Source organism: Acomys russatus, chromosome 29 (assembly GCF_903995435.1).
Source record: "Acomys russatus chromosome 29, mAcoRus1.1, whole genome shotgun sequence".
Classification (NCBI taxonomy): Eukaryota; Metazoa; Chordata; class Mammalia; order Rodentia; family Muridae; genus Acomys; species Acomys russatus.
In genome coordinates, this window is record NC_067165.1 from 28265832 (window position 1) to 28391442 (window position 125611).

Sequence of the window (125611 nt, forward strand, 5' to 3'; positions counted from 1 at the left end):
TCAGCAAAGCTGCAACTCAACCAACCAAGGTTGCTGCTGGAACCTGAGTCCCAGAGCCTCAGCTGGACCCCAAAGCTTTGAAGTCTTCCCTGGAGCAGCTCTCTCTAGGAGCATCTCTGGAAGTGCAGGGATGAACAGCCAGGACAATCCCAAGTGTCCCTCCCCCTCCTGTTTTGGCCTCATATTTCTCCTCTCAGCGTCTCTACTAGGATATTTTCAGCTGGCAACATTCAAGCTCCCCCATGAAGTGGCTCGACCTCTAATGGGACAAACATCCTGCTCTCTCACTAGTCTGTTCCCCCCCACACACACACTTGGGATCAACACAAAAAACATGTTTATCTTTTCTGTTATCTCCTCCTTTCTATTAAATATAATAAGTTATATACAATAAAAGTAATTATGAGAATTATTCAGTAAAAGTCATGTCTACAAGAACCAGTCCATTTGTATTTGACAATCTTGGAGAAATTATTTCACTATCCTATCCTACTGAGTCTTATCCTAGTGTCCAGAGTTTTTCAAAAATACTAACGCTGTAGCTTCTTAGTCTTCAATGCCATCAGAGACCCCAGAAGGAAATGCAGGCAAGCAACTTCCAAAAGTATAGACAGAACAGAGCTGAATGCCTGGACAGTCACAGGTTCCTCTCCATCATCAGGGCATCCAGTCTTCAGCCTGCTGGCCCAAAACCATCTGACAGACTGCTCTGAAGCAGGAATCCTAAAGGACTGGCCCACCTGGTCTCTGCAAGGTTGGACAGTCAATTTCGCAGTATCAGGCTTGATCATTGTGGATGGTCAAAGAGATAAGCACAATTCCTCAGCCCCGTGGCTATCTGCCACTATCATTTCTTGATGCCCTCATAATTAGACTGGAGGTGCTGCCAGGAGCAGATGTGTCTCTCTGTCATAAACGCCCTTTATTATTAAATGTCATTTTCTGTGGATCTCTGAAGTGTTTGAAGACCATCTATCTAACTACCCTATCCATCATCTGTCTATTCCTTTTTAAAATATATACAAGTAACTAAAGCTTATTCTGTAATTAAGTAATTTAGTATCTAATAAGATTTATAAGTGACCAACTACCAATTTCTATCTACAACCATCCTGAAAAGTTATAACAGCTTTCACAAGACTAGAACTGTACATCCTTTTCAAATGAGTTGCACATGGATAATACATTAAACGTCAAACAAAATGATCTGAAGTTTCAACCAACATACAATATACAGTTTTAAGTTTGTATCAGCATACAATACAGAAAGCAAAAGTTGAATAATATAGTTTTAAATTTCCATCAATCTACAATACCAATGTAAAATATTTGAATACCAATGTAAAATATTGGAGGCTAGTAGATTCAATAATCTACTTTTTGTTCAATAAATCTTGGCACCTCATAGCCATCACGGCCGGATGCTCCTTGTTCTGCCCTCCGAGTACCATTTACTCCAGATTGAGTGCATCTGTTATTCTGAGGTCCGGAACTTGTAACCTTGCAGTTTCTTTGTACATGACCAAGTCTGCCGCAATTAAAGCACCGGGTGCTATATGTGGGACCTCTGGCCATAGCTTGTCCAACAATATTATTTTCGTGTTCTTGAAAGCTAATATTAACTGTTTCTCTTACCCGTTCATCTAATGGAGCTCCTCTTTCCTTTAAGGGTCTAATTGCCCTCTTACATTCCGTGTTAGCATTCTCATGTGCCACAGTGAGTTTCAGTGCCTGTTTGGTGTCAGAATCTATTATTGCTCTATCTAGCGCTGATCCCAATCTCTGCAAAAAATTCTGTGAAGGCTTCCCCACGCCCTTGGAATACCTTAGTAAAGGGAACGGTTATCTTACCAGGTTCCTCCACCGTGTCCCAAGCTCTTAAGGCTGCAGCACGACATTGTTAGATCACTGTATCATCATCACTGTATCAGACTTGTTGTCTGAAGTCAGCACATCGCCCTTCACCAAGAAATTGCTCTTTACTAACATTTATGTCCCTTCCCCTATTTTTCTTGTTCTGTTCTCTCTGCCTCCCTTCGTCACCATGAGAACCATTGCAGCTGTTGCTGAAACCAAACTTTTCCAACTTTGGGGAACAAGTCTATGCTGCGTGGCCCAGTTACTCAGCATTTGTTTAACAAAAGCAGAATGTAATCCATACCTGATAACAAATTCTTTAAAATGTTTTAAATCTAAGGGCTGGAGAGATGGCTCAGTGGTTAAGAGCACTGACTACTCTGCTCTTCCAGAGGTCCTGAGTTCAATTCCCAGCAACCACATGGTGGCTCACAACTACCTATAATGTGATCTGGTGCATACTGTATACATAATAAGTAAATCTTTTTTAAACACTTTAAATCTAGTGTATCTATTGGACTCTATGCCATTTCATCATAATCCTCAGCGCCATTCTGAGCACGCACACGTGTTACAGTAACTGGAAAAGCTGATGGAGATGGTGTGACTCTGGGGGTGTTCCTCTATGGGAACATTTTTCTCCAAAGACCCTTTTGTTTTTCTGCTCTCTTGTTCCTCTAGTCTATTTCCAGCCTCTCCAGCTTCCTGTTTCTCTCTGCCCCCTTCCACACGCTGGTGCTCTGACCACCTGGTCTGTGGAACACGGCGAGGCGGCAATAGTGGGAAACACGCCCTCTCAGTTACCAGGTTTTTCTCCTTTATCAACGGCTCCATTTGTTTTCTGTTTGCTTCAATCTCTACCTTCAAATTTTCTAGTTGTACTGCCAACTCTGCAATCCTTTCCAGAACGATAGAATTTACTGTCCCCGGCTGGGCGTGGTGGTGCACACCTTTAGTCCCAGCACTCAGGAGGCAGAGGCAGGTGGATCGCTGTGAATTCGGGGCCACCTCGGTCTATAAAGCAAGACCAGGGCAGCCAAAGCTACACAGAGAAACCCTGTCATACACACATACACACATGCATACTTGTGAGCACACACACACACACACACACACACACACACACACACACATACACACACACACTCCCTGCCCCATCTCCACTTCTTCAGTCAAATGACCTGAAGCACTGAATTGCTGTGGTCAGATGACACAGACAGGCATCAGAATACATGGAATTCCTTGTGTTTACCAACCATAATCTCTCTACTTTCCCCCCATCATACTGAGCATTGCTGATCGCACACCTTCCTGTTGTTAGATTACCAGTATGGCCTAATAGTGTTTATTATCAGGCCTATAATTATTATTACAGCAGTATTTTCTAACCCGCTGGCAATCAATCAAGATACAGACACTTGTTATATTCTACAATAGCCTTAGTTAACCCGGGGCAGGGCAGATATGAATCCCCTAAACTACCTCCCAGTAACCATGCCATCTGCTTCTAATAATTTCTATCAAGGTACCTCCCATCCATAATCCCAAATACTTGCTAATGTTCTTCATCTGGGCCTAATCCTCCACCCACCCCGGCCACCTGCTTCTCCACCTAACCCATGTTGGCACAAGCTCCTCTTCTCTCTGCCCTCCAGTCTCTCTTCTTCCAAGATTCTCTCTGTCTCCCCAAGCCCTGGAACTTTAGCCATGCCTATCCCATTTGCCCTGCCCAGGTGTGATGGCCTTTTATTGGTCAAATAATGCAGGTACAGGTGTGGCAGAGACAGCAAGCAGTCATTAGCACCAAAATACATCAGACCAACCTCCAACACCCTCCCACAAGAGGTCCAGAGACAGTGGGCGAGCACAGTCCACTGTTTGTTGTTGTTGTTGTTTGTTCTTTCTGTCCTGGACTCACTTTGTAGACCAGGCTTGGCCTCAAACTCACATCGATCCGTCTGCCTCTGCCTCCCAAGTGCTGGGATTAAAGGCGTGCGCCACCACGCCCGGCTAAGCACAGTCGGCTGCAGAACAGCCGCGTTCCTCCTGCTGTTGGGCTACACCTGGCCCATGCCCAGCTTCTCTGATACCTAAGGGAGGCTACACTATTTTCCAGACCCTTGTCTCCACAAGGAAACTAGACACTAAGCTCTACGGTTGGAGTCGAGAGGCTGGGCCAGGTTTTATTCCAGCATCCAGCCAATCACCATCAGGAGAAGGATGGCCGTCCAGGCTCCTGGGGGAAAGAAGAAAAAAAATGATGACAAACAGTAGGAAAGAGGCTGGAGTGATGGCTCAGCACGTAAGAGCATATACTGCTCTTGCAGAGGACCTCTGCTTGGTTCCCAGGACCCACACTTAGTCTGTAACTTTGGTTCCGGGATGATCCATCACCTCCAGCCTCCACGGGTGCCAGCACTCATGTGCACATCGTATACCACACACAATTTAAGATAAAATAAATATTTTTTGCAACACTAACAATAACTTTATTTTTTAACTGGTGATGAAAATAAATATTTTAAAAATGGAATTTGAGAGCTGGGCACGGTGGCGCATGCCTGTAATCCCAGCACTCAGGGAGGCAGAGGCAGGCAGATCTCTGTGAGTTCTAGGCCAGCCTGGTCTACAAAGGGAGTCTAGGACAGCCAGGGCTACACAGAGAAACCCTGCCTCAAAAAAACAAAAAAATAAAATAAAATAAATATTTTAAAAATGGGATTTAAGAGCTGGGCACAGTGGCATGCGCCTGTAATCCCAGCACACAGGGAGGCAGAGGCAGGAGGATTGCTATGAGTTTGAGGCCAGCCTGGTCTACAGAGTGAGTCCAGGACAGCCAAGGCTACACAGAGAAACCCTGTCTCAAAAAAAGAAAACTAAAACTAAAACAAAAACAAACAAACAAAATTTTATTTATTATTTATACAGTATTCTGCCCACATGTGCACGTGCCTGCCACAAGAAGGCACCAGATCTCATTACAAATGGTTGTGAGCCACCATGTGGTTGCTGGGAATTGAACTTGGGACCTTTGGAAGAACAGCCAGTATTCTTAACCTCTGAGCCATCTCGCCAGCCCTATACCATTGTTCTTTTCTTTCTTTCTTTTTGTTTTTTCTTCTTCTTCTTTAAGACACATTGTTCAGGCCGGCCTCAAAATTTCTCTCTAGCCAAAGATAGTTTTGAGCACCTAATTCTCTTGCCTGCATCTCCTAAATGCTGGGATCAGAGGTAAACTGCCACATCTGGCTTGTTTGTTGGTTTGTTTATTTCGAGACAGGGTTTCTCTGTGTAGCCTGGGCTACTCTGAACTCCCTTTGTAGACAAGGCTGGCCTCCAACTCTCAGCAATCCACCTGCCTCTGCCTCCTGAGTGCTGAGTGCTGAGGTTAAAGGCGTGTGCCACCATGCCCAGCTCACACCTGGCTTTTACATTGAGCAGGGTCTCACTAGCTTGCCCAGGCTTGGCTCTAAACTGCTGGGCTCAGGCCTGCTGCACTGTGCCTGGTGCATTTTAAACCTTCAACCCTTCCTCTGAATCATTTCTGGGTGGTCTCAGATTTTTGAGACAGGATAAGGCAACAGCCCCACATTAACTCTGCCATGTACTGCTCTGAGACTCAGAGAGGTTAACTGACACCCCGGTCACGCGGCTCTGAGAAGACACAGCATCATCTAAGAGCGGCAGGAGCCAAGAGCCGGTATGAGCCCCAGAGAACTCGGTGGAACATCCTCAGAACTTTCTTCGTTACAGCAATTCCTTTATACCAACCTGCTGGGCTCCTGCTGCTGGAGGCTCTGGACTCTGCAAACACACAGAAAACAGAGACTTGAGTTCAAAGTGCCCCCAGCGCAAGAAAGACATAGCCACCATCCCACCCCATTAGGACTGGACAAAGGAGGCTGGCTTTTTTTTTTTTTTTTTTAACGCCAGGACTCAAAAGTGTGAAAAGATGCTACTGGATTAATAAAAGGCATGGGATTTCCCAATGAGGGCAAAAGGATGTTAATGGGCTAGGAAGCTGAATGAGTGTTCTAGACCAAGAGTAACGGTCAAGGAGAGGTTGCCATAAAAGACAGCCTGAGAGGAGTTGAGTCGATGTGACAAGAAAGGAGACAGAAAGCCTAGAGGGACTGGAGAGACGGCTCAGTGGTGAAGCGCACCAAACGCTCTTTCAGAGGACCCACATTCCCAGCACCCACAAAGTGCCTCACAACTCTCTGTGACTCCAGTTCCAGGGAGATCGAACGCCCTTTCCTGGTCTACACGTGTACCGCTTATTCGAAGAGGCCCGAACACGATCCACTTGCCACCTCCAGGCTCTACATGGGTCCCAGCTCGAGTGTCCCAGGGTGAATTTCTCCGCAGGGGGTTCTTCCCACTACAAGACTGTGGGTGACAAGACAGCTTTAGGGACTTACCCCAGGACCTCAGAGACTCATGTCCCATTACCTCACAGCCCAAATAAGTTCATTCATGTCCATCTACGAGAGTTAGGACTTCAAATGCCCACCTTTAACTCCTCCCACAAGCCCGGTCACTGGAAACCAGGCCAGCATGCAGTTGCCCAACTGCCCTTAGTTCAGCCCCAGATGCAGTGCTGGCTGGCCTTCAGGAACCCCACTCACCGGCTGGCAGGGGTGTCCTGCTTGCTTGTCACAGAGGGTCACTTGGGCATGTAAGTAGAGCATGTCACTATTCAAGAATCGTGACAGAGTGAAGGCCAGTATCACATATATGGAGGCCCCGTTGCTCAATTCCTGAAGCATCCGGCCCCGGATTGGGCAGCTGCAGGGAGAAGGCGTCGCATCCATCTTTGGGACCTAGGCTTGGGGCCCGAGATGTGGACACACAAGCTCGATTTCTGCCAGTTTAACTTGTCCCGTGTAATAGTGGGTGTTGGATCTCCTGCCAAGAAGTAACTTTACATGGGTTATCCCATTACATTCCCCACATCAATAGGCTGGGGAGGACCATACTTTTGTCAGCTCTCCATTTTAAAGGTTATTTTATTTTATTTTATTTTATGTCTGTTAATGTTTGCCTTTAGTGTCTCTCTCTCTCTCTCTCTCTCTCTCTCTCTCTCTCTCTCTCTCTCCTCTCTCTCTCTCCTCTCTCTCTCTCTCTCTCTCTCTCTCTCTCTCTCTGTGTGTGTGTGTGTGTGTGTGTGTGTGTGTGTGTGTCACAATGCCCACAGAGGTCAGAAGACGGTGTCTCGTCACCTGGAACTGAAGTTATGGATGAATGTGGGCAACCGTGTGGGAGCTGAGAGCCCAAGCCAGGTCCTGTGCAAGAACTGCAAGAACTTTTCATTGCCAAGCCATCTCCAACCCCCTGCCACTTCCTTCCTTCCTTCCTTCCTTTTTTTCCCCTTGTTTTTCAAGACAGGGTTTCTCTGTGTAGCCTTGGCTGTCCTGGACTCCCTTTGTAGACCAGGCTGGCCTCGAACTCACAGAGATCCGCGTGCCTCTGCCTCCTGAGTGCTGGGATTACAGGCGTGCGCCACGAAACCTGGCTGCCCCTTTTTCTTTAAACCAGAAGGCAACTGAGGTTTGGAGGCACATTAGGTAGGTCTTCAAGGTTGAGCCAGAAGGCTGTCCTAGCAGGCTGCTGGCCCGAGGTAGGAACCCCAGAACCTTGTGGATAAAGGAAAAAGCTGATTGCATGCTAGGACGAATTCAGCAGTGTGTTTCAGGACCACACTGAGCATAAGCAATCCTTCGTCAGACTCTCAGCCCTGTGTTCACTTGTCTGTGCAGTGGAGAAGATATTCCTTCATGGAGTTGTTTTGTGAGCTGCAAACTGATGAGCAATGTTTCTTTTTCTTTCTTTCTTTCTTTTTTGTTTTTTGTTTTTCTTTTCTTTCTTTCTTTCTTTTTTTTTTTTTTTTTTTTTTTTTTTGTTGTTGTTTGTTTTTTGTTTTTCAAGACAGGGTTTCTCTGTAGCCTCTGCTATCCTGGACTCACTTTGTAGACCAGGCTGGCCTCGAACTCACAGAGATTTACCTGCCTCTGCCTCCTGAGTGCTGGGATTAAAGGCATGCGCCATCACACCTGTCTGGTTTTTTTTTGTTTTTCTAGACCCACCTCTAACCACAGCACTTGGGAGGCAGAAGCAGGCAATTCTCTGTGAGTTGGAGGCCAGCCTGGTCTACAAAAAGGGAGTCCAGGATAGCCAGGAGTGTTACACAGAAAAACCCTGTCTCCAAAAGCAAACAGAAGGGCCTTACTATCTTACTTGGCTAGTCTGGTATCTTAGGTAATCTCTCTGCCTCAGCCTCCCAAGTGTTTGGATTGGGGGCATAGACTACCATGCCTTGCTAAGAGACCCAACTCTTACCCTAGTGTGCTTAGCAAAGTTGGCCACCTACCAAGCTCTTGGACTGAGCCTTGGTTTCTCCTTGTATAAGATGGGAATCAAAATATAGCTACATCTAATCCCAGCACTCGGGAGGCAGAGGCAGGCGGATCCCTGTGAGTTCGAGGCCAGCCTGGTCTACAAAGGGAGTCCAGGACAGCCAAGGCTACACAGAGAGACCCTGTCTCAAGAAACAAAACAAAAAAAGTATAGCTACATCATAGTGTGTAAGATTTAAATTAACTGACAGAGCCAGGTGGTAGCGGTGCAAGCCAGCACTCAGGAGGCAGGGGCAGGCAGATCTTTGTGAGTTTGAAGGCAGCTTAATCTACAGAGTTCCAGGACAGGCAGGGCTATAAGAAACCCTGTCTTGATAACCAGATAGATAGATATGCTATGTCATTATTAGCCATTGTTAGCTATTACATATAATGTACCTTAATATATAATAAAGCTTATGACACTCTGAAATGTTAGTGTTTTGGTTTTGGGTTTTTTGTTTGGTTTGGTTTGGTTTGGTTTGGTTTTTCCAGATGGTTTCTCTGTGTGGCCTTGACTGTCCTGAAGTTACTTTGTAGACCAGGCTGGCCTCGAACTCACAGAGATCTGCCTGCCTCTGTCTCCCTGAGTGCTGGGATTACAGGCGTGTGCCTCCACTCCTGGCTGTTAGTATTATTTTGTTTGTTTGTTTTTGTTTTCATTTTTTTATTTTTCAAGACAGGGCTTCTCTGTGTAACAGCGGCCCTGGCTGTCCTAGATCCATTCTGTACACTAGGCTGGCCTCCAACTCACAGAGATCCACCTGCCTCTGCCTCCTGAGTGCCGGGATTAAAAGTGTGCACCACCACGCCCAGTGTGTTATTTTTATTTCTTTTTCAATCACTGTAGGCCCTCGATAACTGTTTGGGGGAAAGAATAGAAGAGATAAATGGCATCGTGAGGAGGTTTTCACTTCCCCCAAGCCTCGGTTCACTCATCTGCAAAATGAGCCTGACCGCATTCACTCCTCAAACATTCACCCAATCCCTTACTCCCCCTCCCCCCAACCCACCCGTCTCCCATGATTGTTTGCCAGGGCTACCAAAAAGAAGGGCAGGGTCCGTGCTCATAGGAACAAAAGCGCCCACATAAATCACAGTCCAAGATCTGGGGCCTGATCGAGCCTTACCTGTCCTTCACAAAATGATGGGCAGCCCGAGCCTCTGTGTTGGAGAGGTTGGTACTGGCAAAGACCTCATTAGCCACCAGGGCAAATTGGCTGGAGTTACTGCTGGCGGACTTGAGGACCACGTAGAGGGGCATGCCGATAGGAGCTGTGCTGTTCTTGAGTGGCGTGGTGAGCTCAGAGTCTGTGAAGATGTTGATGGTGACCGCAGTCTCCCCAGCACTTGGAACGTGGATGGTGCTGTATCCGGACAGTGAACAAGAGTGAGCCCCCAGCCATGAACTCTGAGAGGGAAGAAGAGCTCACTTTCTACAGCCAGTGAAAATAAAGACTGGGAAGGAAGTAGGCCAAGTACTTTACTGCTAGCCTGGTCTACAGAACGAGTGATCTTACTACTGCAGAGGTGAGGACAGGCAGGCAGACCCATAGGGCTTGCTGGCCCACACCAGGCTCACCCCCTTCTTGGCGAGTTTGAGGCCAATGGGAGATCCTCCCTCAAAGAATAAGGGAGGGGATTCTACAGTGCAGCTTTGCCATCCATGATGGAATGGGACATTACAGTGATGTAGCTGGGGTGGGGGTGGGGGCGGTCACCTAAGCTCTTTCTCAGAATAAAGTCTTTTGTTTGAATTCCTGGCAAAGAGAAGAGCTTGTGTTTTGGAGAACACTTAACTGTACCCACCACAATCAGGAGAAGCGCTCTCATTCTCTGCACCCTGGGGTAGGCTCCAGCAGAGGAAAGGATACATTTGTTCCAAAGCAAGGGACCGCCCACACGAGATCGCCTCTCACGGTCTATTACAGACCACACTGGGTTTGCCTGTACAAGCTGTGTGCTGAGCAACTTGCACAGGGAGGGAAGACAGAGAGCATTTCTTTGGGCTCAGACTAAGCCAAGTCTCGTGGCTTGGGAAGCAGGTTAGAATCTATCGCCAAGCCAGGCTTGGTGCACATGCTTTTAATCCGAGCACTCGGGAGGCAGAGGCAAGTGGATCGCTGTGAGTTTCAGGTCAGCCTGGTTTACAAAGCGAGTCCAGGACAGCTAAGGATACACAGAGAAACTCTTGTCTTGGAAAAAAAAAAACAAAATTATCGCTCCGAGAATTTATTTCCATACACACTCTTACTCTCAATATAAATCTATAAATATTTGAAGTTAAATAAACAAATAGTGGTTGGGGAGACGGTTCTGAGGTTAGGAGCACAGGCTGCTCTCTCAGAGGACCCAAGCTGTATTTCCAGCACCTACGTAGCAGCTCATAATGATCTGCAATTCCAGTTCCAGGGGATCTGTTACCCTCTTCTGTCCTCTATGGGCACCAGTCACACACTTGGTGCACATACATGCATGGTAGGGGGAAAGACTCATACACATAAAATAAAAGTAATCCAAAATCGAATTTAAAAATAAACACATAATCTGTAGCATGTCCTCTTTTAATCCCAGCACACTCAGGAGGCAGAGGCAGGTGAATCTCTATCAACTCAAGGCCAGCCTGGTCTACATAGTGAGTTCCAGGCTAGCCAAGGCTACACAGAGAAACCCTGTCTAAATAAATAAATAAGCAAACAAATAAGTTAGAGAATGATTAAGGAATATGAAAGGTTGTCCTCACCTACATAAACATCCACATACATGTGAACACACATGTACATGGACTAGCACACACCACGCAAACATACTAAGAAAGAGAAAAGAAAAAGATGGGCTAGCAGGGCTGAAGAGATGGCTCAGTGGTTAAGAGTGCCGCCTGCTCTTCCAAAGGTCCTGAGTTCAATTCCCAGCAACTACATGGTGGCTCATAATCATCTAGAATGAGATCTGATGCCCTCTTCTGGCCTGCAGGTGTACATGCAGGCAGAACACTGTATACATTAAAAAAAAAAAAGATGGGTTAGTAAGACAGTTCAGCAAATAAAGGCTGTTGCTGTCATGCTTTACCATATGACCTGAAAATAGAGAACAGAGTCATGTAACACACACACACACACACACACACACACACACACACACACACACACACACACACGATAAATAAATACAAAAGAAAGAAAAGGGCCTGGCGTGGTGGTGCACGCCTTTAATCCCAGCACTTGGAAGGCAGAAGCAGACAGATCACTGTGAGTTCTAGAAACCCTGTCTCGAAAAACCAAAAAATTAAAATAAATAAATAAATAAGTGAAAGAAAGAGGGGCTGGAGAGATGGCTCTGCGGTTAAGAGCATTGACTGCTCTTCCAGAGGCCCTGAGTTCAACTCCCAGAAACCACATGGTGGCTCACAACCATCTATAATGAGATTTAATGTGCACTGTATACATAATAAATAAATCTTTAAAAAAGAAAGAAAGAAAAGATGGCCAGGTGAGGAATAAACCTTTACCTTTCCTTATTGCCTGCCTAAAAAGATGAAGTGGCCCACCATAAGCGCCCAGACCTTGGCAGCTATCTAAGCCCATGGTAATTTACATAGGCAACCCATAATGCATCTCTTCTGAGAAGCAGCCCCCTTCCATGTAAGAGGTGTTTACATATATAGTGGGTGAGCATGAGGACCAATTTCTCGTGGATATTGCATCTCTGGCCTGGATTGGAGGTAGCGATGGGAACTGGGGTGGCGCGGAGACAGCTGAGTAGGCAGAACTCACGGAGTGGAGACCTCCTGGCCGGAGACAGGCTCACTGACATTCACCACCAGAGGGTCTGCACAGCTGAAATGGAGCTTTTTCAAGCTGGTGGTGCTGGAGCCAGGGAGCACCTGTTCAAAGTGCATATCCAAAGAGTGCAGGGCGTGGCTGATGTTGCTCTGCAAAAAACAGGTAGAAGCCGGGCGTGGTGGCGCACGCCTTTAATCCCAGCACTCGGGAGGCAGAGGCAGGCGGATCGCTGTGAGTTCGAGGCCAGCCTAGTCTACAAAGTGAGTCCAGGATGGCCAAGGCTACACAGAGAAACCCTGTCTCAAAAAACAAAAACAAAAACCAAAAAAACAAAAAAGACAGGTAGGTGGGCAGCCATTACCCACAAGTCCCTGGGGGTAAACACCTTCTCTCATCCTCTCTGACTACAAGATGTTTATTTAAATAAAATCAGTAGCTGAGCTGGACTTGGTGGTACACGTCTGTAGTCCCAGGGTGGCAGAGGCAGGTGGATCTCTGTGAGTTCCAGGCCAGCCTGGTCTACAAAGCGAGTCCAGGACAGCCAAGGCTACACAGAGAAACCCCTGTCTCTAAAAACCAAAATTAAATTTACAAAAAAAAAAAAAAAAAAAATCAGTACTGAACTCTTTGAGCCTGGTACTGTGACTTGAACACAGTGCTCCGTTATCAGTCCCATTTTATAAATGAGTAAAACAAGGCTCAAATTGCTTAAGAGATGTACAAAGCAGGGCTGGGCGTGGCAGCACACACCTTTAATCCCAGCACTCTGGAGGCAGAGGCAGGAAGATCACTATGAGTTCGAGGCTAGCCTGATCTACAAATCAAGTCCAAGACAGCCAAGGCTACACAGAAAAATCCTGTCTCTGGGAGGGAAAAGCAGTGAGAGATGGAGGCAGGTAGATTGCTATGAGTTCTAGGGGAGCCTGGTCTACATGGTGAGTTCCACATAAGCCAAGGCTACATAGAAAGACTGTGTCTCAAAACAAATAGGTTTTATAAAAGAATTCCAGCTCCTAGGACTGGGGTGTATACTAGTAGTAGAATCTTTGTTTAGCACAGATTGAGTCTCCCTAGGACTGGAGAGAGCGCGCGCGCGCGCGCGCGCGCGCGCGCGAGAGAGAGAGAGAGAGAGAGAGAGAGAGAGAGAGAGAGAGAGAGAGAGAGAGAGAGAGAGAGAGAAGAGAAGGGTGAGCTCTGACCGAGAGATTTGGGGCTTTCAAGGCACTGCTGTGGTTGGGGGTGCATTCTATTAATTGTGTGAGTTATGTTTTGTTTATAAAGCTAGCCTCCGGGCGGTGGTGGCACATGCCTTTAATCCCAGCACTTGGGAGGCAGAGGCAGGTGGATCGCTGTGAGCTCAAGTTCAAGGCCAGCCTGGTCTACAAAGTGAGTCCAGGACAGCCAAGGCTACACAGAGAAAACCTGTCTTGAAAAACAAACAAACAAGAAACAAAAATAATAATAATAAAATAAAACTAGCCTCCGTTTGCTGGTGCAAGCACATAATCCCTAGACTCAGGAGGTTGATTCAGTAGGACTGCCTCAAATTCAAACTGCAATGGAAGGAAAATACCTTGAACTTCTCTGACCCATCGATTACCCATCTATAATGAGAACCCCTCAACATCAGAGCTTTGATAGATATGGCATTTGGCCAGAAATCAATAAATAAATGCTTGTGGCCACGGTTTTAAAGTGTTTCATGGCTGACAGTTTGGGAGCCAATATCCCAGTCCAGAAAACACAGCATATGCAAAGGCATTCCCTGTCTGCAGACAACTTGCTCTTTTTCTTCAAAAGGGCTGGTTTGATGGCTAGATTTGAATTACCCATTTTCTCCTCTCCTGGCCCTATCCCACAACTTTCCCAGCCCCGCCCACAGCATTCCCAGCCCCGCCCCCACGGCTTTCCTGGCCCAGCCCCACAGCACTCTCAGCCCACCCTATAGCTTTCCCGGCCACGCCCCCACAGCTTTCCCCTTCCTCCTAAATCTCCCCTTCAGCTCACAGTGATGTGGAGTCCACAAGTCCCCTCCTTCTTCTCCAACTGAAAGACCTGGACCCGGTGACCCTGTTCTATCCTGTTGATACTGAAACACGTCAAGAAGGTTTCTTCCTTCAGGACCCAGTGGTGAGTCTTCAGCAAACAGCTCAGGAGAGCCACCTCAATGTCCTGTGGCCTGCAGCGCAGGGTCGTTATCTCTCTGGATAGTTCTGCAGGGGAACAAGAGGCAGGTTGCAGGGTCTCCTGAGGATCCTGGCATGGTGCCAGGAAGATTACTATTTCTCAGGTGGGTGAAGAAGGCAAAGGATATTGGTCTAACCCACAAAAGCTCCCTTAAATATTGCCAGCAAAATGGCTCAGTAGGTAAAGGCTTGCCATTGGAGACCTGAGTTCAATTCTCAGAGCCCACATAAGGCGGAAGGAAAGAACTGACCTCACAAAGTTGTCCTCTGACCTCCACATGTACACCATGGCATGTGTGCCCCCTAATACACACACACACACACACACACACACACACACACACGTGCACGCGTGCATGCATGCACACACCGTGTACACACCAATAATTGTTTAAATTGTAAACATATCTGGGTGTGGTAGTGCATGCCTTCAATCCCAGCACTGAAGAGACAGGGGCAGGCAGATTTTTGTTTGAAGCCAGCCTGTTCTACAGAGAGAGTGCCAGGACAGCCAGGGCTACACAGAGAAACCCTGTCGCAAAACACCAGTAATGACTAAATATGTGTAAACCGGATTGTTACATGTGTGGATGCCAAGAACTCTCTCTTGAGTTATGGGATCCTGATTACTTGGCCCTCCAAGAATTAGTACCTGGGCCTAGTGTGGGGCCTGGGAATGTAGCTTAGTTGGCAGAGAGCTTGCCTGCTGTAATTTGATCTCCAGTGCCAGCCAGGCGTGGTGGTGCACGCCTTTAATCCCAGCATTCGGGAGGCAGAAGCAGGCAGATCGCTGTGAGTTTGAGGCCAGCCTGGTCTACAAAGCAAATCCAGGACAGCCAAGGCTACACAGAGAAAGCCTGTCTCACAAAACCAAAAAAAAACAAAAACAAAAACAAAAACAAATGTAATGCTCACTTTTAAGCCAGTGTCGCAGGCCTGTAATCCCAGCACTAGGGAGGCAGAGGCAGGCGGATCGCTGTGAGTTCGAGGTCAGCCGGGTCTACAGAGTGAGTCCAGGACAGCCAAGGCTAACACAGAGAGACCTTGTCTCGAAAAACAAAAAACAAAAAACAAAAAACAAAAAGATCTCCAGTGCCACATAGTAGGGCTTGAAAGCAGATGCCTGTAAGCCCAGAAATGAGGAGACAGAGGCAGGAGGATGAGGAGCATAATGTGACCTTCAGTGACTAAGCTGGGTCTGGACTAAGGGACTCAGCAACAAAGCTTGGGGATGAAGTTCCCATCTTGTGCCAGGTCGACTGAGAGTTGGGCCAGTGGATAGAAGAAAAGAACAAGTACAGAGGTAGAACCGGAGAGGTAAGAGTTAAAAAAGGAAGTGGCTTCTTGGCCATGCCATGCTCCAGTTTCAGTTTTAAGACTCCAGGGAACCAAGAGAGCCTGGCTTGGGCCTCAATGAACTAGTTATCCTTTACCAAGGTGAAACTTGTCTGGCAGCCGGACATGCCTTTAATCCCAGCACTCCGGGAGGCAGAGGCAGGGAGATCCCTGTGAGTTTGAGGCCAGCCTGGTCTACAAAGTGAGTCCAGGACAGTCAAGGCTAACACAGAGAAATCCTGTCTTAAAAAACCAAAAAGGAGCCCGGCGGTGGTGGCGCACGTCTTTAATCCCAGCACTTGGGAGGCAGAGGCAGAGGCAGGCAGATTGCTGTGAGTTAGAGGCCAGCCCAGTCTACAAAGTGAGTCCAGGACAGCCAGGGCTACACAGAGAAACCCTGTCTTGAAAAAACCAAGTAGACGCCCAGGAAGGGATGACTCAGACTTACCCAAGTGGGAATAGTAGCTCTCGTTGCACATGCAACCTCCGGTGCTGGCTGGGGACTCATCCAGAGCACAGGTGCCACCTCCCAGGCTGCTACTCTGGCTAGAGCTGGGGGGTGCCTTACTGGTCCCAAGCATAGTGGAGGATTTGGTTGTCTCTGAGGAGGTAGAGCCAAGGGCTGTGGGACGGTGAGGTGACTGGGTTGTACCAGTGCCCTGTGCTGGCTGTGTGACCGTGTAGTGGTGTGTGCCTGCTGACTTGCTCGTTGTGGGGGGCGTTGCTGGGGTTGTGGGTTTGGCGGTAGTGTCTCTTTCCTGAGTCTCAGATGCGGCTGTGCTGAGAACAGTTGTCCTCAGGGTGGTCATGGTTGGTAAAGTGGTGTTTGTGACGCCTGTGGTGGTTGAGGGTAAAGATTTGTTGGTGTCACTGACTTTGTCCAGTGTTGATGAGGGTGGAGGTAGAGTTGACTTCTCAGGCACAGTGGATATCCCAGTTCCAGGGGATGGAACGGCATCCTCTGGTGTGCTTGATGCCATTAAAGGTGTCATCATGGTCATATCTGCCTCCCCTGGGCTTGGAGACACTGATGATCTCATTCCAGCGGTGGTAGACTTTGGTGGGGACACAGCTGTGACTAGAGTTGTGCTAACACCAGAGCTCGTCTGTGCTGCCTGGGAGGGTGTCTGTGTGACTGTGTTGTGGTGTGCGTCTGCTGGCTCGCTCGTTGCCGGGGGTGTTGCTGGGGTTGTGGGTGGAGCGGTAGTGTCCCTTTCCTGAGTCTCAGATGTGACTGTGCTAAGAACAGTTGTCCTCAGGGTGGTCGTGGTTGACAAAATGGTGTTTGTGACGGTCGTGGTTGTTGAGGGTAAAGGTTTGTCGGTGTCACCGGCTTTGCCTGGTGTTCCTGAGGTTGGAGTCTGATTCATTTGTGGGGTCTCAGGCGGAGTGGCCAAGCTGAATAAAATTGTGGTTGTGGATGACCCTACTGGTTCCTTTACTGTAGAGGTCACCGAGGAATCTGGTAGTGACATGCTCTTGGTGATTGTCACGACAGGCGTGTGCACTGTTGAGGCCGTCTGCTCATGTGTTTCAGGACTGCTTTGGGGCGATGTTGGAAGAGTGGCCGGTGTCATCTGTTCCTGGGGTTTAGATGTGGGTATCTTGGTCATTGACGGACTGTTGAGCTCCACTGTGGAGATGTGGGCTTTTGTATTGTGACGTAGCCCGGAGCTCGTAGACGGGCAGGATAGATTTCTATTAAGCACAACGCCTTTTGGGAGAGGTGGGTCTGAGGCAACCACCCACACCAAAGCACGGCCTGTAAAAAAAAAACAACAGCAGCAACAGAAATAAAGGCACCAACCTATCATTCCTGCCACTTCTCAGGTGCCCTGCCTCCCACTCTTTTTTTTTTTTTTTTTTTCGAGACAGGGTTTCTCTGTGTAGCCTTGGCTGTCCTGGACTCGCTTTGTAGACCAGCCTGGGATCCACCTGCTTCTGCCTCCCTAGTGCTGGGATTAAAGGTGTGCTGTGTGCTTATTTTTCAATTAATTACTTCATGCGGGTTTTCGAGGCAGGGTTTCTTTCGTGCAGCCTGGACTCGCTTTGTAGATCAGGCTGGCCCCGAACTCACAGAGATCCTCCTGTCTCTGCTTCTCTGAGTGCTGGCATGCACCACTGCACCTGACTAATTACTTCTTTTTTAAAATGTGTGTGTGTGTGTATGTTTGCCCCTGCACACATTTGCCATAGTAGGCATGTGCAGGAGTTGGTCCTATCCTTCCATGGTTCCTTGTGATTGAACTGAGGTCATCAGTCTTGGCAGCAAGTGACTTTATTCATTGACCCACCTCACCAGCTCCTATTTTGCATTTAGTTATTTGTGTATTATTTGAGACAGGAGCTCTCTATGTAGCCCTAGCTGGCCTCGAAGTCTCTCTGTAGACCAGGCTGAGCCTCAAACTCGCAAAGCTCCGCCTGCCTCTGCCTCCTGAGTGCTGGGATTAAAGGCGTGCGCCACCACACTCGACTTGTTTTTTATGTGTATGAATGTTTTGCTGTATGCATGTGCACCATGCATGTGCAGTGCCCTCTGAGACATGAAAGGGGTATTGGAACCCCCGGAACTGAAGCTGCAAACAGTTGTGAACTGCCCTGTGGGTTCTAGGAACCCACAAGAGCAGCCAGTGCCCTTAATGGCTGAGCCGTCTCTTTAGCCCCCTGTTTTCTTTTTTGTTCCGGGTTCATTTGTTTAACGTGTATGAGTGTTCTGCCTGCGTGTATGTATGTGCAACACATATGTGCCTGGGCCTTTGGAGGTCAGAAGAGGGTGTCAGCTTTCCTAGGACTGGAGGTACAGCTGGATGTGGCTGCTATGAACCAAAACCCGGTGCCTTGGGAGAGCAGCCTGCGCTCTTAACCTCAGAGCCATCTCTCCAGGCCTGTAGGGGGAGTTTCATCCACTTGGGTTTGGGTTTTGTTTGCTTGTTACATGTGTTTAGGTGTTTGGCCTGCATGTATGTCTGTGTGCCATGTGCATGTCTGGTGACCACAGAGACCAGAAGAGGTTGTTGGATCACCTGAAATGAAGTGACGATGTTTGTGAGCCGCCGTGTCCTTTACAAGAGTAGGCTGTGCTCCTTTTTTTTCCCCCCCGAGATAGGGTTTCTCTGTGTAACAGCCCTGGCTATACTGGACTCACTTGGTAGTCCAGACTGGCCTCTAACTCACAGAGATCCGCCTGCCTCTGCCTCCTGAGTGCTGGGATTAAAGGCATGTGCCACCATGCCCGGCTTGTGTTTGGCTTTTTTGTTTGTTTGTTTGTTTGTTTTGTTTTTCGAGACAGGCTTTCTTTGTGTAGCCTTGGCTGTTCTGGACTCACTTTGTAGACCAGGCTGGTCTCGAACTCACAGCGATCCGCCTGCCTCTGCCTCCTGAGTACTGGGATTACAGGCGTGCGCCACCACACCCAGCTGTGTTTGGCTTTTTGAGATAGAGTTTTCTGTGTATCCTTTGGCTGTCCTAGAACTCACTCTATAGACCAGGCTGGCCTCGAACTCACAGAGATCCACCTGCCTCTGCCTCCTAAGTGTTCTACTTTGTCTTTTAAGACAAGGTCTTATATTGTGTCCAGGGTCAGCCTTGAACTTGCTATGAGCTGAGAGTGGCCTTAAATTCCCAATTACCTCACTCAACTCCTTGTTTTGTTTAGTTGAGGTAGGCTCATATGTAATTTAGGCTGGCCAGCGTACATAGCAGAGGATGACCTTGAACTCCTGGTCCTCCTGTTTCTGCCTACCGAGTGTTCACCGAGACTGGCTTTTGTTGTTTGGTTCCTGGATGCTTTGTTTGAACTTAGTTGAACTAGTGTAAGTGGTTAAGAGTACACAGGTTGGGGCTGGAGAGATGGCTCAGCGGTTAAGAGCACTGGCTGCTCTTCCAGAAGACCCGAGTTCAATTCCTAGCACCCACATGGCAGCTTGCAAACTTCTGGAAATCCAGCTCCAAGTACATAGGCACCCTTGTACAGGCATACATGTAGGCAAAACACCAATGCACATAAAGTAAAGAGTCTCTCAGAGCCTTGCATTTGGTTTTCAGGACTCATGTGGGAACTTGCAATTGTCTGGAACTCCAGTTCCAGAAGATCTGATATCCTCTCCTGGCCTCCAAGGGCACCAGGCACTCGTGTGTCGCACAAACATGCATGCATGCAAAAATACCCACCCACCCAGAATTCAAAACAAGAATGAGATACAAACAAAAGAAAGACGCAGAAGTGTTGTGGGCCGTAATGATGCAAGCAGGGTGGGGACACAGCTCAGCAGTAGAAAGCTTTCCTAGCAACTTTGAGGCCTTGGCTTTGTCCTTTAGAACCACATTCGCCAGTGGTACTCACTCTTCCTAAAGCTGTAACCCTGTATACAGTTCCTCATGCTGTGCTGACCCCCAACCATAAAACTAATTTTTTTTTCTTTGGAGACAGGGTTTCTGTCTGTAGCCTTGACTATCCAAGACTCGTTGTGTAGACCAGGCTGGCCTCGAACTCACAGTGATCCACAAAACCATTTTAGTTTGCTGCTTCATAACTGTGATTTTGCTACTGTTATGAATCGTTAAGTATCTGTGGTTTCTGATGGTCTTAGGTGATCCCTGTTATTTGACTCCTAAGGGGCTGAGAACTGCTGACATACACAAGAAGCCAGATGTAGTAGCAGATGCCTTAAGCTAGTCCTTGGGAAGTGGAGGGGAGTGCGGGAGTAAGTCTGAGGCCAGCCAGGGCTCCACAGCAAGACCCTGCATCTAAAAACAAAGAACAAATAAACCCCCTCAACAACCTAGGATGCACATGTGGTTTTATAAGCCTTCAATCCTAGCACTGGGAGGCAGAGGCGGGAGGATCTCTGTGAGTTCAAGGTCAGCCTGGTCTACATAGTGACCCTGTCTCAAACAGACAAATAATAATAATAATAAAAAACCCAACAATATTACCTACTAAATTTTTGTTTTTGTTTTTCGAGACAAGATTTCTCTGTGTAGCCTTGGCTGTCCTAAACTCACTTAGTAGACTACGCTAGCCTCGAACTCACAGCGACCCGCCTGCCTCTGCCTCCCAAGTGCTGGGATTAAAGGCGTGCGCCACCATGCCCGGCTAAAAAACTTTTTTTTTTTTTAAAGCAGGATGGGTAAGATGGTTTATCAGGTAAAGGTGCCATCTGCAGCTGACACCTGAGTTTAATCCCTGGATCCCACAGTCAGCGAGAACTCACTGAGGTTCATCATCTGACTTCCAGCTGCACCATAGGACATGCCCACTTACCCGCTTTCATTTGCCTACTTGCCTTCACATTTGCACACATGCACACCCACAGGTGAAAATAGTAATAATACTTTCCGTTGAAAGCATATCACCTGCCTAGCATGGTGGTGCACCCCTTTAATCCCAGCACTCGGGAGGTAGAGGCAGGTGGATCGCTGTGAGTTTGAGGCCAGCCTGGTCTACAAAGCTATTCCAGGACAGCCAAGGCTACAAAGAGAGACCTTGTCTCGAAAAACCAAAGAAAAAAAAAAGCATATCACCTGATTTCCATAACTGTGCATGATGCGCTCGCTCCCCCGCCCCCAGCGCCTCTCTCTCTCTCTCTCTCCCTCTCTCTCTCTCTCTCTCTCTCTCTCTCTCTCACTCACACACACACACACACACACACACACACACACACACACACACACACACACCCTGTTTTAAAGTCCTGGCTGTTAAGGACATCCCTCTTGCCGTCTTTTACTCTCTTTTGTCTAAAGCTCTGTTCCCTCACTAACTGAGGTAAGGCCTATTATTCCCACACAAGAAATCATGAAACTGAGGCTGAAACAAGCAAGGACGTCCCAAGGCCACACCCCTAAGACTGATGATGCTGCATCTGAAACCAGATCCATCGGACCCCTGAGTCTCTTCCTCAGCTGCCCTGTGAGGGAGGCTTTAGAGTAACAGCGCTTCATTTCCAAGGCCCAGTGAGCCGATCTCCTTGGAGGGGAAAACCCACACAAATATGGTGAAGTAGGCCCCTAGGGAACCTTGCTCCTTCCCCTGGGCACTGGGCAGAAACAGGCCGTCACCTGATGCCCTGTTCCAGATTCCTAGCAATTACCAGAGAGCTGATTAAGACGACGACAACGGAAGGTGACCTAGCATCAGCAGGCTCTCCTTCCCATCAACTGCATCTGAAGGGTTACTGGCCCTAGCCTAATCCCTTCTCCCACCTGCCCCTGCCTCACTGGCACTCCAAGGTCACCCTCAGGCACAGACCTGAAGAGGGTAAGCAGAGCTGCCTGAGACGCTTGCAAAGAAAAGGGAGGCTTGGGATGGGGGCTGTTCTAGTCTGTGTTTCTTGTGTGACTTTGTAAAGCCCACTCCTTGTTCTGAGTGAGTCTCCATGTCTCACTCAGCATAATGAGACACAGTGTTAGCAGAGCCACAAAAGCCCAGGCTGACAGAGCAGATACCTTTTTTAAAAAAAAAAAGATTAATTTATGGTTTATACAGTATTCTGCCCACACGTGTGCCTGCCCACCACAAGAAGACACCAGATCTCATTACGGTGGTTGTGAGCCACCATGTGGTTGCTGAGAATTGAACTCGGGACCTCTGGAAGAGCAGACGGTGCTCTTAACCTCTGAGCCACCTCTCCAGCCCTACAGATACCTTTTTATAGGGATGTCATGTTTTCGTTTGCACCGAGGTCTATCTCCCTCGGCTTGAACGGCATTCTTTCTTTCTTTATTTTTCTTTTGGATCCTTTGGGCTGAGCTTAAAATCCAGATCCTGCACTTGTCCAGGGCTGGGATTATAGGAGTGCTCTACCACACCTAGTCAGACTTTATGCCTTTTCTAAGAGGTCAGCCGGTTGCCCTGTCCCCGTGCAGAAGTCTGTCTTTTCCCCACTGGTTAACATGCCGTTCTGTCATTCTGCTGCCAGCACAACTCCATGCTGTCTTTCCAGCGTGGGCTGGCTTACTTCTGTGTCACTGCACCAACACCACATCCCTTGTCACTTTAGAGGAAGGGTTAGTATTTGTTTGGTAGGTCACATCTCTTCCCACCTCTACCACTAAAAAAAAAAAATCTGCCCTGGGGGTGAGAGGCAGGCTGGAGAGATAGCTCACAGTTAAGAGCACTTGCTGTTCTTCCAGAGGACCCAAGTTACAGTCCTAGTGCTCATGCTGACGGTGGCCTGGAACTCTGGCTCCAGGACTCTGACACTCTAGCCTGGGCTTTCAGCGGGCTGAGGGCCCAGGGTTTTGGACCCTGCTGCCTTCTTCTGCCCTTCTCTACTCTCTAGAAGGTCAGTAGTCTGATGTCTGACCCTTCTGTCTCCCCAGGGCTGTACCACCATGGCCTCACTTTATGCCTTCTCCAAGTGGTCAGCCAGTAGTTGCTCTTCTCTCTCTCTCTCTCTCTCCCTCTCTCTCTCTCTCTCTCTCTCTCTCTCTCTCTCTCTCTCTCTCTCTCACACACACACACACACACACACACACACACATATGCAGGCATGCACACACACAGGCACCATCATGGATACTGTTGGTCTTTTTTTCTTTTACATATGTATTAGTTTTTTGACATTTTGGATTCTTTGAGACTGTAGCTTAGGCTGGTCTTGAGTATCTGATCCTCCTGCCTCTGCCTCCCAGGCACTGGGAATACAGGTTTGTGCTACCACAGTGTCCTTCTGTCCTCTCTTACACAGAATCAATTTATCTAAAGATTTTATTTCTTTATTATTATGTATACAGAGCTCTACCTGCATCTATACCTGCATAACAGAGGAGGACATCAGATCACAGATACTGGGAATTGAACTCAGGACCTCCGGAAGAGCAGTCAGTGCTCTCAACCTCTGAGCCATCTCTCCAGCCCCGAATCAGTTTATCTATAAGACCTGACTGGGATTTTACTTGGAAATAGGCTGATAATTTTAATTTGGTGAAAATCTTCCTGATAATCGAAATTCCTTGCTCTCAGCAACAAAGTGCTACCTGGACTCTGGAGTCAGGCCTGGGGGCAATGCCTACTGTGTGATTGGGAGGACATGGAAATCAGCACGTGACTCTGAGCCCCCTCTTCCCCATCCCCCACCCCGTTTTCCTCACTGCAAAGCAGGAATGCTAATCTAATGGTAGTACCTACTTCACTGTGACCCTGAGATTGCTTAAGGCAAGAGAAGCCTTCGCAACATGCTTGGCATAGGCACAGGCAGGTTCCATGAGTGGAACCTTCCACCAGAGTGACTCGTCTCCCACCCTGCTGCTCCCGCCCCACTTACTAACGTGTGCTTCTTCATTGCTTTGCCAAAGAGGGTCCTGTCCCTGGTCAAAGTCACAGACCTGGGAAGCTGATGCCACACACAGGGTCTTGCTTGGCTCTTCCCTCATACTGACTGAGGAACTCAGAACCCAGAATGCTTTCCTTTCTCAACCTGTGAGGCATCAGAACTCTGGGTCGTGTCAGAGGACGGCAAAGCAAGAATCCGAACACCAGGGCCCTCAGCCTGCTGAAAGCCCAAGCCATTAACCTGTCCCAGATATGAAGAATAACTAGACAGAAAGACAAACTGACAAGATGGAGCAGTGAGACAAGCAGAAATACCTAGCGCTTTGGAATAGATGCATGGGAGGAGGCCAGAGCTCCACAGAGGGCATCCTGCCTGCCTGTACCCCTTGAGGTCAGTTAGGGCGGGGCTGTGCTTCCCTTAGTGCCTTCTGGAGCGGCATTACCTGGATTTCTAGCAAGTTCTTCCCTTCTCCGGCCAGTCAGCAAAGAAACTACAAGTGGAGGATGGAAAAGGGTTGCATACGTACTCACCAGGCAGGTTGAAGGCTCTGTCCCTACTGAGGAGCAACAGAAGCAGCAGCAGAAGGCAATGGCTGCCCATGTCTCTGCGGGTGGGTGGTCCTGGGGAAGAGGTAGCAGGCAAGGGACAGGCAGCAAGACAACAGAGTACTGTAGTCACCAGTGCCACCTTGCCGGCTGCCTGCTGAACACTCTGCTCACCCTGTTGTCCAGACTCCCTGTGGGCCTCAGGGGGCTTTTTAGAGTTAGAAGCAAGGTTGATGGGGAGTCAGGGGCGGGGTGAGGCAGTGTTTCCCATCAGCTGCAATCAGTGGACCTCCGGGGAATGCAGTTCCAACTAGTGAGTGTCCCCAAGGCCCCTCCTTGTCAGCCTTTAATGAACAGCAGGGCAGAACTCTGGGCCACCCAAGCGTCCTTGTCACCAACGCCGGAGTATCTTGAGTGTCGAGGATGTTGGTCTCGCACCTTCTGGGTTCTGAGAATTCAAATATAGGTTCATATATTTGAATGTTTGCTCCCCAGTTGGTGGAACTGTTTGGGAAGGGCTTAGGAGGTGTGGCCATGTTGGAGGTGTGTTCCTGGAGGTGGCTTTGAGATTTCAGAAGCCTCCACCATTCCTAGTATTTCTCCCCTCCCCTCCCCTCCCCTTCTCTCTCTCTCTCTCCCCCCTCTCTCTCTTTCTCTCTCTCTCTCTGCCTTATACTTGCAGGTTATGATGTAAGCTCTCAGCTACTGCTCCACCCACAGGCACTAAGTTCCCCTCACCAGACTTCATTTGATCCACTTCCTCCCAGCAAGCCTTAGTGTTGTTCTTCTCCAGGCCGCCTCTGGGTAGCTTTAACCAGCCATCCTTTGATGTCCAAGGGAAGAGCCGCCTGTTGATCTTGGTCAGTGGTGACCCTGTCAGACTAGGGCTCCCCAGAGTAAAGACCAGTCATCACCTTCCAGGAGATTGAAGGAGAGAGCAGAGGATATGGCCTCTTGCATCAGTCGGGGACTTCCAACCATGAGGCCCAGAAACAGCACCCTCACCCCAATTTAGGAATCTAAAGGTCAGAGGTTAAGTCTCTATCATTATGTCAAAATGATTGGGGAGATATCTTTTGTGTGTGTGTGTGTGTGTGTGTGTGTGTGTGTGTGTGTGTGTGTATCATTTCTTCCCTCACTGGATTGGAAGCCCTGAAAGGGGTCATCAGACTAATGAGTCATCTCCCTATCCCAACCCCCAAACAAAGTCTCACTGCAAAGCCCAGGCTAGCCTCTGGCTTTCATCAATCCTCCTATCTCTCAGGTGCAGGGATTGTGTGGTCATGTCACCACATTCAGCAACCTACAGGGTGGTTTGTTTGAGATAGTGTCCCATGTAGCCCAGGCTGACTTTCAATTAGCCTTGAATTCTTGGTTGGTTTTGTTTGTTTGTTTGTTTGTTTGTTTGTTTTGTGTTTTTCCGGAGACAGGGTCTCTCTGTGTAGCCTTGGCTGTCCTGGACTCACTTTGTAGACCAGGCTGGCCTCCGAACTCACGGGGATCCACCTGCCTCTGCCTCCCGAGTGCTGGGATTAAAGGCGTGTGCCACCACAGCTCTGGCTTGCCCTTGAATTCTTGACAACCCCCCCCCCCCCGCCTCTACTTCCGAGTGCTGGGAATAAGGTATAATCCACTATGCCCTGAGCAAACAGGCTTTTAGGAAACAAGATCTATCTTTTTCCATAGACCAAAGGCAAGGGGTGCAAATGGGGCGAAAGCTAGCAGTCAGACACATTGGTTACAACACAAAATTTTATTTTCGGTGCACACAGCCTCACTGGCCTGGCTCTTCTCTTTCTGGTTCTTGGACCCACTGATGCCTCATCCAGCTCTGGCCGGAGGAGAGGTCAGGGATATTCGTCTCTAGGCCAAGGGCCTGGCTAACCCCTTCTGTGCTCATTCTTGCTATGGGACTTGTGCTCTTGTCCAGAATCCTTCCTTCATCCTGACCCCTCTGGACCTCAGGCTCACAGGCACAAGCCTTACAGATGCTGCCACCATCCCAAGCCTCATGGCTTCTGCCGCCCGGGGGGTCACGGGAGAGCGATGGCCTCCAGTCCCAGATGCCGGAAGATGCAGCAGCTGGCCTGTGTGTGCCGTCCCCTCGGCTCCCGTTCCGCCTTCTCAGTGGCTGAACTTGTGTTTGCTAACCATATTTGTGGTAGACTCATAAACCTGCAAAACAGGAGGTCTTTTTGTACTTCTGCTTACCTTCACGTGACAAACTGCTCCTTCTTCCACTGCCTCCTGCGGCAACAGCTGCTCCATCTGGGTAACTCTAGCATGCCTAAAACCCACTCTACCACTCTAAACTGGGGAGCTCAGGCATCTCCAAGACCCCATTCCACTCCAGTCCCCCAAGATAGGAGGCACAGACACACACACACACCAGTGGAGTCCATTAAGTAGGGAAGGGAGCACGCACCTTTTCCTTGCTGACCAGCGCATTGATCAAGTCTTGCTGGGTAGCCACCTCGCGCATGTCTGTGGTGGACTCGGTCAGGAAGGACATGCTTTTGGAGGGGTGCCTGCTCATCACCACCTTTTCCTGCTCCTGGTTGAAACGAATGGAGCGCACTTCCTCCACGATCCTGGGGTCGAAGAGACATCGTGTTTGTTGGCAAAGCTCTTTTACCTCCTCCTCCTCCTCCTCCCTCCCTCCCTCCCTACTTAAGTGTGTGGGGGGGAGGGGGGTCGGGGAAGCTCCCTGGAGACAAGAACAGCCCGGCCCGAAGGTCAGGATGCCAGCTCTTGACTTTGGATGCTTGAACCTAAGCACATTTCTGAGAAGATGGGCTTGAGGCTAGGTCTCGCTCTGACTCCCCGGCCTTCTGTCCCTGTCTGACCATTCCCCCCCACCCCACCCCCCAACCTACGTGTTGAGCTCCTGGCGGATCTCTTTGTACTCCATCAAGTTCTCCTGGATTGCCTCAAGCACCAAGCAGAAATTATCACAGGTCTTTTCCGTGAGGTTACACAGGGGACCCCCAGCCAGTGGTTCTTGAGGGACACCGGAAGTCTCTTTGCGAGCCTCTGCACAGTGCACTAGTGGCAGGCCGTCAGACCAGTCATCTTCCTCTGTTCCTGTCTGGGGACAGTGCATGGAGATGGACAGGCAGCTCAGAGTCATGTGGCTTCAGGGAAGAAGACTCTTAGGACATGCCCCCTTTAACCTTTTTTTTTTTTTTTTTTTTTGGTTTTTCCAGACAGGGTTTCTCTGCGTAGCCTTGGCCATCCTGGACTCACTTTGTAGACCAGGCTGGCCTCGAACTCACAGCGATCCGCCTGCCTCTGCCTCCCGAGTGCTGGGATTAAAGGTGTGCGCCACCATGCCCAGCTGCCCCCTTTAACCTTATTTAGTATTAGAATCGTTTGTTTTATCTGTGCATGCTAGGGATGGAACCCAGGGCCTCCAGCAAGCTAGGCAAGCAGTCTAATACTGGGCCCAGTATGCAACTCTAGCCAACCTTAGCTTGCTGTGGCAACTCAACATCGAGCTTACAAGCCCGTCTCTGGTACGTCTTTGGAAATTCTCACCCCAGCAAACCTCTAAAGCCCTACATACTCTGACATGACGGAGGTCCTGGTTCTCTAAATTTTCCAAAGTACTCTACTTCCACCTTCCTCATCATTGAGGTTTGTTTTTTGCTTTGTTTTGTTTTTTGTTTGGTTGGTTGGTTTGGTTTCTCTGTGTAGCCCTGGATTTCCTGGAACTCACTCTGTAGACCAGGCTGGCCTCAAAACACAGAGATCCTCCTGCCTCTGCTTCTGAGTGCTGGGATTAAAATGTGTGAGCCACCGGGGGCTGGAGAGATGGCTCAGTGGTTAAGAGACATGCCTTCTCTTCCAGAGGTCCTGAGTTCAATTCCTCACAACCATCTGTAATGTGATCTGATGCCCTCTTCTGCAGATAAAGTACTCATATACAATAAATAAATAAAATTTAAATGTGTGTAACACCCCCCACCACCATCCCCACCACTACCACCCCCCCCACCACCACTACCTCCACCTCCACCACCACCTCCACCCCCTACCTCCCACCACCACCACCCACCACCACCTCCACCCCCCCACCAGAACCACTCCTACCACCACCACCACCCACCTCCACCACCACCACCTACCTCTACCACCCACCACCGCCACCACCCACCACCACCACCCACCACCACCCACCTCCACCACCACCACCTACCTCTACCACCCACCACCGCCACCACCCACCACCACCCACCACCACCCACCTCCACCACCCACCAACACCACCTCCACCACCACCACCACCACCCACCTCTACCCACCTCCACCACCACCACCTTCACCCACCACCACCACCCTGGGGGTTTTTCCCCTGTTTTTTCAAGACAGGGTTTTACTGTAGCCCTGGCTAGAACTCATTCTGTAGACCATGCTGACTTTGAACTAAGATAGCTGCCTGCCTCTGCAGGCTTACACCACCACGCCTGGCAAGTATTTCTTTTTTTTTATTTTATGTGCATGAATGTTTTGCCTGCAAATATGAGAGTAAGGGCACCCACTGTGTACATGTGTGCATGCAGTGCCTGCGGGGACCAGAAGGTGGCTATGGATCTCCAGGAACTGGAGTTACAAACAGTTAAGAGCAGCCTGTGCAGGTGCTGGGACCTGTACCCAGGTCCTGTGCAAGAACAGTAAGCGCTCCTAACCACTGAGCCAGCTCTCCAGGAGGAATTTCTAACGTTCTTACTTACGAGCAGCCATCAGATCCTGTATGAGACCTGGCAAGTGGTGACTAATAGCAATTCCCATCACGGAGAACAATGTGAGAACGCAATTGGGTAAAAGCCCTGATGCCTCCCAATTGCTCAGTCTTGAACGATCATGGTCCATGCGGCCCCTCAGGAGCCTCAGTCGCTGAGCAGACACTACAGATGTGGAGGTCTTACCTCCAGGGTTTGGGCTTGGCTTTCTCTATGCGCTTGAGTGTGCAACACACACATATACACTCAGGTCATTCATGCACACACACTCCTCCCTCCTGCCCCCCCCTTCTGTGTACCTCACTAAACGTTATCTGACGATGTTGCCCCTCATCACCCGTCTTCATCATTTGTTCCAGGTTTGTGGTCACCACGACAACGAACAAGTTGAGGCCGATGAAGGCGCCGAGGGTGATGAAGACAGCGAAGTAGATGGCCCCTCCGACTTCCATCGCGTACTCTCGGTTCTCCATCCTGGGAATGGCAGTTAGGGCCTCTATCATTTCTCTGGCCCTTTAAGCCTCAGTTTTGTTTTGTTTTTTGAGACAGGGTTTCTCTGTGTAGCCTTGGCTGTCCTGGACTCCCTTTGTAGACCAGGCTGGCCTTGACTCACAGCGATCCACCTGCCTCTGCCTCCCGAGTGTGCTGGGATCACAGGCTTGCGCCCAGCTCAGTTTCCTCTTTAAAATGAGAGAATTATATTCGCTGCCCTTGCTGGTCGCAGCAGCTGCTCTTTACTGAGACCTGCTGTGCTGCCAGACATCGGGGACTACCTCTCAAGCAAGCCCTACAGAGAGAGAGAGAGATGTGTGTGTGTGTGTGTCAGCACCTTCAAGTGCAAGTCACTGCTGTCCTTCCATGCACTGTAAATAGAGGCACCCTATGTCGCGCTGCATGCCAGAAGACTTCTACAGAGTCTCTAGGCTGATCCTCGTGGCACTCTATGAGGCAGTCAATACTACATTGTGGTCTCTAATTATGAATGAATAAGTAGTAAATCCCAATATTCAGGAAGTAGAGGTGGGAGATCAGGAGTTCAAAGCTAGCCTGGGCTAGCTGAGTTCCTGTCTCGACAAAACAAAACTGGGAGTTGAGTTGGTTGAGTGTTTGCCTAGTATGCATGAGGCCCCAGCACAGCATAAAGCAGGAGTGGAGTCATGTGACTGGAGTCCTAGCATTAGGAAGTTGGAGGAGAAGGAAAGGCAGGCCTTCAAGGCCATCCTGGGCTGTACTAGACTCCACTTAAGCACAAAACTGACAAAACAAATCCCTCCAGCTTTTAAAAGTGGAGAGAGATGGCTCAGCGGTTAAGGGCACTGGCTGCTCTTCCAGAGGTCCTGAGTTCAATTCCCGGCACCCATATGGTGGCTCACAACTCTTAAAAGCTAGAAGTTGAAGCTATAGCTCAGTAGTAGAAGGCTTACCTGGCATGGTTAAGGTCCAAAACCACAAGATAGATAGATCCAGAACTACATAAATCAATAAGCGGTCTTGGTGGCCCACATCTGTAATCTCAGCACTTAGGAGACCGAGACAGGGAGATTGCTTCAAGTTTGAGGCCAACAGTGGAACAGTTTGTCTAATGTCACAGGCCCAATCAGGAGGAAGGACTCAAAAGCCTGAGCAGTTTCACTGTGCCATCCGTGTAGACTAGGCTGGCCACTGCCTCTGCCTCCCTGGTGCTAGGATTAAAAGCAGCTGCTACCAGGAGACATGCTCTGGCCTTTAATGCCCCGCCTTTTGTTGTTGTTGGTTTGGTGATAGTTTTTGTTTTTGTTTTTGAGACAAGGTCTTACCATGTAACTGGTTTAGACCAGACTGGCCAAGTTCTTACAGAGATCCTCCTGCCTCTGCCTCCTAAGTGCTGGGACTAAAGGGGTGTGTCATTGTTGCCAGCTTTTCTTTTTGTTTTATTTTTAGAGTGGTTCTCATGTTAGTCCAGGCTGGCCTCAGACTGTGCAGTGTAGGTGAATGCCACCAATCTTGCTTTGTTCAGTTCTGGGGATGGAACCTAGGCTAGGCAAACTACTGACTAAGCTTTGTCCCCAATCTGGCCCTCCTTGCCACACACACACAAACACACACACTCTCTCCTCTCTCTCTCTCTCTCTCTCTCTCTCTCTCTCTCTCTCTCTCTCTCTCTCTCATTCTCTCTGAAACAGGTTCTTGTTAATTATAGTCAATTAACTTGAGTTCCAGATTCTCCTGTCTCTGCTTCCTGAGTCCTGGGATTTCCATTCCCCATGTCTGGGTGGATTGTGGCTGCAGAAAGCCTACTCGGCTTGAGTGCCACAGGCAAGAAGCGAAGAATACAACACCACAAGAATCATCTCAGGAGCAGGTCTGAGCATGAGTAGCTTGAAACCCAAACTTCCCAGAAGTCTGGGCGGTTTGTTGTGCTCTGTGAATGTGCGCTGCTTCTATGGGAACAAGGTTCAAGTATCACCAAGGGGAGGGTTTCTTGGGTAGTCACTTCCGGCAAGACCAGCGTCATGGACGTCTCAGGAGCTGCCCCCCCCCATCTCCCTCACTTGCAGGAGCTCCAGCGCTTGCTCCTAGGCCAGGAGGGAACAGAACCCGAGAGTCCCACCTGTACTCACTGGAAGTCACTGTAGATATCCACCCAGCCGTCCTGGGTGATGCAGATGAAGAGTGTGTACAGGGCAACCCCCATGTTCTGGAAATGCTTGGGCACGAACGCACCGAAGAGCGTGACCCCAAACACAGAGAATACCTGTCGGAGACACCAAAAACCGACCCTCATCTCACCCAGCAGCCTTGGAGCTTGACAAGTCATGCAAAAGAATGAAAATACATCATGCTGCCAAGGACTGGAAAGGAGTCAGACCCAAGCCCCATGCTTGTCTGGGCACCCTGGGCACCTGTCCCCTCCCCACTACCCTACAGGCTCTAGTCAGGGAAGGAGACGGGCTGGGACCTGGGAAACACTGACCAGCATAAAGAAGAGGATGAGGGCCATGACGTTGGCCAAGTCCGGCACCGACTGCAGGATGACCCTGATGATCTTGGCCAGGGGCTCCACTGCCATGCACACATGTACCAGCCGAAGTGCCCTGTGGTAGAGCCTCTCAGGGGTGCTCCTTAAGCCTTCCCAGACCCCTTCCTCCCTTGTTGCCTCCCCCTCCCCTGCCCCCCGCAACTTCCCAAAGAGGTAGAGCTGGGTTGGGACTTCCCTTCTCACTCCTGGGATCCAGACAGGTAAACCTTGTACCTTTCAGAGCTCCCAACTCACCTGAGAGTGTAGGTGATGGCAACTAAATCAAGTTGTTTTATGAAGAACCCCATAAACAAGACAAAGACAATTGCGAAGTTGAGTATGTTCCAGCCATCCTGAATGGGGGAGCAGCACATAAGAGTCTATTAAACCCAGCCCATGAGAGCAGCCCATCTGCCTCCCACACCCCCAAAGATGGGAGACTCAATGTCCCTCTCTAAGAACAAAGCTAGCCAGCTGCCCTCTCCTGTCACTCTATCGCTGTTCCAACATACCACAAAACACACCGCATCACAGTCCTCCACTTATGTCAACAGCCAGTCCCAGGTATGAATTGACCTATGGTTAGGTGACTTTGAAAACTCCTGGATGCTCTTGCCTTAGTGTGATGTGTGAAATATGCTATAATTAATAAAATTAAAGTAGCTAGGCATGGTGGTACATGCCTGTAATGGAAACATACTGGAGGCAGAAGGAATTAGAACTTTGTGAGTTTGAGGCTAGCCTCATCTATGGAGGGAGTTCCAGGCTAATCAGAGGTACATAGTGAGACCATGTCTTGATAGATAGATAAATAGATAGATAGATCGAGAGGTTGAAAGCAACTAATGTGACCAACAATGAGAGACTGGTAGAATAAGTGATTGTACACCCACCATGCAGGACTAAAGAAAGATTTCCAGGACACCATAAGTACCAACAACTAAGTACAAAGGGTTGTTTGTGGTAGGCTACTGAAAGGGAGCACTAAAAATACATGTCTGTTTGCCCAGGATTATACAGACAACTGCTGAGAGGATAGTCGGGAGCTATAAGAGGATTACCTAAAGAGGTGAGTGATGGCAGGAGGGTGAGTGAGTGGAGCGGACCCAGGATTCTACGTGCTTTCAATAGAGTTTTGGTCAATGTGTCTGAAGTTAAATGTTGGGGGGAAAAAAAACCCTCTTGGATAAAGACAAAAAGAAAACAAGGAGTCACTCGGTGGATGAGTAAGTTAGCCTAGTGTGGAGGCTTGACTGAGAATGGCCCCATAGGCTAATATATTTGAATGCTTGGTCACCTTGGGGCGGACTAGGGGGTGTGGCCTTCTTGGAGTAGGTGTGGTCTTGTTGGAGGAAGTGTGTCACTGGAAGTGGACTTTCAGGCTTTAAGAGCCCATGGCAGGCTCCAGTGGGTGTGCTTGCCTGCCCTCCCCCCCCCACACACACACACGTACACACACCATGCCTGCCTACTTCCTGCCATGAGATCATGATCATGGATCACCTCTCTGGTATTGTAAGCAAGCTCCCAATAAATTCTTCTTTTTTTTTTTTTTTTTTTTTGGTTTTTCGAGACACGGTTTCTCTATGTAGCCTTGGCTGTCCTAGACGCGCGTTTCTAAGAGCCTTAGTCATGGTGTCTCTTCACAGCAATAGAACCACCGACTAAGACATCAGGTAAGTGTGAGAACCTTGGTTTCGTTCTCAGCACCAAGAGTCAAGACAAAAGCCCAGCCGAATCCACCCAGTATTAAATTCCTGCTGTATGCCAGATCTTGACTCCATGTTCTGAGGAGGCTGGCTTACATGCTCCTGAGCTCACAGACCCTTTTGAAGGAGGTGGGTAGAGAACTCACTTTATTTTTTATTTTTAATTTAATTAATTAATTAACTAATTTTGCTTTTTCGAGACAGGGTTTTTCTGTGTGTAGCATTGACTGTCCTGGACTCACTTTGTAGACCAGGCTGGCCTCGAACTCAAGCGATCCGCCTACTTCTGCCTCCCGAGTGCTGGGATTAAAGATATGTGCCATCATGCCCGGCTTTTATTTTACTTATTTATTTATTTATTTATTTATTTATTTATTTATTTATGAGAACTCACTTTAACTCCACCAGAGAGAAGAAACTAGGAGGGAGACCCAGAGCAGCACAGGCCTAGCCTGTGAGAAACTCCTGAGGAATCAAGACAGGATTTTGTTTGTTTATTTGTTTGTTTTGTTTTTTGAGACAGGGTTTCTCTGCGTAGCCTTGGCTGTCTTGGATTCGTTTTGTAGACCAGGCTGGCCTTGAACTCACAGTGGTCCACCTGCCTCTGCCTCCCAAGTGCTGGGATTAAAGGCGTGCGCCCCCCAGCCCCAGCCCCACCCCCTCCCCAGCTGACTACTGGGATTCTGAGTGTGCATTAACGTGAAGTCTTACTGGACTGGAGCCAATCCTCAGAGTAGTCTCAGTTAATTGGGTGGCTAAGACAGGAGGAGTTTGGGGTCTGCGTGGGCAACATAGCAAGACCCTCAAACAAACAAACACTTTGCCAGCAGCACACCTCACTGGGGTACAGGGAGCCATGCTGGGATACACCCACTCCCACTCACCTGTGTTCTGGCTGGTGAGCTTTTGTGCTACCTGAGAGAGGTTGCACAGGGACTGGGACCCAAAAAGCTTAAAATACAAATGACTGCATTACAGAAGACCTTCACTGGGTCCCGACCCAGAACCATGTACATGAAGGTAGATCTCTCAGTTCCTCAACTGCATTTCGCAGATAGAGAAATCAGGCTTTGTGTGAGTAGAGAGAGCTGGGGAGACGGGAACAGGGGTTGAAATGCACGGAGGGGACACTACCTGGACAACCTTGGACAACTCTTATTCCTCTGTGTGTGTGTGTGTGTGTGTGTGTGTGTGTGTGTGTGTGTTTTGTTTTTTTTTTTCCCCCGAGACAGGGTTTCTCTGTGTATCCTTGGCTGTCCTGTACTCGCTTTGTAGACCAGGCTGGCCTCGAACTCACACCGATCCGCCTGCCTCTGCCTCCCAAGTGCTGGGATTAAAAGCATGAGCCACTGTGTCAGGCTTACACTCTGTCTCTCTACAAACCCTTTATTTTGCAGGGCAAAGGCTTGATGTACTGCAGACACCGCGGAGGGACAAAGTAAGGGCAATGACAGGAATTCCCAGATCTCACCTTCCAGAAAATCCAGAAGCCATTGAGCCAGCCAAGGAGAACCTCACAGATAAGGATGGTCAGTACAATCTCATCTATAGTCGAGAACAGCTCATAGTAGGTCTACATGGAGGACAGGGGCATCAGTGAGTAGGGCTTGTGCCAGGCTGGGGAGAGGGTATCTGGGGTGAGGGTGTGATGGTACCCAGGCTACTCTTCCCCACCCAACCCTCCGACAGGGTCTAACAGCCCTGGCTGTCCTGGACTCTCGCTTTGTAGACCAGGCTAGCCTCGAACTCACAGAGCTCTGCCTGCCTCTGCTTCCCGAGTGCTGGGATTAAAGGCATGCGCCGCCACGCCCATCTCGCAAGCTACTCTTCCCCTTCAGAAGAACCTCTATGGTCTCTGTTACGGGAACTTTCTGCACATATGCCAGGCGGTGCCAAGGTTGTTCACATACTGTGTCGTGTGACTGTCAACACTGTTTTGAGAAGTCGTTTCCTGTTGTGTCACATCTTACAGGTGGGGAATGGGGCGCTCAGGCGCACACAGCTGGCTGGCCTTCACCCCTAGCCTTTAGAGCAGGCTATTTGGAAAAGGGAATTGTAGGAAGGGCTAAGCAGACTCTGGGACTGAAGGAAAAAGGCATGCTCTCCAGGAGCTGTAGGACCCCCAAATCCCAGGAAACTTCTCTGCTAGGCTGGTTCCTCCGGCTCCAGCACCCCAAGGGCTCAGGACTGAGGTGTCCTCCCTTTGTGGATCTAAGACACCTGTGTGCATGGATTGGTAGATGGATAGCTAGGGTCTGCCCAAAACCGAATTCACTCAGTCTTGCTTTCAGCTTCCTTATAGCTGTGACACGCCCACGTACACACACACAAACAACTCCCAGTCCAAAGAGTTAACCCCGGCAAACCGGTCGCTTGTCTCCTTTAGTCCTCATCCCCCAAGAGCCAGCAGATTCCCTATCCCTCACGGGGCGCCTCTTGCTGTCCCACCTACAGGCTTCTAGGGTCTAACCTTCATAGTCACAAATGCCTTAGTAGGCTTCGGGGCTTTATTTGATGTTCTTGTTTTACTATATTGCTTGAGACAATCTCATGTAGCCCAGGCTGGCCTCACACGACGTAGCCAAGGGTGACCTTGAATTTCTAATGTACTGACTGAACTGTGTCCTCAGCCCCAGTTCCAGCAGTTTTTGACTGAGACCCATAGTAAAAGCTGTTTTTCACATTTTGCAAAATGATCCCCCAGGGACTGGTAAGATGGCTCAGTGGGTAGGGTAGAGGTGCTTGCCCTCATGCCTGACAACTTAGTTGCATCCTACAGTAGAAGGAGAGAGCCGACTCCAGCAAGATGTCCTACGAACTCCATATTCTTGCCATGGTGTACACACACACACACACACACACACACACACACACACACACACACACACACTCACTCCCCTGTTCCTCCCTCCCTCCCTGTCTCCCCAGTTCCATTTCACTATCAGAATGCTAGCATCTTCGGTCTGAGTTAATTTTATAACCCAGCAATAGCTTGGGCATGGACCACCTCTGTACAGGTGAATTCCTGCCTCCATGATAGCTGGCTCTGGGGGAGGCCAGAGGTGCTAGCCCTGGGGAGTACGGCTAGTCTTTATCAGGCCTACTCACTACTATGCTGGTCCTATTGAGTGGCCCCTGATTGTCACTCTCCTGAGCTCCCTACTTGGTCACTCAGTCGCCTTTCCACCTTCTCCACCACTCCCGCCCTCTTCCTGGGAACCTGCCTTGGCCCTCTCCCGCCTTCACTCACACTCTGAATACTCAGCTCCACTCAGCCTTGAGCCCCCTAGGCACTGGGAAGCTCTCAAATGTCCATCTCCAGCCCAGGGTACCCGCAGTCTTTTAAATCTGCCAACTCCTCTTGAGCTAGCCGCATATGGATACTTTTCATAGCCTCTCGAATGCCTTGAACTGACCTCTGCATCCTTCTCCAAACCCCCTTTCTCCTGTGTCCCCATGTTCCAACACCCAGCACTAGCCCCGCAGCACTGTTGCTCATGCCACAAGTGCAACTTCCTGCAGTTCTTTTGTCTATATGCATAAAACGATATATGGTAACATAAGGTGGCACATGGCAAAAGCTCAGTAACATTAACTGGCAGTGTAAGCCAGGAGAGAAGCCCAGGGGGTTGGGGACGCAGGCTTGTGGTATAATGGCAACCGAGCATGTGCCATTGTCCTGGTCCAGGTCAGTCTTTCCCTGGACATCTTTGACCCATCTTGGTCCATCTTCTCTTTCTTAGGCCTCTTCATTGCATGGTCCACACTGTGGCAACCGGTGTCTTTTTTGGTTTTTCGAGACAGGGTTTCTCTGTGTAGCCCTGGCTGTCCTAGACTCGCTTTGTAGACCAGACTAGCCTCGAACTCACAGTGATCCACCTGCCTCTGCCTCCTGAGTCTTTTATAAGACTCTTTTTTTCTTTTCTTGACATTTATTTATTTGTATGTATATTAATGCTCTATCTGCATGTACACCTGCAGGCCAGAAGAGGGCATCAGATCTCATTATAGATGGTTGCGAGCCACCATGTGGTTGCTGGGAATTGAACTCAGGACCTCTAGAAGAGCAGCCACTGCTCTTAACCTCTGAGCCATCTCTCCAGCCCCCACCTCTCTCCCTTCCTAGGATGGGGATTAAAAAGTTTGCTGCACCAGGCCCGGGTAGGGACCAGACTTTTGAAGAACAACCAATTCAACCTTCAACCGTCACACACAGACAAGGAGCCAAGGACCTGAGAAGGAAGCACTGGGTCCCCAGGTTACAGCCAGTGGGGGTAGAGATCAGGCCAGCATCCCACCTGACCGAGATAAGGGTTGGTGCGCATAGCGATGGTAATGTTGTTGGTCACCAGCAGGAAGGCCAGCAGCAGCTGGAAGGCCGGGTGTTGAAGCAACTGCTTGATAAACATACGGGTGATGAACTCCTCCACGTCCCAGGCATCCTGGGAAGGGATGGAGAACTTCCTTCAGGCAAGTGCCACCACAGGTGGCCTCCACCCGGACTATTGACTCCCCAACCCCCTTCCCTGAGAATGGGAAAACCCCTGGGAGTCTGCCCTGGAGGTGGCCACGGGGGATGCTGTTGTCTGAGTTCACGAAATGCTGATGTCTGTACAGAAGTCACAACTTAAGAGAGGGTCACCGCTGGGGACCTTTGGGTGGTTTTGGGTTCTCTGCTGAGGGGTTCCTTGTGAGGAGTTACCCTCAATGGGCATTCGCTCCTAGGGAAGGTGCTTAGGGAGGACATTTAAAGGGTAGAGAGCTGCAGAAGAGACCTTTGAGGTGGAGGTCGTCTTGGACCTCAGCCCTGCTAGTCTCTCTCCTCTCCTTACCTTCTTGTCTGTGATGTCCTTGCGGTTGATGAGCACTTGCTCCTCGTGCCGGCCAATCAGCTCATAGTTTTTCTGCAGAGGAGACAAGCACAACTTCAGTGTAGCCACTGGCCTCCCCCCACTCCACCACCACCCACCCACCCCCCGCCTGCCCGCCGCCCGACCAAGGATGGCAGCTCACTGGCCACGCCCGGCAGGGCCTCCCTACCATAATGTTCAGATGTCTGGCATGGGCGGGTTCTGTCTTCTGATCCCACGATTTTGGGTTCTCAGACATGTTTGCTCTGTCCCCTTCTCTTCAAAGAAGCTTGGCTGCAAGCAGCCTTTCTCCCCCTTGTGATGAGATCACAAAGGCAGCTGTGACCCACAACCCTCTGCGTTCCACCCCCACCTAGACATTCCGAATAGATAAACCCACAAAGAGGTGGGGTGGGGGGACTCAGCTAATGGCTTCAGGATGGGTCAGAGGATGGAGGCTGGCGGGACTATGTCTGGCCTCTCATGCCATCATCTGAATACAGTGCACAGAGGTCCCCTTTCTTTTTCAAAAAATGTTTATTATGTATATAGTATTCTGCCTGCATGTTTGCCTGCACTCCAGAAGAAAGCACCAGATCACATTATAGATGGTTGTGAGCCACCATGTGGTTGCTGGGAATTGAATTCAGGACCTTTGGAAGAACAGCCAGTGCTCTTAACCTCTGAGCCATCTCTCCAGCCCCCCTCCCCCATTCCCTTTCTAGATCTAGGTAGTACAGGAGGGACTGAGTGAAGAGGAAGATGAGAGATGTGCCCCAGACACCCCTTGCCTCCAGCTACCTGTCCCATAGTTGCCCACCTGGCCTTTCCAAAAAGATGTTTCCCTATCCACTAAGAGGATGTTGCTCCCTGGGGCTAGGATAGGGGAACAGGTCTGACCTCCAAGAACTAAGGAGATGAGCAAGAGGAGGGAGGCCTGACTACAGAGCCTGGTACCCTGGCACAGGGGCTTTGAGCACACAGGGATCTTGACAGCCACCCTGTGACAAAGCATTCACTCTAGTCTGACATTTTTTCACCCTTGTATGTGGTGGGGGGTGGGGGACGGGGGTGGGAGGATACAGATTCCCACTTTTTTAAAAATTATTTTTTATTTTATGTGCATTGTATGTCTGTGGGTGTCAGATTTTGGAGTTACAGACAGTTGTGAGCTGCTATGTGGGTGCTGGGAATTAAACCCAGGTCCTCCGGAAGAACAATCAGCCCTCCCAACCACTAAGCCATCTCTCCAGCCCCCCTAGATTCCCAATTGTAAAGCAAAGACACATGGGTTCATTTTAGAGAAATCAACTTTATTTGGAGAGAAAGCATCTCTCATGTAAAATAAATCCCAGACCTGTTCTGAGATACCTTTATGAAGGGTCCAGGGAGGCAGGTATGTCCCAGACCTGAGGATGGGTTGGGGATTTCTGCCTCACAGAGAAGAGGGGCCTTTCCTTCCACTCCTGGGGACGCATGAGGGGAAACTGGAAGTGCAGAATGGGGGGCTCAGTTTGTGGGTACAGCCAAAGACTAGCACTCCTTCCAGCCTCACGAAAACCCCTTGGACATTTGTCTTAACATGTCAAAGGCTGGCCGGGCGTGGTGGCGCACGCCTTTAATCCCAGCACTCGGGAGGCAGAGGCAGGCGGATCGCTGTGAGTTCAAGACCAGCCTGGTCTACAAAGTGAGTCCAGGACAGTCAAGGCTACACAGAGAAACCCTGTCTCGAAACCCCCCCCCCCCAAAAAAAAAAACAAAAACATGTCAAAGGCTGAAAGTGAGGTAGTTCTCAGCCAGAGTCAGAGGTCAGGAGCCAGGCACTAGCCAGGGTCAGAGGTCAGAGGTCAGGAGGTTGGAGGCTGTTCTCTGGGGTCAAGGGAAAAAAGCTGGGAGGTCTCCTCGGGCTCAGAGGGCAGGGGCTGTGGCGACTGGCCTCTGGAGTCAGAGGTTGGGGTTGAGCTATTCTGGGCCCACATCCCTCCCCAGGTCCTCAGGCCCTCTGAGTATAGCTCCAGGTTCCGCTCTTTCCACTGGCGGAACTTTGCTCCCGTGAGCTCAGGGTCACCCAGCACTTCTTCCAGGGCCTGCAGTTCCTGCAGCTTTGCCTGAGGTGAAGAGTAAAAGGGCAAAGAGCCATGGTCACCCAAGAAGGGACAGAACCCAGAACTAACTTTAAATCCTGTACCCACTACCAGGATTCCCTGGTCCAAGAGTCCCTGGTCCACAGAACCTTCTAGAACTTGGCTCAGAACACAGTTGAGCCTAAAGTAGAATATGAAGCCCAGAAAGAGCCTTCAGCCTACAGTCTCACAGCTGGGAAGAGCCTTGTCCTTGCCTATGCCCATGCCCATGCCCAGGGCTCCCAGTTCACCTTGAGTGTACTCTGTAGAGCCCGGACACGGTGTACTCGCTCGTTGAGATGAGGGTCACGGTTGCGCCGCATGAAAGAGCTCCGCCATTGTTCATGGGTCAGGGGCTGTGGCTGGCCCAGGAGGGACACTCCGCCCTGCCTCAGTCCCCGTACCATTCCTTCCAGCGCTCTGTCACTGCTGTCTGTGGGAGCAGGACGAGGGAAGAGAGAACACATGTGAGAATGTTATCCCCGAAGCCTAGGTCCCTCCCCCACCCCCTCCGCCCCCCTCCCCGCAGGCCAGCACCTGCTGAAGATCCAAAGGAGGTCCTTGGACTCGGCAAGGGTGACGCTGTGGGTGATGTGTCACTCCACGCTTGAGCTGGGCTGGGCTGTGAGGAGGCGGAAAGGGAGGAGGATTAGCTCCAGCTCCCACGTCCTGCTCTCCAGCTCCCAACCTCTCTACTCACTGAAGCTGAGCGGGACCCAGCCTCCTCGTCAGGGTCTTCGGCTTCTGTCTCGCTGTAGCAATCTAGTGTGGGGAGTTGGAGAACAACGACAGAGTGGGTTAGGGGAGACTCCAGAGCAGGCCCGGGGCGGGGGGGCGGGGGCGGGTGTGTTGAGTTCCAGCAGCCGGCCTGGCCAAGGAAAGACAGGAAGTCCACGGTGCCTGGCCTCCTCCTACTGTCATAGACTCACCTTCCCGTCTGGCGGAGGGGGCCCGGCCTGGAGTCTGGTACTTGGAAATGCAGGTAATGAGATGACGTACCCACCTGTTGGGGAGCACACGGGTCATGGGGTTTCCATTCGCTGCGGCCCCCCCTTATGTCTGAGCTTTTCACCCTGCACCTACATCTTTGTTTGGTTTTCGAGACACGGTTTCTCTGTGTAGCCTTGGCTGTCCTTGACTTGCTTTGTAGACCAGGCTGGCCTCGAACTCACAGGGATCCACCTGCCTCTGCCTCCTGAGTGCTGGGATTAAAGGTGTGTGCCACCACGCCCGGCACACCTATATCTTCTATCATTTTTATTTTTTTTCCCCCTGAACTTTTTGTATGATCATGGAGCCTGAGTGTAAGGGAGTGACCTGCACTAAGCTACACCCTTCACTCTCTCACCTATTTTCTTGAGACAGTGTCTTACTATATTGCTCTGGTCGGCCTGAAACTCGGCATGAAGCGCAGACTGGCCTCATACTTACACTCTTCTTGCCTCAGCCTCCTCAGAGGTGAAATTAGAGAGGTGAACCACTATGTTCCAGATCCACAGCTTTGACCCTCAGAGAGCAGCTGAGGCAGGGATGCTTCGCTGCCCATTTTGCGGATGACAACACTGAGGCTTTCCAAGCAGGGGAGTGGGGGAGGGGGGAAGGCCAGTCGCCGGAGCACAGCACTTAAGCTCTTGGTGGCTGGGGACTGCGTGGGACTAAGGATGAGGACGTGGCACTCACATGCTCAGATCAGACAGGGTCTCAGCAGCGAAAACGAACGGCTTGTACACGTCATGGGTCAGCTGGAACACACTGTTGAGGAACAGGAAGCAGTCACAGCCTCCTCTGGGCATGTCCGTCCAGAACCCAAGGAGAAGCTGCTGTATGTCCATCCCGCCCTGTCCCTCTTCCCCTTTTCTCCCTAGCCCGCCCCGTTCCAAGACTTAACTATTTCTTTTTCTGGTCATGTCCACTCTCCAGACTGTAGTTGGAGATGTTGATAAGCCCTTCAGCTTTTTCATCCTGGGGGGAATCACAGCACAAGGGTCAGCACAGGGCCACACCTAGCTCCCTAGTTACCCCTCAGGGCTTCTGGACCTCAGGGCAGAAGATGCGACTAAGGGGCACCTCAGCACAGCAAAAGGAGAGCAAAGGCAGCCAGAAAAACAGCCAGAAGGGAGGAGCCTGCTCAGGCGTACCCTCAAGCTTCTTTCTCGAAAAGCCTCCTCCCTTCCTGGTTTTCTCTGTATGTTTCATCTGACAAACATCCAAATGGCTTTCCAAAGAAGCTTCTAGACTCCTTGGACTAGATCAGACTCCCACACATCGACTGGGGGTTCCTTCATCCTGGCACATGGCCCATTGTTCCTAAGGATGCATTCTGCCCTTTCTTTCCTCCCCGGGCCTCTAAGTTACAGAGGGGCAGGGACTATCTAACTCTTCCCTGTGCTCCCAGGGCTCTAGTTCAGAATTGGGGCCAGTAGCACCTGAATGCCTCGTGCATGAATGAATGAATGAATGAGTGGCCCATCACTAGGATGCATAGGTGACGATGGAGAGAAAGGAGAGGTAGGGAGAATAAAAGTGACTTTTACTACACTTAAAATGTTTTGTAGCCGGGCATGGTGGCACACACCTTTAATCCCAGCACTCAAGAGGCAGAGGCAGGTGGATTGCTGAGAGTTCGAGGCCAGCCTGGTGTACAAAGTGAGTCCAGGACAGCCAAGGCTACACAAAGAGACCCTGTCTCAGAAAAAAAAAAAAAAGCTTTGCATTTATTTATTTATTTAGTGTGTGTGTGTGCACACTTGCGTGCACAGGCCTACCCGTGTATGCCAGCCACAAGGCACATGGAGGTAAAGGACTTATTAGACCCGGCTCGGTGACAGGCACCTTTACCCACGAAGTCATCTATCTCACTGGCTTTTTTTTTATTTTGAGACAGGAGTCTCACGATACAGTTTGGGCTGGCCTAAAACTTGCTACATAGCCCAGTCAATGCATGCCTGTGTGCCACATGCATGCCCAGTGCCCACAGAAGTCAGAAGAGGGCATCTGATCCCCCGGAACCGAAGTGACACTCATCAGCTACCATGTGGGTGCTGGGAACCAAACATCAGTCCTCTGCCAGAGTTACAAGGGCTCTTTACCTGCTGAGCCATCTTTCCAGTCCCCCTAGAACCTCCCTTTACACATATAGAAAACTCATTTCTCTACCAATGCTGCCCTTACTTTACAAATGAGAATATTAAATATATATGTAAAAAAAAATTTTTAAATGTTTAATTAATAAAAAGAAGAAACCCAAATGAGAATTTTTTTTTAATTTTTAAATATGGAACGCTTCACGAATTTGCATGTCATCCTTGTGCAGGGGCCATTCCAATCTTCTCTGTATCGTTCCAATTTTATGCCACCAAAGCGAGCACCCAAATGAGAATATTGAGGCCTGGGAAAGTATGCCCCTCCCACTGTGTAGTACAGATAATAATGACGGTCCTCAGGTTTACTTGTTACCTATGTAAGTGTGTAAGGGGTCTCACCTGGGGTTGGCGGTACCAGTACAGGGTGTGTCCCTTGAGCACAAACCAGCAGCGGCGCCAGCGTGGGCCCATAAAGCCACCGGCTACTTTCCGCAGCAGAAGCCATCCATCACAGTCTGGCAGCCCCAGCTCTCGGCAGGACACCCGCCGGCGGCTCAGCCTCGTGGCCACACCTGCCCCAGCACAGCCAAAAGGATTGGTTAGGGACCGGCCGGTGGGCATCCTTTCCTAAGTCTACTTGCCCCCATGGGAATCCCCTGTAGACCTGAACTCATACTCTGGGGTTCACAGTGTTACACATGTCATCAGGCAGAGTGACTTTAACTGGAGAAGTTGGACATACAGTTTGGGCACAGCTGTGGGTTACACACACACACACACACACACACACACACACACACACACACAGAGAGAGAGAGAGAGAGAGAGAGAGAGGGAGAGGGAGAGAGAGAGGGAGAGAGGGATGGAGAGAGAGAATGAGAACTGACAATCGGAGGGTGTTTTCTCACAGTCTCAGAGCTAACAAGAGGCCTAGACTAGAAGCAAGGGTCCATGTTTCCAGGAAAGGCTGTTGTGTACGAAGCATGTGTGTGTGTGTGTGTGTGTGTGTTTAGGGTCCTGCCCAGCCCTGTAAAGATTTCTGAGACCCTACCTAGTCAGGGGCTCTCATACCTTTTGATTTCTTCCGACCAAGGGCGGGACTCTGAAAAGACCATGAAGAGTTTAGGGAAGGGTCTGGATCCAGCGCCCCTGCCCTCTCTTGCCAAGTGCTGGAATTTACCTGATCAGGGTGCCCTGAAGACTCCAGAGGCTCTGCTGTTTCTTCTGGAAGTGTCTCCGGGGCTCCGGGGGAAGTAGGCAGGGGCTTAGCGTCAAGGGAGGTAGAGCCTGTCAGGCATGGAGGAGAGAGAAGGTAAATCTATGAGCTCAGGCCTGGGCTTTGCACTCAGTGGCATCCCCCAGGGCATGAGCCATCTGCTGAGGCTGTGAAGCTACCTGTCCAGGTAGGGCTGGCTCTAGGGCTTCCTTCTGCAGACGGGTTAAAGGCAAAAAGACCTTCAGATGGAACCCTGTGGAAAACAAGTGGGCATGAGATGAGCCTGTGGTCCCTGTTTCGAGACACACCCCAGGGTAGAGCTTGTTACCTGGGAGACAGTGGGTTCAGAGGCAGTGACTGGCTTAACAGGTGAGGGGAGCTCAGGGGTGTCTGGGAAAACAAAACAAAAACAAAGTGATAGAGCTGACCTAGAGCTGACCACGGGAGTCTGAAGATGGGGGGGGGGTTAAGAAGATGTGGAGGGGTGGGGGCAGGTACCTGAGAAGGGGTCTCTGGCACAGGAATCTTCTTCAGCACCAGGCTGACCCTTGCTGGTTCCCTCAACAGCTCCCTCAGCACGTTCTTGTGGGGCCAGCCCACCTGGGCGACAGAGATAATGAGTGACAGGTTCCCAAGCAGCCCAGCAACTCCTCCCTCTCAGAGCTCCCTACCAGGCCTCACTTCATGGCACCTTCAGGGAGCCCCCAGAAACCCCTTTAACTGAGCTCTGTGGAAGGTCAGGCTAGCACCCAAGTGAGATCCCACCCACCAGCAGTCATCCTGAGACCTTCCTGTGGTAGCTCATGACACGCAGGGCAGCTCCCACAGCCCTGGTCTTCACGAGAGACAAAACCCTCAGGTGACTTCCCCCAAACCACAAGCCTCCTCAGTGCTCCTCCCACCTCGACTCCTCCCTGTCACTCACCACCACCTGCTCATTGATCTGAACGATCTCATCTCCTGGCAGGACCTGGGAGCCGGTGGTAGCCTGGTGTGAGGAATGGGGCCCGGAGAATGAGGCTTTCCTGGGGCCCAAGAAGGCCTCCAGGGGCCAGGCAGTGGTGCCGCTCGCCTTTAATCCCAGCACTTGGGAGGCAGAGGCAGGCAGATCGCTGTGAGTTTGAGGCCAGCCTGGTCGACAGAGCAAGTTCAAGACAGCCAAGGCTACACAGAAAACCCTGTCTCGAAACCCCCCTCCCCCAAAAAAGGCCTCCAGGGTAGACCGGGGTGGGGGTGGGGTGGGGGTGGGAGACTCTTACCTGGACACCTACTCGGGACACGAAGTGCAGGCAGTTGCTGGCGGTGTAGATTTCCAGGCTCTGTAGAGAAAGAGACTCAGTTAAGTAAAGCTTCAGCTGAGTCAGCGGGCAGGACCTCACATTGGGCACCAGGACTCTAGAGTGAGCAGAACAGCAACAGAGCCCCACGATGTCACTGTCCTAACTGCTCTGTAACTTTGGGCTTGCTGCCCAACACCAATGCAGCTAGAGGGGAAACTGTGTCACTGATTTCTGGGGTAACAGAGTCTGACACCTTTCCTGAAGGGACAGCAGGGGGTGACATGGTGTTGCGGGGGGGGGGGGGGGGGGGGGGGGCCAGGGGAATGGGGGAACAACTCTGATTTTCCCAAACTGGTCGTTTCAAGCGTAAGTGTATGCTGCCATCTTTATTATCTGCCCCCAAGAACCCTGCCAGGCTGGAATGTGCCACCTGGGCCACACTAAATAGCCCCTCTGGCTTGGGAAAGGTGTTTAGCAAGGGTGAGACCCCGCCCTAGGTAGGTCCTCTGGGCATCCATTTAAACACCTGTGCACAGAGGACATAGAAATATAAGATCCTGGGGCTCGCTGGGCAGTGGTGGCGCATGCCTACGCCTTTAATCCCAGCACTCAGGAGGCAGAGGCAGGCAGATTCCTGTGAGTTCGAGGCCAGCCTGGTCTACAAAGTGAGTCCAAGACAGCCAAGACTACACAGAGAAACCCTGTCTTGAAAAACAACAACAACAAAAGATCCTGGGGCTCCTGGGCCATGTTTCAGGGCTCAGACAAGACTGCCCTGGGGTCTGCAGGAAGAAGTGAGGGGTCAGAACACACCGAAGGGTCATCCAGCTGTACTTGCTCCAACACGGCCCTCTGGCTGAGCAGCTCCTCAGGGCTGTAGCTCAGGACGTTGCGGCAGATCCCAGCCATGTGGCTGCACTGGGGGACGGGGTGGATGGGTGGGAGATGGCAGGTTGTCTGGTTAAGTCTGATTCCATACCAGATGCCTGCCCATACCCCCAAACCCCCGAGACTCACAATCCTTAAGATGTTGCTTTCCTTCTCAGCCTCTGGGCAGTCCTGGAAGCAGAGAAACTAGAGGGCAGCCTTTAAAAGGGATGAGAGCCACCTTCTCCTGAGGACGCGGGGTGGGGGTGGGAAGGTCTCCTTGCCAGAACTATTAATGGCCTCAAGGTTTCATCTCCCAGCCTTTTCATTCCTCTGACACCTGACTCAACAATTACTACACATACCATCCTTCCCGAATGTCACCCGAGCTGCTGCCAGGGGACCCTACCCACCCACCCCATGCCTGTTCCCCCACACTGAGAGGCAGAGCTTCTTCTGTTCTTGCTCACCTCCCCACCCGTCATCCCCTCCCCCAGCTCTCACACCCAATCCCGGTCTGATTCACAGGTTATAAAAAGCTCTGGGCCCCTTGTCCTCATACCTCCTGCAAGACCTGGCCCAGCTCCCCGCACAACACGCCAATCTCTTGGCAGGAGGAGAAGTCATTCAGGTGGGAGAAGAGGTACCTGGCAGGGGAAGGACAGTTAAGATACTGGATAGGATTCCTCACCTGAGAATGGGAGACAATTCCTACTGTGGTGGGGTCTGCTCAGCGCGGGACTTATTCGTCCTGAATGTCTGACCGTGCCAGGTCCTGTTGTAGGCACCAGGAAAATGCCACTAAAGAGATGTTATTGATGATTTGACTGTTCTGAGTATTACAAGAGAGCGGTAGGAGTGGCACACAGAGAAGGCATCCCTGAGGAAGTGACATTTGAGGTAGAACATGTAGGACCTACAACTGCCACTCTAGGGGAAGCTCTGTATTCAATAGCTGGTGAGGGACCGGGGAGATTGTTGGTCAAGATACTTGCCTCTAAAGCTGATGACCTGAGTACCGGATTTCCAAGGGATGCTCTGAGCTTTGTACACACTCCTGTGTGTGACACATGCACGTGCGCACGCACGCACACACACACACACACACACACATCAAACAAGCAAACAAGAACAATGAGATAATAAACTCTAGGGGGGACTGGGCGGTGGTGGTGCCATTAATCCCAGCACTCGGGAGGCAGAGGCAGAGGCAGGTGGATTGCTGGGAGTTTGAGGCCAGCCTGGTCCTGAGTCCAGGACAGGCAAGGCTACACAGAGAAACCCTGTCTGGAAAAACAAAAACAAAGACAAAAAAAAAAAACAAACTAAAACTCTAGGGCAGGCCTGGGAAGCAAGGTGGCCTAGTGTCCCTGCAAGAGAGACTCTTTGATCTGCTCTGACATATCAGATCGAGAACCAAGTACTGTTTTTCTGTCCCAAGCCCTGAGGGAGACCAAGGACAAGAGGAGCCACTAGTTACCCATCTCTAGTACCTGTTGAGCCAGGAGAGAAGCGCATGGGCCTCCCGCACCAGCTCTACGGCAGCACTGAGGACATCAGCAGGGATCTCCACACAGTCTCCCAGGCGGCCTTGGACCAAGCCCTGGAAGGCCTGGGTCCTTTCTAGCAGCCCTTGAGTCAGGCTCTGCAGGTTCTCTGTCTGGAGCTTGGAGCCCTGCATCAGAAAGGCTCACATTACCACATTACTGCCCCCCACCTCCAGCAGCCAGCCCACATGGGCAAACCCCTAGCCTGGTGGATGCTCCTGCCAGTGCGGGCAATGATACACTCACCAGGGCCTGGAGCTGTTCCACGCCATGTAGAATGAGCTCCTGGTGGCCCAAAGGCCACACGGTCAGAGCTTCGAGGCTTTGGGGGCACAGCTGCAGTAGGTACTTTCCAGGCAGCTCCCAGTCCTCGAAGGGATAGTCCTGCAGGGCATCATCAAGGCCTGGAGCCAAAAAGGGGTCAGCATGGGGAAACAGGTAGCGTTACCATGCTGCGTGTTTATTACATCAGAGCCCTCCTTCCTGTCTCTTAATGACACCTTTGAGACCCAGGCTGGGTTCTGCCCATCTCCCAGCTGATGCTATCGAGTTAAAAACCATCTACAGCAGCGTCTCCAACCCAGTAGTAACACTAGCAATCTACCAAAGTCATGCTCAAATACCTTGAATACAGTTACCATAAAACACAACAAACAGGGGCTGGAGAGATGGCTCAGCGGTTAAGAGCACTGGCTGCTCTTCCAGAGGACCCAAATTCAATTCCCAGCACCCACATGGCAGCTCACAACTGTCTACAACTCCAACTCCAGGGGATCCGACACCCTCACACACACATATATACAGGCAAAGCACTGATGCACATAAAATAAATAAACAAATCTTTTTTTTTAAAGAAGCAAAAAAAAGAAGAAAAACAAAAAAAGAGGCTATGGAAATGCTTCTGAGGTTAAGAACCACATGAACTGCTTTTACGGCGAACCAAGCATGTTTTCCCAGCATCCACAGCGCAAGCACCTGTAATCAGAAACACCTGAGAGGGAGCTAACACTTAAGATATAGACTAGTTCTGTGCTTCAATTTCTTTTCTTTTCTTTTTTCTTTTTTCTTTTTTTTCGAGACAGGGTCTCCTCTGTGTAGCCTTGACTGTCCTGGACTCACCTTGTAGACCAGGCTGGCCTCGAACTCACAGAGATCCACCTGCCTCAGCCTCCCAAGTGCTGGGATTAAAGGTGTGCGCCACCACCTCCCGGCTTCAATTTCTTCACTTATAAAACAGGAACGGGACAGTAGAGATGTCTCAGTGGCTAAGAGCACGTAAGATCCACATGGAAGCTCACGCCACCCATGAGCACACTCAGGGTGCACATACATACACACAGACAACACATGCACACCAAGTAAATAAAAATTTAAAAATAAGTACAATGGCAACAGTAAAAGCACCATATGTGTTAGTCGATTGATGTGTGCCAAACACTTGGTAGTCAGGCAGTAGCAGCTATCACATTGTCGACAGGCTGTCTACCATGACCTTCCTCTGTGTGAGGCAATGTTTTGAGAATTTTACCCAGTCAGGTGTGGTGGTTGGAATGCAGAGACAGGGGAAATCCCTGAGTTTACAACCAGAGCTACACATAGAAAGCCTGTCTCAAAAACCAAAACCAAACCAACAAAAACTTTGGCCTTTTTTTTTCTTCCTGTTTTTTTTTTTTTTGTTTGTTTGTTTGTTTTTTGTTTTTTTGGTTTTTCGAGACAGGGTCTCTCTGTGTAGCCTTGGCTGTCCTGGACCCGCTTTGTAGACCAGGCTGGCCTCGAACTCACAGCGATCCACCTGCCTCTGCCTTCCGAGTGCTGGGATTATAGGCATGAGCCACTACGCTCGGCTTTGTTTGTTTTTGTTTTAAGATAAGGTCTCTCTGTGTAGCTTTGGTTGGTCTGGACTCACTTGTAGACCAGGCGGGTCTTGAACTCACAGTGGTCCACCTGCCTCTGCCTCCTGAGTGCCGGGATTACGGCTCCATTTGGCACATTTGATATTCACGTTTCGAGAAGGCCGGGTGGGCACAACCATCCCTGATACACAATTGGGTAAACTAATGGAGAGATGTAGTGCTCTCTTAACACTGAGGAAGAAAGACTCTCATGCCAGGCCAGACTCTGTCGCTGGGGAATGTGTGTAGCTGTTAGGTGTCCCTTGCTCCTGTGGCATTAAGAGTGCTGGGTTAAGAGCTCATGAGCCCGGGTTATTTGGACAATTTCATTCTCATGTTGCATGTGTTGGTCTGCTCTCCTCCCTCTCAGAGGGCACCGACATTTGAGCTACACATCTTGTCACACCACCAGGGTCTTATTTTGTCCATTTCATGAAAACAGAAAACAAGAGCTGTGGTCGCCGACCTGGTGAGTGGTAGTGCTGGCCTGGGCCCCAGTCTGGAAGTCTGACTGGCTCTCCTGGGGGGCTCACACTGAAAAGGCAATGTTGGTGACTAGCCTCCCCACTCCCCGCTGGGGCCACAGAATGCCCTCACTTCTCTGAGTCTGACTGTGTTTGTGTCTCTCGGGTCGGTCCGCCTGGGGCGTGATCTTCACTCGGATGGAAACCCCAGGGTGGGGCTGTGTCACCCTTTGAGAATGGCTGGGATTTCTGTTTTCTCTCTCTCTGCCAACCTCAGGCTGGGAAAATGACACCAGGGCCGGCCCTGTTCCAAGACTGAACAAATCACTTCCTGGCTCTGTGCATGTGTCTACATCTGAAAAATGGGCTTAAAAGCAGCTCATAGGGCCCTGGGGCACGGGGAAGATGCGGGAGATAAAGGGGGCGTGGGCCATGAGGGCCTCCCAGCTTTGCATATTACCGCGCCTGTCTGTCGCCACCCTGGCGGGAGCTTCAACACACAAAAGTACGGGGAAGACCCCCTTCCTGCGTCTTAGGTCCTCCGGTGTCGCCCGGCCTATCTCTGCCCGCACAGGGGACCCTGGTAGGCTCGGACAAGGGCAGACGCTCTATAAATACCTGTTGACTAATAGACTCGGCAGGTTCTTTCTCCTTTTCCCCTCCCTACTTTAAGCCCGAGTGACACCGCACTAATCCCCTCTTGCCCACCTCTGCCCCCCCCCCCCCCCCCATCACCAACCTCTCAGCCAGGCTGCCACCTTCCCGGGGGTCCAGGCCTCCACGGGCTCCATGCTGAGCTCCGCCCGCCAACGTCCAGCCCCTGCAGGAATTTCCGCTCCCAGACAGAGCCCGGAGCCCGCCGCCGGCCGGGCTGGGCCAGGGCGGGGCCACCGCATACCTGGGCCCACGTGGCTTCCCAGGTGAGGCCCTGGGCCTGCCATTGGCCCACCGCCTGTCTTCCTCCTGCCCTGCCCCTCTTGGCATCCTAGGGACTTTGGCAGCTAGGCAGTCGGACTCAAGGGCTGACGCCACGGGGTGTGACTCTGGCAGTCCGGAAACTGGCACGAGATGCGGCTCAAAACTGGCCTCACCAGGAGGATCCCCGTCTGTTTGACGTTTTCCGGGTCTAGGTAGTGAGTTCCAGGCTGTAACCAGGGCTGTGTAGGGAGACTTTGTCTCAAACAACAACAAAACTAAAGCCAACCAACCAACCAAACAAACAAAAAACTGGCCCCATATCCCAGCCTGGGACCCTGACCTCTCAGCACCTAAAAAAATAAAAATAAATAAATTTTAAAAATAGAGTTTCTGTTGGCTGATTGACACAGAAACAAAGCGCGTGACTAGCCCCAACCCAGCTTGTTAGTGGCAGTTGTCCCACAGACAGCTGCGGTAACTCGCAGTTCCAAGGTATAACAGTCCTTGCTTCCTGGGACATTTGTGAGTTATCTGAGCAAATGGCTTTAAATGTTTGGAACAGCAGCTCATGGTCACTCCTGCTTGTAATCTCAGGATTCCGTTGACTGCGGCAGGTGGATTGCTCCCAGTTCAAGGAGAACCTGGACTACAGAGTGAGCCCATTCCAAACACAAAAATGAAAACAGCAGACACTAAAACTAAGTAGAACCTCCGAGGTGGGACTCTGCCTCCTATTTTATTTTGAACCTTTTGACGCTCTGTTGAGATTTAGAGACCTTTTCTCAAAGGAAGGTTTTCATTAATTCAGCTATTACTTATTTTAGGGCACAAACAGCTTTTACTGGTTACTACAGTAAATGGAGAGCGAGCGCACCAACCATTCCCCTGGTTAGCTGCCTCCCGAAAGCACTTTTCTTCTTGCTACAATTTTTGTGATGCTTTTCATTTCGACCTCCATTTAAAAAACAAACAAAACAAAAACAAAACAAACAAACAAAAAAACAGGGACCACAATTTGCACCACAGAGCCAGCTAGAACAATGTTCTTAAAAGACGCTGAAGAGGCTGGGTGTGGTGGCTCACGCCTTTAATCCCAGCACTCTGGAGGCAGAGGCAGGTGGATCACTGTGAGTTCCAGGCCAGCCTAGTCTACAAAGTGAGTCCAGGACAGTCAAGGCTACACAGAGAAACCCTGTCTCGAAAAACAAAAACAAAAATATGCTGAAAAGGCGCCCAGCAGTTAAGAACAGGCAGAGATCCTGGTTCAATTCCTAGGACCCGCGTTGACTCACAACCAACCACCTGTAACTCCAGTTCCTGGCGCTCTGACGCCCTCTTCTAGATTCCTCAGGAACTGCAGAAACATGGTACATAAACATATATGCAGGCAAGCACCAATACACACAAAATTGTTTTTAAAAAGGACAAAACGGGGCTGGAGAGATGGCTCAGCGGGTAAAGAGCACTGTCTGCTCTTCCAGAGGTCCTGAGTTCAATTCTCAGCAGCCACATGGTGGCTCACAACTATCTATAATGAGATCTGGTGCCCTCTTCTGTCATGCAGGGGTACATGCAGGCAAAACACTGTAAACTTAATAAACAAATCTAAAAAAAAAAAAAAAAGGACAAAACAATGCCTAAAATTATAACTTTAAAAATACAAAAGCTGTGGCCAAGCATGGTAGTGCACATCCTTAATCCCAGCACTGGGGAGGCAGAGGTAGGCAGACTGTGAGTTCATGGCCAGGCTGGTCTACATTGTGAGTTCCACGACAGCCAGGACTATGTAAAAACCCATTCATGGACCCCGATAAAAGTTTCAATGCAGTTATATAATATGTACTCTTATTTGCTCATTTACTTTTAAAGGATGCTGGTCAGATATGGTGGAACACCTATCTCAAAAAGCAAAACAAGGGTGGAGAGATGGCTCAGGGTTAAGAGCACAGGATGCTCCTGCCGAGGACCCACATGGCAGCTCACAACTATCAGTGACTCTAGTTCCAGGGATTCTGGCCTCTGAGGTCAACAGGCATGCAAATGGTACACAGACATACACGCAGGCAAACACTTATATATATATACACTATTTTAAAAATTAAAAGACAAATTTGTGATGTGCTGAGGTATTTATTAATAGCATTAGAAAATTAAAGTTGAGCTGGGCGTGGTGGTGCACGCCTGTAATCCAACCCCTCAGGAGGCAGAGGCAGGCGGATCTCTGAGTTCCAAGCCAGCCTGCTCTACAAATCGAGTTCAAGTCCAGGACAGCCAAGGCTACACAGAGAAACCCTATCGCAAGAAATCAAAAATAAATAAATAAAGTTAAATCTTGCTTTTTAGTGGCATTAAGACACCTATCCCCAAGCCTAACAACCTGACTTCAATCTCTAGGGCCCAGATGGAGAACTGATTCCTACATATGGTCCTGTGACAGCTACACACATACACCACAGCATTCGTGCACCTCAATAATTTTAGTGTAATAACATATTTTTCCCCCAAAGAACACTAGCCAGCCAGTTGTGCACTTTTTTTTTTCTTTCTTAGACAGGGTTTCCCTATTTAGCCTTGGCTGTCCTAGACTCACTTTTGTAGACCAGGCTGGCCTGGAAATTACAAAGATCCGCCTGCCTCTGCCTCCCAAGTTGCCCAGCAGTTGTGCACCTTTAATCCCAGCACTCGGGAGGCAGAGGCAGGTGAATCTCTGTGAGTTTGAGGCCAGCCTGGTCTACAAAGTGAGTTCTAGGACAGCCGGGAGTACACAGAGACACTGTCTCAAAATACGAACATTCAGCGGGATGTGTGGTCCAGCTTAGGGCTTAATACTTCTTGTGGTGCTGGGAACTGAATTTTGGGCCTTACATGCTCCAGCACACAACTGGACCTCCAGCCCTCCTCTCACAGACTGACCAGCAGACAACCAAAGCCAAGGAACGCAGAACCGTGATGGGTCACCAGAGAAGAGAGAGGCTGGGTTTTTTGTTTTTTATTCTGAGACAGGGCTATTATGCATAGTGTTTTGCCTGCAAGCCAGAAGAGGCACCAGATTTTATTACAGATGGTTGTGAGCCACCATGTGGTTGCCGGGAATTGAACTCAGGACCTCTGAAGAGCAGACAGCGCTCTTAACCTCTGAGCCATCTCTCCAGCCCAAGTGCTGGGATTAAAAGGCCTTTTCAGTCTTATGGATCCAGATGGCCAGGACGTCCCCTTGACCATACCTTTCTAATCCTTCTACTAAGAGCTGGAGTTAGAGACATAAGACACTACCTATGGCCTATGGGATGCTGGCGACCGAAGGCTAGGGCTTCGAGCTGCTGTTTCATCCTGTACTCACGCACGTCTGCGTTCTTTTCGTTTGTTTGAGGCAGGATCTCATTTCATAGCCCTGATTGTTCTGGAACTTACTATGTAGATCAGGCTGGCCTTGAACTTGTGATTAAAGAAGTTGTCACAATGCCTAGCCACCTCTGTATTCAGACTTTTTGTTTTGTTTTTGGGATAAAAGTCCCTTTCGCCTCCAATTCAGAGGTCCTTCTGCCACTGCCTCCAGAGGGCTGGGATTACGGACATGTACCACCATGCCCAGCTAACACTTTTTTTTTTTTGGTTTTTCGAGACAAGGTTTCTCTGTGTAGCCTTGGCCATCCTGGACTCACTTTGTAGACCAGGCTGGCCTCGAACTCACAGCGATCCGCCTGCCTCTGCCTCCCGAGTGCTGGGATTAAAGGCATGCGCCACCACGACCAGCAACACTTTTTTTTTTTAAACCTAGTTTTCTTTTCTCCTTTTTTTGAGGTGTGGGGGATCTATTCCAGAGCCTGCGAATGCCAGGCAGACACTCAATCACAGCACTATAGCCCTCTCATTAAAAAAAAAAAAAAAATTACTTTTATTTTATGTGCATTGGTGCTTTGCCTACATGTATGTCTGTGTGAGGGTGTTGGATCCCCTGGAACTGGAGTCACAGACAACTGTGAACCGTCATGTGGGTGCTGGGAATTGAATTTGGATCCTCTGGAAAAGCAGCCAGTGCTCTCAATCGACAAACCATCTCTCCAGCCCCAGCCCTCTCATCCTTTATATAGACATTCTGTTTTGTTTTGTTCTGTTTTTTTGGAGACAGGGTTTCTCTGTGTAGCCTTGGCTGTCCCTCTCTTGCTTTGTAGACCAGGCTGTCCTTGAACTCCCAGTGACCCACCCGCTTCTGCCTCCCGAGTGCTGGGATTAAAGGCATGCATCACCACACCCAGCTATACAAATAATTCTGAAAATTGTCCTTTTTCTTTTCTCTTTTTAATTTTCACAAAGAACAAGAAGCTGGTTATGGTCATAGTAGCCCACACCTTTAATCTTAGCACCTGGAAGGTGAGGCAAGCAAAGTCTACACAGCTGTGTAGAAAGATCCTGTCTCAAAAAAAAAAAAAAAAAAAAAAAAAAAAGAAGTAACAAAATACATACATACAAATAAATGTAATTTAAAGAATTAACAACATACTATAAATAGCTTATTGGCATAAGCAAATCTTTGTTTTGTTTTATTTTTTTGTTTTTGGTTTTTTTTTTGTTTTGTTTTGGACAGTTTCTCTGTGTAATCTTGGCTGTCCTGGACTCGCTTTGTAGACCAGGCTGGTCTTGAACTCAAGAGATCTGCCTGCCTCCCAAGTGCTGGGGATACAGGTGTGTGCCACCACACCCAGCTGGCATAAACAAATCTTGATTACCTCAAGCCCACAAAAGAATAGGTCTTGTGGGAACTCCATCTTGAGGAGAAAGATGAAGTGTACCTCCCCCTCCAAGTTGGTGGATTTCTAGAACCCAAATGGAAAAGTGGCTGACAAGTCCCCTGGCCTCTTTTTGCTGAATGCTCACTCGCTGGCAGCACTCACTTATCCAAGGTAGGGATGGGCGCGGTCCAGACCTAGGCTGAGGAAGCTTTCGCAGTACCTGGTTGATGCCTGGGCTCCCTGGGCACTGCCAGCTAAGGCTTTGCCTACATGCCTGGCCTGGCCTCGCCTCTCTGGTGAGTGGGGGTGGGGCCGCTACACAGACCTGATGCTGATCTCTCCTGACAGCTGCTCCTAAGGCTGGCAAGGCAGCAGGCAGGGGGGGGAGGAGGAGGGGGACCAGATTTAAAGATCTAGCTGGCCCGCCCCCTGCCAGACTTGGGCAGGCCAGCAGAGGTGAGCATCTTATGAGCACACTGCTCAGGCAAACAGGTCAGGGACCCCCACTACCTGGTTTCTACTTCTTGAGACCCAGCAACGTATAGTCTTCTATTTCTGCTCCCACTCCACAGACCGACAGGGAGACCATTGCCCTCCACTATGAGATTTCGACGCCTGACCCCCGGCTATTTCCGGGTGCTACAGGTAAGTACACCTAAATACTGGCTTTCAATACCACTGACCTCTCCCTCCCTCTCCCCATGGCTGGGCTGATACCCCCCAACAGCTAGGCTGTCACGTTCCCTGCTGCCTGACTAGCCGGGACCCAGATGGGCAGTGAGGCGAGAGGGATTGAGGGTGGAATCTCTCCCTGGGGCAGAAATGGCGTCCTTATGTTCTTCACCCCGCTGCACCATTGTATCCTAGAAGTCTCAGCGGACCCTTGGTGTGCGCCCCTCTGTGCTCTCCCAGATGCAGGTAGCCGGGGAGCTGAAGGCGGAGCCCCGGAGTCCGCTGGTTGGGATTGTGGCTACCTTGTTGGCTGCCCTCGGGCTGGGTGGGTCCTGCTATGCTGTGTGGAAGATGGTGAAACAGCGGCAGCCATCACAGGCCCCACGATGAGCCAGGGAGCCTCTCGCCCAGGCTTGGAGGTAGGTGACACCGGGGGAGGGCCCTGCAATCTCAGAACCCCCCCCCTTGAGGACCAGTTTCTGCCACTGCCAGAAACACAGAATAAACCCAATCCTACTCTCCAATTTTACACTGCACCTGCCCTCCAACCCAGATCCAAAGAAGGCAGCAGGTGGGGGTACAGGTTCCAAAGATGGACCTAGGACGCCATAGGCATTCTCGGCCCAGAAACCCCTGCGGTGCTATAAGGCAAGTTAGCATCCGAGGAGGTGCGCCCTCTTCTCCAGGTCCTTTATTTTGGGTAAAACACCCAGAAGAGAGTATCTCCCCAAACCCAAAACCCAAAGCACACACTCAGCCTAGCCGCTGGACCACTGTCTGTGGGAAGCGTCTCTGCCCTGCATGCTCAGGTCACTCAGGTGGATGTATCCATCTCTGGGATCTCAGTGGACACTTCTGTGGGCACCCCCAGCCGCTGGGGGGGTACATACGAGCCCATGCCCGCCGCCCTCTCAGCCTCTTCCTGACTGTAGGGTTCGACGCTCAGCTGCTTTAGCCTGGGGGAAAGAATAAGAGATTGAAACCGACCTGGTGCAAGACCTACCAGCATGGCACCCACCCACCAGCCCTCTACCGACCCTTCGTCATACCTTTTCTTGTGGTCTTTGGATCGGAAGTGAGTCTTTAAGTTGGCGGAATCGATAAAGTACCTCCTGCAGGGATGTAGGGTGAGGGACAAGAGGGAAGAGGTGAGGCCTCTCAGGTACGCCTACCTCCCTGGCCCTAGTTTGTTCCCGTGCATCAGATTCTGAGCCCGAGGAGATGAGAGGCGGGCTGACCCGCGGGTCCCAACCTCAGCCCGCCCCTGGCTGGACTCACGCGCAGGCCAGACAGCGATGCAGGCCGCCCCCTGGCAGGTCCGGGTCGGGCTCTGCGTCCTCTTTGGGCCGCGCGAGCCCCTGCGGCCGCAGCTCGCGGTGAATCTCATCCAGGTCCGGCCGCCGCTTCTTGGCTTTCATCTGGCGGGCTAAGGAATGTGCTCGGTGCGAGCCGGTCCGGCGGGAGCGGCCCATGATCTGGGACCAACGAGAGACCAAGAAACAGAGTAGGGGGAAGACCCACACGTGTAGGCGCTTCCGGGCCGCTAAGTGACGTCACGAGAGGTCCGCCCGGGGGCGGGGCAGGATTGGCTAGACCGCCTCTGATGACGTCACGGACGGGTTGGATGCTTGAGCGTCCCCAAGCGGTCGTGGATGATAGTGACTGGGCTCCGGCCGAACAAGAGGGACCTTGGGGGAGCGGGTCCTATTACTCTGCCAGCCCCATCATCACTTCCCGGTTTCCACACCTCGGATATAAGTGGTAGGGGATGCTTGAACTGTCTCTGGAAAACGCTGATGTTTGTGCCATGAATAAATTATTTCATAAATCAAAATAAGTTTGGAATCATAGATGGGGCACCTAGAGATACCCCTAGGCTCTAACAAAGGACCCCCCCTTCACCCTCCCACCCCGGCATTTCAACCGGGAATTGTTTCACAGAGAATCTAGCACCTGGAGGTTCCATCCTAAAAGAGTGATCAGCTCTTCTTGCAAGGAGGAACTTTTTGTCTGTGTCTGGTTTTTTTTTTCCCCCCAGTACTGGAGATGGAACGCAAGCCCTCATATATTCCAGGCAGACAGTCTAAGAGTGTGTGGGGGTTGGGCGTCGGGGGTGAGGGGGGTGCTACATCCCCAGGAGGAAATGCCCTAGAGCAATCCCCATGTCTGCTTTCTTTCTCTTTGCCCAGGCTCCTAGGGGAGGCCTGGCAGTCTAGGGAGAAATAAGCAGGACTGGTGTGCTTAGAGGAGGGAGAGAGCCAGCGGGCCTTTCTTCGTTCATCTTGACCTGGTGCCGCTCAGGCTGGCCAGAGCCAGCTCCACCATATGAGGGCAGAGGATCTCAGCAATAATTCAGGGATCTGGCTCTTTGGGACCAGTTGCCAGGAAACAAGGGGCCAGGCACGTGCATCCCTGGGGAGAAGGGGTTTCTAGGTCAGACAAAGCAGCGAAATGGGAGCCCAGGGTGCTGACTGGAGACCTGGGGATCGGCCCACTCTAGCTCATGAAGGCAGAGTGGAGGCACAGGGCGGGGCCCTGGGGAGGACTTAGCTACAATCCTAAAATGCGTAAGTGTGCACCCTGGACTCAAGAGCCGGAGTGGAAAACGGTTTCTGCAGCTATTCTAAGAGAGGAGCCACCACCAGCGCAGGGAATTCCGAAGTTCAGGAAAACAGACTCTCCAAAAAACGCCGTCTTCATTAACTTTGACCGATATGAGTCAAGACTAGGGGCTGAGGTGGCACAAGCCTGCCGCCAACCTCAGAATCATTGGCATCAGGTTTATCTGCTTGGCACCCCGCCAGCTGGGGAGAATGGTGCATCTTTCATAAGTCACCAGATCCCCGGGACAGGCTCTTGGTTCTTCCAAGTTTCTGGAACCAGACCCACTGGTACCCATTGTGCAGTCACCGTCTGTGCCTGGGTGCCAGGCCCCTTTTCCCCACCGCAGCCATGAACCAAGCCTTCTGGAAAACGTACAAGTCCAAAGTGCTGCAGACTCTGAGTGGGGAATCTGAAGAGGACCTGGCAGAGGAGGTACTGTCCATGCTTTCTAGAACAGAGAGACCAGCAAAGGGGTAAGGGAGCAAGAGTGTGAAATAGTCCAGGGACAAAGGTGGATTCATTAATGCAAAAGCTGGAGACGCATTCCGAGGTCGCAAACAGGACAGTGCAGCGATGTTTAAATAGACAAGAAAGGGAAGAGCTAGGGTCAGGTGAGAAGCAGTCACCAACTCCAAGGATCTCACGAACTGCCGCATGATAAAGTGTCCTAATGCCACTTGGCAGTGGACACACACACACACACACACACACACACACACACACACACACACAAACACCCCAGCTTTCTAGTGGACAAAGCTAAGCCAAAGTGGGACGCCTTGCCTGCAGCGGCAAGGAGCTTCTGTGTGGGGAGTAGGGAGTATCCCACAGTCGCAGTGTCCCGTCAAAGCTGTACTTAGACCAGACTTGGTTGTGATGGGGAGGGGGAAAAGGGCTTTGAAACTAGGAGTTTATGTCTAGAAGTCGTGATAAGTGGCAGTCACACAAATAGATGTGGCAGCGGCAGGGGAGGAGTGGGTAAGCATAAGCCTAGACAGGCTGCTGTCCCAGGATGGGTTCTTTTTTTTTTTTTTTTTTTTGAGACAGGGTTTCTCTGTGTAGCCTTGGCTATCCTGGACTCACTTTGTAGACCAGGCTGGCCTCGAACTCACAGTGATCTGCCTGCCTCTGCCTCCCGAGTGCTGGGATTAAAGGTGTGCGCCACCACATGGGTTTCCATGAATGTGTCTGTAGGAAAAGGCTTCACCTGGTGCCTCTATGGATACTCCAGTGTAGGTGTGAACTGGACTTGGTGACTTTTTTTTTTTTCATGAATATGCATTTTGAGCAGGATTCTGTACCTGTGTGCTTTCATATAGGCATTTGTAGGTGTTACCTTTGGTTGGCAGAGAAATTTGGGGATGTGGTGCACAGGTCTCTCTGTTTAACTAGCTGCCTGCAGGAAGGAACTGTTGGATCACACGAGTGTTCCTCTGCGGGTGTCTGACCGCAACACACATCTGTACCCAGGGGGGAAAGGGGTAGCTACAAAGAGGGGAGCTCAGTGTACAGGTGTGTGGTCTGTAGTGGTGTGCCTAGTGTACCCTTGTCCAGGTTTTTACTTTGTTTGGGTGTGTTTGGGAGTGGGTGGGTGTATGTGCTCAAGGGTGTCTGCGGAAATTCACCATGCAGGCCTGTGTGTGTGACTAGGGCCACTATGTAGAGGCAAAACAGATCTGTAAGCATTTCCATGGGCCCTGGTGGAAATGCAAAGTGAGTGCACAGGGGTGTGTGTGTGTGTGTGTGTGTGTGTGTGTGTGTGTGTGTGTGTGTGTGTGCTGTTCAGCAATGGGGCTCCTCTCATGCTGGGGTGGTGGTGGTGCGGGTGTCTTGTATCCCAGAGGGAGAGCCCAGCATTAGTGGAGTCTGAGACGGCAGAACCCGCGGAGGAGGCCTTCAACCCCATGTCACAGCTGGCCCGCAGGGTGAGTTTTCCAGTCCCCCACCCCCACTCGCCCCCATCCAAGGCTGGGAAGCCTGACAGTGTCTTTGGTGAAGCCCTCAGAGCTGTCCCTCACTCCCAGCTCTTTCCTCTCAGGTTCAGGGGGTTGGCGTGAAAGGCTGGCTGACGATGTCGTCTCTGTTTAACAAAGAAGATGAGGACAAACTCCTGCCACCAGACCCCTGTGCTGATCAGTAAGTGTGTCGTTAGGGGGCGGGGCCCGGAAGAGTCCTATGATCGCTCTACCGCCACCATGGCTCCCTCTGTTCTGTCCATCGCCCCTATAGGGGTTCACAGGGACAACCCCTGGCTGTTCATCCTCTTAGTCAGCATACAGTGGCCTGGGTAGAAGCCAGAGTTAGATTTCTTGGCACTGAGGTAAAGAGAAGTCCTTATGGGGGTGAGTCATCCCTCTACCTGAGGACAGACAGACATCTCCCGAGCACCCCAGGACAGCAGAGAAGACCTATTTATTCAGGGACTTGCAGTAAAAGGTGGTCTAGGTGGTAAACCCTCACCCCCAAAGCAGCTTGTGACCAACATTAGGTTCCCCGTCTGAATTTCTCGGTGTCCATGGAGGCCTGAGGATCCCAGAGGACCCCAAGGCACAACAGTTTGGAAAATACTGCTTTACAAGGGTCTTTGATGTTGAAAGATAACCCAGGGGCTTCATTTCCCACTGGCTTCTCCTTCAGCCCTGCGCACCCACCTTCTGTATGCTCCCCCATCCACTACTCTTGCCTCAGTGGTAGTTCCCCCCCCCCGTCGCCCCCCCCCCCCCCCCGTGCCATTGCCTTCCAGTCCCAGTTCTCCTAGGACTTGGCTGAGGCAAGGCTTATCATCTCTCCTTGACAACCCTTTCCTACATCGCTTCCACCTTAACCCCTCTTGTCTAAGCATCAGTGCAAAGATTTCCTCCTGTTTCTCCGGTGCTGACGGCCCCTCCTCTCCGGCAGCCCGCTGGCGGCGCCTCCCTCCTCGCAGGTGGCTTCAGCCGAAACCGAGACGCGCGGACCGGGCTTCTGGGACGCGTTCGCCAGCAGGTGGCAGCAGCAGCAGCAAGCGGCAGCGTCCATGCTGCGCGGCGTGGAGACCACCGCGGGGCCGGACCTGGAGCCCCAGGACAAACCTGCGGAGGAGGCCACCGAGTGCCCCGAGATACGAGAGGCGGACCCCGCGGCAGGCTTCAAGTGGGGTTTCCTCACCCACAAACTAGCAGAGATGAGGGTGAAGGCCGCGCCCAAGGGCGACTAGCCGGACAGCCTGGCTGGCGCCCGCCCTTCCCTACACACCCCTCCCCCATAAAAACTCCTGGATGGACACCAGTGTGACTGCGTAATGTTTTTCCCGACAACAGGAAAAGCTACTTTTAGGTGGGCGACGGGGTGGGGTCTTGTTAAAGAGTTCCTCACCTTTCCCGACACAAGTGCAGAGGCACTCCAGGTGACAGGATGGGTGGACTTAGATTTAAGTTGCAACTTTGCAGAAAGCCCCAGAGGACAGACTCCACTGCCCTGCCCAGCTTCATTTGCTGGTGGCCCAACGGCCTTCGCTGATTCGAAACGTGTGAAAACACTGGACTAATGAGGCAGCTCTCTAGCAGAGGGTCCCAAACAAGGGTTTGTTGAGACATAACACCTTGCCCCGGGGAGATCAGAGGAGATGAGGCCCATGGGGAATTTTGGGAAAGTCCCCTGAAAGTGAAGAGGTCCGGGAAGGAAACCAGAGGCGGATGCTGAACAAAGGCTTCCACTGGAACCTGTGAGGAAAACCTGCGACTTTGGTGTTCTGGGGGGAGGGGGGGGGGAAGGAACCCTGCTGGGAATATAGCTTTGGTTGGTAGAGGGCTAGTCTAGTTGCATGAAGTTCAGTCCCCAGTGTCACATTACCACAGTGGCTGGCCTGGAAAACACACACACACACACACACACACACACACACACGTAGCAGGAGGTTACAAATCCTGACCTAAAGGTGCCCCAGTTTTAGTGAGCTCCACTGCAGATCCTCCAAGTCTCAGCCTTCTAACCTGGGGGCATGGGGGACGGGGGAGGGGGGAAGCGGGGGGGCGGGGGGGACGGGAGACATGAAGCTCCGGGAATCCAGGTAGCAAGATACAGTGAGTGTACTGAGCTCTTTCTTATTCCAGGCACATTTGCGCGTGCATTACAACTACTCCAGAAGCCTGTCCACTTCCTTTAATGTGCAAGAAAGGCCTCCACTTGGCCAGGGTCACACTCAACCACACTCAAAACCCACCCACTCACCCACGCAAACCAGTTCTTCCCTTTCCTCAACATCTGTCCGCTAAGCCAAACTCACGATCCTTTTTATTAAATAACATTTTTGCTTTATTCAGTAGTTCTCTCATCTCTCACTTTAGTCCCATCACTGCTCCCATTCACAGGCCACGTGGCCACTCTACCTCTTTCCGCAGTCTGCGCCTGGCCCAAAGGGTTCCCTCCTGCTCAGAGATGGGGGCGGGGGGGACAGATCCGGGGAAAGGTTTCTTCACGGGACGAGGCGAGCTCTCCAGATGCGGTCTCCCGTGTGGTGGCGGTCACACCTCCGACTCTCGGGGAGGGGCGCGCGCCCGCTGGCAGCCGTACAACCACTGGATGACGCGAGCGTTGCGTTCCACCACCGACACCTGGGGGCGTCCGTCTCGCGCCGACCCCGCCGCCTCCGAGCCGCCGCCGCCGCCCGCGCAGTCCGGACTGCCAGCGTCGCCGTCGCTGGATGTCCAATCGCTGGTGTCTCCGGAGCCGGGTGGCGGCGACGTGACCTGTGGACTGTGCTCCGCGCCCCAGCTCTGCGGAGAGAAGCGCTCGGCGCCCAGCACCTCCACCAGCGCGCGCTCCAAGCCGCAGTAGTTGAAGAAGCGCTCCTTCTCCGACAGCGGCAGCGAGCACGTGGGACATAGTGCACGCTTCCCTGTCGCCTCCGGAGTCTCTGGGGACGCAGCTAACCCCGCGGGTGCCCCGGGTCTCTCTGTAGGTCCTCGGCTGCTCGGGACAGCGTCCCGGGGCGCTCCTAAGAAGAGGCGTCGTACTAGCCCCTGGCCCTTGGCGTTCTCTTTGTTCAGTGAAGCCTTGCAGTCCCGCTTCTGGCGGTAGAAAATGAGGGAGTCAGGCCTTGGTTGTCGCCTGCCGCTACCCCGGCGGGCAGGCCCAGGAGTCCTGGGCGATGCAGAGGCCCCCAGATCATTGCAAGGGTGTGGTGTCAGCGGTCCTGGTCCTCCGCGCAGGGCTGGCTCCTGGCGACGAACTATCACTTGGTGCGTCTTGACGTACTTTGCTTTGTCCGCCTCCAGCCTCTCTACGGCGCTTGGGGTTCGTCCCCTCGATGGTGTGGAGGGAGAGGCCAGGAGCATCTTAGCGAGGTTGAGCGGGTTTAGTGCTCCATGCAGTTAGGGATGCACAGGTAGGGAGCTGTGGGGCAGCGCACAATTCTTTGGAGTCCTTGGCGCCTGAAGGGAGAGAGGAACTGTCTGGAACAGGGTAGGCTGCTCCTGAGGGCATCCCTGGGTAGATGATCAGCCAGTCACTCCTTCCCCATCAACATCTATGCCCCATTGAGAGGCACCCCAAGCTGGCCACTGGGCCATACACACAGGACAAGCAAACAGGACACTTGGAAGGGAAAATCAGGCGGGCCCTAGCCCAATTCCCGAAATCGGCCTTAACCGGAAAAAATACCTCTTCCCAACAGAGCAACTTCAAGCCCAAGACAAGGAGGTTCCCCAGCCACAGGCTGGCTGCAGCCGACCCACCCTTCCCGCCCCCAAGCACCGAGGTCAGGGACATAACTATAGGGTAGAAGCTTCTAGTAAGTGCTGCCAGCTTCCTCACCCGCCCAGGCCAGGCCCGGCAGGGCTATTCAGGAAGGAGAGGGAGGTGGTCAGTCCCCAGGCCCTATCAGTCAGCGACTGCCAGCCGCTAAGCCCCTGCCAAGGGTAGTCCAGAAAGCCTAACTGTAAACACCATCTCACCCAATAACCCCTATATTTCCATTTCGGGGGGAGGGGGGCCAGGACAGTGGCCTGGGAAGGAAGGGGTTTGTATGGATCCTTTTGAGAGTTAGGGTGCCACGCTGGAACCCAGATTTCTTGCCTCACAGAGCAAATGTTGATCAGCTTGGATCCCTTGCTTGCCTCTGGTGTTTGGTTTCTGCTGCTAATAACTTACACACCCAGAAATCTGCCCTGGAGGGGTCCCTGCCCTCTTCCAGAAACCTCTGACCCTTCTCCTTCACCTCCCTTGTGCTGCGGAAAAGGGCAGGAGGGACAGTAAATCAAGAGCTGACACTTTCCTTGTCATCTAACAGAATGGGCCACCCACATGGTTCAACACACCCACCCCTGTCCTCAGATGTCCCCCCCCCTGCACCCCCACCCATTGTTTTCATACATCTGAAAGGGACTTAATTGGTTCTGGGGACTGGAGGGACCTTGGGTCTGTGGGCAACAAAGGGATGCCCCCCACCCTTCACAGGGGCCTTAGAGCAGAAACCCTGGCAACTTCAGCCCCAGCCCAACCTGTTCTGCTTTCCACACCACTACTCTGCACTGCCATCCAGTATGTGCTAAATCTGCCCAGACTGAGAGTGGCTGAAACTTGGGCAGCAATGACAGCCTGCTAGTGCCCTGTTTTATTCTCCCAGGGACTATACTAGGCAGTGGGTCAGATTCCAAGGTCCCAGGAGAGCACTGAGCTTGTCTGACCTCATGGATGGCCTCTGTCCCCTCCTTTCTTTAGCCTTGAGCAGGGAAGCTATAAAAAGGCCCTAAACTCAAGGACCAAAATAGTCTACTGTCTCCTGCTTGTTTCCTGGGTACTGGGCTGGCTTTGATGTTTGACCACAGACAGCCGATCCTAACTGGTAGCCAGTCTTGTCCCTTCTGCCTCATTGCCTACCCTCTCCCAGGCAGAGCTGGTAAATTCCAACCCTGTCCACTCGGTTTTAAACGCTGGCGCTTCTAGGTCCTGTAGCTTGGCACTAGCTGTCTTGCTATGCAAAGGGTGCCCTCCCACCCATCATTGGGCTCCGGATGCACTCACCTCTTTGTGATGACGCTGAGTTGCAGGGGTCCCTGAGTGTGCCCAGACTGAAAGCCAGAGGGCCAGCAGGGACTGGGGAGTAACTTTGGTAGCAGCCCAGCCTTACTCTCCACAGGAAAAGCCTCCACCCCCTAGGTTAACCCTTCCTGATCCAGAGCTCAGACTTAATTAACTCCTTCCTGACCCATCTTGGTGCTGACAGGATCTACTGAGCAGTGCTTCCTGCAACGTCACTCTACAGATGTTTAGAGAGTCTCTGTCAGGTTCAGTGATTGCCATGGACGTGCCATAAACCGGGGCTGAAGAACCATTAAGCCCAAACAAGACCTTCTGCTCTCCCAGGCGCACTCTCTCTATCTCTGTCTGTCTCTCTGTCTGTCTCTGTCTCTGTCTCTGTCTCTGTCTCTGTCTCTGTCTCTCTCTCTCTCTGTGTGTCTCTCTCTCAAGTCTTGATGCAGAATAGGGTGGTGCACCATTTGCTTTTTTCCCCCCCTCTGGCAGGTTTAGGTCTGTTTTGCTTTTAGTGTTGGGAGTGCAGTGAGCCTGCTCTTCCTAGAGGCAAGCTGGGGCATCTGCCACCAAAGAGTGGGTGCAGTGTGGTGAGGGTTAAGCAAGAACTCAGTGGTACAACCCTAAGGTGGCAAATGGAGTTAACTGGGAAGGGTGTGACAGAAGAGGTCCTCCAGGGCTAAGCCCCAATCCTTTGGCCGGCCACCTACGTGGAGACTCCTAGGGGTCTAGCAGACACCCTCTGTATCTCAAGGGGAAGCCCTCGCCATAAAGGGGCCCCACCCCTCTCAGTAGGTGAGCCTCTTAGCGCCCAGAGTTCAAAGGCCGGTTGCTTGGCTCTGGTCTTTGGTTTTCTCCAGGTGGTTCCCACCCGCTACCAGCCCAACCACTTAGCATAAGCCCTCTCCCTCCCTTCTAACACCCCTAAACGTTTGCTAGGCCCAGTTCTGTCGAAGCTCTCTGATCTCCCACATGGGGCTCAGCAGGAGTAGTAACCCCACTTAATGGGGAAGGAAATCAGTAAAGTAGGAAGGACTTGTACCAAATCCCCTCTTTCCTCTGCCACCACTGTCTGGCAAGGAGCTCATCACCTGGAAAAAAATGCTTTCACCACACCCAGCCTAAATGGGATGGGAAAGCTCTAGACACTCAACAGGCCTTGAAGGTAAATGGAGTTAGATAGGAGCAGAGGATGGGGAGAGGCTCCTTTGGCTTCCTACCTGGGGGGCCTGTCAGATTTCCCTCCATCACCCAGAGTTCAAAGGTCAGTACTTGGACTTGGTGTCTGTCTCTCTCTCTCTCTCTCTCTCTCTCTCTCTCTCTCTCTCTCTCTCAGACCTGGTGTCTGTCTGTTTCTCTCTCTCTCTCTCTCTCTCTCTCTCTCTCTCTCTCTCTCTCTCTCTCTCTCTCTCTCTCTCTCTCTCTTTCACACACACACACACACACACACACCCTGGCCCCTGGCCTCCTCTGGGCCCCTGGATCCCTGTGCCCTTGTAACAAAGGGAAGTTTGTTTATTTTTGTCCATAACAAAATTGTGTTGCTGCAGCAGCTTACAAAATGCTCTCAAGTGCACTGTCCCAATTCGTCTCAGGGACAATCTTTGGGGAGTGGGTTTTATTGCTTTTCCCACACAGATCTGAAGAGACCAGACCAAGGCTCCCGGTGGTGAAATGACTTAATCCAGAGTCACAGGATCAGGGAATAAATAACAATAGCTAACTTTGTGTTTTGTTTTGAGACAGGGTTTCAAGCAGCCCAGGCTAGCCTTCAACTGGTGATCCCTCTAGCCACCTCTAGAGCAGTGGAGTTACAGGCACAACCCCTGATTTTGTGCTGTACAATGTTGGGGGTGGAAACCAGGCCTTTGTGAATGCTAAGCAAAGCCTCCGCCAACTGAGCAGAGCTACGTCATCATCAGCCCAACAGGTGACTTTTATTGAAAACTATGTAGGTGGTAAGGGCTGCTGTTGTTACTTCACACGATGGTTCTTATGTTTAGTCCAGTCTCTTCTAGGTGGGGCACAGGCCAGAAGCCCTGTGGCCTGAGCATGAAGGGGTTAAGCAGGGGGGGAGGCTGGGCGGGGATGGGGGGTGAGGGGCAGCTGGGATGTTATCAATGGCAGGAAACCTGGCCTGCCAAGGGGAGGATGGGGCCTGGTGTCTCACTGAAGCTGCCCCCATCCCTTTGGTCTTAAAGGGACATCCGGGTGGGACTGGCAGGGCGCCCTTTTCACAGCAGTGTTCTGTGGACCAAGGACAGATGCTAGACTACTGGAAGGGGGAAAGAGGGAGCGTGTGTGCGTGTGTGTGTGTGTGTGTGTGTGTGTGTGTGTAAAACAGGAGAGTCATCCTGATTGGATGTCTTATTTTCCATGCTTCTGAAATGAGCCTTCCCTCAGTGCTCTGTCAGAGAGCAGAGACTCAGGAGCTTTAGTCAGAGGGCAGTGAAATATGAAAAATAAAGATGCCAGCCGGGCGTGGTGGCGCACGCCTTTAGTCCCAGCACTCGGGAGGCAGAGGCAGGCGGATCGCTGTGAGTTCGAGGCCAGCCTGGTCTACAAAGTGAGTCCAGGATGGCCAAGGCTACACAGAGAAACCCTGTCTCAAAAAACCAAAAAAAAAAAAAAAAAGAAAAAGAAAAAGAAAGATGCCAGGCAACAGTGTGGTATAAACTTATTATAGTGGTAGGTGTACCCCCAGAGAGAAAGAGAGAGACAGGAGGAGAGATAGAGACAGGTAAGAGGTCAAGAGGAAAGAGAGGAAGAGAGAAACAAGAGAGGAGGGTTTGCCATAATCCTAGTAGCAGGCAGGTAATGACATCATAGGTTGCTAGGCAGACTGGAGCAGTACGCTAACAGGCAGTGCCATAGCTATGCTCTTGGGGGTCTTTGGTTGGGGGTGTGAGGGTTTGAGAGCCATGCTCACAGGGCTTCCAGTCTGAATTGCCAGTGCCCCACACCAGGATGCCAGTGGTCAAAGTGTTCAAGGACAGGCACAGACCTTGGACCACATAGTCTAAGCTGGAGCACATGGGAGTGGGCAAACGGGGTGGACACTTAAAGTAATAGAAAGGGACGCTAAGGAGGGGACAAAAAAGTAGAAGGATCGGAAGTCATATATCTGTCTCTCCTAAGAGGATGGGGGCCCATGTCCCTCGGTCCAGCTGCCCTCAATTTTCAGGGACATTCAACAAGGGCCGGAACCTCTCTCTTTCTCTTCACGGGTCCCCAGGGAGATCTTTAAAGTGGCTCCTTCCGGCCCACTAGCCAGGACCTGGGGGAGCGGGAGGCCAAGTCTGAGGGCCGTTTCCTTCCTATATCCGACTTCATTCCCGGAGCACCTGAGCTGGGAACCAGCTGAGTCAGAAGCGGCTCCTCTCAGGAGCGGGTTGACGCCAGACTAGGAATAGCTCTGGCCAATGTCGGGAATCTGTGAGATGGGGCCGGACAAGCCTTCAAACCCTGCCTTCAGACCCCGTGCCTACCCTTTCACAAAGGACACCCTTGTCTGCTCTTCCCCCAGCCAACCCCAGGCCCCAGGCCATAGCCACTCACATTTCAGCCCTGCCTCGATTCCAATCCTGACTTTCCAGTCTTTTTCTAAGTGGCCTCCAGCAAAAGAAATGCAACCTCTCTGGGCCGTCCACGCCAAGTATGTTTGTGAGACATGGCTTTTGTGTAATGTGAGGGTGGGCTGAGAAATTGCCAACACCTTGGGGTGCTCTGGGAATGGGGTGTGGGAATGGATCTGACTTCCCCCAGGACTCTCCACTAGTCAGACTTGGGACTGATACCTGTGGCCCTCCCTGGCTGCAGCCTCACCCTCAGCTGCTGGCCACAGATCATTTGAGATGCTTTCCCTGTGCTGTGAGGACAGGAGATGCAGCAGAGGGAGGAGGGGGTGGAGGGGTGGTGGTGGTGGGGTTGGGGAAGGGTTGTCACAAACTCTTGAGTAACTCCTCTGGAGGGTGGCAGCGGAGGAGGAGGCCTGATCAGCCCTGCTGCACAGAGAAATGAACAAAGCAGATGACACAGGGTGGGGCAGGGGCGATTTGTTCTGCCTGGGTGAGGTAGGGGAGCTTCAAAGAAGGGATTTGAGCTGGGTCCGAAAGGGATTGGTATTTGGGCTGGGGAGGGGGAGGGGGGGCGTAAAAAGAGCCCTGAGAGCCTCAGGTCACAGGACAGCAGGAGCTGGGGTCTCCTGGAGGGCACAAGGCTTTAGAGAGAATGCAGGGTTGAGAAGTTTGCCGCAAGGCAGGGACCCTGACCTGGAAGGAGATTCCCTCCGGATGGACTGGTGACCTCCCAGGAGAACCAAAGCTCCTCTCTAATTTGTGGTTTTCCAGTTGGGCAAAGAATCCTAGCCACAACAATAGCCTGGCCCTGGCTGCTGTCTTTCAGAGGGATGTGGCTCAGAGCACAGCCAGGCCCCCAGCACCACCGTACGGGACACTTGAGGGGTGGCAGTCCTATAGAGGGAGATGCCATGCTATAGAACATTTGTTCTCCTGAGCACCTAGATAGCTAGTGACCAGTGCATATATGATGTCTGCTCTCTTAGTGCCTATCATCTAGGATAGCAAAACCAGACAGTACTGATGAGCGTTTCCAGTGCTAGGTACTGTGAAAAGTGCTTCATACTCAGTACGTCCCACACTTACAAACTCCTATGTAAAGTAGGTATTAGACCTATTTTGTTTTATTTTATTTTATTGCAGTGGTAGGAATCAAGCCTAGGGCCCCATAAATGTTAAACGTTTAGAAAATAGGTATAAGAGTTACCAGCATGGGGCTGGAGAGATGGCTCAGTGGTTAAGAGCACTGTCTGCTCTTTCGGAGGTCCTGAGTTCAATTCCCAGCAACCACATGGTGGCTCACAACCATCTATGCTGGGATCTGATGCCCTCTTCTGGCATGCAGGTGCATGTGCAGATAGAGCATTTGTACATAAAATAAATAAATAAAATCTTTTAAATAAAAAAAAAAAGTTATGGCCCTATTGGCACAAGACGGTTAGTAACATATCCGTGGTCACACAGGTGTTGTACAGGATTCCGCATTTTTTCCCTTTCTTCTTTGCTTTCTTCTTTCCTTTTCCCCCTCTTATTGTATTTAGTTGTAATACTTATCTCATTGCTGCAACAAAAACAATCTTACAAAATCTTCAGGAAAAGGAGGTTTGTTTTGCCCTCATGGCAGGAAATGCATGGTACCAGGAAGCAGCTGATCACATTGCAGCCACAGTCAGGAAGCAGAGAGAGATGAATTCAGCTGCTGGGGGTGGGGCTTTCTCCTGTTTATTCAGTCCAATCTATGAAATGATGCTATCCACAGTTAAAGTGGGTCTTTACTCACCTCCACTAATTTTTTCCTTTTCTTTCTTATGACCCAACCCCAACCCCTCCACCCCCACCAATAGGGTTTCATAGACCAGGCTGGCTTTGAACTCACAGCGATCTGCTTGCCTCTGCCACCCAAGTGCTGGGATTAAAGGCATGCACCACAACGTCTGGTCTCTTTCTTTCTTTCTTTTTTTTTTTTTGAAACAGAGTTTCCCTGTGTAGCCTTGTCTGTCCTGGACTCAATTTGTAGACCTCTAACTCAGAGATCCTCCTGCCTCTGCCTCCTTGGGTGCTAGGATTAAAGGTGTGTGCCACTGCACCCTGCTTACAGCAGTGTTTGTAAAGGATTTGAGCAAACAACAAGAAAATATGAAATTGTGTTTGCTTGTTTCTGGAGCCGCTCAAGCCATAACGTTGATGGTGGTTTTCCTTTTAAGTATTTATTTATTATGTATGCAGCATTATGCCTGCATGTGTGCCTGCATCCTGGAAGAGGGCACCAGATCTCATTATAGATGGTTGTGAGCCACCACGTGGTTGCTGGGAATTGAACTCAAGGCCTTTGGAAGAGCAGACAGTGCTCTTAACCTCTGAGCCATCTCTCCAGCCCTTCCATGGCTTCTTATCCTGCTCCATTCCCAGTATCCCAGGCCAAGCCATCAACATGCTGGCCTACATTGCTGAGATGGGTCTCTCTTAAGGTTCCTTTCTGCAACCCCCATTCCCTGGAGTCTTTTATGTTTAGTAATAAGAAAATGATAAGAAGATGCCAAGTGCCAGATATTAGATTATATTAGGTTTATTAAGTGAGCATGGGGAGAGAGGGAAAGGGGGAGGGGTACCCCAGAGAGAGAGAGACAGAGACAGCGGAAGAGAGAGGAAGAGAGGGGAAGAGTAAGAGAGCGAGAGAGAGTAGTCGCGAGGAGGGTCTGCCTTTCATATAACCGTGGGCAGGGCCACACCCCATGGCAGGTAGGCAATGATGTCACAGGTAGGCCGACTGAAGCAGACCGCTAACAAAGTCTATTCTCAGTGACAGCTACGTCAGTCCTTCAAAATATACATCGACACATGTGCCACTGTGCGCGCGCGCGTGCACACACACAACTTAAAAATACAAGCCAACCCTATGGCTTTTCTGCTCAAAGCTCACTCCAAAAAAACAAAACAACAACAACAACAACAAAAAACCCAGTGTGGGTGACTATAGGGATGGCTCATTGGTTAGGAGCATTGCCTTCTCTTGTGGAGGACCCAGGTTTGGTTCTCAGCACTGCCATGGCAGCTCACCACCTCTCGTAACTCCAAGCATGGGTAACCCAACATCCTGTTCTGGCCTCCAAAGGCATAAGGCACACTGCGGTATGCGGCACATTAACATAGATGCAGAAAAACACCCGTACTAAGTAAAATTATAAGCATGTATGAGCCGGGTACAGTGGTGCATGCCTGTAATCCCAGCACTCGGGGGAGGCAGAGGCAGGCAGATCTCTGTGAGTTTGAGGCCAGCCTGGTCTACAAAGTGAGTCTGGGACAGCCAAGGCTACATAGAGAAACCCTCTCTTGAAAAACAAACAAAAAGGGGCTGGAGAGATGGCTCAGAGGTTAAGAGCGCTGTCTGTTCTTCCAAAGGTCCTGAGTTCAATTCCCAGCAACCACATGGTGGCTCACAACCATTCAGAATGAGATCTGGTGCTTTCTTCTGGAGTGCAGATCCATATGCAAGCAGAAATTTGCATAGATAAATAAATAAACTTTAAAAAAACGAAAAAGGAAAACAAACAAAAAACCAACAAAATGTGTGTATACATATATATGTATATGTACACACACACACACACACACACACACACACACACACACACGGCCACTGACCTGCTGTGGTAGAATACTGGCTTACAGGTGCATGGTCCTTGGAGGTTCATTCTTCAGTAGGAAAGAAGCCGACATCCTTGGTGGCATGCAGGTTTTCTGTGACCCGTTAGCTCTGTGACCTTATCACCTACTTCCGTCCTCTCCCTCTTGCAAGTTTCAGCCACGCCCGGTCTCCTGGCCCACTCTTTGCTTTTGGACGTTTTGCCATACCAGGCTGCGGCTCACTCTTTGAACACACCGGAGATTCCCTATCCCACTGGAAGGATTTTCTTCTTGTTGTCTTAGTGCTGTTGAGATTTCCCCTTGAAGGCTGAGGGAGGGTCTAGCTCACTGGTAGAGCAGTTCACTTGGCATGTGTAGGGGCTGGGCTCCATTCCCAGCATTGTAGGGTGTTCAACCAACTGACTGGTTCCCAGCACCACATGGTGGCTCGAAACTACATGTAACTCCTGTTTCAGGGGACCCAACACCTTCTTCTGGCCTCTAAGGGCACTGAGCATGCTATTGGAACACATACGTACACTCAGATACAAATACTTTTTAAAAAAAATGATTTATGAGCTGGGCAGTGGTGGCACTTGCCTTTAATCCCAGCACTTGGGAAGCAGAGGCAGGTGGATCTCTGTGAGTTCGAGGCCAGCCTGGTCTACAAGGAGAGTCCAAGACAGCCAAGGCTACACAGAGGAACCTTGTCTCAAAAATGAAAAAACAAAACAAAAAGAAAAAACAACAAAAAATGATTTATGTATTTTTATTTTATGTACCTTGGTGTTCTGTTTGTATGTGTAGATGAGAGTTTCATGTCCTCTGAAACCAGAGTTATATAGTCAGTTGTGAGATGCCATGTGGTTGTTGGGAGTTGAACCTGTGCCCTTTCAAAGAGCAGCCAGTGCTTTAGCCACTGGGCCATCTCTCCAGCTCCAAGGTACAAATACTTACAATAAGACACACACACACACACACACACGTTGGTTTTTCCTCTTCTTTTTGTTTTGTTTGTTTTTTGTTTTTTGAGACAAGGTTTCTCTGTGTAGCCTTGGCTGTCCTGGACTCGCTTTGTAGACCAGGCTGGCCTTGAACTCACATCAATCCACCTGCCTCTGCCTCCCGAGTGCTGGGATTAAAGGCGTGCGCCACCACGCCCGGCTCGCTCCTAGTTCTCTTAAGGCTCCTCACACTTTTCTTTTCTTTTCTTTCTTTCTTGATTCCTTTTCGAGACAGGGTTTCTCTGTGTAGCCCTGGCTGTCCTAGACTCACTTTGTAGACTAGGCTGGCCTCGAACTCATAGCAATCCACCTGCCTCTGCCTCCCGAGTGCTGGGATTAAAGGCGTGCGCCACCATGCCCGGCTCGCAGTCAGCGCTCTTAAGCTCTGAGCCATCTCTCTGGCCCATTGACAGCCCATCTTACCAGGCGTCTGGATCTAAGTAGGAATAAGGCCTCTGGGACACAGCTGGGCTGAAGAGCAACGTGTAGGGTCCTGGGTGCTTCTGGAGTTCTTGTGCTAATAACTGGTAATTGTAAACAGGTCCCGCAACTCCAGCACCACAAAGGAAAGGAAGCCGGGTGCTCAGGCTCTGAGAGCATGAGGCTCTGCACTGGGCCGCCCTAGGGGCCACAGAGGCTTGACTAAGTAGTGAGAAGAGAGAGGAGAGGAAGGACAGGAATGCACATTGGTGTTTTTGCTCGTATGTGTATGTGAGAGAGTCAGATCCTCTGGAACTTGAGTTACAGTTTGTTAGATGCCATGTGGGTGCTAGGAATTGAACCTGGGTCCTTTCAAAGAGCAGCCAGTGCTTTCAACCACTGAGCCATCTCTCCAGCGCCCCCAGATACAAATACTTACACTCAACTGTTGAGGCTGTGGCTGGGTCTATCCATAATCCTCCTTTGTTTCCTTCAGGAAGAGCCAAGGGAAGCCAAGGAGCTCGCTTGCTCAGTGCACATGGTTCTGTGATCAGCACCAGTTTTCAAGGAGGGGGTGGGGTGGGTGGGGTGGAAGCTGGACTTGCCGTCCCACACGTGGTCAGTGTTCTTAGCAGTGTCGCCTTCTCTAAGTCCACCTGAGCTGCTGCCAAGGTCACTGGCTTCCCAGAACAGCCTGTATTTGATGACTAAAGAAAGTGGAATATAAAAGTCAGGCCACTTGACCTCCCCCTCCCCCCACCTCCCGCCCTCAAACAGACTGGGGCTGTGGCTCATTGGTAGACCACTTGCTTAGTATGGGTCAGGTGCCCAAACAAATAAACGAGCTGGAGATGAGTCTCTGGGCCATCAACGAGCTACATGCAAATCATATTGTTCCCCTTTGAAGGTTTAAAGACAGCCAGAGAGCCTGCCCCGGCCATCCCCATTAACCATCAGGAGACAGCAACATCCCCCGAGTCTTGGTTAAGCACCCATGAGAAATCGCCACCATGAGAATACTGGTTCCAAAGTCATGCTACAACGTACCTCACAAACTCCACAGGCAGGTTCGTGGAACTGGAGCTGTGCAGACACTCTGGAGGGTGGTTTGCGCCTGAATGCCCCCCCCCCAAAACGTAGGTTTATCCATTCTTGTCCACCAGGGGGCAGGCTGCACCAGGCAGGAAGCATTTCCAGAGCCCTCTTCATCTTCTGGGTCTCTTCTTGGCTGTACTTAGGGGAGAGCTCTAGGGTCTGCCCACATGGCTGCCTGCACTGACATCCTCGATGCTCTCAGCCACTGCAAGGGTTAGACGGTTCTTTATCCTGACAGCGGGTGCTCTGGACTGGTAGTTTACCAGCAAGAGCAGCCACCCCACATTAGTGTCCTTCCTGGGAAATGAGGAAATGCCTTTACATGTGTTATTCTCATTTGGTTAGCAAAACAATTTGGAAAAATAATTTATTACTACAGCCGCTCCTCAAAGGATATGAAGTTTACAGAAGTTAAGTGGCCAGATCAAAGTCACCCAGTAAAGCTATTGCTGCTGCGGCTGGTTAGTTTACTCCTGCCGTTTATTAAGCTCTTGGTGTGTGCTATTGTTTTTTCTTTTTTCTTTTTTTTGGTTTTTTTTTTTTTTTTTTTTTGGTTTTTCGAGACAGGGTTTCTCTGTGTAGCCTTGGCCATCCTGGACTCACTTTGTAGACCAGGCTGGCCTCGAACTCACAGCGATCTGCCTGCCTCTGCCTCTCGAGTGCTGGGATTAAAAGCGTGCGCCACCACCGCCCGGTGAGACAGTGAGTTTGAGGTCACTTAGCATGAATATAGGTGAAGGGTTACTTACAAGGAGCAGAAATTACTCAAAGACAGCTGTCTCACCAAAGCCCACACCAGCATGGGTGACAGATCACAAAAGCTAGGAATCACGAGCACAGTGCTCAGCCTGCGCACAGCTCAACAGGCTAGGCAGTTAAATTCCTTTCCAGATGCCTCAGTTGGTCTAAACCTCTTCCAGGCTGCTTGGCTGGTCTCAGAGTCTGCTTTGCCGTTTGGCTGGTCCGGGAGTGACTCTCAGCAGCTTGGCTTGTTTACTCTTGGGAAGAAGGAAGGAGCCTACCAAGTCTGGCCAGTTTCAGGAACTTCCTGGAGGCTACAGAGTCTGTCCAGTTTCCGGAACCTCCTAAAGTTGTTGAAGGGGCTTCCCTATAGGGTGGACTGTTTCTTCTCAGTGGAAAATGCTACAGAATATGTGCCAAGGTTCTAGGACGGTCAGGGCTACATAGAGAAACCCTGTCTCAACAAACAAACTTAAACTAAGCTGAACTTCCGGTAGTACACTCATAAGCCCGTAGTTGACATTTTTTGTTTTTTTTGTTTTTGTTTTTATTTTTTTGTTTTTTGGCTACTTTGTTGGGTCCTTTTACCTACCATCCTTCTGTACCCCGATCCCTTCCAGCCCTCCAACACTAGGTAGGAGAGAAAGAAAGAGAGAGGGGAGAGTATGGATCTCTTTAGACTCTTTTCTGGGGCAAGTCCAATCTTTGTCGGCAGGGTATCTCCAACCAGCAACCAGGAACTAGGAAAAGCGCAGCAGGGGAGCAGCAGCAGCTGTTGCTTCTCTCCAGTTTCTGGCACTTGAAAAAAAAATTTTTTTTTTAAATTATGTATACGATGTTTGCCTGCATGTACACCTGCCGGCCAGAAGAGGGCACCAGAGCTTGTAGATGGTTGTGAGCCACCAAATGGTTCCTGGGGATTGAAGTCAGGACCTTTGGAAGAGCAGACAGTGCTCTTAACCTCTAAACCATCTCACCAGCCCCTTCTGGCATTTTAAAAAATACCCTCTCAAGAGTCCCTAGAGCTTCAAATGGCAAAACCATGCCCCTCCTAGAGCATGAGACAAATCATAGTCAGCTGCTGTGGACAATCTGAACAGCCCCATAGCCCATTCCTGGGTAAAAACAAAAACATATTCCCAACAGAACTGGGTATTTTGTTTGTTTGCTACTGTTTTTGTTTTTTGAGACAGGGTTTCTCTGTGAAACAAGCCCTGGCTGTCCTAGACTCGCTTTGTTGACCAAGCTGGTGTCAAACTCACAGAGATCCGCCTGCCTCTGCCTCCCAAGTGCCGAGATTAAAGGTGTGCGCCACCACCATACCCAGCTATAACTGGTTTTTTGTTGTTGTTGTTGTTGTTTTATGAAACAGAGTTTCTCTGTGTAGCCTTGGCTGTCCTGAACTCACTTTGTAGACCAGGACTGGCCTTGAACTCAAAGCAATCCACCTGCCTCTGCCTCCTGAGTGCTGGGATTACAGGCCTGCGCCACCACGCCCGGCTATAACTGGGTTTTTTAAGAAAGCAAGATTCTTTCTACATAAGCCTTTCATTTTGTTTTCTTTTTCCCATTCTGGGGCTCGAATCCAGGGCCAAGGGTGCAGGGCTGGGCAGCTGCTCTTTCTCTGAGCTATATCCCCCAGATCTTATTTTCTTTTCTCTACCCTGCGTTCTTTTTGCCCTCCCCCTTGAGACAGAGTCTCCTACACACTAGGCTGGCTATGAACTCGTTAGGTAGCCAAGCTAACCTTGAGTTGCTCTGTGTCCCTCTGCCTCCCGGTGCTGGGATTACAGGTGTGTACCGTACACCCAGCTTGCTTTCTTGTTCCCTGCTGAGGGCTGAACTCCAGGCCCCTGAGCAGGAAGGCAGGTGCTCTATCCTCAGCATCCTCCCTCCCTCCCTCCCTCCCTCCCTCCCTCTCCTCTCCTCTGTCTCTCCCTCCCTTTCCTCTATCTCTGTCTCTCTGCCTGTCTCTGTCTCTGCCTCTGTCTCTATCTCTGTGTCTCTTTGCCGCTGTCTCTCTTACTCCTCTGTTTCTCTGCCTGTCTCTCTCTGCCTCTGTCTCTCTGCCTGTCTCTGTCTCTGCCTCTGTCTCTCTGCCTCTGCCTGTGTCTCTCTGCCTGTCTCTGTCTCTGCCTATGTCTCTCTGCCTGTCTGTCTCTGCCTCTGCCTCTCTGCCTGTTTCAGTCTCTCTGCCTCTGTCTCTGTCTCTCTCTCTCTGGAGTTGCATCTAATGCCTCATGCATGCTAAGCTATATTCCCAGCCCTCTTTCTTTTCCTTGAGATAGGGTCTTGCTTGACCTGTAGCTCAGGCTGACCTCCAACTCAGGAGCCTCACAGGTATTTGCCATTGCACCTGGTTTTAGTCAGTGCTGCGTGCCAAACCCATGTCTTGGTGTATATTCTAACAACTGAGTGAGCCACAGCCCAGACTCTCCCCTTTTTCATTTCTATTGTGTCTTCTTCAACAGAAGTGGGAGGGGGTACGGGGGGGCCTATGTGGCCTCCTTTTTTAACTGTCAGTAGTAATTTTCCATGAATGGGCCAAACCTCTGAATTTCACAGCAGGAGTTAAACCCATGTCACTGACGACAATGATTAATTATTACAACGACCCTTTGAACTCTTTGGGTCCCATGTACTTAAAGGAAATCCTGAGGCCAGGAAGTTTCTCTTCTAAGGCCTGAGCCTAGGCTGAGATGTGGGTCTAGATAAACACAGGCTTTAGCTCCAGAGACTGCATCCCCCTGGCGGCTCACTGTGGCACACCATCATGGTACTGCTTGTCTGGAGAAGACTAGACACGTGTGGGCCCCACCAACACCATTGATGACATTAGAGGCACAGGGCGGGGACTCACACGTTTCTCAACCTCAGGAAATCCCACCTTCCAACTGGGAAAGGCAGATCCGGGCTGGTTAGCCCCTGAGGCCGCTGGAGAAGGCCCTTGGCTAACTCCAGTCATTGTAGTCTGTATATTCTGATACGTGGAGGCTGAGGAGAAGGGTCACCTCCCAGGGACAACCTATCCACTCCACACTGGTGACATGGGGAACTGCCTGGGGGAGCCGTCTGATTCCTCTGTAAGCCCCTCTTCTGTGCCTTGGCCCAGAGCAGGACTTGGGACTGGGTCCATTTGCTCTTTCAAGGGTCGGGTCACCAGTCTTTGAACCTGCTGGCTGAGTGTGGTGCCGCGTGCCTACAAATCCAGCATTTAGAAGGTGAGGCTAGGCGGGCGTGGTGGCGCACGCCTTTAATCCCAGCATTCTGGGAGGTAGAGACAAGGTGGATTGCTGAGTTCCAGGCCAGCCTGGTCTACAAAATGAGTCTAGGACAGCCAGGGCTACACAGAGAAACCCTGTCTCAAAAAACCAAAATAAATAAGTAAATAAGTAAGTAAAATGAAATAAAAACAGAAAATGCTGCCCAGACCAGATATAGCTCAGCAGATAAAGTGGCTGGTCACTAAGCCCAATGGCCTGAGTTTGCTCCCTCCGCCCCACACGGTGGAAGCAGAGAACCGGCTCCCGCAAGTTGTCTTCTGATGCCCTCACGTGTGGCCGAGCATGCCCGCACCTGCACATATTCACACAAAACAATTTTTAAAAAAGACTTACTTATTTATTATGTATACAGTGTTCGGCATGCCTGTCAGAAGAAGGCACCAGATCTCATTATAGATGGCTGTGAGCCATCATGCGGTTGCTGAGAATTGAACTCAGGACCTTTGGGAGAGCAGCCAGTGCTATTAACCTCTGAGCCATCTCTCCAGTTCACCTGCAGCCATCTCTCCAGTCCATCTGCAGCCATCTCTCTCTCTAGTTCACCTGCAGCCATCTCTCCAGTCCATCTGCAGCCATCTCTCCAGTCCATCTGCAGCCATCTCTCCAGTCCATGTGCAGCCATCTTTTTCAGTTGTTTGTTTCTGGTGCTGTGGAACTCATGCTGGTGCTTGAACACATCATGGTCTTCCTGGTCTGGAGCAGGAAGCATACAGGTACGCACAGCCCTGTCTCTCGTTGAAGGGGGTGTTAGTGGCAACATTTTATTCTCTCTTCACACTAGAATCACTAGTTTCTTTCTTTCTTTTATTAATGGGTTGGAACCCATAGTACACCAGTACAATGCCGGGAAACCACTGATAGGTTTTCTGTCACATTAGTTCTAGAATGGTCTATGGATGCAAGCATATAATATACACTTTTGGAGCTGAGGATCATAGTTTATTTTACAATATTGTTCTGGTTGGGTTTTTTGTGAACTTGACACAAACCCAGACACATCTCTGGGAAGGGGGAATCTTAATTGAGAAAATGCTTCCGTAATATTGGCCCGTAGGCAGTTTTGTGGAGTGTTGTCTTGACTAATGATTGATGTGGGAGGGTCAACTCTGGGCAGGTGGTCCTGGGTTGTATAAAAAAGCAGGCTGAAGATGGGCATGGTGGCGCAAGCCTTTAATGCCAACATCCTGGGAGGCAGAGGCAGGTGGATCTCTGTGAGTTCGAGGCGGGCCAGCTTGGTCTACAAAGTGAGTCTAGAACAGCCAAGGATACATGGAAAAACCCTGTCTCAAAAACCCACCCCCCAAAACCAAACCAAACCAAACCAAAACAACAACAACAAAGGAAGCTGGCTGAGCCTAGAATGATAGCACACATCTTTAATCCTAGCACTCAAGATACAGAGGCAGTGGCAGGCCTGTCTTTGTGGGTCTGAGGCCAACCTGGTCTACATAAGTGAGTTTCAGGACTCAGCCATGAGAGTGAGGCTACACAGAGAGAGCCTGTCTCAAAAAAAAAAAAAAAAAAAAAAAAAAAAAAAAAAAAAAAAAAAAACCAAAAACAAAAAAAACAAAAACAAAAACAAAAAACCTAAAACTAAAACAAAACAAAAAAGGAAGAGGAAGCTTGGCTGGTGGCTCAGTAGTCCAGAGAACTTACTGCTCTTGCAGAAATCTCAGGTTCAGTGACATTGTCCTCTTATCTCCATATGTGACCATGGCAAGCGTGTGTGTGCGCCCCCCCACACACACACACATGCAATCTACAGAGATAACCTAACGGCTGAAGAGCACACCCAAGACTATGGGAACTCTCTGTGTCGTCTGCCTGTCTCTTTCTTCAACTCTTGGGACAGCCCTGCAACCCGACTTTCTTTCTTTAAAAAAAAAAATTTTTTTTTTATTTTATGCGCATTGGTGTTTTGCCTGCACATGAGCCTGTGTGAGGGTGTCAGATCATGGATTTACAGAGAGGCGTGATCTGCCAAGTGAGTGCTGGGATTTGAACCCAGATTCCCTGGAAGAGCAGTCTTAACCGCTAGCCATCTCTCCAAGCCTGCAGCATAACTTTTCTTCCTCTCTCCTGCCTACTGAAGTCTTCTACTGTAGCCCAGACTGCCCTCCAACTCTCAGTGATCCTTCTGCCTCAGTTTCCCCAGCGCTGGGACTGACAGGTGACAGCCACCACATCTGGGGCGACCTTGCTTTTCTTGATTATTTGGCCCCTTTGGCTTTTTTACCTGTCTGGGTGGTGGGTGTCGACGTTCTGCGGTGTCAGTGATCAGACGCAGGGCGAGCCCTCCAGAGGCGTGTTCTTGAGAAAGGGTCTCACTAGGCAACCCTGACTGACCTAGAACTCGACATGAAGACCAGGCTGGCATCAAGCTCAGAGATGCACCTTCCTCGGCCCCTGCACTGGGATTAAAGGCATGTGCCATCATGCCCAGCTCTGCCTAATAGTTTTTAATCAAGCAAACGACAGACAGGCACTACAGTTCTTTTCACTGGGAACTTGGGGACCCCACTACCACGATGGTCACCCTGAGCTTCCGAGTGTGGAGACTACTCAGGGATCTGCACACTGGAGCACAAACCATGTACATCCTCCTGAAAAGCCGACTCCATGATCGCAGTGCCTCCCTGCTAGGGAAGCACATTACAACTAACACGTTTTTGTCTCTCTCTCTCTTTTTTTTTTTTTTTTTTTTTTGCAGGGTGGGTAGTTGAGACAGGGTTTCTCTGTGTATCCCTGGCTGTCCTGGAACTCTCTCTTTAGACCAGGCTGGCCTTGAACTCAGAGATCCGCCTGCCTCTGACTCTCCAGTGCTGGGATTAAAGGTGTGCACCACCACCAGTCTAATTTATGCTTTGGAGAACTGGAAAGTTTTTGAAATAATTATATGATTTTTAAACTTTATTCAGGCTTTGTTTTTTTTATTAAAAAAAAATACTTTTAAGCTGAGTTGTAGTAGTGCACACCTTTAATCCCAGCACCTGGAAGGCAGATGCAGGCAGATCGCTCTGAGTTCGAGGCCAAGCCTAGTCTATAGAGAGAGTTCCAGGACAGCCAGAGCTGTTACATGGGAAACCCTGTCTCAAAAAACAAAACAAAACAAAACAAACCACCACCACCACCAACAACAACAAAATTGGTGTGACTGAGACTGTGAGTGCTGGCCATTCTTGGCTGTCAGCCTGACTCTAGCTGAGCAGACTGACCTGTGAGGGCATTGGTTACTTGGATCATATGAGGTAGGAAGGCTCACCCTAAATCTGGACCACTCCTCCTGGCAGCCTATATAAAGGAGCTGGAGCTGGGTGTGGTGGCGCACACTTTTAATCCCAGCACTCAGGAGGCAGAGGCAGGCGGATCGCTGTGAGTTCGAGGCCAGCCTGGTCTACATAGTCCAGGACAGCCAGGGCTACACAGAGAAACTCTGTCTTGAAAAACAAAAACAAAAACGAAAACAAAAACAAAAAAGAAAAAGAAAAACAAAGGAGATGGAAGAAGGAAGCTTTCGCTGTTGGCCTGCTTGCCCTCACTCTCACTGGTCAGTTCATGTAGCCTCCTCTTGAGACAGTCCCTCACCGGCATGAGAGCCTATGCCATCGGGATTCTGACATACGCTGAGAGCAGCTGAGACATCCAGCCTCCTGGACTGGGTTCTTTGACGGCCACTGTTGGACTGTTGGACTAGCTGGACCATAGCTAAAAGCCACTCTAATATCCTCTTTACACTCCTTAATCCTGGCACCTGTGTTTCAGACACAACAGGCATCTTGAATTATAATACCACCAGAGAGGAAGGACAGGCGGGGCCAAGGAGAACCTGAGGCTGACTCCTGCAGAGGGCTGTAAGGCAAGAAGAACAGCTGGATGTGTAGATACACCTCACCGCTGAGGTCAAACTCGTAGGCTATCAGCAGTGCAAATTGGCAGTACGGACGGCTTAAGCCCCTCCCCATCCCGCCCCCAGTCCTCAGCATCCTGGCAGCAATGACAACCTTGTGCTCTGTATCTGGTTGGGCAGCCAACCCTTGGTATATCAGGAGTTAGGTGTTCTCTCTGTGGAAATTCAGGAAGCTGAGAAAGGCGGTGCCTGCCTGTAATCTCAGTACCCGAGCCAAGGCTGGGCTAGAACACAGTGAAACGGTCTCATTAATAATACATAAATAACGCTGGGCATGGTGGCACACTTTTAATCCCAGCAGGTGGATTGCTGTGAGTTCAAGGTGTGCACTGCTGCAGAAGGCTCCTCATGGAAATTTACTGTGGTGGGTTCTGTTGTTTTTGGTTGTCTTGTTGTTGTTGTTGTTTTTTGTTTTTTGTTTTTTTGTTTTGTTTTTTGAGACAGAGTCACATTATGCAGCCCTGGCTGCATACCAGAACTCTGCTCTCAGGAAATTTAGAAATCGTGAGCAAAGACCATTGACGAATTCAACATACAGGTGCTGTGCTGGGCATTATTTCTAGCCCTTATAAAAACAAAAAAAAAAAAAAAACAAAAAAGCAATGAAATGTTAAGTATCATTTTTACAGTTATGGGGACGGAGGCTCAAAATGAAGTCACTTACCCAACGACACACATTACTTATGTGTCTATTTGCAAAATAATCTTCCATACCGGATCTTTCTGTCGGCTGCTAGACCACAGCGTCTTCAGTAATATCAGATTGCTTAACTTGAGCTCAAAACAGGATAAGCCTGAAAGACCAGGCTGAACAGGAAAAAGACTAAAGTCTAAAGCGCAGACTGTGGCTTTTTTTTTTCCCCCCCTCCCAAACGGTTCACTTCTAACCAATGGAAACTCTTCGCCTAGGAAGTACCACCTTCAAATGATGCGCTTCGCCTAAAGGTGTGGCCTCTGCGGGCTTTCTCCCGTCATAGCAGAGTCCTTAGAGGGTGTTTATGATTGGCTGATCAAGACAGCAACATTTGAATTTAAAGGTTCCTTCCGCCAGAGAGATAAAGCTTTGCTGTGAGGAACGCCAGCTGGGGGCAGAGATTAGGCGGCAGCAGCGTTCTGGGGTGAAGTCCAAATTACCTGCTGATTCTACCTTCATTCTTCACCAGTAATCAGTTTCTACTTCATGTAAAAGAAAGAAAAAGAAGCCAGGCTTGGTGGCGCACGCCTTTAATGCCGGCACTTGGGAGACAGGCACTCGGATCGCTTTGAGTTCGAGGCCAGCCTGGTCTTCAAAGTGAGTCCAGGACAGCCAAGGCTACACAGAGAAACCATACCTGGATAAATCAAACACCAAAACAAGCCCTGCCCCCCAAATCATATGGCAGTGCTTTGTAAACTACGAAATCCCCCCCTCCCCCAGCTCTCCACCCGTAGACAGGTATTGTTTGTGTACCCCTGACTGTCCGAGAACTCTAGACCAGGCTGGCCTGGAACTCACAGAGATGCCCCTGCCTCTGCCTCCTCCTGAGTGCTGGGATTAAAGGCGTGCACCCCACCACCACCTGGTCCTCTATGGCTTTAGAAGTCATTGCTTCATGTTATCAATTAAAGTTGCATCCACTTAGTGCATTTAATAGAAACCAGCCAAGTGAAATAGAATAAATGAAAAACAAAAACATTAAAAACAACCTCTGAGGCTAAAGAGATGGCTCAGCGGTTAAGAGCCCTTGAAGCTCTCTCAGAGGACTGTGGGTCTAATTCCCAGCACCCACACGGAGTCTCTAAATCCAGGTCCAGGGGATCTGACACCCTATCTGCAGGGACACAGTCCTGTAATCCACACACCTTCCTCGGCAATGGCTTCTAGAAGGGCTCCAGTCCTTTTTCACACTGGTGACTGACACTCCACAACTAAGAGAGCCAACAAAGTAGCCAGAGAACTTTCAAGTTGTTGAAATTCACTTTATTAAAAAAAACAAAAAACAAAAAACTTCATGAACAATAAATTACAATACTTTTCCCCTTTATAAATTCTTCATAAAATATATTTGACAATTTTAAAAGAAAAGTTTTAAGGTTGCTTTCCTTTCTGATGTGCCGATGACATCGGTTTTTTGACTATGTTGTCATGCTGGTGAGTCATTTTGTAGCTGCTACAATAGTTTGATTTGTAACATTTTACAATTAAAAACAAGGAAAAAAACAAAAACAAAACAAAACCCAGACCTGCGGAAAGAACTATTCTGTGCTATTTATCTGACACTTAACACTTACTTCATCAGAATGACAAAGTATCTCTTAGCACCAAGAATCTACAGAACCCCATGTTTCTAAGTGAAGACTAGTGCAAATCAACATCCTAGGAACTAACTGTACAATCCTACAGCGACTGGACACAGCTGCCTATAAGCTTTATTTGAAGTATTTGGTCTTTTATTTTTCAATTAAGACAAATTTCATAAAACACTAGAAACCATGGCCACAGACTATGAAGAATAACTGTTTATTGAGTACCTATTATGGCAAGGCACTGTGCACAATTTCTTAATTGCATTTTTCTTTTAGCAAATATCCAAAATTTCCAAGTATCACTCATGTTTTCTCACACAAGTCTGGGGAAAGTGCATGGCTAAATGCCATTTTAAAAAAAGGTTTATTTTCTTTTTTTTAGATTATGCATGTGTGTGCACATGGAAGCAAGGAGAGGGTATTGGACCCTCTGGAGCTGGAGTAACAGGTGGTTGTGAGCCCCCCCAACATGGGTGCTGGGAATTGAACTCCAGTTCTGTGCAAGAGCAGTGAGTCCTCTAAACTGCTAAGTTGTTTCTCCAGCCCCCACAACAGCAAATCTTAGATTGTTGTATCAAATACACGTTAGTGCTGAGCACACAGTAGGTACTTAATAAATACCTCTGACTGAAAGAACAAAGAAAGACAAATTACCATCCTTTTGTGATATCGTAAGCTATTTTAGAATACAAGGGCTTGAGAACATTTTGGAAGAAATTTCCTGATCATCTCAAACCCTTACCTCCAATGAAGAATTCTATTTCACAGGTAAAAATCCTTCAAAATAAATTATACCTGGTGCTGGACATTTAGCCCAGTGGTAACACCTTTGTGTAGCACATGCAAGGCCCCGGGTACGATCCCCGTGCCAACCAAAAAAAAAAAAAAAAAAAAAGAAAAAAAAAAAAAAAAAAAAAAAAGAAAGAAAGAAAAACCAAATTACTCAGTTTTTTTCCAATGAGGCAGGATCAAAAGTTATGTGCTCAAGACACCAGGGCTTCAAGTACGCAGGTTATTTGTTGGTATACATCAAGTGTCAATCTCATGGTGGGGCCAGTGATAGGTTAACACATTATAATTAGACTTCTAATTTCTTGCAACTCAATCCCCTGGTCAGACTGCGTCAACTTGGTGACCCAGTGAGTCAATTACCATGAAGGTCCAGTACACTTCTACCTCTTATTTCCAAAATAATTATTTAAGTCTGAAAGTGATATAGAGTATATGTGACTTTTTCATTTGATGAGATTTCATTTTAATAAAGCCTTTCAGTTCATGTTTTTAAACTTCCAGATTCAGTCTAGATTTTTAAATATTCCATTTTTCTCTTTTATTATACTCTGAACACATTTTATTTACTGATTTATTGATTTTGTAAGTGCTAGGCATTGAATCCAGAGTCTTTACGTGCCAGGCAAGTGTTCTCCACTGAGCTACACCCAGCCCTACGCGAAGGTGTGGAGGTTCCAGTGTTGAGATGACGAGAACTGCTGATGTCAATATGCTGGTACTGTTTTGACTTTTGCATCTTAGTGCTTTATAAAGATCCCCGTGGGGTCAGTGGTGGACTGCTTCCCTCACATGCCCACAGCCCCGGGTTCTACCTCAGCACGGGAGGTGGGCATCTAAGTGCTTTCTAAAGCTTCCCCTAGATACCGCTGCAGGATTTAATTCATCTTAAAGACTGGTGTTCTGATTTAAGAGACCTTTCCTCAGTGTTCCTGCATTAGCAGGAGCATTCGGGAGATAACCATGCAGTTAGAATTTCACTTCAGGAGGAGTTGAGTCTCTGCTTTCTGACAGACAACACCAGGGAACTATACGAAACTAACACCTTTTCTACTTGAAAGCAGTTGATGGCATAGAATTTTATCCATTTGCCAGACTGTATGCATCATCTCTCACTTTGGAAAAAAGTGATCAATGTTTAATGACAGTGATTACCAGTCCCATTACTGTCTCACAGGAGACAAGAGAAAACAGCATCAGAGTCAAAGTGACAGGGACTCCAGTGATCCAACAGGAAGCCACACCAGGGCCAGCAACACAAAGCTGAGCTCATTTGGTTTCCTCAGCTTTATGCTGAGATTTAGGAAAAAGTCCTAAAACTTGAAATTAATACATCAAGTATTACAGTCACGGAAAGCAATGTTTTCAGAACAGAAGGACACCATCCTCAGGTTACGGCAGATGCTCAAGTGCACGCAGGTCCCAGTGCAGTGGTTTAATTAGTTACCTAAAGGTATGAGTGAGCCATCGGCATCCTTGCCGACCTTCTACCATGAGACTTAATAACTAATTCAACTCCAAGAGTTACAGAGCCCTGGAGAGCTCAGACCTACTTAAGCAGCTTGGAACTGCTTAGCTTCAACTATGTTTAATCAGCCATTTTAGACCCTCCGAAATGGTGCCTTTCAAAAGAGATGTACACTGGGAAACAGAACAAAACAATAACAACAAAATTCCCTTAGCGTGTTTCCAGTAGCAGGAGGGCAGGAGGAGGAGGAGGAGGAGGAGGAGGAGGGGGTGTCTGTGGCTTCCATCACCAATTTCACCAGCGAATCTCAAAATCCAAACCTGTATCAAATAACTTAAACAAGTGGCATTTTCTTCATGTGGAATGCAAAATGCACATTCACATACTTACATATACATAAATATACACATATATGTTTCCTTTACAAAGCTTCAAAGGTTGCATTACCAGCATGCAGACCTCTTCTTCTATGGAAATGCCTAATACTGACAAGGAATGTCTAAAATAAAGACATACTTCCAGAAAATTGGACTCTCTTCTCTGCTTGGCTCGTAAGAGAATTTTTTCTGCCAAACTTTTACCAATGATCATTAAAAAAATTTTTTACACCCACATTGGTAATACACATTCAAAACATACGATACAATGGCCTGCATGGATTAAGAAAAACTAGAGGAAAAAAACTACCCCACAAAAAAACCTACACCCTTAAAAAGTGAAGTCTAACTCCCGTCTTCTTTTCGGCCACGTAATGTCGCATCTCTGTTGAACCAGAAGCAGCACCTATCTAAGATGCTTGCACGCAGTCGGTCACGTTTCCCAGCTGCTGTCTTTAAATGCGATTTGGACTAATCTGAGTTCTAGTTCAAAAGCATCTGGCCGATCCTGAGGGTTTGCAGCCAGCATCTCCTTAATCAGCTGCTTCATTCGCCCATTCATAGACTTTTTCTTCACAGGGATGAGAAGTTCCATCTTGGGGTTTTCCAGAAGTGCCTCCCCAACAGGCACAATTTCGGTCCCCTGCTTTACGTAGCTCCCCAAGAGCTCCTTCTTTGTCTCTGTGTCTATGAAGGTGATCCTCTCCAGCATCGCCCAGATGATAATGCCCAGAGCAAAGATGTCAGCTTTGGCCGTGTAGTGCCCTTCCCACACCTCGGGAGCCATGTAGAAGTCCGTCCCGCACGCCGTGGAGAGGAAGCACTTGTTTACACTGACAGGCTCTTCTGGGTTCTGTCCGGATGCCGAGCAAACTTTACTCAGGCCGAAGTCGGCCACTTTGAGCGTGGGCTCCAAGTCGCTGGTGCCCAGCCTGCTCTGGGAGATCAGGATGTTGTCGGGCTTCAGGTCTCGGTGGATGATCTGGTTCTTGTGCAGGAAAGCCAGGGCACTGCTGAGCTGCAGCATGAAGCTGGTGTTAGTCTTCCGGTTGGGCTTCCTGGACAACAGGTACTCATTCATGTCCCCTCCGTCACAAAAATCCATCACAAACCACAAGTAATAGGCGCTTCTGGGATCAAAGGCAATTTCTCCTTTTAATGACGTCTCTACGAGCTGTAAAAGACGAGAAGAGAAGTTGCCATAAAATTGGACTATAGCCGGGCGGTGGTGGCGCATGCCTTTAATCCCAGCACTCAGGAGGCAGAGGCAGGTGGATCACACTGAGTTCGAGGCCAGCCTGGTCTACAAGGAGAGTCCAGGACAGCCAGGGCTACATAGAAAAGCCCTGTCTCAAAAAACCAAATAAATAAATAAATAAAATAAAATAAGATTGGACTATAGAAAGGCTAAGGGGCTGGAGACATGGTTCAGCAGTTCTGAGCTTACTGCTCTCACAGAGGATTAGAGTTCAGTGGCTCACAACTGCCTGCAACTACAGCTCCAGGGGGGAATCCAATACTTTTTCTGGCTTCTAAGGGCACTTGCACTGACACACATATAACCTCCCCCAAAATTATTAAAGGGTAATAAAATGAATTTTTTTCAGACAAGGTTTCTCTGTGTAACATTCCTGGCTGTCCTGGAACCTGTTCTGTAGACCAGGCTGCCCTTAAACTCTGAAATCCGCCTGCCTCTGCCTCCCAGCCCTCACTATCAGCTATTAATCTTTAAAAAAAAAAAAAAAAAAAAAAAAAAAAAAAAAATATATATATATATATATATATATATATATATATATTTTTTTTTTTTTAAAGGGAAGAAGAAAAAGTTAGGCCAGTCTACAGTTTTATTTTGTTGCTGCAGTATTGGTACTTGAACCCAGGGTCTTATACATGCCAGGGAAAGGTTTCTTAAACTGAATGTAGTGGGTCAGAAAAAAATTGGCAACAGTCAAAGGTTCAACAAATGTTCAGCTACCAAAAATTCATTCAAAACCAAAGGATGTTTTTACTACATATACAAAGTGGTCTGCTCCTATAGAAACATAATGGTTTGACTAGGGAAAGCAAAGACCTCTGATTATTTCCTACTGTCACTCATCAGCAAGCAAACACCCTAGTGGTCTATTGTGGGACAGTGTTCTGGTATAAGGCTTAATCTGGGTATTGTTTTCTTTCTTCCTCCTCTTTTTCCCTTTTGTGAGACAGGGTCTCAAGTAGTCCACAAAGCTCTGAGCGTCACTGTGTAGTTCAAGGCTGGCTGCTTCCATCTCCAGTGCTGGCATTACAGCTATGTGTGTCATTACACCTCGCTCAACAGATCTCAAGTTTAAGGCCAGCCTAAGCTATACAGTAAAGCTGTCTTGGAGAAAGAGACAGAGGTTAAAAGCTGCTGTTGGAAGGTGGGTGTGGCAGCACACACCCGTAAGCCCAGCACTGCAGAAGCAAGAAATTCACTGAAAGCTGTTAGGACAGAATTTCCAACAGTTTCTGAATTTGCCTTAAACTTATGTCTACCACTCTGTACTAACATAGGTATATGAAGCACTGTTCTTAGCATTGATTTTCTTTCTTTCTTTCTTTCTCTTTCTTTCTGAGACAGGGTCTCTCTGTGTAGCCTTGGCTGTTCTTAACTCGCTTTGTAGACCAGGCTGGCCTCGAACTCACAGCGATCTGCCTGCCTCTGCCTCCCGAATGCTGGGATTAAAGGCGTGTGCTACCACGCCCAGCCCCTTACCATCGATTTTTATAAAATAAAAATAACCAAATGTGGAAAATACGAGATGCTTTATGTCCTACAGTAACAAATATTTAGTCTAAATTATTATTTCTTTTAAATGCATTTAATTTTATGTGTGTGCACACATGTGTACGCCCATGGGCTACCACACACGTCCCTGTTCTCCCATGTTCTCTCCGGCCACACTGTGGGACTTGAGGATGGAACTCCAGTTGTCAGGCCTGCATGCAGGTGCCTCTGCCACTGCACTATCTTGCCAGCCCAAGATTTAGCTCCATGTAGAAATAGACAGGTACATTTTACTTTATTAGTGTATGAATTTGCTTTCTACCTTAATAAAAGGTAAAATTATGGGTCTGGAGAGATGGCTCAGAGGTTGAGAGCCCCGACTGCTCTTCCAGAGGTCCTGAGTTCCATTCCCAGCAACCACGTGGTGTCTCACAACCATCTATAATGTGATCTGAAGCCCTCTTCTGGCCTGCAGGTACATTCAGGCAGAGCATTGTATACATAATAAGTAAATAAATCTTCAAAAAAAAAAAGTAAAATTATATTTATACCAAAGGATTACTTTAAAATGAAATTATTTATGATTCATTATCAGTATATGCTTTACTTGTACACCCAGGGTTATGCACACATTTCTGTGGTGAGAGGTCCTGCGAGGAAGGGGGGTTAGGCAGCTCTGCTCTGCTCTGTACTGACTCAAGCCCCAGGTCCCAGCTTTACTGGAAACTTCAGAAATATTTTATTTCATCAGTGTTTGTATACATGCATTAAATTTTTTTCACTACTTCAGAATGCCACCCTTGTCCCTAACGAATACATATTACATTTCTAAGCCAAGAAGCCAAGTGCCCAACTGGCCTACATTTTCTACATATATAGATATAGCTGAATTCTCCTACCACCTAACTCATCGCTTCAATGAAAAGACTAAAATATGGAGGTCAATTGCTTTTAAATTATTTGTTATGTGGTGTCTTTCTAGAAAAAGAAAAGGGGCGGAGCCAGAGTGGAGCTGTTGAACAATGAGTGCCCGAGAAGTTTACATCTAAATGAACTTCTATTACTGCTCAGTCTGGCTATTCTGGCAGAAGCAGAGACCACGCCTTCATTAAGTCTTCCGCAGGCAGGCAGAGGGCAGCGATGGTGATGGCCTGCGTGCGGGAGTCTCCTGGTTGCATGGCGTGCCAGCGCAGAGAGAAGGAAGCACAGGTGTACTGTTTCTGACTGGCTTTTACCCTGCAATGCAAACCTAATAAATAAGTTTGTGAGACACAGAACACCAGTCCTCAAAGACTGGTTTAGAAGGCAGGCATGGCAGCATCCATACTCCTGGCCTGCAAGAAGGGAAATGTACAGTTTTCATCCACTTATCTTGACAATGCTTGTTAGACTCTGTAAATTTTAAATAGTTCATAAATTCTTCTTTCTTTAAGTCCCTAGATAGGGCCTCACTCTGTACCCTAGGCTGGCCTTGAACTCATGAAAATCTTCTTCAGTCTCCTACGTGTTAAGATTATAGGTATACGCACCGCACCCAGCCAGCTCCAAAAGACAGCCGATTCCCTGTTTTATGTTTCTACACCATCTATGCCACTCATCTGAAATATACAGACTGGAGGCTGCAATGTCCCTCTGTGTGAAATTGAGCCCTTGTAACTGTTTTACATTTTCTCCTAGTTTTAGCTATTAAGAATTGATTTAATTATTCCAACTGAGAACAAGGAGAAATGTATCTAGAAAAACATAGAAAAATGAGAACTTATACAAATAATAAAGGCCATGCATAGGGACTCCCTGGTTACATTATAGATTTGTGTATTGACTGTATTATACTGATAGAATTCTATTGATAAATATATGCTGGTCTATATAGTAAGTTATAGGATAGGCAGGGCTACATAGTGACTCTGCTTCAAAAATAAATGAATAAAATAAAGAAAAACCTGGTTTACTTATTTTATTTCAACACAGATACCCATTTCTGAGTTCTTTTTCTTTCTTTCTTTCTTTCTTTTTTTTTTTTTTGAGTTTCTCTGTGTAGCCTTGGCTGTCTTGGACTCGCATTGTAGTCCAGGCTGGCCTTGAACTCACAGGGATCCACCTGCCTCTTGTCTTCCAAGTGCTGGGATTAAAGGTGTGCACCATCACGCCTGGCTTATTTCTGAGTTCTTATGTATCAAATCTAGTTTCAGCATCCCCTCTGACTTTCACAGCGCCGTGGAAGGCAAAAGTGATCATCATACATATGAACAAATAGCTACTAGGAAAGCTGGATCATCTTTCTTCCCCCCCCCCCCCCCCGAGACAGCGTCTCTCTGTGTAGCTTTGGCTGTCCTGGACTCACTCTGTAGACCAGGATGGCCTTGAACTCACATCGATCCACCTGCCTCTACCTCCCAAGGATCATCTTTCAAGTCACCCTGACAGGAGAAAGTACCATAAATCCAATATAGGTCCATAATGGTTTTTTAAAAATAATTTATTTAGCCAGGCATGGTGGCGCACGCCTTTAACCCCAGCACTTGGGAGGCAGAGCCAGGCGATTGCTGTGAGTTCAAGGCCAGCCTGGTCTACAAAGTGAGTTCAGGACAGCCAAAGCTACACAGAGAAACCCTGTCTCGAAAAACAAAACAAATTTATTTATTCTTATTGTATATGCATTGGCGTTTTGCTTGATGTCAGTATGAGGGTATCAGATCTTGGAGTTAGAGACAGTTGTAAGCTGCCATGTACTTGCTGGGAATTGAACTCATGTCTTCTGGAAGAGCAATCACTGTTCTTAATCACTAAGCCATCTCTCTTGCCTAAAGTCTCTGTGGTTTTTGCTTTGTTTTGTTGGTTTTTCAAGACAGGGTTTCTCTGTGTATCCTTGGCTGTCCTGGACTCACTTTGTAGAGCAAACTGGCCTCAAATTCAGACACCTGCCTGCCACTGCCTCCCAGAGTCCTGGGACTAAAGGTGTGTACCACCACGCCCGGCTTCTGTGTTTCAATGGGCAAAAGATTTATGGAAAAGGCAGCTTAAATACAAAACTCACTTAGTCAAATCTGATATTTCATATGTTAAAACCTTGAAGAACTAAATAACACTTTATTCTTATTACAGTTGCTACATCTGGATTTAGAGCTAATTCAATGCGTTAATATCTCTACTTTTCCACGCAAAGGGATTGTGCGCCTTAACCTCTAAAACTCAATGTAAAGTTGACAAGGTTTAGGAGGGAATATGGTTTAAGTAGTATATGCCCCAAACCCCAGGTTCAACCTCTAGCACTGGCAAAAAAAAGAAGAAAGAAGAAAAAGATAGAAACATTTCCTTTTTTTTTTTTTTAAAGCAGAACAACTTAAGTACTTTTAGAAAAGTAAACAATAAAATAAAGATAGTTTAAAAGTTTTTTAAGATTATTTATTCTGTGTATGGGGGGCGGTACAGAATACTTGTGGAGGCAAGAGACAACATTTGGAAGTCCGCTCCCTCTTTCTACCATGTAGGACCTGAGAGATGAACTCAGGTTGTCAGGCAACAGGCGCCTGTAACCTCTGAGACTTTTCCCCAACCCAAACATACTTTTCTTATTGTTACTATTTTTTGTCTTAATTGTTAAATTACATTTATTTTATGTGTGTGTGTGTGTTTACAAGTGTATACATATATGTGAGTGCTTACATGCCTGCATGCCACAGTGCAGGTGTGGAGGTCAGAGGACAACTTTTGTGATGGAACTCCTGACTCAGTCTAGGAAATGTCTCAGACTCAATACAGGTGAGCCTGGTCTTCAACCCCTGAGCCTCCTGCTTCCACCTTCCAAGGACTAGGATTATCAGCATGTGCCAACTTACTCACCTACAGCTAATTATGTTTAGGCCTGCGGCCTATGGGGTGGGTATCCTTGTTTTCTGTGTTTATTTTCAAAGTAACTGGTTTACAAGAACTGAACTTAGATGCTGGTCTCAAAACTCCTCTGGTTCCCATCTTGTCCTACTGCTATGCAGACTGGCAAGTACCAGGCATAGCAGGTGGCCGGTGTTATTTTTTAATACGTTAAAGCAAACATCTCTGTCCTCCGCACACCTCTATCTACACCTAGCCATGGAACACCTGCATTTAATGGAGAAGTTCACCTGACACTTTCATTTCCTCTTGCTGACCAACCTTACGTCCATTTCCTATCCAGTGACACATACCTGCAAATAAAGGGAAGAATTAGAGCCGTGGGACATCTTTTGCACCATCCCATCTTTTTGTAGAATGCACTCTTCCAAGTGAATCACATTTGGGTGTTGGCTCTTGATACTGCTCAGTGCCCAGAACTCTCGGAGGGCTAGTTCAACATTCTCAGGTGCGTGGCATCGGATTTTCTTCACTGCTACTCTCGCAGAGGTCTTTCTGATGACTGCTTCGTACACAACACCGTAACTACCTCGGCCTACCTCCCGTATTAGATCGTACTTTGGCTGGCTACTCACCATCTTCAAGGTCGAGGTTTCTGGAAAAATCAACAAAGTACTCTGTTGAAATTAGATGTATCTACTGGCTTACGCGTATTCTTACGCGTGATTTAACCATCTGTTTCAAAGACTGTGGCACTTGAAGGGTTTCTAGTTACCCCTCGGACAGACCTACCAATAATAAAGGTAACGGATAGCACATGCAAGTATCAGGGACTGTTTCAAGTCCTTCACGACGGTCTTGCTCTGTCCCCTGGCCTGGAGCTTGACCTACAGACTAGGCAGGCTTCAGAAGCCATACCTACAGTGCCATCACCTTCTTCTTCTTAATCTAATCTTGGTGTGTGAGTGCAGGCATGCCTATGCCACGGCACACCGGCTAGAAGATCACCCTGGCAATCCTGTCACCGCTACAGCATATGCCAGCCTGTGCCCTTCCGCAGACTCTCCCGTCCCTGCCTCCCATCTCGCCATGGGAAGGCACATCTAGCCTTACATGAGTTCTAGGAACCCAAAGCCAGTTCCTCATACTGGACCATTGAGCACTAGTGCCGCCTCTGTCTCAGCTCCACCCACCCACTCTTTTTTTTGAAATAGGCATCACTAGGTAACCCTGGCTGGCCTCCATCTCACAGAGATAAGCCTGCCTCTGCTTTCCCAGTGCTGGGATTATACACTTGTGCCACTGTCCTTTTTTTTTTTTTTTTTTTAAAAGATAGGCTCTTGTGTACTATGTAGCTCAAGAAGGCTTTCACTTCCTTTAGAGTTGTATTACACATTACACGTGCATGTGTGTGGCTTTGTGGAAGACAGAGGACAATATGTGGGAGTCAGTTCTCTCCTACCATGTGGATTCCAGGAACTGAACTCCTGGCTGTAAAGACTAGCAGAAAGTAACTTCACCCACTGAGTGTCTCAACAACCCTGCCTGCCTGTCTCTGGAATGATGGGACTAGAAGTGTGTGACACCACACCTGGCCACTTTATTATATTAAGTTCAATTAATCCTTAACCATAATCTGGGTAGTAACGAAGCAGGTGCGGTAATGGTGACTTTATAAGTGAGAAAATTAACGCACAGCGATGGTAACTAAAAAGCCAATTATCAAACAGCCCTTTAGTTCAGATATCCGTGACTTAAACCACTAAACTATACTGCTTCTTATAGGTACTGCTTGAAAACGCCATTGTTAAAAGAATAAATCCCAGCACCTAGGAGGCTGAGACAGGTTGGTCTCTGTGAGTTCAAGACCAGCCTGGTCTACAAGAGCTAGTTCCATGACAGCCAGAGATACACGGAGAAACCCTGTCTCAAAACAAACACAGGCTGGGCGTGGTGGCACACGCCTTTACTCTCAGCACTTGGGAGGCAGAGGCAGGAGGATCCCTGTGAGTTCGAGGCCAGCCTGGTCTACAAAATGAGTCCAGGACAGCCAAGGCTACACAGAGAAACCCTGTCTCAAAAAACAAAACAAAACAAACAAACAAGCAAACACAAAAGTACACCTGAAATTAGAAATTCATCAAGAAGTGGTAGCCCAGGCCTTTAATCCCAGCACTCAGGAGGCAGAATCAATCAGATTCTGCAAGTTCGAGGCCAGCCTGGTTTACAGAGTGAGTTCTAAGACAGCCAGGGCTACACAGAGAAACCTTGTCTCGAAAAACACAACAGTGAAAACACAAAAATCCCTCACAGAAATATAAACACCTGACTCATGCTTATGGGCTAAAACCGAGCAAGATCACTTACTTATGTTTTGTTTGAGACAGTGTCTCCAGTAGCTCAGGCTAGCCTTCAACTCACTATGTAGCAGAGGATAACCCTAATACGGATCTCCTACCTCCACCTTCCAAGAACTGGGGTTATAGCCACGCACCAGTAAGCTTGGTTATTTATTTCTTCCAAAGTAAGCACAAACAAGGTTTTCGCAGAACTGTTACCTCGAAATGAAGTAAGCCGCTTTAGAACAGAATTTTTTTTTTTTTTTTTTTTTTTTTTTATTGCTTAACACAGCAATTTATTTCTAGGTCCTTTTTGCCAAAGGGGGAGCCTCTTACACATCAAAGGGAATTCTCTCACAAAGTTCTTTGGAGTTTAACCGAATAAATCATTTAAAGGCAAGCCGGAGCACAGACGCTGTGGAGAAGAAGAAGAATTCTTTGGCGTGGAGAGTCTGCGGTGTGCTTCCTGACTTCTCCACCGCTCACTTGCCGGCCCGTCCCGGCAGGAAAAGTAAGGCTGTATTTACACAGCACAAGTAGGGAAACAAAAGAAGGCACTGACTCTGGAAGCTGAGACTCCCGGGAACAACTGTTTTTTAAGTTCATAGGCCAGATTGAAAAGAAAAGGACTGTTTCAGACGATTGCTTTGAGCGTTACTTCCTTTAATTGGTTGCCTTACCCTTCGTGTTGTTACTGTATTTCCTAATGTCAGATTTCCTGCCGCAGGCAGTTCTGTCCTGCTCCAGTCAGCTCCCCAGTTCCTATGCACTTCCAAGTTGACTCTCTTCTCTGCAGCCGCCCCGTCTCCTCTCCTATCTGCGGTACCCTCCTCCTCCTCCTCCTCCTCCTCCTCCTCCTCCTCCTCCTCCTCCTCCTCCTCCTCCTCCTCCTCCTCCTCCTCCTCCTCCTCCTCCCCCCGTTCCCTCCGAGCGGGGCACCTTCCTGAATAAGAAAGGAAAGGTGTCTATCAAACCCTGGGGGGTCCTGGGATGAGCCGCACTTAGTGAAGCATCCTTCGAGACCCCGGGTGCCTGAACGATGGCATCTCCTGGCCCCTCCTGCCTGCCATGCTCCGGGGTGCTGGGCAAGCATCCCCGGCCTGGACATGCACCTGCCAAGTGCCGGGCAGGGACCAGTCAGGCCGGAGGTGCAGCCGCCGACTCGGGAGGCTCAGGCCGCGCTCACTGCCCGAGCAGCAAGATCACTCGCGGTGGCGGTCCCCCCCGAAACCCCGAGGGACCCTCCCGTGGCCCTCCAGCCGCCCCGGAGGCTGCGGAGCAGGGGGCCGGTATCCGGGAGCGGCCCCGGGCGGGAACGGAGGCCGCAGTCCCCGGGCCGGTGGCCGGGGTAGCACCGGGCCTTTCCGGGGATGACTCCGCCGAGAGGTCTGTGACAGGCCTGCTGGGGGCAGAGGCACATGCGGGGAGGTCGGTTCTGACTGCGGGGCATCCGTGCCACGACGAAGGGCCAGATTTACCTCAGGGCAGCCGCCGCCGCTTCTCCCTCTCATGAGCTCTGCAGGCCGCCATTATCGGGGCAGCTCGCGCCTAGGCTGCCGGGGCCTCCAGTCAGAAGCTGGCGCGCGCCCCCGTGGTGCGCGGACACACCCCCTCACGCCGGGCCCCGCCCCCTCCGGCTTTCCGTAGTGCGCGTGCGCGGCCTGGCGCCCCCTGCTGGGCGCTTTCTGGCGCCACTGCTGCACGGAGCCCAGTGGCGCTACTGGGGTGTGCGCGCTGCAAGGACGGCCACTGGTACCCTGGCCCGCAGGGGTGGCGGGAGGGGACCGGTCCTCAGCTGCAGCGAGCGCGCGCCTCGGCACTGTTGGTTCTGTTTTCTTTCTTTTTTTTTTTAAAACAATTAGACTTTATTATACAATCCAGCAATCCTATACAAGAAGGAAAAAAGGTTAAAGGGAACCAAGAGTAAACCTTCAGGTATCTGTTCCACTGGACGGATCCCCTGGCCTGCACGCTGGCCTGGCTTGTAAGCTGGTCTCTTCCTCCAAATCCACTTGCGATCCTGCTCCAAAAAATGCAGCCTTCTCCTCTCTCCTCCGACTGCGTCTCTCTCGGGCATGCAATGGCCAGTCTGGGTCAGGATCCCTGTCCCCACCGAGATTAGAAACACAATAGCCCGGCTGGAGTCCCCCGGTCCACTTGCTGAATTTCAGACCCAGGATGGCTCCATTTAGTCTATCCGTGGTGTTTCCAAGGGGCAAAGCCCGCCAAGACTGCTTTCACTTGGGACAAAGCTTACAATCCTTCCCACACATCTTTCTTTAAAAAAAAAATTAAGAACTATAAATACAAATTACGTATATACAGAATCATCACGTATTAAATATATAACCCAATCCTTTTATATTTGTTAACCTTGGAGAGTGTATTTTTACTATCTTATCAAAGAGACTCCTTTTTGTATTGTTTAAAGTTTTTTAAAGTCTCTTTATTAGAAATTGTAATTATCAATCTATAAAGGTGTTTTTAATTTTTACACTAAAGCTTTTAGTAACACTGTGGCTATTTAGTCTTCAATCCCATCAGAGACCTAGAAGGAAATTTTATCTAATGGAAAGGAAGTGCTGGCAGGCAACTTCCATGTGTGGATAGGGCAGGGAGGGCTGATGGTTTGGACAGTCACCGGATTCTCTCCTTCGTTGGGGCAATCAGTCTTCAGCCTTATCGGCCCAAAACATCTAACAAACTGTTTTGTGAAGCAGGAGTTTCCACCGTCTGGTCTACCTACTCTTTGTAAAGCTGGACAGCCAACTTTTCAGCATCACTGTTGATCATAGCAGACAGTCAGTTTGTTATCAGTAGTAGAGATAAGAGCACTTATCTGTCACCCTCGTCTTTTGATGGCCTCATCCTTAATGATGTATCCAGGAGCGGATGTCTCTCTCTGTCAGGAAAGCCCTCCATCATTAAATGTCATATTTTGTGGATCTCTGAAGAGTTTGAAGACCAACTCTCTATCTATTTTTACAGTTATTAATCTATTTCTTTGAAGACATATACAAGAAACTAAACAAACCTGTTCTATGACCAAGTAAATTAGTATTTAGTAGGATTTATAGGTCACTAAATACCAACTTTTATCTTTAATCTTTTTGAACAGGTTATTAATAGTTTTCATAAGACATTAGCTTTTTGAATGAGTGGCACATGAATAATACATTAAATAAACATTGAACAAAATGATCTTAAGTTTTTACTAACATATAATATATAATAGTTTATCTAATAATCTACCTTTTATTTTATAAACCTATATCCTCCCTTCCTTTTTCCCTTTTTCGTAATATTAGATGGCATAGAAAGATAAGAGAGAAAGAAAAATAGAAGAAGGAAATTTTTTAATGAAACTTTTATTTATAGTCAACCCCCTTAGGCAAAAATGAGCATTGGTAACCCACCAGAAACGCCCACCCCATTTACTGGGAATGGGGTGTTGTGTTTTCAAAATTGCTTTATGTTGTTTAGGAGAAAAACATTTTTTGGGTACCCTAGAAAAAGAATACATTGGCCAAGGGCTGGAAAAGTGAATTGTATCTGTTTTTGTCCAGTCTTTTTGGGATTGATCCTTTTGGCTAGCCGTTTTATTGTTAATATGTATGTAATTTTTGGAGGAAACAATAGTGCCAGAGGCAGAAGTTTCATCTTTATCATTTTCCTGTTTTTTTGTTTTAAAAGTAAGCAAACTTTTGAAATTATTAGTATAGGTATGTTAGTACATACATAATTTTTAAAGAAAACAACAGTTGAGGCACCTAGTTTGTGATGCCAGAGGCGTTTTTTTAGGGTTAAAACGTCCAGGCTGTCTGTTTTTGTTGTTGTTGTTGTTTTTTGTTTTTGTTTTAGTGTTGTTTTGTTTTTTGTAAATAACACAGGGCTCTGTCTGTATGTACACCAACAGGCCAGAAGAGGGCATTAGTTTTTTAAGTTGTATGAAAAAATGTCAAATTGTAAGAACCAGGTAGCTCTTAAGATTTACTTGTTATATGGTCAGATCTAATTTTTATAAGTTTTGTTGGTAACCACATTGTTTTACTCCATGTGGAAACATACGGATACCCATGACTCTATCTTAAAACTATTGTAGGTGTTTATTTTATACTCAGACACATTTTTGTAGAATATTGGTTGTCCCTGCTTTTCAGGTTTTTTTTTTAATCATCTAATGTCTCCCCATAGTTGATGTCTCTTTATCATTAACATTAAGAAAATTTAGAGTCAACAAAGCATTATTTAATGGGTTTTTGTGTTTTTAAATGCACCAGTTTTTTCTAATGGAGCAGCTTTGTCCTTAATATAAGGAAACAGTAAGAGTTGAGCAATTTTATCTCGGCATTAATTTTTATCTTTTTTTTTTTTTTTAACATATGTCATAATTTTTATTTTTTTTTCTTAGAATCTCTATCTATAATACCAGGATGTATAATAAAACCATAAGAAGTTAGTCCACCTTTTTTAGAACCATTTTTATTGTGTCTGAAGGCAAAGGACCGAAAACACCAGTATTTAATTTGTAACATTCAACCTGTGGAGATAGGGTAAGAGACATATTTGAAGCCAGATTTAAGGCTGTACTGTCTTTAGTAGTATGTGTTAAATCACTAATACTCAGTTTCCGGTTTTTTTTTGTGTGGGTTTGTCACTTTTGGACTGACCAGGGGAATTTGGCTGGCATTGTTTATGGGGGCCCAAGCCGATGGGCCTCTCTTCCCATTTTTTGTCGGCAAGATATTCTCTTGTACATCTGTGTTTTTGTTTTTGTTTTTGTTTTTGTTTTTTTGGTTTTTCGAGACAGGGTTTCTCTGTGTAGCCTTGTCCATCCTGGACTCACTTTGTAGACCAGGCTGGCCTCGAACTCACAACGATCCGCCTGCCTCTGCCTCCCGAGTGCTGGGATTAAAGGCGTGCGCCACCACGCCCTGCGTACATCTGTTTTTGATTGACAATCCTGAGACCAATTTTTTTTTTTTTTTTTTTTTACAGCAACTACAGTACCCTGGAAGTCTTGGTACCTCATTACCATTATGGCCAGAACCTCCCTGTTTTCTCTTACAAGTTATGTGCTTGTTGTTATTGTTGTTTTTAGGTTATTGTTATTTCTGCAGTTTTTTTGTACATGACCAGTTTCACCACAATTAAAGCACTGAACACTATGATATTTGGGCTCTCTGGCTAAAGCTTGTTTTACAATATTGTTTTGATATTTTTGAGAGTTAACATTAATTGTCTCCTTTACCCAGTCATCTAATGGAGCACCTCTTTCCGTTAATGGTCTAAGGACCCTCTTACATTCAGTATTTGCATTTTTATAAGCCATGATAAGTTTTAATGTCTGTTTCGTGTCAGAATCTGGCAACACCCTATTTATAGCAGATCTTAATCTCTGTAAAAATTTTGTGAAGGGTTCCCTAGGCCTTTGGAACACTTTAGTAAATGAAATAGTGGGGTTTTTTTCCCCCAGGTTCTTTTACCGGTTCCCAAGCTCTCAAGGCTGTAATATGACATTGTTCAATCACTCTATCTTCAGACTGAATTTTTTTTTTTAACTTAGTATATTGTCCTTTACCAAGCAATTGATCTGTTAATATTTATTTTTCATGTCGTATTTTTTTGTTTTATTTTTACAGTCTTTGTTTGTCACCATGATAACCACTATAACTGCTTCTAATACTGCTAAAACTAAATTTTTTTAATCTCGGGGACCAAGTCTATTTTGTGTGGCCCAGCTGTTTAACATTTGTTTAACAAAGGCAGAGTGTACACCATATTTGACGATAGATTTTTGAAAATATTTTAAATCCATCATATCTACAGGACGCCAGGCCATTTTGTCATAACCCTCAGGCGTGCGCCACCACGCCTGGCAATTTTTTTTTCTTTTTTAAGTATAGAGCTTATTGACTCTTTTGGTTGGTTTGTTTGTTTTTGGCTTTTTGGTCTTCCTATTTTTTGTTCTTTGTCACACTCATTTACCAAAAATGTTATTTGTTTTCCCATTCCTTTCATTTTTTCCCTCATTTTTTAAATCTGTCCAGTCAAATCTGTAATCTTATTTATTTGTTTGGATTTTGAGACAGGGTTTCTCTGTGTAGCCTTGACTATCCTGGACTTGCTTTGTAGACCAGGCTGGCCTCGAACTCACAGTGATCCGCCAGCCTCTGCCTCCCAAGTGCTGGAATTAAAGGTTCACACCTGGCGCAATTGTTTATTTCTTAAACTCTTTAAAGGCCTATCATCAATCCAGTACAGGAGGAATTACTCCACATTCTGTTGTTCTTTTGCTTTTTTGAGGCAGTGTCTCACTTCATAGCCCTGGCTGGCTTGGAACTTGCTCTGTAGTGCAAGTTAGCCTTGAACTCACAGATATCGACTTGAGTGCTGGGATTAAAAGTGTGTACCACCACACCTAACCAACCTTAAATTTAAAAAAAAAAAAAAAGCTGGGCATGGTGACGCATGTGTTTGATCCTAGCTACCAGAGAAATCCTGGAAACAAAACAAAACAAAACAAAAAAACAAAGTTCAAGATTAGCCTGGCAAGTGGCTCAGTGGATAAAAACTGTTTCCATCTAGTCTTGACAACCTGAGTTCAGGGTGTCCCGTGATGGAAAGAGATGGCAAGTTTCCTTAAGTTATTGGGTGGAAACATTCCATTCTGCGGGGGCACTCCAAACCACTCAGAGTAGCTACAGGAAGTCCCTAAAACTGACCAGATCCACTGGGCCCCTCCCTCCCCCAGATTAAACAAGACAAGCTGCAAAGAAGACTGGCTCTGAGACCAGATCAGGCACCTGGAAGAGATTTAGACCAACCCGAATCTCTTGGAAGGGACGTTCTTCAAGCTTTGGAGCTTCCTGGGGGCTGTGCAGTGTGTTCTGGGTCCCCGGCTTCTGTGAGCTGTCAGGTGCTGGGTGGCCCTTGGTGACCCAGTTGTCTTTGACTCATTTCTGCTCTGTAAGTAACCCCAATAAAACTCATGGGTCACCAACTTGGCCTTTGGCGGTATCCGTACTTTGGTCTGTGAGGGCTCCCCGTCTGGGTGAGCAGTCATGTGCTGCCTTCCCCGGGAACAGCGTTGACTCAAGGCAGTAGTTCTGTCACTACCATATCATACATTAAAAATAAATAAATAAATAAATTAAAAAAAATAAAAACAAAGTTCAAGCTCATCTTTTGTGACACAGTGAGTTTGGGGCCAGCCTGAGCTACATGAAACCTGTCTCAAAAAGGAAGAAACAAGAAGACAGCAGGCGTGGTGATCAGTGGGTAACGGCACCTGCTGCTCACCCTGACAGTCTGTTTGATCCTCAGAACCCACATTGGTGGAAGCAGAGAACTGACTTCAGAGGGTTGTCTGTCCGCTGACCTCCACACCTATGTTGTGGTTTGTGCGTACATTTTCCCCTCCCCTGCTCAAAACTACAAAAAAAAAAAAAAAAAAAAAAAAAAAAAAAATATATATATATATATATATATATATATATATATATATATATGCAAAAGCGTAAGGCTTGAAGATGGAGCCAAGGGGTGCAGCACAGGTGTGTTGTAAGGAATGCATCTGAATGCAATCATTGCACTTGGGAGGATGAGGTGAGCTTGAAAGCAGCTTACAGTACACAGACACTTCCTCAAATGGTACACAGACTCTTCCTCAAACAGTGACAAGAACAAAAAAGAAACGCCAAACATTGCCCCTTTGACAAGTGTCAGCCTTAGGGTTTCTATTGCTGTGACGAAACACTGTGACCAAAAGCAACCCCTGGGCAGAAAAGGGTTTATTTTACTTACACTTTTCCCACTGTTCATCATCAAAGAAATCGGGATAGGAACTCAAACAGGGCAGGAAGCTGGAGGCAGGAACTGATGCAGTGACCCTGGAGGGGTGCTGCTTACTAACTTGCTCCTTGTGCCTTGCTCAGCCTGCTTTCTAATAGAACCCAGGGCCACCAGCCCAGGGATGGCCCCACCCACAATGGCCTGGGTCCTCCCTAGTCAGTCACTAATTAAGAAAATGCCCTTCAGGTTTGGGTACGGCCTGATCCAATGAAGGCTTTTTTTTTTTTTTCTCATTTGAGGGTCTCACTCTAGCTTGTGTCAAGTTGGCATAAAACCCAGCTGGCTTGGTACCTGATTTCAGGACTGGAGTATAAACAATGAGGGTGGGTCACCCTGCTTCTGGACACCAGAAAACTCCTAAAGACTCCTAGGTCGTGTAAAGATGACTAAGGAACCAATCCAAGGGGCAGTGGCCAAAGATGAAACAATTTGAACCGTAAGAGAGAGCAGTATGGTGGCTCACTCCTGTAGAGTATGGCCTTAAGTTCAAGGGCAGACTGGGCTATAGTGCAAGAACCAGTCTCAAAAAATCCAAGCACCAGGGTTGGAGAGATAGTAAATTGCCCACTGTACAAGCACGAGGACCCTAGTTCAGATCTTCAAAACCTAGATGGAAAGCCAGGCTCTGTGGGGACAAGATGGACAGCCAGGCTCTGTGGGGACAAGATGGACAGCCAGGCTCTGTGGGGACATGCCTGGGATCTGAGCACTGGCCGGTGATGGAGGGTAGAGACGGGTTGATCCTTGGACCTCATTGGCTAGCCAGTTTAGCAGTTAGTGAACTTCTGGCTCAGCGAGGAAGCTGGTCTAGAGGCCTGAAGCCTATCACGTGCACACGCACGTACACACACTCGAACCCAAATGCACACTCTTGAATGCACACGCCTCTACGAACAACTACTTGCTCCTTGCACACAGAGCACAATGCACCACAAAAGAAAGAAAGAAAAAGTATTATTTTAGGATATTTTAACAGATTATGTACAAACATCAATTTGTAAAGCTGGCCGTGGTGGCGCACGCCTTTAATCCCAGCACTCGGGAGGCAGAGGCAGGCGGATCGCTGTGAGTTCGAGGCCAGCCTGGTCTACAAAGTGAGTCCAGGACAGCCAAGGCTACACAGAAAGACCCTGTCTCGAAAAAACAAAAACAAACATACAAAAACAAAACAAAACAACTCATTAATTTGTAGTATATGTACAATATAAGCCTGGCTAGTATTCATAATTATATTTAAGGAAAATACATCTGTTACCTCCAGCATAAAGAAAGAAACACTGCTGAAAGTGTTGGCACACATTTGATCCCAGGGTTCAGAAACCAGAGGCAGGAATCTCTTGAGTTTGAGGCTAGCCTGGTCTACATAGTGAATTCCAAGGTAGCCAGAGGGCTACATAGTGAAACCTTGTCTCAAAAAGAAGAAAATCAAGGACAAGGGAAACAAGAGGAGAGGGAGGAGAAAAACACTTTTTCTGGTCTCTGATGTTTGATAGCTCAGATAAACTAAATAGTAGGCTTTTAAAAAGTTACTTTCTATAGCATTCCAACCAATAAATGGCTATGAAATAATAAGATCAGGGAGACAGAGCGTTTCAAGCCCTAAAGAAACAGTGCACGCAGTGATAATAAAATGATGCCTTAAAAAAAAAGGCAGCGTGAATGGCTCCTGCGAACATAAAACTTGGACAAACAACCTGAGTCCACTGGCCAAACTGAAGGACCAAGGGAGTGTGTGTGTGTGTGTACAGACAGGAAATATTTCTGTCTAAGAAAAAAATCTGAGCCGAATTCATACGATGTCTGTCAGCTCAGCAGGAATATAATGGGTAGACAGAGACGACCTCAAATTATGGACTGTCCTTTGGGACAAGCTCCCTGGCCTTCCAGGGTGTTTCTATATGAAAACAAAGGGAAAAAGGGGGAGCCTGGACTAGGGAGGAAGAGGCAGGAGGGGGACCGTTAAGTCAAGGCCATCTTGAGATCACAGTGAAACAGGACCCCATCAACAAAAAAGGGACCATACAAAGTTACTGTATACCAGCCTGGGCTACCTGTGACCCCATCTCAGAAGAACAACACCCCCCACCCCCCACTTCCCCCTCCAACCCCCGGCCCCGCCCCAGGGAAACAACTCTACAAAGTTCCCCTCTGGCCTCCACACATGTAGTGTGACAGGATTGCACTCCGCCCCAATCATACCTACAAGCAACAATAATAAATGAAACTACGACGAATAGTGTAGAAAACAAACGGAAGATTGGGAAAAATGTTTGTTGCGGAAACCCAGAGATGGGCACATGAGGTTCACCGTGCTGTTGCTCTTTTTTTCTTTTTTCTTTTTTCTTTTTCTTTCTTTCTTTCTTTTTTTTTTAAAGCTGGGTTTCATTTAGTCCGGGGTGACTTTGAACTCATGTGCTAGCATTGAATATGGTCGCATTCCTCCATAATAATAGGGTTAGAGGTCACCACACTGTGTTTCGTGATGCTGGCGGGGGCAGGGTGGGGTGGGGTGGGGGAGGGCGGTGTAACCTCGGGCCTCGCGAATGCTACGCCAGCCCTCTTGAGCTGCATCTCCTGCCTTAAACTTTTTTTTTTTTTTTTTTTTTTTTTAACGTTTAAACGTTTCTGAAATAAAAAGAATCATGCTCAAAAGCTAAATGCATGTTTGGACAAGTGGGAGTTTGGATGGGACAAACCTGCCCCCTGGTGGTAGGTTCTGGGAGTTTGCTCTCCGTCATAGTGTGTCCAGTAGGCGCTGCTTTGCCACCACCCACCAGACCCAGGCACAGCAGGTCTGAATTCTGACATGCCAATTGTCACGTCTCTGGGCTGGCGGAAGTAGCTGGAGTGGCGTCTTTTATCTCACAGGAGCCTCATGAGTCAGACCGTCGTAGCATACCATTTTACAACACCCCTCCACCAGTAAAAATAAAAAACCCGAACACTCCGTGACTTAGGTACTTTCTCACAGTTGAAATAGGTAAATAGTGTGTTGACAAACTACTTTTGCAAATCTGTCCTTATTTTTAAATCTTTGCCCGCGAAGCCAAGAGTCTGGCAACTGACCCTGACCCTGATTACTTATAATGGTTGTGTGGATAACTTCACGCGCGCGCGCGCGCGCACACACACACACACACACACACACACACACACCACTCACTTTACATTGATAATCTTCATAATTTCACCCACCCTGTAAAGTCTGTATTTCTACTCATTTTTACAGATAGAGAAACTGAGGCATATAGCTAGAGGAGAAAAGACCTGGCCAGAATCACACAAAATTGATTGAATGACAAATCTGAGCTGAGGGTGGTGGCGCAGACCCGTGATCCCAGCAGTTGGGAGGTGGATGCAGGAGGATCAGGAGTTCAAGAACTTCCTCTGCTGCTTGAGGGGGTTCCAAGTTAGCTGGTGCTCCAGGCTGTGAGAGAGCCTGTCCCAAAACAGAACAAAGGGCTGGAGAGATGGCTCAGAGGTTAAGACTACTGACGGCTCCTCCAGAGGTCCTGAGTTCAATTCCCATCACAACCATCTATAATGTGATTTGGTGCCCTCTTCTGACCTGCAGGTGTACATGCAGGCAGAACACTGTATACATAATAATAATAATAAATTAATTAATTAATTTTAAAAAAACCCCAAAATAGAACAAAACAAACAAGCAAAGCTCGTGGGAACTTCCAGCATTAGATTGTTTCCGAGGTTGACTATGCCACTGGAAAGTTAGAAGCCGTGGGGTACTTGAGGCCTTTGTGAGTGGGGTGGGGGGAGCTGCTTTTCTTTTCTTCCTGTTAGCCAGGCTCCAAACAGTAAAGCACCTCAGTGTAGGACAGTGAGGAACAGAGAGCAGGGCCCTCAAGTGAGGTGTGCAGACGTCTGATTGAAACCTGGCCTGCTCCAGGCAGAGCTGTTCGCTCCCTGGGTGGGGCAGATGCTCCTGTTACCGGATTCTCTACTCTAGATGGCTGGGCAGGGGCCTCTCTCTCTCAGGCTGGCTCCATACCTACCCCCTGGGGCTGTCTGGAGGCATCAGGCCAACAGGCCAGGGGTGCTTCCTCGAAGTCCACATCACGCGTCCATCTGCCCTGTCCCATCCCAGCCTCTCCAGGTTTCCTAAAGTTCAAGGAACTGGGCCAGCGAGTCCACACCCCAGCCAGGCTCTCTCTGGGACTGTGCTCAATTTCTTTGGCTTTCCCCCATCCAAAGGGTCTGTCTCAACCACCAGTGAGTGAGACGAAGCATTGATGGAGGGGGGAAAGGGGCTCAGGGGATGCTGACCGAGAAACAAGTGCCGAGCCTCGGTTTCTCCAAATTTAAAAAAAATATATTGATACTGGAAGTATCGGAAGGGGCAGCCTTGGGAATGCACATGACAAGGCAGGTGGTGCCTTTGGCTCTTCAGCAAGGCTGTCTTGGTGAATTATCTCTTCACAGGGCAGTTGGGGAGGGGAGCCAGCTTGGAGGCCTTGCCTGACTGGGCCGCCAGGGGATGCCTCTCTTATCAGTGCAACCTCAGAGCTGGGCTATTAATACTCACACTGGCCCCGACAGCCTGAGAGCCAGCATTCTAGCAGCGAGGTGCAGAGGTGGGAGGGTGGGGCCCCAGAACAGGTGGCCTGGGTGGGAGCGATCCTGCCCAATCTCAGCAGGCAGGCAGCGCTTGGGCCCTTCTGCCAGGCACCCTCCACCTGTAGCCTAGGGTCTATGCGAGTGTGAGATTCCTGAACGAGGTCAAGTCGGGGCCGGGCATCTTCCTGGTCCCTTAAGGGCTATGCACTGTCCTTCCAAGGATCCAGCTGCCCAATAAAGCAGGGCCCTGATGTGTGCCAGGAGCAAGCCCACGCTTGGAACGGCAAGTGAGAAGGCATGCGGGCAACTCCAGCCTGCTGTCCCGATTCACAGGGCACCCTCTAGACTTTGCCCAGGCACAGGCAAAGTCTCCTTCACCTGCAGGCTCGTCAGCCTGCGCTGAGCACTATGAATTCGAACCCTTCTGGGAACTGTAAATATCTGTTAGCCTGGCATGCTGGTACACACCTATAATCCCAGCACTCGGAGGCTGAGGCAGGAGAAATCTGGGTTGGACTGCGATACATATTGAGACTCTGTCTCAGGAAAAACTTGTTCAAAGGCTGGGATGTACCTCAGCGGATGGAGTCCTTGCCTATTGAACAGGAAGGCCTGGGTTCCAGGCCCAGCAGTGCATAGAACTGGTGTGCTATTCCACACCTGTAATCCCCACGCTTCTGAGGTAGAGGCAGGAGGATCAGTGGTTCATAGTTAAGGCTAGCCTGGGCTACAGTAGACTTGAAATTACTCTGCGATATGTCTCCTGAGCAGAGGGGCTGGTAGCTCAAACCCTCTTTCCACACATAAGTGTTGGTGGACCCCAAGAAACAAAGATGCTATAGGAAGTCCCTTGCCCATCGCCCATACTATTAGTTACACTGAACATCGCATTTTTTTCTTTCTTTATATGGAATATAAAAATCAACAGCGGGCCGGGTGTGGTGGCGCACGCCTTTAATCCCAGCACTCGGGAGGCAGAGGCAGGCGGATCGCTGTGAGTTCAAAGCCAGCCTGGTCTACAAAGTGAGTCCAGGATGGTCAAGGCTACACAGAGAAACCCTGTCTCGAAAAAACCAAAAAAAAAAAAAAAAAAAAAAAAAATCAACAGCGGGCTAGTGAGCTGGCTCAATGGGTTGCTCCTTCAGACTTATGTGATGGAAAGAGAACCAACACCCTCAACTGACCTTCACCCCTACCATGGTAAGCATGTGCCAATAAACATGCGCACAAAATAAATAGAATAAAGTGTGTGTATATATATATATATATATATATATATATATATATATATATACACACACACACACACATTTAATAACAGAGAAACATAAATAAAATGAAAATACATTGCAATAAACATTTTAAATTAATAGCATTTATTTATTTGTATTATGAGGTAGCACTTAGTAAGGACCTTTCATTAAAACAAAACAGAAAATCCCATGAGTGCATTATCTTTTTTTCTTTTTGGTTTTTTGAGACAGGGTTTCTCCGTGTAGTCTTGACTGTCCTGGACTAACTTTGTAGACCAGGTTGGCCTCGAACTCACAGCGATCCGCCTGCCTCTGCCTCCCGAGTGCTGGGATTATAGGTGTGGGCCACCACCACCCGGTTATCTTCCTTGCCTTCTTTTTCTTTTTCTTTCTTTCTTTCTTTCTTTCTTTCTTTCTTTCTTTCTTTCTTTTGAGAGCACTATCTTATTTAAATGTCATCTTCCCCCTCCCCCCACCCTCCCCTCACCTCCCACCCTGGAGGCTCCTCCCAGAACACTCTGTTCTCTTCCCAGGCATGGCTTTTGGGTTTCAGAGGACAGTTCATCTCCGCTCCTCTTGGCCTCTGCCAGGGCTCAGGCTGGGAGCCCAGCCAGCAGAGGAACCATGCCTTCACATGACTGGAGTCCATGCTGCCTGACGCCTGGACACTGTTGGTGCTGGCAGCTGGCACATCATGTACGGCCCCTCCACGTAGTCCTCTGGTCCCAAACTCTGAGCTGCTCTCTGACTTTGCCCTTCTGTCCCTCCGTCTTATTTACAGCCGCTCTGTTTGCTTTTTTTTCCCCAACAGGGCATCATGTAGCCCAAGCTGGCCCGTAATTTGCTACATAGTCAAGGGTGACCTTTAACTCCTGATAGTCCTGCCTTCACCTCCCAAGTGCTGGGATCACAGACATGTTCCACCATGCCCAGCTTCGTGTGTGTGTGCGCGCGCTTTCCAAGTAATGCTTTATGGACAAAATGCAGGGTGTCTTGCTGTACCTGTTCCATGACATACATGGGCAACAGACCGTACCAAGAAAATCTTTCAACCTGTTAGACGATGAGCTTCTTGGTGGCAAGGAGCCATGCCAAGGACACGTCTAGAGGCTGGAAAGTCCAATGGCTGGTATCTGGCCAGGGCCCTCCTGCTGTGGTGGAGCCTACAGGAGAAGGGGGGAGTTGGGGCAGTATTTGTTGGTTTGTTTTCAGCTATTTGTAGTGAGGACCAAGCCCAGAGCGTCATACATGCTGAGGCAAGTACTCACTAGTGAATATATCCTTCGACAAGCCTATATCTTTTACTTTAAGAAACAGTTATGTCGCCGGGTGTGGTGGTGCATGCCTTTAATCCCAGCGCTCGGGAGGCAGAGGCAGGCGGATCATTGTGAGTTCGAGGCTAGCCTGGTCTACAAAGTGAATCCAGGATGGCCAAGGCTACACAGAGAAACCCTGTCTCGGAAAAAAAAAAAAAAAGAAAGAGTTTTATGTGTCTATGTGTGGGTATATGCATGTGCATGCAAAGTCGCAGAGGCCAGTAGAGGGCGTCAGTTTCCCCAGAGCTGTTGTTATAGGTGGTTGTTTGTTTGTTTGCTTGCTTGCTTGCTTGCTTTGGTTTGGTTTGGTTTTGCTTTTTTTTAAATTTATTTATATTTTTTAAAAAGATGATTTTTCTGTGTAGCCCTGGCTATCTTGGAGCTCTCTCTGTAGACCAGGCTGGCTTCGAACTCACAGAGATCCACCTGTTTCTCCCTCCCAAGCGCTGGGATTAGAGGCGTGCGCCACCAGCCACCAGTGCCTAGCTTCAGGCGTTTCTTCACTTTGAAGTCACCCAGTATAAGGGCTGGGGACTGAACTCTGGTCCTCTGGATTATTCGGAATTGATTTTTAGTCTCTGACCCATCTCTCCAGCCTCCACCATCCCCAGGGTCTTTCTATTATGTAGCTCTGGCTATCTTGAAACTCATTATGTGAACCAGGCTGGCCTCGAACTCACAGAGATCCACTTGCCCTCTGTCCTCTGAGTGCTGGGACTAAAGGCATGTGCCAGTATACCTGGCTTATTGTTTTTTTTTTTTTAACATGATTTATATTTATTTTGGGTTCATTTTACCTTTATTTATGTGTGTTGCGTATGTCTGTGTGCGTATACCATATGAATACAGTGCCTGTGGAACTGCAGCTGCAAATGGCTGTGAGCCACCTGGCCTATTGTGGGGACAGGGGACCAGATTCCGATCCTCTGGAAGAGCAGCAGGTGCTCTTAACTCCTGAGCCATTTCTGCAGCTATTTACTTTGAAACAGAGCCTCGTGTAGTCCCAGCTGGCCTCAAACTTACTATGTAGCGTCGGTTGGCCTTGAACCCCTGATCCTCCTGTCTCTACCTCTTGAGTGCTGAGGTTACAGGCAGGTGCTACCAGGCCTGCCTATTCATTTTCTTTCTTTAAACTTTATTTACTTATATTTATTTATTCTTTTTAGGAATATGAATGTTTGCCTATATGTACGTATATGTACAACATGTGTGCCTGTGCCGACAGAAGTCAGGCGACAATGTTAAATCCCCTGGAATTAGAGTTACAGATGACTGTGAATCACTGTGCTGGGAATTGAACTTGGGTCCTCTGGAAGAGTGACCTGTGCTCTTAACCACTGAGCCACCTCTCCAGTCCTATTCATGTTCTGATTGTTGCACTTTGGAGGCTCTTTATATATATGTTAGCTAAGTTCTTTATCAGCTATGTCTTTTGTAAGTATTTCTCCCAGCTTACTCATTATATTGGTTGTTGTTGCTATTGTTTCTTTTTTTTTTTTTGGAGACAGGGTATCACTATGTAGCTCTAGCTGGTCTGGAACTCTCTGTGTAGACCAGGCTGGTCCCCAACTCAGAGAGCTGCCTGCCTCTGCCTCTTGAGTTCTGGGATTAAAGGCGTGTGCTACCACCACCCAGCTACAAACTTCCATACTTATCAGCAAACTGTGTATGTTGCAGTTTTCTCTTAGCCTGGCTAACACTCAAATAAATGAGACTGCACTACATTATTTGTTTAATAAGATTTACAGCACAATAACTGAGCAGTAGCCGGGCGTGGTGGCGCACGCCTTTAATCCCAGCACTCGGGAGACAGAGGCAAGCAGATCGCTGTGAGTTCGAGGCCAGCCTGGTCTGCAAAGTGAGTCCAGGACAACCAAGCCTAACACAGAGATCCTGTCTCGGGGGAAAAAAAAAAAAAAAAAGAGCCGAGTGGTAGTAATCTACTTTTAAATCCTTATGCTAATTTGACTCCTACTTTGCCAAAATCTCCGAGATATTATCACTTTATGGCTTTTCCTTGTCAACTGCTCTCTTCCGAAGTCTGCTGGACTTCTGTCCATGGCTGAATCTCCACTTCCTCTCTCTCACTTCTTGCCCTGGCTGGCAGGAAGGCAATCCCTAGTCTCTTCCCTGCTCAGTGGTTGGCTGTCAAGCCTCTTTATTGACATATTAGGGGACAATTGGGGAGCAGTGTTTACACAACACTGAGACAGGAGAGTCTCAGAAGAAGGATTGCAACTGGATATGGGCGGCACAGAAGTCAGCGTTTGACTCTTTACAGAGCGCACGATAAATAACATTATGCCTACAACAAACCATTTTGCTTTCTGTAAGACTTACTAGAGGCATGAGCAACGGCTGTGCTCTTTCAGAGGACCCGAATTCCATTCCCAGCACCTACATGGTGGCTCCTAGCCATCTGTAACTCAAGTTCCTGAGAATCTGATGGCGTCTTCTGGCCTCTGCGAGCACCAGATGTGCCCACGGTGCACAGGGAGCAAAACAGCACTCGTACACAGAAGACTACAAGATGGCTTACAGGATGAAGGCGTGCGCTATGAAACTCTGATGGTTTCAATTAGATGCCTGGATCCCGCCATGGAAGAAAATAACCTGTTTGAAAGGTTGTCCCATGACCTCCACATGCACACAGAGACACACGAGCACCAACAAACACATATATGTGCGCGCGTGCGCCTGTGCACACACACACACACTAAAAAACATTACAGAAACAAACAAGCTGGGTGTGTGAGTCACACCTAAAGTCAATACAGTAGTCTCTTGAGGCTAGCCTGGGCTGTGGTATGAGACCTTATTTCAGGAGGAAAAAGTCATAATGTAACATTAGCTGATATTATTTTTAATTTGTATTGTTCTGTCTTTCTCTCTCTCTCTTTTTTTTTTCTAGGTAGGGTTTCTCTGTGTAACCCTGGCTGTCCTGGACTCCCTTTGTAGACCAGGCTGGCCTAGAACTCACAGCGATCCACCAGCCTCCGCCTCCCTAAGTTCTGGCATTACAAGTGTGTGCCACCTCCCCCTGGCTCTCTCTTCTCTTTTAAAAAAGTAGTTGCCCCCAGTCTGTGTTGGCTGACTTCTCCTGGCATGGGGCCTGCCCTGGAGTATGGACAATACACAGGTGCCACGTCACTGAAGAAGATTGGCTTCCCTCTCCTAGCTCCCGCAGCATCCAATGCTAATAGTTGCTCACAGAGCGTCGCTGGTGTTGGGACTTCATGCCCCTCCCACCTCCACTACACTGGGACTTTGTCTGGCTTCATCTTGTTCTCAAAGCCTGTGAGTTCATCTGTGCATCTGCCCTGTGTGTCTGGAAAGCCACCCACCACCTCTGGCTCTCTATAGATCCCTGAGCCCTGAGGTGACACATGTGATAAAGGATCCCTTTAGGCCCGAGAACACCAATGTCTGTTACTCTCTGTGTAGTGACCAGTTATGGGCTTTTCTTTTTGCTTTCTTCTGTTCTTTCTTTCTTTCTTTCTCTTTCTTTCTTCCTTTTTTTCTTTTTTGGTTTTTCGAGACAGGATTTCTCTGTGTAGCCTTGGCTGTCCTGGACTTGCTTTGTAGACCAGGCTGGCTTCGAACTCACAGCGATCTGCTTGCCTCTGCCTCCCAAGTGCTGGATTAATGGCCTGGGCCACCACATTGTTTTTTCTTTTTCTTTCTTTCTTTTTAAAATATTTGTTTGTTTGTTTATTATGTATACAGTGCTCTGCCTGAAAGACAGAAGAGGGCATCAGATCACATTATAGATGGTTGTGAGCCACCCTGCGGTTGCTGGGAATTGAACTCAGGACCTCTGGAAGAACAGACAGTGCTCTTAACCTCTGAGCCACCTCTCCAGCCCTCTTTCTTTCTTTTGTTTGGTTTTTGTTTTTTCGAGACAGGGTTTCTCTGTGTAGCCTTAACTGTACTAGACTTACTTTGTAGGCCAGGCTGGCCTCGAACTCACAGAGATCCACCTGCCTCTAACTCCCAAATGCTGGGATTACAGGCCTGCGCCACCATGTTCGGTTTTATTTCTGTGCTTTTCTGATGAGGGTACTGCTCTATGGGTAAAGCAAGTAGTCATTAAGAATCACTTTCTTGGGCTGGGCGTGGTGGCGCACACCTTTAATCCCAGCACTCGGGAGGCAGAGGCAGGTGGATTGCTGTGAGTTTGAGGCCAGCCTGCCCTACAAAGTGAGTCCAGGACAGCCAAGGATACACAGAGAGACCCTGTCTCCAAAAACCAAAAAAAAAAAAAAAAAAAAAAAAAAGAATCACTTTATTGGGCCGGGTGTGGTGGCGCAGGCCTTTAATCCCAGCACTCAGAAGGCAGAGGCAGGCGGATCACTGTGAGTTCGAGGCCAGCCTGGTCTACAAAGTGAGTCCAGGATAGACAGCCAAGGCTACACAGAGAAACCCTGTCTCGAAAAACCAAAAAAAAAAAAAAAAAAAAGAATCACTTTATTACTGTGCCATTTTTGCTGAACAATGCAGTAAGATTTCTCCTAGGGCCTGTTAATGTTTCACCTTCTAGGAGTTAGGATGTTATAGAAATAGCCTTCCCAGTGAGGAATCACTCCGCACACTTAGAGACAGGGCTCATGCCCAAGTAAGGGTCAGCCCTGAACAGATGACTTCACCAGTTTACATACACCTTAGGCTGGTGCAGTTCTCCTTAAATCTCTTTTAGATCCTGGCACCATGCTACACACTGAACAACTTAAACAGAGACAGGAGTCTACAAGTCTGGTGCAGATGGGAGATTTACACAGCCAAGACAGTGCCAGGATTTTTTTTTGTGTGTGTGTGTGTGTGTGTGTCCCAAGTGCTGGGATTTAAAGGGATGCCCCACCATGCCCAGCTCCAGGATCATTTCTTAAACACATCTTCCTTGTTCTTCTCCAACAGTTGTTACCCAGGGTCATCCTGCCCACCTGGCAGAAGTAGGCTTTTTCTCGAAAAGACAACGGGGGCTTTATAGCAGGCTAGGCCTTAACATTGCCTGTGACCCTGCACTGCCCTTGAGCTGCCTGTTACTCTTGGGGGAGGATCCTGACAACTGGTCCATCCTGGTGAGCTAGCTTTTGCTGTTCTAACCTCGTAAATTTCCCTTATCTCTAACAGGCCTGTGGCAGACTACCTATCTTTGGGGTAATCTGTGGGGGGAGGGGCGGGGGAGGGCTCCTGTGGCTAAATTCTATTTTGTGCAATTTAACGACTTAATGTCTCAGAGGCAGATCAATTAGTTAAGTCCTTTATAACATCCATTCTATTACTTTGAGTTTTTTTCTACATCAACGTTAGGGACATATCCTTTTTTTAAAAAAATATTTATTTATTATTATGCATACAGTGCTGAAAAGGGCATCAGATCACATTATAGATGGTTGTGAGCTACCATGGGGTTGCTGGCAATTGAACTCATGACCTCTGGAAGAGCAGTCAGTGCTCTTAACCGCTGAGCCATCTCTCCAGCCCAAGGGACATATCCTTAACGGAGTGGTTAAAGAAGGCTTAACCTGGAAAAGGACTAGACTTTTTTTGTTTGTTTGTTTTTTGAGACAGGGTCTCTCTGTGTTAGCCTTGGCTGTCCTGGACTCACTTTGTAGAGCAGGCTGGCCTCTCTAACCCTAACTTACAGCGATCCACCTGCCTGTCCCTCCTGAGTGCTGGCATTAAAGGCATGCGCAACCACACCTGGCTAGGACTAGACTATTTATAAAAAACAATTTCATATTTTTTTCATCTATTTGCTTTATCGTGGGAGGGCATGCACCTCCAACATGGGCACTCGAGTGCAGAGGTCAGAGGGCAGCTGTGGGCATCAGCCTCTCATTTCACCCCTAAGAGTTTGTGGATAGAACTCAGGCCATCAGCTTTGGCTGTGCATGTACCTACCTACTGTGCCTCTTCGCCAGGTCTATTTATTCATTTTGTGACAAGGCCTTGCTCCATAGCCCAGGCTGACCCCAGTGCCCCATGATCCTCCAACCCCCACCCCCCCTCCCCGCCTCAGCCTTCGAAATACTGAGATTCCAGGCACAAGCTGCCACCTTTAGCTAGGAGCAGACTTTTTTTATGTTTGGTTTTGTTGCTGTTGTGTTTTTGAGACAGGGTCTCTCTGTGGAGCCCTGGCTGTCCTGGGATTCACTCTGTAGACCAGGCTGGCCTCAAACTCACAGAGATCCACAGGCCTCTGACTCTTGAGAGCTGGGATTAAAGGCGTGTGCCACCATGGCCTGGCAGGCACTGATTTTTTTTTAGGCAGAGAACATAGCAATGTAAGGATGCTTCCTGGCATAGTGCAGTTGGCCAGGGAGAAGAAGATGGATAGTCCTGAGGGCTGGAAGGCCAGAGTCACACCACGTCCTCCCTTCTCAGCCTCATCCTTCTGAGTTTAGCTGTGCTTTTTCCTCTGTCTGTGAGGAGTGGGGGTAAGAGGGGGGCGCAGAGAGCCGTGGGGGTGGGAGGAGCGGGGAGCCGCAGGGAACAGTAGCCCACCTGAAAGTGTCCCTTCCAAACAGCACCCGCCTCCCACCTCCGACTCCCGTTCATTACTCCTTAGCTGTTGTGGGGCTCCTGGCCCTGCCCCCATTCTTTTTCCCTGCCCTCTTTCCTAGGCTGGACTCTTGGGTGCTGTGCTACCTAAAATAGGATTTTAGAGGTTCCGGGACCCGGGTCCACAGCCTAGCCCTAACATTCAGCTGCTGTCACTGGCCGTGTGGGGAGAACTTTTACTGTTAGCTGGAGCCTCTAACGGTGCTATGACATCTGCGACAGCAGCTGGCACACGTTGGATATTTGATAAACGGCAGTGTCATGCTCTTTCCTGCCAGTCTTTTGGGGGGGGGCTGTCTTATTTTCTTCACAGCTTGGCTCTTTCTATCTGGAAAGCAGAAGGGTGCTTTAGATTTTGGGGTGATCACTGGCTCCCTAAATAGCTCACTGAAGGAACCAGAAGTCCCTGTTAGGCCCACGTGGAAGGACCTGGAGCAGTAGCTCGAGCCAAGGTGTTATTCAGTCACGGACTCAGGCTTGAAGCACACCTGTCACTGGCTGAGCCCACACCGGACGTGCTCTTCCACTCTCCTCAAGGAGGTCCATCCTTAGCTAACCTGCAGTCCACCCTTAGCTAACCTGCAGTCCATCCTTAGCCTCATCGCATAGTACAGAAACTGGGGTCCAGAAAAGGGGAATGTCACATCCTTAAACCACACCGTTCAGAAATGGGATGGAGCGTGGAGTTGCTTTTTTCCTGCCACTATAAACCCAGGCATCTTGTTACCAGGCCCCTTCGCTTCACCACCTCCGTGGTACACAGGCTGGGGGGCGGGGTGGGGGGGGCGGTGCTCAGCAAGTCCTGTTCCTGGCAGAAGCAGAACAGAGAGATGACTGGGCTTCTTAGGGTCCCACAGTCAACTGGTCACAAAATGAGAAGGGTGTAATCCCTGCTCCCCAACCCCAACAGAGCAAATGGGAAGTCTGACACGTGAGGGTGGCCTGGCTCCCAAAACCTCAGACCCAAGGCTGCTCCCCTGACCCCCATCCCCCCACCCCTGACACCCCGACACCCTCCACAGGCAACGGGGTGGGGTGGGGTGGGGTGTTTAAATTTGAACAGCTCTCACAAGGATGAGCTGAGTCACGGTGTATTTATAGATGAACCTCCTTGTCTCTTCTTCGCCAGGGTGTCCCAGGTTCATTCGGGGCGCAGGCAGAGGGTGACAACCTGTTTATCATGCAAGGTGCCCAAGCAAGCTGTTGAGACATCCTCTGAGAACGAGGTCTGGATGCTGGCCCAGGCTTAGACCTGACCTGACCCTCACCATGCCCAGACCCAGGCGACTCTTCCTATTCCAGTTGCCCCACCCTCTCCCAGCATACCCCAGGCTATCTGTGGCAATCACACACACCAGGGAGCTCACACTTGTATTAAAATAGGACAGAAATGCTGCTTCTTCCAGGAAGACAGCCTGAGTTGATCTGGAGAGCTACAAGCCTTTGCTGGCCCCACTGCTGTGGGTCAGATGATTAAACCAACCATAACATTTACCAGGGCCTTCTACATAACAAATGCTAAGAGGTTTGTTTGTTTGTTTGTTCCAGACAGGGTTCCTCTATGTAGCCTTGGCTGTCCTGGACTCACTTTGTAGACCAGGCTGGCCTTGAACTCACAGTGATCTGCCTGCCTCTGCCTCCCAAGTGCTTGTTTTTGGTTTTTCAAGACAGGGTTTCTCTGTGTAGCCTTGGTTGTTCTGAACTTACTTTGTAGACCAGGCTGACCTAGAGTTCACAGCTAACAGCCTACCTCTGCCTTCCCCCAGTTCTGGGATTAAAGGTGTGCGCCACCACGCAAGTTCAATGCCCAAACGAAACTCTGCCTCAAAAACAAACAGCAAACCTGGCGGTGGTGGCACACGCCTTCAATACCAGCACTTGGGAGGCAGAGGAAAAGGCAGGCAGAGCTCTCTGTGAGTTCAAGGCCAGCCTGGTCTACATAGTGCATTCCAGGACAGCCAAGGCTACCCAGAGAAACCAGGTATTGGAAAAACCAATACCAAAACCAAAAACCAAATAACCCAACCACATAGCTGGTAAACAGGATGGCTTGGTTCAAAGAGAGTCTTCCTGGGTAAGGGATCCCAGCTGTGGGTAAACGTGGAGGAATTAGTGTCCTTCCCACCCACCCCCCAACCCCCCAAACCTACTCTCAGTTTCCTTCTCTGTTCTTACCGACATTCCATAGAAGTGAGGGCTCAGGAAGCCTGTACAGATTTCCCAGTCAGGTTCCGATGACTGTGGGCCCTCAACGAGAAGCTCCATCTAAGTTGCTTAGGAATAGAAGCCAGGCAATCCCTGCCTCCAGTTTCACAGCAGGAACCTAAGACTCGGGCACTTCGCTCCACTCGTCTGTCCCTTAACTCAGAGCAGCGTTAACGGAATAAGGGGTGCCCAGGGATTAGCCCTGGTTCGGCTTCTGGGATCTCTTCGGCTGGCAGCCAGGCTGCAAGAAGCTGGAGCCAGAAGCGGCAGAGCGGGCCGGTTGGTGGGTGGTGGCGCACGCCTTTAATCCCAGTACTCAGAAGGCAGAGGCAGGTGGATCGCTGTGAGTTCGAGGCCAGCCTGGTCTACGAAGCGAGTCCAGGACAGCCAAGCTAAGGATACACAGAGAAACCCTGTCTTGAGAAAACAAAAACAAAAAACGAACAAACAGAAGCGGCAGAGCCCTAGAGTGGCCCCTCGGACCAGAGGTAGAGAAGCTGCTGACCTCAGTGTGGCTGCAGCCTGGGACACCGAGTGTGTCGTGATGTTTCTGACCCCCAGACTTACTTGCCATTCTGATCCTAAATACCCCTTAGTCTAGTGACCATGGCCCAGTGCTGCCGTTTTCTCTCTGCTTCCGTTGTTATTATTATTGTTGTTGTAAGGTTTTCTGAGACAGGGTTTCTCCGTGTAACAGCCCTGGCTATCCTGGACTTGCTTTTGTAGACCAGGCTGGCCTCGAACTCACAGTGATCCTCCTGCCTCTGCCTCCCAAGTGCTGGGATTAAAGGTGTGCGCCACCATGTCCGGGCTTGCCTCCATTATTTTTTAACAGTCTATTAACAGATTAGATTAGGTATAATCAGCACATTTTTCCCTTCTTTTTGATGTGTGTTTTTCTGTTTGCACCTAGCAACATGCTACTGACATCTTTTCATACTGAAATTCGGTATGGAAAGCTACAGACTGGAAAGACAGCTCAGTAATTAAGAGCACTGAGTGCTCTTCTAGAAGGCTGGGATTCAATCCCTAGCACCACCAAGGCAGCTCACAACTGTCTGTCACTCCTGTTGTGGTAATCTGGGTTGCTTTTGAGGTCCAATGTCACCAAAACAAAAACAAAAACTTGCAAGCCAAGGGTTGTGTAGTTCAAATCTATGATTTCAGCCTTCTGGGAGGTCGAGGCAAGAAGACTGCTTTAAGTTTGGGGCTAGCCTGAGCTATATATTTAAAACACCTGTCTTTTTAAAAATCCTTATTTAACTCAGGAGGCAGAGGCAGGCAGATCACTGTGAATTTGAAGCCAGCCTGGTCTACAAAGTGAGTCCAGGACGGCCAAGGCTACACAGAGAAACCCTATCGGGAAACAAACAAAAAACATAGCTAATAAATATCTATTAATGGTTTCATAAGTTTGAGTCCTCAGAGCACAATTTCTGGGTTACATGTATGAATATATTTACAACTTTTAGTTTTATGTTTATGGGTGTTTTGCATATATGTAGGTCTGTGCACCACATGAGGTGCCCGAGGGAGGCCAGAGAGGCCACTGGATCCGCTGGGACTGGAGTTCAGACATTTGTTTTTTTTTTTTAATTGGTTTTTCAAAACAGGGTTTCTCTGGTAGCCTTGGCCGTCCTGGACTCACTTTGTAGACCAGGTTGGTCTCGAACTCACAGGCATCTGCCTGCCCCTGCTTCCCCAGCGCTGAGATTAAAGGCCTGCGCCACCACGCCTAGCATGAGTTCAGACATTTGTGAGCTGAGCCCTGTGAGCGCTGGCAATCTTCTCCTCTGGGTCCTCTGGGAGAGCAGCCCGTGTTCTTACCCATCTCTCCACCTCTCCAGCTCAGCAGGAATCATTTGCAGAGATTTTTATCAAATTGCATTCGCCAAGGTCTCAAGAGGGGCCAATCATTAAATTTTTTTTGGTACCAGTTTTATAGAAGAAAATCCGATTTTATTATGCCTTTGATGTGAAGTTTGTAAGCAAATGCCAATAAGCAGGCTGCCTCTGTTTTTGTTGGAGGTCAGTGCATCCGTGCCTGCTGACCGCCTTTCTGTGCCCTTTGCTCTCTCTCTTACCCTTTGAACTCCTCAGAGCCCTGACACTTGGTCTGGACACGTGTCTCCGGTGTTTTTCCCCCCTCAGCCTGTTACTTGTCTTTTAGTTTTGTTTATGGAGCAACTGCAGGTTTAAATATAGTCTGTTTTTCCCCCTGCTTGTTGTTCATGATTTGGACAGTCTCGGAAGCTGCCAGTGGCGGCAAGCCCCAGGTTCAAGCTGGCAGGGGCGGTGCAGCAGGGAGGACAGCCTCTCTTCCAGATCTGGGACCAGGCAGGAAGTGTGGGAGCCAGCCCCTATGCACAGGGCAGAAGAGAAAGAAGTGAGAGAGTCCCCCTTAGATCGCACTTGAATTCCAGGCCTTAAGTACCTTCTTGGGGGCCAGAAAGATGGCTCAGTGGCTAAAGGCACTTACTTCCACGCCTGAGGACACACATGGTGAACCTCTCCTTTGACTTAAACTCAAGCATGTATGAACTCTCTCTCTCTCTCTCTCTCTCTCTCTCTCTCTCTCTCTCTCTCTCTCTCTCTCTCTCTCTCTCTCTCTCACACACACACACACACACACACACACACACACACACATAATTAAAAATGCAATTATCTCCCAGGAGAGGTGGTGCATGCCTGTCATCCCAGCACTCAGCGATGCAGAGGCAAGTGAATCTCTGATCTTAAAAAAAAAAAAAAAAAAGCAAAAAAACCCAATTATAACAAAATGTCCACAGATTAGCAGAATTCAACACCAGAAATTGGTTTCCCTCGCAGTTCTAGATCCAAGATCCAAGATCAAGGTGCTAGCGAGGTGAGCCAGTAGGAATGTAGCATCTTGCTGTGTGCTCATGCATGTGTGTGCTCACGCACGTGTGTGCTCACGCACATCTTCCTTTCTGTGTGCATGGAAGGAGTATGGCCCCTCCCCCATCGCTTTTTATTATTTGATTTTGTAAAAAGTTTATTTATTTTGTTTGTTTTTCATTTTTTAAAATTTTTATTTATTTATTATTATGTATACAGTGCTCTGTATGCACGTAAACCTACAGGCCAGAAGACCACATTACAGATGGTTGTGAGCCACCATGTGGGTGCTGGGAATTGAACTCAGGACCTCTGCATGAGCAGTCAGTGCCCTTAACCTCTGAGCCCCCTCCAGTCCCTTGTTTTGTTTTGTTTTTTGAAGCAGGTTTTCTTTGTGTAGCCCTGGCT

General features: G+C 49.0%; 8 protein-coding genes and 1 pseudogene across 8 annotated transcripts; 2 read left to right on the forward strand and 7 right to left on the reverse strand.

Annotated features, from left to right (window-relative positions):
* Nucleotides 1–4040: 4040 nt before the first annotated feature.
* Nucleotides 4041–17168, reverse strand: LOC127211244 (mucin-5AC-like). Its single transcript, XM_051171070.1, has 8 exons — nucleotides 16004–17168; nucleotides 14042–14247; nucleotides 12026–12183; nucleotides 9383–9619; nucleotides 6486–6645; nucleotides 6132–6246; nucleotides 5629–5661; nucleotides 4041–4093 (listed from the first exon to the last, which is right to left on the reverse strand). Exons 1-8 carry the CDS (start codon nucleotides 17166–17168, stop codon nucleotides 4041–4043), a joined length of 2127 nt encoding a protein of 708 aa, XP_051027027.1.
* Nucleotides 17169–26500: 9332 nt separating this feature from the next.
* On the reverse strand, nucleotides 26501–38934 carry Catsper4 (cation channel sperm associated 4). Its single transcript, XM_051171071.1, has 11 exons — nucleotides 38866–38934; nucleotides 38658–38729; nucleotides 38124–38267; nucleotides 35297–35398; nucleotides 32372–32469; nucleotides 32072–32192; nucleotides 31719–31852; nucleotides 29418–29592; nucleotides 27253–27464; nucleotides 26802–26967; nucleotides 26501–26551 (listed from the first exon to the last, which is right to left on the reverse strand). Exons 1-11 carry the CDS (start codon nucleotides 38932–38934, stop codon nucleotides 26501–26503), a joined length of 1344 nt encoding a protein of 447 aa, XP_051027028.1.
* Nucleotides 38935–40442: 1508 nt separating this feature from the next.
* Nucleotides 40443–52028, reverse strand: Cnksr1 (connector enhancer of kinase suppressor of Ras 1). Its single transcript, XM_051171750.1, is given in 22 exon segments — nucleotides 40443–40560; nucleotides 40562–40783; nucleotides 41050–41231; nucleotides 41336–41420; nucleotides 41499–41560; nucleotides 41728–41801; nucleotides 42479–42550; nucleotides 42687–42760; nucleotides 44281–44453; nucleotides 44953–44983; nucleotides 45062–45168; nucleotides 45277–45350; nucleotides 45426–45487; nucleotides 45596–45697; nucleotides 46023–46085; nucleotides 46357–46416; nucleotides 47191–47295; nucleotides 47395–47436; nucleotides 47807–47891; nucleotides 48738–48919; nucleotides 49038–49195; nucleotides 51887–52028. Coding segments are annotated over 22 exon segments (2112 nt in total). The 5' UTR covers nucleotides 51939–52028; the 3' UTR covers nucleotides 40443–40515.
* On the reverse strand, nucleotides 44067–44164 carry LOC127212130 (uncharacterized; annotated as a pseudogene).
* Nucleotides 52029–57395: 5367 nt separating the features above from the next.
* Znf593os (ZNF593 opposite strand) lies at nucleotides 57396–57857 on the forward strand. The gene is made up of 2 exons (XM_051171072.1): nucleotides 57396–57440; nucleotides 57708–57857. The coding sequence occupies exons 1-2, from the start codon at nucleotides 57396–57398 to the stop codon at nucleotides 57855–57857; spliced, it is 195 nt and encodes a 64-aa protein (XP_051027029.1).
* A 249-nt stretch (nucleotides 57858–58106) lies between these two features.
* Znf593 (zinc finger protein 593) lies at nucleotides 58107–59023 on the reverse strand. Its single transcript, XM_051171277.1, has 3 exons — nucleotides 58746–59023; nucleotides 58517–58579; nucleotides 58107–58423 (listed from the first exon to the last, which is right to left on the reverse strand). Exons 1-3 carry the CDS (start codon nucleotides 58937–58939, stop codon nucleotides 58282–58284), a joined length of 399 nt encoding a protein of 132 aa, XP_051027234.1. The 5' UTR covers nucleotides 58940–59023; the 3' UTR covers nucleotides 58107–58281.
* Nucleotides 59024–60187: 1164 nt separating this feature from the next.
* On the forward strand, nucleotides 60188–63308 carry C29H1orf232 (chromosome 29 C1orf232 homolog). Its single transcript, XM_051171979.1, has 4 exons — nucleotides 60188–60503; nucleotides 61913–61996; nucleotides 62110–62207; nucleotides 62970–63308. Exons 1-4 carry the CDS (start codon nucleotides 60420–60422, stop codon nucleotides 63265–63267), a joined length of 564 nt encoding a protein of 187 aa, XP_051027936.1. The 5' UTR covers nucleotides 60188–60419; the 3' UTR covers nucleotides 63268–63308.
* A 1187-nt stretch (nucleotides 63309–64495) lies between these two features.
* On the reverse strand, nucleotides 64496–66035 carry Fam110d (family with sequence similarity 110 member D). Its single transcript, XM_051171888.1, has one exon. It carries the CDS (start codon nucleotides 65384–65386, stop codon nucleotides 64574–64576), a length of 813 nt encoding a protein of 270 aa, XP_051027845.1. The 5' UTR covers nucleotides 65387–66035; the 3' UTR covers nucleotides 64496–64573.
* A 24043-nt stretch (nucleotides 66036–90078) lies between these two features.
* Nucleotides 90079–100201, reverse strand: Pdik1l (PDLIM1 interacting kinase 1 like). The gene is made up of 3 exons (XM_051171747.1): nucleotides 100053–100201; nucleotides 96589–96890; nucleotides 90079–90829 (listed from the first exon to the last, which is right to left on the reverse strand). The coding sequence occupies exons 2-3, from the start codon at nucleotides 96871–96873 to the stop codon at nucleotides 90089–90091; spliced, it is 1026 nt and encodes a 341-aa protein (XP_051027704.1). The 5' UTR covers nucleotides 96874–96890; nucleotides 100053–100201; the 3' UTR covers nucleotides 90079–90088.
* Between the last annotated feature and the right edge of the window lie 25410 nt (nucleotides 100202–125611).

What these genes read in the sequence shown, in the direction of transcription:
- LOC127211244 (XM_051171070.1), bottom strand. Translation starts at nt 17,168, where the DNA reads ATGACCAAGATACCCACATCTAAACCCCAGGAACAGATGACACCGGCC. An exon ending in CATCATTTTGTGAAGGACAG is followed by an intron (nt 6,646 to 9,382) that starts GTAAGGCTCGAT and finishes TTCTCCCTGCAG; the next exon opens with CTGCCCAATCCGGGGCCGGA. An exon ending in CAGCAGCAGGAGCCCAGCAG is followed by an intron (nt 4,094 to 5,628) that starts GTTGGTATAAAG and finishes TCTTTCCCCCAG; the next exon opens with GAGCCTGGACGGCCATCCTT.
- Catsper4 (XM_051171071.1), bottom strand. Translation starts at nt 38,934, where the DNA reads ATGTCTGAGAACCCAAAATCGTGGGATCAGAAGACAGAACCCGCCCAT. An exon ending in CCAACCCTTATCTCGGTCAG is followed by an intron (nt 35,399 to 38,123) that starts GTGGGATGCTGG and finishes TCCTCCATGTAG; the next exon opens with ACCTACTATGAGCTGTTCTC. An exon ending in ATCCGCCAGGAGCTCAACAC is followed by an intron (nt 26,968 to 27,252) that starts GTAGGTTGGGGG and finishes CTTCGACCCCAG; the next exon opens with GATCGTGGAGGAAGTGCGCT.
- Znf593os (XM_051171072.1), top strand. Translation starts at nt 57,396, where the DNA reads ATGAGATTTCGACGCCTGACCCCCGGCTATTTCCGGGTGCTACAG. An exon ending in GCTATTTCCGGGTGCTACAG is followed by an intron (nt 57,441 to 57,707) that starts GTAAGTACACCT and finishes GTGCTCTCCCAG; the next exon opens with ATGCAGGTAGCCGGGGAGCT.
- Znf593 (XM_051171277.1), bottom strand. Translation starts at nt 58,939, where the DNA reads ATGGGCCGCTCCCGCCGGACCGGCTCGCACCGAGCACATTCCTTAGCC. An exon ending in CATCGCTGTCTGGCCTGCGC is followed by an intron (nt 58,580 to 58,745) that starts GTGAGTCCAGCC and finishes ACATCCCTGCAG; the next exon opens with GAGGTACTTTATCGATTCCG. An exon ending in TCCAAAGACCACAAGAAAAG is followed by an intron (nt 58,424 to 58,516) that starts GTATGACGAAGG and finishes TCTTTCCCCCAG; the next exon opens with GCTAAAGCAGCTGAGCGTCG.
- C29H1orf232 (XM_051171979.1), top strand. Translation starts at nt 60,420, where the DNA reads ATGAACCAAGCCTTCTGGAAAACGTACAAGTCCAAAGTGCTGCAGACT. An exon ending in AAGAGGACCTGGCAGAGGAG is followed by an intron (nt 60,504 to 61,912) that starts GTACTGTCCATG and finishes CTTGTATCCCAG; the next exon opens with AGGGAGAGCCCAGCATTAGT. An exon ending in CCAGACCCCTGTGCTGATCA is followed by an intron (nt 62,208 to 62,969) that starts GTAAGTGTGTCG and finishes CCTCTCCGGCAG; the next exon opens with CCCGCTGGCGGCGCCTCCCT.
- Fam110d (XM_051171888.1), bottom strand. Translation starts at nt 65,386, where the DNA reads ATGCTCCTGGCCTCTCCCTCCACACCATCGAGGGGACGAACCCCAAGC.
- Pdik1l (XM_051171747.1), bottom strand. Translation starts at nt 96,873, where the DNA reads ATGGTGAGTAGCCAGCCAAAGTACGATCTAATACGGGAGGTAGGCCGA. An exon ending in ATTCTTCCCTTTATTTGCAG is followed by an intron (nt 90,830 to 96,588) that starts GTATGTGTCACT and finishes CGTCTTTTACAG; the next exon opens with CTCGTAGAGACGTCATTAAA.